The sequence below is a fragment of the Homo sapiens genome, chromosome 16, assembly GCF_000001405.40.
Source record: "Homo sapiens chromosome 16, GRCh38.p14 Primary Assembly".
Taxonomy (NCBI): Eukaryota; Metazoa; Chordata; class Mammalia; order Primates; family Hominidae; genus Homo; species Homo sapiens.
Window position 1 is genome coordinate 77,461,500 of NC_000016.10, and position 128,646 is coordinate 77,590,145.

The 128,646-nt window shown below is 41.2% G+C and overlaps 1 long non-coding RNA gene across 2 annotated transcripts, besides 2 other annotated features; it reads right to left on the reverse strand.

The window, feature by feature from the left end:
- Positions 1-1,467: 1,467 nt before the first annotated feature.
- On the reverse strand, positions 1,468-54,650 carry LOC105376775 (uncharacterized). 2 transcript variants are annotated; one of them, XR_933752.3, is made up of 3 exons: positions 54,479-54,650; positions 7,499-7,569; positions 1,468-1,647 (listed from the first exon to the last, which is right to left on the reverse strand). It is a non-coding gene; the product is annotated as an uncharacterized LOC105376775 (long non-coding RNA). The 2 variants fall into 2 exon arrangements; XR_933753.3 differs by lacking the exon at positions 1,468-1,647 and adding an exon at positions 6,093-6,479.
- Positions 39,860-40,361: an enhancer, noted in NCBI's record as "NANOG hESC enhancer chr16:77535256-77535757 (GRCh37/hg19 assembly coordinates)". NCBI's record gives its function as "activates a minimal SCP1, AML or CMV promoter by ChIP-STARR-seq in naive H9 embryonic stem cells {active_cell/tissue: H9 hESC(naive)}" and the evidence as "EXISTENCE:reporter gene assay evidence [ECO:0000049][PMID:30033119]".
- Positions 79,566-80,144: an enhancer, noted in NCBI's record as "OCT4-NANOG hESC enhancer chr16:77574962-77575540 (GRCh37/hg19 assembly coordinates)". NCBI's record gives its function as "activates a minimal SCP1, AML or CMV promoter by ChIP-STARR-seq in primed H9 embryonic stem cells {active_cell/tissue: H9 hESC(primed)}" and the evidence as "EXISTENCE:reporter gene assay evidence [ECO:0000049][PMID:30033119]".

Consider the following 128,646-nt stretch of genomic DNA (forward strand, 5'->3'; position numbering starts at 1 on the left):
AAGTACATAATTTTTAATTTAATTTTTATATAAATATTTTAAAATCCTATCTATATTAGTAAAGAATTGCCTTATCTATTTTATTTATTTACTTATTTATTTATTTATTATTTAATTATTTATAGCACCGGGGTCTCACTGTCTTGCCCAGGATGGTCTCAAACTCCTGGGCTCAAGTGATCCTCCTGTGTTGGCCTCTCAAAGTTCTGGGCTTATGGGTGTGAGGCACCATTCCTGGCCTTGAATTATTTTCTTAATATTAATTCACCTGAGAGAAAGAATTGGATCAAAATGAATGAGTATGTTATTCCTTTTTTTTCTTTTTCACTAAAGACATGTGATCCCTGCATTTTTATTCTTAATGTCTATTGCCATAGCCATTTACAATAATTCATAGTGCTACCACTCATGCATAGATATTGCTTAAACTGTTAATTTTCTAAGCACTCTGTTTTAATGGAGACCTTTCCTTTTTGTATTTGTTCCACCCAGTGCTATGTTTGTGGCTTTTAGATATTAGGGAGTATATAAATTTGTTACATCAATTTTCTCTATGATAAATTATAAAGAAAATTATTCTATTTAGTTTTATTCATCTCCTCATGAAATAGTACAATTAGATTTTGGGATGTGACAACCTTACATCATTTTGTTTTTCTAAAATATCTAACTGGTATTTTTATCAGAGAGTTGGTTGTAATGCTAACATTATTACAGCTATGCATAAACCAACAATGGCCACTACAAGGCTTGTAAAAGCACATGTAAAATATGAGATGACTTTCCAAATTCACCAAATTTGTCTGCCATAGAAAAAAACTGTTGAGAACTCATTGGTGCCAAGTAGGTAGGTGCTATGGAAAAGCAAAGATGAATAAGACATAGCTGTTATATTGAGAGAGGTGTCATTGCTGAGCGATAATAAAGGAAATCTTGAAAAAAATAAAACAAAAAGGCCCCACAGAAATAGAGGCAGAATGTGGAAAAGTCCCAAGTGGAATGAAATGTTATGGCATTTAGAGATTGGAGAAATGAATTTGGGGTTTAAAACTCCCTGTTTGGGGCAGGAAGGGGTGGTGGAATTTATGGTGATTAAGATTTATCAAAACTCAAAAAAAGACTTTTTTTTTCTGTCTCTCGAGTTATAAAATAGTGCCAAATAAGGCTAATTCCTGGGGAATCAGAAATAAACTCTTCTCCCTAGAGAAGGGTCTTCTCTTAGTCTTTGTTTTTTAAAAGCTGAGATTGTGCTGAGCAATGCAACTCTGGGAATTGTGCTGTGGGAGAATGCAGTGTGTTTGGGGTGTGTTTGCTTTTGGGTGGTGCTTTCCCAAGGAGTAGAGTTTGGTCTGGGGTCCAGAAAATCTCTGGAAAATGGGCTTGGCTTCCCATCGTCCTGCAAGAGTGGAATGTGCCTTGTACACTTAGCCACCAGCATGGTTTGCCATCCAACACTAGGGACTGCAAAAGACAATCTGTCATTCCAATATTTCTCAGCAAGCCCACCAAAGACCAGATGCTTGTATCTTCTTGTTTTTCCTCTGCCACCGAGAAATCCCACTGTAGCTAGTCCTGGGTCTGGAGAATGGAATGTATGCGTTGCATTCCTTTCTAGGATAGCTGATCAGGGTTGTCTGCCGCCTTACCCTGTGAGAAAATTTGTTTATTGATCTTCAGTAAATCTGGGAGCCTACATTCCAGCACAGCTTGTCAAAATACTGGTCAAGTTAATATGTCATTTGATTAGTCCCTCATGGCCACCAAGGATCCCAGAAATTTGATACATAAAGAAATATAAATCACCTCCTTTTTTCTCCCTTTACCTTTTCTCCCACTACTGTTAAAATATTAAGCCATTCAACTTTGCTGATCAATCTTGAAATGCATACTACAATTCGTTTCAAAAGAAAGCTGGGAAGCATGGCTACAAAGCTTGGCTCTGCCACTGTGATCAAGTGGGCTGGATTTAAGTGTGTGGTTTCTCATGCAATGAGAATATTCTCCCAAATCTTCTTTTTTTTTTTATACTTTAAGTTTTAGGGCACATGTGCACAATGTGCAGGTTTGTTACATATGTATACATAGGCCATGTTGGTGTGCTGCACCCATTAACTCGTCATTTAACATTAAGTATATCTCCTAATGCTATCCCTCCCCCCTCCCCCCACCCCACAACAGGCCCCGGTGTGTGATGATCCCTTTCCTGTGTCCATGTGTTCTCATTGTTCAATTCCCACCTATGAGTGAGAACAAGCGGTGTTTGGTTTTTTGTCCTTGCGATAGTTTGCTGAGAATGATGGTTTCCAGCTTCATCCATGTCCCTACAAAGGACATGAACTCATCATTTTTTATGGCTGCATAGTATTCCATGGTACATATGTGCCACATTTTCTTAATCCAATCTATCATTGTTGGACATTTGGGTTGGTTCCAAGTCTTTGCTATTGTGAATAATGCCGCAATAAACATACGTGTGCATGTGTCTTTATAGCAGCATGATTTATAATCCTTTGGGTATATATCCAGTAATGGGATTGCTGGGTCAAGTGGTATTTCTAGTTCAAGATCCCTGAGGAATCGCCACACCGACTTCCACAATGGTTGAACTAGTTTACAGTCCCACCAACAGTGTAAAAGTGTTCACCACCAAATCCTTAAATAACTGGCCCCTTCTCACCATTCAAGTGTCAGTTAATCTAGCAACACCTCAGACAGGGCTTCCCTGACCAATTTAGGTACCTTCTCTTCCCCATTTCCCTATTGCTCACCATCCCATTATATTCTGATATTGTATTATGATGATTTAATTTTGTGTTTATTTTCATCATAGAACTTGTCACTATCTAATGTTATCCCATTTATTAATATTATTGTTATTGTTATTATTTGTCTCCTTTAGCAAGAGGAATGTAAACTTCATGAGAGATAGGAGATTTTTCTGTCTGTCTTACTTTTTTTTTTTTTTTTTTTTTTTTTTTTTTTTTGAGACAGAGTCTTGCTCTGTCCCTCAGGCTGGGAGTGCGGTGGCACGATCTCGGTTCACTGCAGCCTCCACCTCCCTGGTTGAAGTGATTCTCGTGCCTCAGCTGCCCAAGTAGCTGGGATTACAGGCACCTACCACCACACCCAGATAATTGTTTTCTTTTGTATTTTTAGTACAGATGGGGTTACACCATGTTGGCCAGGCTGTTCTCAAACTCCTGACCTCAAGTGATCCACTGCCTAGGCCTCCTAAAGTGTTGGGATTACAGGCATGAGCCACCGCACCTGGCCTATTTATCTGTAATGCCTGGCACATTTTCAGGCATAGAATAAACAGTCAATATGTGTTTGTTCAAAGCAAAGTTAAACGAATGGGATTTGTCAATGGATTCTTATGTATGACACCAAAAACAGAAGCAACAGCAACAACAAAAAATAGATAAATTGTACTTCATCAATACTAAAAACATTTGTCCACCAAAGGACAATATCGATAAAGTCAAGAGACAGCTTACAGGATCAAAGACAATATTTCAAATCATATATCTGTAAGGGTTCAATATCCAAAATGTACAAATAACTACAACTCAACAACAAAAGGACAACCAAGCCGATTCTTTAAAATGGGCAAAGGATTTGAATAAACATTTCTCCCAATAAGATATACAAATGGCCAACAGGCACATGGAAAGGTGCTCACCACCACCCATCATAAGGAAAATGCAAATCAAAATGATAGTAAGATGCCATTTCATACCCACTAAGATAGCTGCACAAAAAAAAGACATGGAGAAGGCAGAACCTTTGTATGTTGCTGGTAGGAATGTAAGATGGTATAGCTAATGTGGAAAATAGTCTGCATGCTCCTGAAAAAGATAAACAGAACTACCACATGACCTAGCAATTCCACTTCTAGGTATATACCCAAGAAAGTTGGAAATAGGCACTAAAATATGCTTCTACACCAACTTTCATTGTAACTTTATTCATGGTAGCCAAAGGTGAAAACAACCTGTCTATCAACAGATGAATGGATAAACAAAATGTAGTATATCCGCAGAATGGCATATTATTCAGTCATAAGAAGGAAAGAAGTTCTGATTCATGCTACAACATAAATGAACTTTGAAAATATCATGCTAGGCCAGGCACGCTGGCTCACGCCTGTAATCCCAGCACTTTGGGAGACTGAGGAGAGCATACCACGAGGTCAGGAGTTTGAGAGCAGCCTGGCCAACATAGTGAAACCCCATCTCTACTAAAAATACAAAAATTAGCCAGGCGTGGTGGTGCACGCAGTATTCACAGCTACCCGGGAGGCTGAGACAGGAGAATCGCTTGAACCCAGGAGGTGGAGGCTGTGGTGAGCCGAGTCCACACCACTGCACTCCAGCCTGGGCAACAGAGCGAGCCTCCATCTCAAAGAAAAAAAAATCATGCTAAATGAAATAAGCCAACTCATAGTACAATATTTAAGATCCCACTAATATGAAACTTCTACAATAGGCAACTTCATAGAGACAGAAAGTATATTTAGAGGGGCTGGGGGCAGGGGAATAGAGTTATTGCTTGATGGTTACAGAGTTTCCGTTTGGGGTAATAAAAAGGCTTGGGAATCGATAGTGGTGATGATGGTAAAATATTCTGAATGTAATTAATACCACTGAATTTTACACTTAAAGATGGCTAAAATGGCAAATTTTATGTTATATATAACATGATGTTATATTTAAGCGCCTTTTTTTCCCAACTTGGATTGTATTCCTAATATGCTTTGGAGGTATATCAATATGATTTTTGTATAACATTTGTGTTGAATGAATGAATACATGACTTTTAAAAAAATTTAAGAAACTCAATCATTATATAAATCCAGCAGAGCATTTATCATTTAGTATCTGCCAGGACCAGGAGATACAAGGAGAGTAAAGTATAGAAAATTCATTGCTCCAAATGTTTTCTCCCTAGTAAGGAAAATCATGTATATCCCTGAAGAAACCTGTTGTGAAAATGAAAATGCCTTCAGGCTGAGAACTTTTTTTTTTTTTTTTTTTTTGAGACAGGGTCTCACTCTGTTGCCCTGGCTGGAGTGCAATGGCATGATCTCGACTCACTGCAACCTCTGCATCCCGAGTTAAGCGATTCTCCCACCTCAGACTCCCAAGTAGCTGGGACTACAGGCACGTACCACCACACAGGGCTAATTTTTTGTAGTTTTTGGCAGAGATGGGTTTTCACCATGTTGGCCAGGCTGGTCTCGAACTCCTGATCTCAAGTGATCTGCCCACCTCGGTCTCCTAAAGTGCTAGGATTACAGGCGTGAACTACTGCGCCAGGCACAGGTTGGGAACTTTTGATGCTGTCTATGTTCTTCCCTGGAAGCGAGCTTTAAAATTATGTCTTCTGGGAAGCCTTCTCTCAAGCATGGGCTAGGTTAAGCTCCCTGTCAAAGGCTTGTGCCCAACACAGCTTAGGCTTTTTCGATAACGCTCCTTCGAATTGGTGTCCCTCACATGTGGCACACTGTCCCTAGTATGTGGCACACTGTAGATTCCCAATAAAAACATATTAAAGCCCGGCATGATGGCTCACTCCTGTAATCCCAGCACTTCAGGAGGCTGAGGCAGATGGATCACTTGAGTTCATGAGTTTGAGACCAGCCTAGGCAACGTGGTGAGACCTCCTCTCTGCTAAAAATACAAAAAAGTAGCCAGGTGTGGTGTCACACACCTGTGGTCCCAGCTACTTGGGAGGGTGATGTGGGAGGATTACTTGAGCCTGGGAGGCAGAGGCTGCAGTGAGCCAAGATCGTGCCACTGCACTCCAGCCTGGGTGACAGAGTGAGACTTCATCTCAACAAACAAACAAATAAATGTGTTAAGGAATGCAAGTTGTAAATGTAGCCAGAAGATCCTAATTCTTCTAGGGCATCATGACAAATTACAGAAATTTAACTTCATGTAGAACATCAAACTCCCTAGCTAAATTGTCAAATTAGAGTGGGCATTCTTTTTTCCATCTTTAATAGACGTTCCCAGCCAAGTAGCTTTTTTAAGCTCAAAATCTTCAAAGCAGCATGTATTTCTTTGAGTTACTGTGAAGAGAAAAATGCCCCATACAATTTATTCAAGGTCCATTAAGAAACCCTATTAAACTCTTTCCCTCCAAACATATGTAGTCTTAGAGAGTATGGCTGTGTGTGTTTGTATGTCTATGTAAGATATACATGTCTTTGAGACATATCATTTCCATCCTGAAATGCTCCAGTTGGATATTTCATGTTGCACAGGATGAAGGGCGTTTAGAGGGATGGGGGAGGCAGAATCATTCTGAAGGCTGCAGGGACTGAAGATTTCAGAACGTCTGACGGAGTAAGCCTGGCTCTGACTATAGAGCCTCTTCCTCTTCAGATCCCAGGGGGCTCTTTCTCTGCAACTGTAGGCATCTTAATCTCTTTGAGCCTCAGAGTCTTTGTTGTAAAGGTAGAATCATTTGACCTGAATAATTTGATCATAGTAAGGGTTAAAGGAGGTGATGAGTAAAGTCTCTCACGATTTCGGGTGGTTAATTAAGCCATTCTCACCACCACCACCACCACCATTTTCTTTCTGATAAAGTAAATGAAGCAAGGCGTGTGATAATGAGGGCTAAAGGGCCTCTATAAACCAGGACCCCACCCCGGGCCCCACCATAGAGCCTAAGCTCTGTGATCTGCTGGATGCCTCAGATCTGAGAACAGCCACAGAAGAAAGAAATGTGATCCCTTTCTGAGGACCCAGGACCCTGAGTTACTGTATATATTCAGTTTATCAATTATCAAGAGCATTTCCTGTCATATCCACACATTTAACAGTATCCTCCTTCTCAAGAGCCCATTGGCACACTCGATTTTAAAATGTCCTTGTAAAAAAGAACAACAGAGATTTTCTACAAGGCCCATCTGCCTTTTAATTTTATTTCTGTCCCTAGGTCCCTAGTGGTTTTTGTTTTGTCTGGTTCTACATTTACGTGGAATTGCTCAGGGATGTTTTTTATGGTTAGAAAGTGCCTGATTTCTGTAGCTATCTATGTGTGAACATAAACCTCACCAGTTTACAAGAAGCTTGGACGTTCCAAATGGTAGAGGAATGGTTTGTGCAATGCTTGGTACTAGTTCCTGAGGCTTCTGTTCTGTCACTTTCCAGAAAGAATTAGGTAGTACCAGAATTATTAGAGAATCATTTATGTTTATGTAGGGCATGTATAAAGCTTGCACCAAAACAAGCAGTGATAAAAGTACAGGGTTCTGCCTCTTGCAAGGAAATTTCTCAAATGGCCAGGATGGATTTCAGCCTATCAAGGATAAAACTGTTGAACTAGACCTCTGGCTAGGCATCAGAGAGTCTCCATTTCCCATTCTCTAAGGCAAAAAATATGAACCAGTTTCCACTGGCAGTACTGGAGGTGATTTTCATAAGTGCATGAACAAAATAACAATGAAATCTCAGGGACTGAATGTAATTGAAAAGGGACTCACTTTCTTATTTGCTGATTACATCAAGGGGAAGTTCTCTCTTGGCTCAGCCCCAGCGTGTCTTTAATTCTTCTCTGTTAAAAAGGGAGATTAGCAAGCATTAACGAGAGAACAGGCTTCAGGCTAGAGCCTTTGGCAGGCGACAGTATCCAATTGGAAGGTAATGAAAAAAAAAACAGTGAAAATAATAGAATGTTTTAAAATTTTTATTGTGGCAAATGATATAAAGATTCCTTTTTATGTATTTCTATTTGGGAAAAAAGTGAGTTGGCTTAAGGAGAAATATTATGGAAATATTAATACACATGGTCTTTTGGATATCACCTGGAAGATTCCAATCCATCAGGGGTTCTGTCTATATCTATAACCTACATTTTGCCCCTTTACTTCCAGCCTGAGGGTAAAGAACAAACATGGGAAATTCTGAATTTCTTGAAAATTCTACAGAAAATAGAATAATGGCCCCTTAGCTATTTCCTTCATGTTTACAGTTACAGCCTGCTTTAATTAGATAATCTCTAAGATTCCTTCAAGCTGTAGCTGCTCACTTTTTAGATGAGACTGTTGGGGCTCAAAGAGGTAATGGAATTTGCCCAAATTCACAGGACAAGGAACTGGCAGACCCAATACAAGGACCCATGGCTCCCTGTTCCCCATCTGCCGAGTGAAGCTGTCTAAGAAGGTTGGGGCAATATTCCTCTCTTCTCCTGTTCCAAATGTGGTTTTATCCTGCCAAATCTAGCCTGTAGGTATTGGCCAACTGGGACAAGAGGGGTCTCAGCTTGCCAACTTCGAGGCCAAGACCATCTGGTGTGTGAGAAAGACATGTGTGATGATGACCTCAGGGATGAGATGACACCAGCCCCAAAGCCCCTGGGGACCCTGCAGTTCCGTTCTTCCAAAGAGTCCAGTGATGGTCTCTTCCTTCCTATGACATAGGAGACTACCCTGTGTTTATTGTTCCCACAGCCCAGTCCCAGGGTGGGCCTTCTGTGACTGCTTCTCAGCCCCACCCTGTCTAAACATGCAGCCCCTACTGAGCTCTCTTCAGCCATCCCAGCAGAACTTTGCTAAACCCTACTGCTGACAAAAGCCAAAAGCCATTTAACAAATGCCAGAGATGTCTATGTCATTTTGTTTATTAGATTTGGTCTCCTTTACAGTTAGAGGTCTACTTATTTTTTAACAAAAATTTCTTTTTACTAAAAAATTGGCATAGGAAAATTATTTCCTAGACTCCTGTACGCAATAAGTCATCTGTCCATTTACAGTGTCATGCATAATACTACTGAGTCATGAATGGTGGATCCATTCAAAGACCAAAACCTACAAAGAATGCATTAGCCCAAATTTTTCCTCACAGGGCTTTTCTTTTTTTCATTTTGTAATCAGGACATCTGGGAATTCTATAAAATCAAGTGCTTTGATATGAAGAAAGGAAAAGCCTATTAGTTTGTTTTCATATACAAGCAAAACAGATTCACAGATTTATCAAGAGAATTCTGCTATAATGATACCTGAGCTGGGACAGTGAATCTTTTTGAAACTTATGTTAAGGGTATTCCCTTAAGCACCAGAATTTACCCTCAGCAGTCTAGATAGACAATCCCAAATGTAACAAACAAATCATACGGATGAAAACTGGGAAGACAGATTTACAAAAGGATGGGGGAAATTGTGTTCCTCTTTCTCTCTTGCTCTGTCCTGAAATGTGGCTTCCACCTGCTCTTTTATTCTTCAGTGATAACTCTGAATGAAAGTGCCTGTATAGAATGAAAAACCAAACTGTGCTATCAGCAACTAGTTGAAAATCACTTCCTGAGCACATCTGGTGCTCAAGCAGAAGGGACTTGACATTTAAGCACAGGACAAGAACAGCAAAGTGGTCAAGAGCATTGCTGGGAGGTCAGACTGCCCTCATTTGAGAATCCTGGCTCCAACACTAACCAGTTCTGAGGATTCAGGCATGTGACTTCACCTCTTCAAGCCTCCATTCCCTTATCTTCTAAAGGGAGATTATAACAAGATCCTCCTCACAGGTTGTGGAAGGATCATGTAATACCTTTAGAATGTGCCTGGCACTAAGTTTTTATGGTTTTGATATGCATGTGCCAACAATAATAAAAAATTGCTAGCAGCCTTTGTGCATGGTGGAGACTGCTCCCTCCAAGGTGAAAAAACAGGGTCCTAAATTCTCTCCCTTGCTTCCTGCTGTATTTAAAAGAGAATGAGTAGAATTCTAATTCCAGCTCACCTACCAACTGAAGGTCTTAATATCAGGTAAATTACTTCCTTTCTGTATTTATCGGGACTCTTTTGGTTCTATGTGTCATGAACCCTACTCACACCATTAGACATAGAATGCAATTTATTAGAATATGCAGTTGGGAAGTCCAGGTACCAGCTTCAGGTACTATTGGATACAGAGATCGTAAATGACTAAACTCTGTTGACCTCAGGTACCAGCTTCAGGTACTATTGGATACAGAGATTGTAAATGACTAAACTCTGTTGACCTCAGATACCAGCTTCAGGTACTATTGGATACAGAGATTGTAAATGACTAAACTCTGTTGATGTCTTGTTTTCTGATGCATTATCCTCCTCCTTAGCCTTCTCTAATTCATGGCTTTGTTTCTACTGGGTCTTGTCTTATTCTTATCTATTGCACACAAGTTTCTTTTACATGTTTCAAGATATCCCTGATCATGTCTTCCAATTCTGTTTCCCAAAAGATAAAACCTCCTTTTCTTCAGCTCTACATGAGCAAAGTCCTGGAAAAGAATTAGAATGACCCAGCTTGGGACTTGGAAGTAAAAGCTGGGCTAATTGACACAATTGGAGAAATGTGGTTATAATTGTCTGGGTCTGCATTATATACCCAACCATCTCTCAGTAGACCAACATTGAATGGAATATATGCACAGAAGAAAGAGGGGTGTTCAAAAAAATGAGAATAGTTGTACCCTCTGAGAGAATGAATTTCCCTATGTTGAAGGGTTTACATCAAGATATAAGTTGTTCTTGGTAAAGGAACATGCTGGAATCTCAAGAAAAAAAATGGAACATATTACTTTTCACACTCTTCTGCATTTTCTCAATTCTATTGTGCTTTATAACCCAAGACTTTGATATCCTCCCCAGTGAAGACTTGGTTTTCTATTTGTTTTGCTTTTGACTTTGAGACCCACTGAAGCAGAAGATCTTCAAAAATGCTTTCAATTTGACATACTAAGATTGTTGTGAGGAAAGAAAACAATGACTCTTACTGGTGTGATTCCTGTATCTGGACCATAGGCTCAAATACCCACCCTTATTCAATTTTCACATCCCAAAGGAACAGGGAATTGGCCTCCAGAGAGTAGTTTGCGGTCTTATTTTCAACCCTAATCCCTTTCCATTCCCTGTCCTCCAGAGTAGATTAAGTGAAGGAAATTCAGAGAAGAGGAAATCATATAGTCAGCTATTTCCAAGAGACAAACTTAAGATGAATTCTGGGATGTAACTCTTATAAGCTATTTGAGCTTAAAAGTCATGTTGCATATGTGAGCCTCACCTTCCTCTCCTGTAAAATGGCATAAGGTTAACTTTTGATAAGATTAAATGAAACATTGGGAAGGGTACCTTCTGCTTCCAGATAACATAAATTGACAAGGTTTACCCTGGTTAACCCTTGAAACACCTGAAACAAACCAACAAACAAAAAGAGAAAAAATACATAGAAAAATGGTTTTCAGAACTCTGTGCATCAAACTACAAAAGAGTGATCCCTGAAAGATGAGGAAAAGATGATGGTGATAGGACTGCCATGGCCCCTGCTTACATCTTTGAAAGGGCTTCATCAGTCTGTGGTGTAGGGAAGGGGATCTCATATAAAGCCTGGAAGACTCTGAGTTGAAGAGTTGAGCTGAGTAACCAGGGAAACCAAGGTGGCCAGAGTATGCTGGGCAGAATCTTGGAAAGGAAAGAGCTGCACTTAGAGAAAACTCCAAAGATCATGAGATGGTCCTGCTTGAATATTCAACAGAGTACTAATCAGCCCAGGCATCTTAAGAAACGATTCCAAATAAAGGAAAGAATCATCCAAAATATTAAAGGGAAGATTGTCTGGTACTCAACACAGGACCAGAAATAATGTCTTTTACCCCAGCTATAACCCATACTTCTTAGGGAATTGGGTAGAGCCCTCAGGAAGCTCTTGCCTCCACAGTAGGGAATAATAAACCCTAGACTAAACACTGCTCCAGACCTGCCTAGGAAATAAATAATAAATACGAAGACCAAAAAATGATCAAATTGTTTCCAAGCAACTCCATCACATCACAGAAAAATCTCAAGAATAGTTACAGGAATACAAAAATATCTATTATACAATAAAGTGAACTCACAATGACTAGCATACACACATGACCAGGCATGTAATGAAACCAGAAAACACAACCCAAATTGAGAATAATTAATACATTGAAAGTGACCCAAAACAGTTATGGATATTAGAATTAGCAGACAGTGACATCAAAATGGTAGTTATAACTGTACTCCAAATATTCATAAGTTTTGACAAGATACTTTGACTCAAAAAGACAAAAGATATTTTTTAAAAAAAGATTCACATTCTACATCTAGAAATTAAATCTATAATGTCTAAAATGAAAAATACATTGGAGGAGATTATTTCCAGATTAGATATCCTAGAAGAAAAGATGTGTAAACTTGGAACTATGGCAATAAAAACTAATCAAAATAAAACTCAGAGAGAGAGAAAAAAAGCCTAAGTGAACTAAAGGACAACTCGAGGCAGTAACTGGATTCTGTGAAGAAGAGGATGGGTAAAGGCAGAAACAGTATTTGAAGAAATTGTGGTCAATTGTTTTGAAAAATTTAATGAAAGTTGTTGTATACTTACAGACCCAAGAAACCCTATGTCTCCCTGCTACAAGAGACACAAGGAAAACTATAGAAAGCTACCTCACAATCAAAATTGGCTCAAAAGTATCAAACTCACAAAAAACATCTGCTTAAAATCAGTGATAAAGAGAAAATTTTAAAAGCAGCCAGAGGGGTAAAAGACAAGTTATGTCCAGGAAAACTAAAATAAGGGTGAAGGAAGATTTCTTATCAGAAACAATGCAATTTAAAAAAGTGGAACAACAACTTTTAAAAACTGAAATAAAAATTAAAAGCTAGCAATCTAAAACATACTCAGTAAACTATCTTTCAAAAAGTCAAAGTTAAATAAATACATCTTCAGAAATACAAAAGCTGAAGATATTAATCACCAGCACACACAAAATCAATAAATGTTAAAGTAAATCCTTCAGGAAGAAAGAAAATGATATCAGATGAAATGGAGAGCACCAGAAATCATAGCTTAATGAGCACATGTATCATATTTTTAAATTATTTAAACTGTCCGGGCACAGTGGCTCACGCCTGTAATCCCACCACTTTGGGAGACTGAGGCGGGCAAATCACTTGAGGTCAGGAGTCCGAGACCAGCTTGGCCAACATGGTGAAACTCCATCTTTACTAAAATACAAAAATTAGCTGGGCGTGGTGGTGACTGCCTGTAGTCCCAGCTACTTGGGAGGCTGAGGTGGGAGAATCACTTGAGCCTGAGAGGCAGAGGTTGCAATGAGCCGAGATTGCACCACTGCACTCCAGCCTGGGGAACTGAGCAAGACTCTGTCTCAAAAAAAAAAAAAAAAAAAAAAAAAGAGGCTAAAAGAAACAAAGAATAGATCAAAAAGAAAAATGACAAGATGAAAAACTTTAAACCCAACAATATCAATAATCATATAAGTGTAAATTGTCTAAATGTTTCAATTAACAGGCAGAAATTTTCAGACTGAATCAAAACAGAAGATTAACTACATGCTGCCTGCAGGAAAACATATTAAATGTAGACAGGTAAAATATAAATCATGCTAATACTAGTCAAAAGAAAGCTGGAATGGCTATGTTAATATCAAAGTAGATGTAGGACATGGAAAATTACTAGGGGGAGAAAAGGTTTTACATAATAAAAAGATAAATCCATCAAGAGGACACAATTCTAAATGTTTGTGCACCAAATAACAAAGTATCAGAATACATGAAACAAAAACTGATACAACTGTAAGGGAAAATGGACAAATCAAAAATTATTGTGGGATATTTCAATATCACTTTCAATAATTTATAAAACAAAAAGAATATCAGACTGTGAAAGATTTGACAACACTATTAACAGATTTGTTCTGATTGATATGTATAGGCTCTCCACGGCTAAACTCAGAACACACATTCCTTTCAAGAATACACAGAACGTTACCAATATAGGCTATATTGTGGGTGATAAAACAATTCTCAACATGTTTAAAATACTCAGGTCCTACAAAGTGTATTCCTTTCCTGCAGTTGAATCAAAATAAATAAAAACAAAGTATATTCCTTGCTCACAATGGAATTAAATTAGAAATTAAGTATATTATTTGATCACAATAAATTATAATCAATGACAGGAAGATATCTGGAAAAATCTCAAATATTTGAAAACTAAATAACATACTTTTAAATAACCCATTAGTCAACAAGGAAAGTGCAACAGAAATTAGAAAGTATTTTGAACTTAATGAATATGAACATCAACATTTAAAATTCTGTGGCATGCTGCTAAGGCAGCACTTAGGAAAAATTTTGTAGCACTAAGTACCTGTATGATAAAATTTAAAAAAGTCTCAACTCAATTACTCAGCTTCCACCATAAGAAACTAGAAAAAAGAAGTGCAGTTAAAAAAAAAGAAAGGTAACTAGCATAAAGGACATAATGAAGATCAAAGTAAGAAATAATGAAATAGAATAAAAAATGGAGAAAATAAATGAAATCAAAAGCTGGTTTTTTGAGATCAAGTTAGACTGGCCCTAAGAAACACAATCTTACACACACACACACACACACACACACACACACACCCCATAATATCAGGTATGAGAGGGGTAATGTTAGTACAGAATCCACAGATCTTAAGAGCATAATAAGAGGAAAATATGAACTACTTTAGAACTATAAATTTGACAACTTTTAATAAAATTGACAGGTTTAAAAGATACAACCTATCAAATCTCACTGAAGAAGATATAGACAACCTGAATAGCCCTGTATCTCTTAAAGAAACCAAATTCTTAAATTTTTTCAAAAAAATAAGGCTCCATCCCCATAATTCATAATTTCTCTGGTGAATTCTATCAAACATCTAAGGAATAAGGAATAATAATCCTACACAAATTGTTTCAGTAAATTGAAGAAGAGGAAATACTTCCCAGCTGAGGCCAGTGTTAACCTTTATATCAAAAAACAGACAAGGATAGTACAAGAAAATAAAATTACAGACCAACATTCTTCATATATATGGGTTTAATTTGTTAGCATCTTACTTCGAACTACTGTATCTAATGATATATGTAAAGGATAATATATCAAGTGGGGCTTATCCAAAAAATGCAATCCAAGGATGAAAACCCATTAGTATAATTCACCATACTAAAACTAAAAGAGGAAAACCATATGATCATCTCAATGGATACAGGAAAAGCATTTTTAAAAATAAAATATCCATTTTCTGAAAATAAAAACTCTCAAAAATTAGAAACAGAAGATAACTAGAAATAAAAGATGACTTTTTCAACTTGATAAAGTGCATGTATGAAAAAACTTACAGTTAACACCAGATTTAATGGTGAAAGACCAGATAGCTTTCTCTTAGGATTAGAGACAGAACAAGATTCTGCTTTCCACCATTTCTATTAGCATTTTACTGGAGGTCCTGACCAGTGAAATCAGAGGCAAAACGAAACTAAACAAAACAGAAATAAAATGCATTTAGTTTAGAAAAGGAGAAGTACAGTATTTTAATTTGCAGATAACATAATTGTCTATGTAAAAATGCCAATGGAGTCTACAAAAAAAAAAAAAAAGCCAGTAGAAATAATGAGTTTAAAAAGTGCATAAGAAATAAAAATCTTTTCTAGGCATAACAGTTAAATGATTTAGCTGGGTAAACTGGAAAAAAGCAAAGTCTCAGCAGAGATTGTGACCAGTGAGGCTTTTATAGATCACATTACATGTCAGTCAATTGGAAATTAAACTTACCTTCCAAGATGAGAGCTAGTAAGTCATACTCAGCAAATAAAAACATAATTTCTAATTTTTCCCCTCACCAGAAACTACTGGTCTATTTGTGCTGTTACAACAACATACCATTACATAGCAATTTAGAAAGGACAGAAATTTATTTCTCACAGTTTTGCAGGCTGGGAAGTCCAAGATAAGGCACCTGCCAGTTTGGCGTCTGGTGAGGGCTGCTCTCCACTTCCAAGATGGCACTTTTATGATGTATCCTCTGGAGGAAAGGAAGGCCATGTCCTCACATGGTGAAGGTGGAGGGGCAAGACAGCTGAACACTGTGTGAATGAAGCCTCTTTTACAAGGTCCTAAGGTCCTTAATCCCATTCTCAAGGGAGGAGTCCTCATGGCCTAATAACCTCTTAAAGGCTCCACCTTTTTTTTTTTTTTTTTTTTTTTGAGATGGAGTCTGGCTATGTCGACCAGGCTGGAGTGCAGCGACACAATCTCAGCTCACGGCAAGCTCCGCCTCCCAGGTTCACACCATTCTCCTGCCTCAGCCTCCCCAGTAGCTGGGACTATAGGTGCCCACCACCACGCCTGGCTAATTTTTTGTATTTTTAGTAGAGACAGGGTTTCACCGTGTTAGCCAGGATGGTCTCGATCTCCTGACCTCGTGATCCGCCCGCCTCGGACTCCCAAAGTGCTGGGATTACAGGCGTGAGCCACCTCGCCCAGCCAAGGCCCCACCTTTTAACACCATTACATTAGCCTCCAAGATTCAGCACTTGAATTTTTTTTTTCTTTTGAGATGGAGTCCTGCTCTGTCACCCAGGAAGGAGTGCAATGGCACGATCTCAGCTCACTGCAACCTCCACCTCCCAGATTCAAGCGATTCTTGTGCCTCAGCCTCCCAAGTAGCTGAGATTACATGCATGTGCCCAACACACCTGGTTAATTTTTGTATTTTTAGTAAAGACAGAGTTTTACTATGTTGGCCAGGCTGTTCTCCAACTCCTGACCTCAGGTGATCCGCCCATCTCGGCCTCCCAAAGTGCTGGGATTACAGGTGTGAGCCACCGCTGCCGGCCAGCACCTGAATTTTTGAGGGGACACGTGCAAACCGTCTCTCTCTCTCTTTCACCTCAGTTCTTAGCTCCACCCTTTGCTCATTTGCCTAGGCTGGAAACTCAAAAGTCATTCTGATTTCTTTACTTTCCTTACTTTCTCCCCACATCCAGTTCATCAACAGGTTTACTCCCCAAACCTACTCAAATCTGCCCACTCCACTCCACCTTCAAAGCCACCCTTGTCCTGGCTGGCACCATCTCTTACCCTGTTTCAACAGTCTCGTCATTTGTCTTGCTCTTTCCACACGTCCCCTTCATCATCGCCCCGACCCTCAAAGTTATCTAGGCACCAGCCAGAGTGATCTTTATAAAACTGAAATTGGATCCTATTTGAAGGGTAATAAGAAGCCTACCTTTCTTAACTCAACCGATACCAACCCATTGGTTAGCTACATGTTAGCTATATTGGCCTTCTAAAAGTTCCCTAGGTTATAAGCTCTTTCCCATCACAGGGCATTTGCAAATGTCACCCTCCTGCCTGGAATCACTCTTCTGTCACTCCCTATGGTAACATCTTCATCCTGTAGGTTTCCTTAAATCTCTCCTTCGTGACACCTCTCCTAACTCATTTCTTTAATGCAACTTCTTGCTTCTTGACTAAACAGGTATAACAAAGGTACCCAAAATTCAGAGGCTCACTCAGAATAGAAATATATTTCTTCCTCATGAAATGGTCCATAAGCAGCCAGGCAGTCTAAAGCAGTAACTAAGCCTTGCTGAAGCTCCTTCTGTTTCTTCTATTTTGATTCACTCCCATTGTCTTTGTTTGGGCAGCTATACCAAAGTACCATAGATGAGGCAGCTTATAACAGGTTATTGCTGTCAGTTTTGGGGGCTGCAAGTCTGAGACCAGTGTACTAGCAAATTCTGCATCTGATGAGGACCTGCTTCCTGGTTGATAGGCGACTGTCTTTTGGCTGTGTCCTGACTAGTCCCATCCACGAGGGTTTGACCTTCATGACCTAATCACTTTCTAAAGGCCCCATATTCAAACACCATCACATTGGTGATTAGGTTCCAATATATGCATTTAGGGAGGACAGAAATATTCCTTCTACAGAACCTATCCATATGGTGTTAACCCCATTCACAAGGTTGAAGCTGGCTTCCCTGTGCATGGCAAGGGGAGAAAAGGAAAGCGCTTCCTCTAAAGGACATGGCTTAAAAAATATACCCATTTTCTCCGCTCACATGCCATTGGCCAGAACTGAGTCCCAGGGCCAAACCTGGCTGCAAGCACACCTCTAAGTATAGTTGCTAACCTCAGGGAAGATTACTGCTAAAGGAAAAATGAGCATGTATTTTGTGGAGTGATTATCAGTATCTGTCAAACTGCCCTACTCCTATTCATTCTCTATGCAAAACTCTCTGTTTATTGGACGAGTTAGCAAATGTGTAGCTGCCCACAAGACTTTGAGCTCCAGAAGAAAAGAGAACAATTCAGTCTGGTATATCTCCACACTAAGACCTGGGGACTTTTGTTTGTTTGTTTCTGTTTTGCTTTTTATTTCTCTGTTAGTTTTATACTGTTTCTATACACTCTTTTTTAAATAGCTTTATTGATGTGCAATTCACAAAGCATACAATTTGCCTATTTAAATGTATAATTTGATGTTTTTAGTAGATTTGCAGGATATACCACTATTTCCACACTCTAATTTTAGAGTATTTTCTCCCCACAGAAGAAACTCCATACCTATTAGCTGTCATCATACATTCTCAAGGTAAAGCCTCCCCTGGAAGATTGTTCTAAATACATATTGCTACTCAGTGGATTTTATCACTTTGTCTTGGAGCCCAGAATAAACAGATAAAATTCTACCATCTGGCAGGTAGTGATTATCTCATTTTGCATTGCCTCCACCATACACATCTGTGAAGGGTAGGATTATAGCTCCCATGTTACAGAAGAGAATACTCAAGTCTGGGTCCCTCCTCACTAGGTTGAGGATTTTGGGAAGTGTTAACCCACTTGCTCCATATGGATCTGTCTGAGTCCTCAGCTTCAGCTAAGCAAATAAAATGCATATCCACATCTCTTAGAAAATTATCTTCATAGGGTTTCTTTTGGCCTGGGTGTGCAACCTGTTATATAAACAGTATTGATGTTGTTGTTGATGTTGTTGTTGTTGTTGTTGTTGTTGTTGTTGTTTTGAGATGTCACCCAGGCTGGAGTGCAGTGGCACTCAATCTCGGCTCACTGCAAGCTCCGCCTCCTGGGTTCACGCCATTCTCCTGCCTCATCCTCCCGAGTAGCTGGGACTACAGGCACCTGCCACCACACCCAGCTAATTTTTTTTTTTTTTTTTTTGTATTTTTAGTAGAGACGGAGTTTCACCGTGTTAGCCAGGATGGTCTCGATCTCCTGACCTTGTGATCCGCCCACCTCGGCCTCCCAAAGTGCTGGGATTACAGGAATGAGCCCCCGCGCCCGGCCAACAGTATTGGTTTTGAAAGTGAACCCTCACAAACTGCTGTCTGATCTGCCCGCCAACCACTTTCATATCAGACGTTCTGATTGTGCCATCATTTTCCCTAGTGACATAAATATCCACACCAACACTCAAAAGAACTGGACATCTTCACAGACAAGAATTTTTCTGTTTCTTAAACTATTCCCCAGCTTGCTCTCATGGTTGGCAAGGTGCCTCTGTTGAATCACTTGATATTCTGACTTGTCTTACAGTAAACTCTGCAAACAACCAGAAGGACAGATAATCTTTCCTAACTGTGTAGATTCTGGGTACATGGAAACTTGAGAACATTGAGGGTGCTGTTTTCTCAGAGAAGGCTCTCACAGTTTGCATCTACTTGCTTTATTTGAATATAGCCATTTAATGTATCAAAATGAAAAATAAAATTGTCTACAGTAGCTACCTCACAGCTCCTTGTCCTCGCCACAAGCCACAAAGTTGCCAACTGTTGTTGTCTGCACTTTCTCTCTTTCCAAGGAGTTCCCTTTTGAAAGGAACAATGGTTTCTTTCCAGACACCTTGCAGGGAAAAATGGCCTAAGCCAGGTGAAGCTGGCAAGGGTAGGAGCTGCCACTGGAGGCTCAGGCTGAGAGGCAGCATGGTGAGGGAACCCAGGAGGAGGGTTGTGCAGCCTTGCTCCACTCCTGTAGACTTTGATGTTTTAAAGACATATGGAAGGCAGCCAGGGAAATTCAGATACACTTACCCAGTAATTGATTATTCAGCTGCATCTCAGAAAGACATAGCTTGGCCCAGGCTGACAGCTATTGTTTCCTTTTGCTGCCTTTCAGGGTGGGAGCCAAGGAAATTGGGGCAGAGATGCAGCCTTAGGGGGACCGGAGGTAAGAAGTCATCCAGCCCAGGAAGCCTATTGTTCAAATATTTGCCAACTTCTTTTGTACTTCTAGTCTGAGATGGGCAGTGGTGAGAAATAGAACCTGATAAAAAGAGCCATTGATGAATAGGTGGAAAAGAAGGGAAAATGAGTGCAGACTCTACGGACAAATAGAATCATTATAGGTTTAATGATTTTTCAATTCTTTGTGGGGTAAGTCATATGAATACCCCATAGTTCAGTGTGTACACAAACATTTTAAGATAATGAATATTAATCTGATCTACCATGCATTTGTCCCTCTGCATGTTGACTTTCATTTAATTTTTATATATACCACTGGAAGAGCTTATGAAATATTATACCTCTGTTCCTCCCAACGCAATTTTCTTGTTATTTTTGACAGATGAACAAATGTCCATGCTAATTTTTGAGTAATTACTTCTGTTGGTTGTTTTTCATAAGCATAATGGGCTAATACTCAGGCTAGGAAAGGAAACTTAGAGACCTGTTAGGGCAGTGATTTGAACTTGGTGCATATGAGTATTGGGGGAAGGGTAGAATAAGAAGGTATATATCAGATTTTCGCAGGGGAAATTCATGTATACACTTTAAAAGTTTTTAAAATTATACTACTGCTTAGATTTAATGTGTTTTAAACAGTTGTATATACTTGGAAGATTCAAGGGAGTGAGCCAGTTTCTCTTTTACAGACAGGTAAACTGATGTCCAGAGTGATTTGCACAAGGACACCCAGCTAGTGGAAGTGGCAGACTTGAGACGTGAAATCATTACTCATTCTAACCTCAGCCCCGTTTCCTGATATTCGTATATTTGTGGCTGCAAGGACATGGTTTGGTGGCCGCAAGGACATGGTTTGGTGTCTGTTCTAATCATCTCTCTGCTAAAGAGAGGAAAACGAGGATCTTGTGAATGGCAGTTGATAAGTTCTAGACATAGTATTTAATAAATGTTATTAGTTTTTGCAGATCATTGTACTAAGCATTTTATGTGCATGATCTTATTTAAAACTCATCACTATGCTACAAGTTGAGTACTATAATTACCTCCATTTTGCAGTGAGAAAAGTGGTACTGGGAGAGGTTCAGTATCTTGCACAAAGTCATATAGTTAACATGTGGTTGATTCAGGATTGGAGCACACGCAATCTGACTATAGAACCCATACTCCTAAATGCTGGAACCTATAAATATCTAGCATCACAACTGTTTTTGCTCTCAAACAAGGCAGGCTCTGAGTTTAGTAGAGTTGGAGGAGAATTTGACCAGTGTTCTTTCTCAGGGTTCTAACAATATTATGGGTTGCCTTAGCATAGAGTGAGCTGAACATCACAGAGGAGAATCAAACCAGTGTTGAATATCTACTGAGGAAAGATGTCTCCAATCTGGGGTGAGGCTATTGACCTTAGCGAACCTCAGGTCTTTTCTAATACTGGGAGTCTTTGACTCTCACAACCTGCATTCTGTGCCTTGGCTCTAGGCTTCAGGTCTGCTAATTTTGGCTTTCCCACTGGTCTCTCTCAGATTGTGGCACCTGTTGGAATTACAAAAGTAAATACGGTCTTGACCATACTGTTAAACTGCCTTCACATAAGAATACGTGGGAACTCTTGAAAGAAGAATTTTTAAGAGTTTAGTGGTTTTTTTTTTTTCTCATCCCAGTGAATCAGGCAATAAACAACATCCAAAGAGCAGGCCTCTTACTTGAGTCCCAGCTGGTACAATGGTGTCACCTGGGCTTATTGTAGGGTGTTGAAACCCTACAAAAGTGATGAATCTTTGCTTGAAAGCCACCTGCCACACAGCCACCTAGCAGGATTCTGGGAGCTCAGGATATGTGAGCAGGAAAGGATTTGATTACCAACTGAAAGGCATTTTCATTTTGACATATGAGGAAACCAGAGAGAGCAAGTAAGTTGATTTATGTCACACAGCAAGTTGGTGGTGAAGTGAGCACAAATTTGGGACGGCCCTGAGATCTTCCTGAGAAATTCTTCTATCCATTTTTTCATCCATCCAATAAACATCTGTCTGATCCAGAGACTGTGCTTAATTCCCAAAGTGATGACAACTAACTAGACAAAATGAAACACGTTAAGTGGCAGAACATGTGAAGGGAGAGGATCCACAAGTGTGGAATCATCTTCTAATAACCATCACCAGTGCAATCATTTACAATTGGAAAGGACAGGCTGCTGGAAGACACGGGGCTGTCCTGGCAAGGCAAGCACAACCCAGATCCCTGCCTTTCTCTGTCTTTTCCCATTTCTGCACGGCTTTGACAGTTTTGAGCTGATTCTGGTCATAGCCTGGAGGGAGAGAACATTCATGGCAGCCCCAAGAAGGACAATTAGGTTTCACATTAGCTTCTCTCACGACTTCGTCATTGATTGTCTCTCTTTGTTGAAATATTTGAGAAAATAACCCCAGATAGAGTTCTGGAATACATGAGACTTGGAGATTTTTAAATAAAGGACATTCCACAGAGAACAAGCTTAAATATTGACTCATAAGAGGAAGCACATTCTCAAGGTAGTGCCAATGGGTTCTGGAAGTTGAATCTGAGCTCTGCAAATTTAATCTGGGTGGACGTGGCTATGAGGCAGTTCCCCAAGTTTCTCCCCAGATCTCCAGTGTCTAGCTTAAATAAGGATAGAAAACAACCATTAGTCAGCCCCACTTCTCCTAGTTTTCCTTTCCCTTGCTATGCTTGTTTTCTTTCTCCTTTCGCCTATCCTATTTGCTACCAATGTGACTGAGGAACTTTCACCCAGCCTTGATAAGAGCTAACCTTGACCATTCTTCTGCTTGGAAATAACCAACTCAGAGTGCTGGAGGATGAGGCCATGGAAGTATCTTTGTATCTGGAGATAAGATTCAATTATTCCAGTATTTGCATGCCCCCACCCTCCTTCTGCATTAGCTTAGATAATCCAGTGCTGTCCAAATGATTGTCTCTCTGCCTCTCCACAGTGTGAACATTTATTTCCATCATCTCCCAGATTTTCCAGTTATGTGTTTGCATCTGATACGTGTCTCGGTGTTCTCCAGTGTTGATCCTGTTTTGTTTTTATTTCTCCCTTTGTACAGTCTTTAAGTACTCCCTGATGGTGTGTGTTGTGTGATTTCATATCATGAGAATGGCGTGGCCATGGCAGTGAGGCATTAGGTTGTATCATAAATCAACCACAGTTTGGGGATACGATGACAGGTGTGATTTATAGGCTATTTCAGCTCCGATTTCCATAGAGTTATTCTCTGATTCACAATTATTCCTTGGAGGAACAAAAAGTAAAAGAAAGTGCAGTGTGGGTGGTAGGCTGCCTCCCTAGATATTCACAATAGTCATCATATCCATATAGGAAAGCAGATATTTATGCTTTCTAATGGATGAATATTATCCATGGCAACTGGGAAACTGTCAGAGCTGGAAAAAGTGACTCGACTAAACCTTATTTTCCCTTGACCTTGGTAAAACAAGACTAATTTTACATAGTGGTCAAGAGAATTAGACAGTTGCCAATAATTTATGGTAGAGTAAATCCCCAGAATGAACCTAAACTATCAATATGTAAGTTAAATGATAAATTTTGATGATCAACTTTTGTTTACATTAAGTAGAAGCATGAAATGTGATCAATTTTACCAAAAGATAATTCTTGTCACACGTATAGGACTTTTGAACCTTGTCTACCCCAGCTAGGGTGGACCACACAATATTATCTTCCAAACTGGGATGTTTTTGAGAGTGAAAAGGAGTGCATTGAATTATTCCAGGTAACAGGGAGTACCAGGAAAACTGGATCGAACTGTGACTCTTGTCACATTAATGGTTTTTACTGTATCTTCTATGCCTTATCACTAGATCCTTAAGAGCAAAGATCAAGATGACATGGTTACCTTTTTTGAGAGCTCGTTTTATTATCTGCTAGGGGTTAAGAATACATTTGTATTGAATGATTGAAACACTGATGTTTGAAATAAACTCATCAAGGTGCCTGGTATAAGTGTCCAGTAAATTATATTAATAAGTATAATTTAGATATAAAAATGAGCATAATTTATTATAGTTTAGATGGTCAATATTTTTTTGCGGATGCTCAATATTAGTGGTTTTCAGGATGCTTTAAAGTTTATCACTTTTTCACTGAATCTCTTTTAGTGCTTTACATATGTAATTTTACCCAGAGCCCTAATATATACAACTTATAAAACTAAGCATGTATAGGTTGGCAGAAATCTTTTCAGCATTTGCAGTACTTGTAAAGCACACCTTCAGATCCAAATGCTTCATTTGGGGCAAAATTCAAACTCTGTAACTCTAAGTAAACCTTGACTAAAGTGTTAACATATGAACTAAACATAATTTGGAGGAAAAAAGTCCCAATACTTTTAGCAAGTTCAGAAGTGCATTTAGGAAGAAATAAAAAAGATTTGGCATTCCCTGTGTTTTTGGTTTTCTTTAAAGTTCAACACTTAATGATAATGCATGTTGAGTCCTTGGTGATCCATTCAGCTGAACTTTAGAGATAGAACAGAACAGAAAAAGAAAAAGACCACTGCTAATTGCATCATTTATCTTTAGACTCTTGTAGACCCAAAAAACATTCAGTAGGAAAGAGATTTTCTGAGTGAGCTCTATGATATTCCTTTTAAACCTCCTCTTCTCTCTGACCTGCTCAGTCCTTGCTTTGACTCTCTAGGCCGGTGTGGATAGTTGTTGTTCATCGTAATATTTGCTGAAATATAAGTAGATTCTTCCATGTCATTGTGATCCCAGAAGATTTCACAGAATGTTCCTATTAACGATTGTGAGGGCTGGAGCAAATATTTGAATTCATTGACTGTTTTTAGGAGAAGCTTCTTTCCCATATTCCAAAAAGCCAGAGTTGTTGATGATGAGTTTGTGCCAAGGTCTTAGCAGGGCCATGCCCAAAACTATCAGGCTCAAAGCTCTGGAAGCAGTTGGCCAATGACTGGGCCACATTGGGGCTTCTCTCCCATCATACATACTTGTTTTTTTTTTTGTTTTTTTGTTTTTTTGTTTTTGCCTCACTGGACCTTAGAACATCACTGTATTAGGTATCTGTTGCTGCAAAACCAGTTGCCACAAACTTAGCGACTCAAAACAACATATATTAATTATCTCACAGTTTGTTTGTTTATTTATTTATTTTTGAGACAGAGTCTCTCTCTGATGCCCAGGCTGGAGTGCAATGGCATGATCTCGGCTCACTGCCACCTCTGTCTCCTGGGTTCAAGCGATTCTCCCACCTCAGCCTCCCAAGTAGCTGGGACTACAGGCACCCATCAACATACCCAGCTAATTTTTGTATTTTTAGTGGAGACGGGGTTTCACCATGTTGGCAAGGGTGGTCTGGAACTCCTGACCTCAAGTGATTCACCTGCCTCAGCCCTCTCAAAGTACTGGGATTATAGGCATGAGCTACTGTGCCCGGCCTATTATCTCACAGTTTCTATGGATAAGGAATCCAGCATAGCTTGGCTGGGCCCTTGGGTATAGGATCTCACAAGGTTGCAATCAAGGTGCCATGGTTGGGTTCTCATCTGAAAGTTTGACTGGAGAAGCACTGGTGTCCAAGCCATGTGGTTGTTTTTCAGAATTCAGTCCCTGGAGGATTATTAGACTGAGAGTCTCAGTTCTTAGCCAGCTGTTGACCAGAGATGGCCCTCAGTTCCTTGCTAGATGACCTCTCCATTAAGACAACTCACAATATGGCAGCTTGCATCATCAGAGCATGAAAACAAGAAGAATCCAAGAAAGAGAAGAATTTCAAGACAGAAGTCACAATCTTTTTTTTATTACTCATTTTTTTTTAAATTATACTTTAAGTTCTGGGAAACTTGTGCAGAACGTGCAGGTTTGTTACATAGTTATACATGTGCCATGGTGTTTTGCTGCACCCATCAACCCGTCATCTACATCTCCATTAGGTATTTCTCCTAATGCTATCCCTCCCCTTGCCCCCCATCCCCTGACAGGCCCTGGTGTGTGATATTCCCCTCCCTGTGCCCATATGTTCTCATTGTTCTACTCTCACTTATTAGTGAGAACATGCTGTGTTTGGTTTTCTGTTCCTGGGTTAGTTTGCTGAGAATGATGGTTTCCAGCTTCATCCATGTCCCTGCAAAGAACAAGAACTCATTCTTTTTTATGGTTGCATAGTATTCCATGGTGTATATTTTATAACCCAATCTTGGAAGTGACATCTCATCATCTTTACCATATTGTTTTGGATGGAAGGAGATCCCCAGTTCTGTTCACGCTTTCAGTGGGAGAGGATTGCAAAAGAGTGTGAGTACCAGAAGGTGGGATCATGGGGGCCACCTGTGAGTCCACCTGCCATAATCACTGTATGCTGTTGGGGACTCATGTGAAGTGGAGGAAAAACTAGAGGTCAACACTGGTTCATGCAAGGCATTCAAGTCCAGCATCTCTGAACTGCTGTGCAGCCTCCTCAAGTATCACCCCCTCCCTAAGGCTTTTCTGTCTTCTGTGAGCACAACATGTCTACTGAGTCTTATGGCCATTGTGTCTGCTCCCGTCACTACCCAGAAAGTTCTTCTCTCAGCTCCACCTACAAATGGCTCCTTCTGTTTATATGTCACCTCTTCTCAGAGACCACCTGAATACCGATTGAACACTTATTTACTAAGCTCCTACTATGTGTTAGGCACTGCCTGGGACCCTGAAACAAATCAGAGAAAATTTCCAAAATATGGAATCTCAAGGAATTCTCTATTTAGTAGAAGAGAGAAATAAGTAACTAGCACTCAGTTCACCCTATAACAATTTACTATGGGAGAGGCAAGGGCAGGGTGCAGACGTAGTAAACTACAAACTCTCAGTGGGCTGGGAGAAATATACTAATTGGCCCATAAGTTGAAGTCACACTCCTCAGTCTAGCACAAAAACCGTTCACAACTGGTATCTCTTCAGCCCCCATGCTTCTCACCACATGATCCCATCCCAAAGAAAAAAAGTTGGGTGGGGAGTCTGTGTTGTGTTTGTCCATGCGTTTTCCCTTCCATCTGTTGTTTCCTCTGCTAAAAATCTCTCTTCTTGCCTGTCGAACTCTTCCACATTCTTACAAGGATCAAATCAAACCCCTTTTTTAGAGACTTGCCCAAATCCCTAGAAATTTAAGTGGCTACACACACTTTGCTTCCACAACCCTAGACACATAACTTGAATAGCTTGTGCAACATGTACTGTAATTGTGAATGTGACTCTTTTACTAAACGGTGAGCTCCTTGGCAGCAGAGTATTTCTTCATCACTGTCCCTACAGAGCAAGGCTGTCACTCAGGAGTTTCTCAGTAACACTGTGAAGAATGCATAAGAAAAAACAATATAACACTCTTAAGCTATTCATCACTCAACTTGATCTTTTTTTTTCACCTTGTGTAAACGCCCACTGAACTTCTGGCTGCCCGATTCTCAACAGGAATGTTTTCAATACCTGGCCATCCTATAGTTCGTGAGAAGTTCCAACATGCCCACCCAGAAATTAGAAACCTGAACAACCCCTGACTCTAGCACGGTCTTTGAACCCCAATCTGAATTGTATACATCTGTCTTCAAAAGAACTTAAGATCCAACATGAAACTCATGGAGGAAAACATTGTCTTCACATTTAGAAGGTGGGGTTCTAAAGCGCGAATTTTTCTGTCTGGTCAGGATTGCTTTCTTATTTCTAGGACCCCCAGGTCAATTGATGCTTTCTCGCTTCATGTCTCTGTTCTTGAAAGAATTGCTTGACTGCCAAGGTTCCCTGTGATCTTTAAAGCACAAACTTACACTATGATAATATCTTACATGTAATCTCCAGTGTATTTCAACGTAGTGAAGACATGTCTTTTCTCAGGCTGTAAAATAAACTTTAACATGTTTTAGGAGGTCTCACTCTACAATTATTTCTGCCATTTTAACCTAGTCCCTAATATTGATGGTGATAATGAAAATAGTGATAACAATAACTACCACTTTGAGCATTTATCATGTGCCAAAAACTATACTAGGTGCTTTCTGTACGGACATTTTTTTTTCCATTTTACTCTCTAAAGCCACCTGAGGTTGAGATTGCTAACACATTTTGCAAATGAGAAAATTTAGTCTCAAAGTATCTGAGGGCAGACAGAGAGATGTACCTTTCAGGGGAACTAGGAAGAGGCCTCAGTTCCTAGCTGACTGTTGGTTGGAGGTCATCCTCAGTTATCCTACCCCAACCTGTCTCCTGACCTTCAATCCTTGGGAATAAAGCCTCTTGTTCCCCAACAAGAAATAAAATAAGTGCAGCTGAGGCTCCAGAATCAAGAGCTAATAATCACACAAAAATACAGTGACCAACAATTGCACCTTTTTTGAGGATAGGTTTCAATAAAAAAGGTTGGGGGAAGAATGAAAGATGGGTAGGAAGTTGAATCAAGAACCCTAAATGACTAGAGAGGAAGGAAGGTATCACCTCTCTCTTATTGGAAAATTACCCAAATGATTAAGGCTAGTTGGACTGAAGATAAAACCAGATCAATAATTGTGACAAATTCTCCTAGATTTGGGTCTTATTTATTCCTTCCTTTTTTCATTCAGCAAATAGGGTTGTATCTGTTCATCATACAGGATTAAATCAATGCCTAAACAAGTACCATTCAACATCTCATATAATTTTCAAGAAATAATGTTTCAACAAGTTACCAGTGACTCATTTTGTTTCTGAATTTGTGGCTAAAAAATCTGTTTCTTGTGTTATTCAATACAAGAAGAATGAGCACATGTAAACAATTCTTTCACAACTTTGCAGAGCCTCAGGTTAGACCCTATAGGCCTCTAATCCTCATGCCCTTTCTGTCTGTGTAACAGAGTCCACGTGAGCCCACCCCAGGATCTATGATCACTTCAGAGACACTGTAAAGGGGATTTCAGGAGCCTTCAGTTCAATACTTAATGATCTGACTCTACTCAAAGACCCTGCTTAGAAAACGAGATTTCAGGCTTATCCTGTGACCCTGCAACCAGCACCCAGTACTGTTCCAATAAAGGCCTGACATCCTTCAGGACTGCTGCTGTGCCCTCTGTTTTTCCTGCTCCCACTTCTGCAGTGGGTCCTCCCACCTGTTGCTGAGGCTCTCTGCTTCCCAGTGCCCGCTTATGTTTTTTGGCATTTCCTCCTCTTGTGAGAAAACCTGGTAATGTGAAATCTATCGTAACGTCCCCTGCTTTCACTGACAAGAGAACGGGGAAATACCCTGGCCTTAAAACTACTTTGTATGCTTTCCTTAAACAAAAGTAGACTTTCTTCTTGAAGGAGAGGGGGAAAAAACCTTCCAATTAATAAAAGTTTCGGAATAAGACTTCTAATATTATTCTAATATTGACATTCTAAATGGTCAATGAATAGTTGCCAGTACTGATCAGAAAGCCATAGAACAGATATTACTTGTGAGGCAGAAGAGACCAGGATTTTCTATAAGTCGCAAACTAATTAATTCCAATAAACGTTTGGACTAGGCAGACTGTCCTCATCAAGAAAGAACACAACCAGAATATACAGACTTTCATCCTCAATGCTGCAGTTTTAATCTGTAAGATTTAGGTCATCTGAAATACGACGTCCAATATAGAGATAGATGATAGATTGATAGATAGAGGAATGGATTGGGTGAACAGACAAGATAAGTGATGATGATGATGATGATGATGATGATGATTTTTTTTTTTTGAGACAGTCTCACCCTGTCACTCAGGCTGAGTGCAGTGGCACAATCTCGGCTCACTGCAACCTCCGCCACCAGGGTTCAAGTGATTATTCTGCCTCAGGCTCCCGAGTAGCTCAAATTTCAGGCACATACCACCACATCCAGCTAAGTTTTGTATTTTTAGCAGAGATGGAGTTTCACCATGCTGGCCATGTTATTTCTTGAACTCCTGATGTTAGGTGATCTGCCTGCTTCGGCCTCCCAAAGTGCCAGGATTACAGGCGTGAGCTGCTGTGCCCAGCCTAATTTTGTTTTAATGAACAGATTTTTTCTTTCTCCATCACTACCAGCATTCAAAAATCATCATAAAAAGGGATCTTACAGTACAGAACAGCTACATCTCAGAAAAAGAGATTTTGACATGAGGAGCTGCCTCATTCTTTCCACATGCAGCCACCAGCCAGCAGGGCAATCAGGAATCTGGGGAAAGAGATGTTATACTCCAGGGGCAGGTCCACTCCTCATTGGAATGTGGGTAGAATCAAAGCCCTGATCTTTAGCAGCCCTCTAACCCTTCTGGACTATGGATCCCTCCAGGAGCCAAGGACTTTGTTTGTTTTCCCTGCCTGAGAAGTCCAAAACAATAAAAATTAGCAAAGCAGAAGTGAGGCCACCAGGAGGAATTCAGCTACCCAACTTCTTTGAGCCACACGTGGAGGAAGAAGTTGGACTCCATGCCCCCAAATGCTCATTTGGCATAGAGGAAGACAAAGACTTGCTGAGAAGGAAGGTGGAGGAGGTACTGATGGTGATCATGGTTTGCCTAAACAGTAAAGGCAGCAGCCAAGGAAGAAAATCTGAGACTAGGTCTTGGGGAGGCAAAGGTGATGCAGGAAGTCGTCCAGGGAGAAGCAGGGTGGAGTGTGGAAAGCGTCTTGCATTACATTAACAGAAGCCAGAATGGAAAACACAAGGAATATGCACAGGTCATAAGATACGAGCTCTATCTGAAAGTCAAAAAATTTGCCTGACTTCAGGTCGAGGAGAAGTTGGCCTGTTCATAAACCACCCACTGGGCTGAGATACAACTCTTCCTTCTCAAGAAGCTCAGAGGGAAGCTTGGGGAAATCAAGCTTCTATTTGTGCAACTTTGATCAAAATATGTCACTCATCCTCTGCTGGCCTCTATCCTGGTACCTTCTATGCAGAGACAAAGGCACTCAAAATAATGTTTATGCTCCTCTTCTGACGGAGCCATGGCAAGAACACAATCACATGCCATAGCAGATTAGAAAATGTAGGTGTTATTCTTTTTAAGTGTCTGTAATATGCCAAACTTATCTTCATCCTCTGAGATAGGCATTCTTACCTCCATTTCGCAGACTAAAAAAAATTGAGGTGCAGAGATAGTAAGTCACTTGCCCATGGTTTCATAATGAAGCAGAAGCAGACCAAAGGTTTAGTGTCAGCAAACCCAGCTACACCCAGTTCCAAACTCTATATTTTTTCCACCATAGATTTTAAGGCTATGTAACAAACAGGCTTGGAAGGTAGAAATATTATCTCCCTCTGGAGCCATAGGCAGGCATGGTTGCTGTCCCATAGTAAAGATTCAGGTTCTCCCAGCCTGGGGTTCCCCATTTGTGACTCTCCCTACAGTTATGCGTTGTCCTGTAGGAGACAGGTGAGGACAGCTGACACAAATGTGAAGTGCAGGCTACTTGCTGTACTGGGATTAATAAAGCCCTTTGTCACTGACCCAGGAGTCTCACATCTTCTGCCAACATCCATAAAAGCTTGGGAGACTCACTTGTTAGCTGGCAAGTCGGGTAAAATCTCAGACCCCACCAGAGGAAGCTTCCTGGATAAGCTGGAAATGGGCAGAGAGATCCAAATGAATATCTTCCTATGTATCTTCTGGCCCTAGAACAAAGTCTACATGCCCTCCTGTGGCACACGAGAGAGTTCTCGGGCACCATGCACATCCTTAGGCGATGAAACCTAGGAAATGTCTTGGATAGGTAGCAAGTCATTCTCACCAGGTCCTGGTCCTGAATCAACACCATCATTCCCTGGGCCACCATGTATCTATACAATGAGGGCACCGAGCTAGAGTAATAACATCTGACTTAAGAATGACACACTTCTGAGAGTCTTATGTATTATTTCATTGCATATCAACAATAACTCTACAAATAAGGAATTATTGCTCTCAGAAAGGGAACCAGCTCATCCAGGTTACAGAGCTGGGGTACATGTCTATCCAAATCCTTGCTCATCATCACCATCCCCGCGAGATTCCATCTTCCTCCTGCCACTCAGAAATTCATCACTATCCTTGGAATATATTTCCTTTTGATTATTTAAAACATTTTTTTAGATAGAGAACTTTGTGCTAGTAAGAAAAGGTAATTGCCACTCAGGGTGAAAATAAAAAATTTAAAAAAAAACCAACACCCTTGTTTGGTTAATGAGGAACACTTGTTCAAGCAAAGAACCACTCTGGGGCAAATTAAACTTTATTTTTTTCTCTAATCATCTGAAGTCCATGTTGGGGTAATCCAAACCTCCCCACAGAGAGAGTGCAGTCTGCATAACCCCATTTTTTTTCTTTTTTGCAATTACAGGAGCTATGAGGACCTGGGAGTGACCCAGGTCCCTCATTCTTTTGGAACGAAGGAAGACAAGACGCCCATAAGTTTAGGAAGTGAGAATGCCTTTTGCTCAGCCAAGAGATATAACCAGTTCCTCAGTTCGTGCTGCAGTCAGGATGGAGGCCAGGCTGTAAATATGAGCCTGTCCATTCTTATGTAGCTGCTAGGACACTGGGACTGTCAATTTCCAAGGTATCTTGCCCTCTGACAAAGTCCATTTCAGGGAGGAATCTCTATGGACCCCTTTTGGGAGGGCAGATAGATTGTGATCAATTGAGAGAGATGTTATAACTAATGAGTGACTGTATTACTTTTCTAGGACTGCCCTAACAACTACAACAAACTGGCTGGCTTTAAACACAGAAGTATATTCCCTCACATTTCTAGAGGCTAAAAGTCTAAAGTCTAAGGTGCTGGCAGAACCATCCTCTCTCTCCTAGCATCTCTTAGCAAGGAACACCAAAGGAAATCTTGCAGCTGCATAATTCCAGTCTCCGCCTCCTTCATCACATGGCTGTCTTCCCCGTATGTCCCTGTCTTCACGTGGCATTCTCTTCTCTGTGTGTGTCTATCAGATAGACACACAGATGTATTTCCTCTCTTTATATCAGGACGTAAGTCATATTGGATTCAGGGCCCACCCTACTCCAGTATGACCTCATCTTAACTTACATCTCAACTACACCTGCAAAGACCCTATTTCCAAATAAGTTCACATTCAGAAGTGCCAGGGGTTAGGGTTTGAGTACTACTCGAACAACATCAGTTATTATTAATAAAGTGTCCAAGTTTATCTATTTCTTTCATGTAGTTGTCTTTCATCTATTACAATTAAAAAAAAACAGAGGCCGGGCGTGGTGGCTCACACCTATAATCCCAGCACTTTGGGAGGCCGAGGTGAGCAGATCACTTCAGCTCAGAGGTCAAGAATTTGAGACCAGTCTGACCAGCATGGTGAAACCTCATTTCTACTAAAAAAAAAAAAATATATATATATATGAAAATTAGCCGGATGTGGTGGTGGGCACTTGTAATTCCAGCTACTTGGGAGGCTGAGGCAGGAGAATCATGTGAACCTGGAAGGCAGAGGTTGCAGTGAGTCAAGATTGTGCCACTGCACTCCAGTCTGAATGACAGAGCAAGACTCTGACTCAAAAAGAAAAAAATCAGAATAATGGCATCTTCACGCATCTGTACTCTCTCTTTTGCCCTCTACACTTCAGGCATACCAGGCCTTTCTGGCCTTAGGGCTTTTGCACACGTTGCTCCTGCAGCCTGGGACATACTTCCCAGGGTTTTTGCACAGCTGACTTCTCGTTCTTCAGGGTCATTTTAAAAATATTGTCTCCTCTGTGATGCCTCCCCCTAAATAGCTTTAATCTCTACCTGGGTAGCCCACTCATCTCCTTGGTAACACTCAATATTCATCTATTATAATTTGTTTATTTGTCTAAGGATCATCACCTCCCACCTCACTGTCATGTAAACTGTATGTGAGCAGGAGTTTTAGTCTGTTTTTTTTACTCTTGTATGGACCAACACATCACCAGGAACATAGCAGAAGTTCAATAAATACCTGTCGCATATGTGGATGAGGAGATATTTTTCATAAATCAAAAAAATTGGGATGTGCGTACAGCCAGCAGTCTAGAATGACTCTTAACATCAGCAGGTCCTGGTGCAGGCAGGACATTTCTTTTACTGTATGTTAGTATTTTGTCTTGGTTAAGAATGTGGGCTTTGGACCAGGTGCGGTGGCTCATGCCTGTAATCCCATCAGTTTCGGAGACCGAGACAGGCAGATCACTTGAGGTCAGGAGTTCCAGACCAGCCCGGCCAACATGTTGAAATCCTGTCTCTACCAAAAACTACAAAATTAAGCCAGGCATGGTGGCGCATGCCTGTAATCCCAGCTACTTGGGAGACTGAGGCAGGGGAATTGCTTGAAACTGGGAGGCAGAGGCTGCAGTGAGCCAAGATTGTGCCACTGCATGGAGAACCTGTCACACACACACACACACATACTGTGGGCTTTGAAATTAGACAACTGGTGTCCTATGGCTGGTCTTCCCCACAGTTCCTGTGTGACTCTGAGACTCTGTATCATAAGAATGTGTGATTCTTCTTTCGTAAGACTATTGCATTCATACAACTATTAACAAATATTTGTTGAAGTCTTATTGAGCGCCATGATAAACTAAGGCATATAAAGTGCTTAGCAAAGGCTTTGGCATGTGAGAGGTGTTAGAAAAGTGGGATTTTGCTTAACTGAATACCTCATATGTGAAAGCAGAGCTAATTCAATGGAATACCTAATAGGCAAAACCAGAGCCTTGGAAGGGACCAAGTGTCCTTAGTGTCCTTTCTCGCTCAGGGAGTCTCCTGCTGCTTCATTGTGAGCAGTAACATTTCTACTCAGGAGCAGGAAGAAGGGTGGTGACAGGTGTAAGTGGGAAAATAACCTGAGGGATACTACCCGTGTGAAGCACCATTTGTCACCATTCTGTTGAGTAGTAGGGGTGGGAAGGTTGGCATTATGAACTTGAGAGGTAACAATTCTATCAGCCAGAAGTGAATGCTGGGAAGGTAGAAAGGGGAGGCAAAATAGCACAGGCTCTGCAGTCAACCCCTTGGGTTAAAAAAAGAAAAGTTTCTGCTACTTACATGCAGAGGATGAACAAACAACCACATTCCAAGAGGTTTCTTTGGAGGATAACATTGTATACCCAGGAGGTGCCACATCCTTCAACAAAATATCATACTACATGGCTTCACATAATCCTGACTCATTTCTTTGAGGCAGTCTTTAATATTCCCATTTTATAGATGTAAAAAATATATCTTGGGAGATCAGCTCCATTTCCCAAAGACAACCAGCTCCTAAGTGGAGCGAGGGTTGTGATATGGTTTGGATTTGTGTCCCCACCCAAATCTCGTGTCAAACTGGAAGAGGGACCTGGTGGGAGGTGACTGGATCATAGGGGCTGATTTCCCCCTTGCTGCTCTCATAGTAGTGAATTTTCACAAGATCTGATAGTTTAAAAGTCCGTGGCACTTCCTCCTAGTGTGCTCTCTCTCTCCTGCTGCCATGTGAAGAAGGTGCTTGCTTCCCCTTCCCCTTCTGCCATGATTGTAAGTTTCCTGAGGCCTCCCAGTCATGCTTCCTGTAGAACTGTGAGTCAATTAAACCTCTATTCGTCATAAATTACTCCATCTAAGGTAGTTATTTATAGCAGTGTGAGAACTCATCTTGGGTGTGACCTCTGCATTCTTTCTGCTCCCAACCCTCCATATTCCTCCCATTTCTAAGATTTGTGGTTGTGAAGTTATTGAAGCATGGGCAGGTCAAAGTTCTAAGTGGGTTGTTCAGGGCATAAATGTCTATGTGGCCATTTCTATCACTTTGTATAGGGAATTGAGTTATATGAGTATGCTCGCACAAGGCTTTTCTGAAATGCCACTAGCCTCTTACATGACTCCATATCATCAAAACCACATTAATGGAATACTTTAAGATGAAAAAGGGAAACTTTGAAGCAAAAATACTAGACCAGGTTTGTTCACCTCAGCATTATCAAAATTTGGGGCTGGCTATTTCTTTCCTGTAGGAATGCCCTGTACATAGTAGCATGTTTAGTGGCACCACTGGCCTCAACCCACATACTAATAGCACCCCATCACCCAGTTGGTAACAATGAAAAGTGTCTGCAGATATTTCCACAGTTCCCTTGGAGAGGGGTGGTAAAAAAAAAAAACCACCCAGTTGTGACACAATAAGCTAAACAAACGTAAACTCAAAGTCTTAGTCTGCAACTTTTGTAGCCTTGAGACAGTTGCACACTCTTCATGAGACTGTTTCCTTAGGTATAGAATGAAGATGGCAGTTTCTATCTTGCAAGATAACTGTGAGAATTAATGAGACGATGTATATAAAGCTCATCATTTGCAGGCCTTCAGTAGGTGCTCAAAAAGTGGAACTTATTTTTGTGACACCTTTGATTAGCTTTCATAATGTCCATATTTGAGGACTGTGTTTTCTTTATCTCTGTCAAGAGCAAGTTGCTGTCTTTAACATTGCTGCTTCCCCTTCCATGTAAATAGGTATTCAATATTTATGAATAACATCTATCAGGTATGTTTTGCCCGTTATCTCCTTTCAAACTTTACAGCAGTCCTACAAATAAGGTGGCACTGTCATCATTTTAAAAATGAGAAAGCAGATTTAGAGACATTAAGTAATGTCCCAAAGATCACACAGCTAGAAAGCAGCATTCAAACTCTGACTCAACATCCCAAGATATTTTCTAGACTCTTATCTTTCTTCTGCATGTATCCAACAGGTTCTTTCTGAAAACAGATTCTCTTTCATTCGGTTTACGAGGAAAAATAATCAATTGCCTTAAGAGTTATGAATACATTTTATAAAGGGGTAAAACCAAGGGGCTATCAAAGCACAGAGGAGGAATATTTATCCCCATCTGGAAGATTCTAAAAAGCTTGCCATGGCTGGGGGCGCACACGGCTGGGGGTGCAATGGCTCACGCCTGTAATCCCAGCACTTTGGGAGGCCAAGGTGGTGGATCACTTGTGGTCAGGAGTTCAAGACCAGCCTGACCAACATGGTGAAACGCCATCTCTACTAAAAATACAAAAATTAGCCAGGCGTGGTGGCGTACACCTGTAATTCCAGGTATTTGGGAGACTGGGGCAGGAGAGTCACTTGAAGTTGGGAGGTGGAGGTTGCAGTGAGCCAAGATTACGCACCACTGCACTCCGCCCTGCGTAACAGAGCGAGACCCTGTCTGGAAAGAAAGGGAAGGGAAGGGGAGGGGAGGGGAGGGGAGGAGAGGGGAAGGGAGGGAAGGGTAGGGAGAAAAGAAAGAAAGAAGGAGAGAGAGAGAGAGTCAGAGGCGGGGGAGGAAGGAAGGATGGAAGGACGGACAGGCGGGCAGGCAGGCAGGCTTGCTAGCAGAAAAGATGCAAAGAGAATCATAAAGAACAACATGGACGTAGCCAAGAGTATCCAGAAGACAAGATGTTCCAGACGGTGGTAACACAGGCATGAAATCCTAGCACTGAGAAAGAACACAGTAGGAGTAGTTCAAAGAGGACAAAGCTGTGAGGGTAAGGAGAGGAGGAATGAGAGGTGAGAGGGGAGGTCAGCCAGGACCAGCCAGCCAAGGGGTGCCTGTCGCAGTGCTCAGAGCTCATCCCTTGCTTCAAGGGGCTTAGATGTTCCAACTCTCTCCTATGACCTACTTTGCACATCTACCCCTAGAATTACTCTCCAGTGCTTTGTTGGGATATAAAGGACTCTGTTTCTTTGTGAAGATTGCAGCTGTAGAGTTGACATTTCACACTTTGGCAAGTGGAAATGCTCTCATGGTAGCATTGATCCCTGTGTTTAGCACATCCTTTGGCAAAGGACCTAATGAAGAGAAATTAACAAGTGAGCAGCATTTTATAGAGGACTCAGAACAAGCCACATGCCACCAGATTCTTTCCAGAACCCTGCATGAAAACAGACACCCAGCTCAGCCAACACAGCAGAGGCCAGGGCTCCTGACAGGCTGAGCAGGGACGGAAAATGGGCATGCAGTCTGGGAGGCAGGGGCAACGCTACTAGGATGACTCAAAGCCTGGATTTATGAGGCCAGATCTCTGCTGATCTTGGCACGCCCTCAGAGGCCATCACTTCCCAAGCAGGACGGCTCCTCCACGGTACCTCCCGCACATTACAGTTTCTCATGATGACCAGCAGGCAGGCAGGCTGCCCTTTCCCTCACATTTTAAACATTTCAAATAAGAAATGTTCATTACATTTCAGACTTGAGAAATCAAAATGATCCAGTCTGGCCGTTCTGTTATAAAATGTGTATATAGAACGGCCACTGCGTTGAAGGGAAGACTTGTGGAGTTTTTCCTCCAACCCCTAGTGCTTTGTTCATTGTGGGTATTTGGCAAACAGTGGGAGAAAGGAAGTGAAATTGTATTCCCTACAGTAGCATAAAAAATGTTGTGTCTATCCCTTTTGTTCGCAGCTCCAATCACCACGGATAAAAATATCAGGTGTCCAAAATACCTGTGGATTCATTATTAACCATGTAGAGGGCAAGTTGGGAAAAAGGTTGTCCTAGGGAAGGAGATAATAACACACCTGGAAGTCAAGCCCATACGACAAACATACACACACACAGAGACACACACACAAACACACACTTACAGACTCACACAGAGACACACACAGAAACACACCCATACACACACAGACATGCACACACAGATGCACACAGATACACACACACATAGACACACACACACAAGTTATATATTACTCAAGTATAAGGTTTTTAAGTTACCACAAAGATAACAAATCATTTGTAATATAGTAATGCCCTTGAAACACTCCCTTAACAAAGAAGAGAAGCAGGGGTAGGAATGGTTTTGTCATGCATCCCTGGGGTGGTATCAGGGAGGCGGAGGGCTTGGAACTGACATGTCACTGGCTGTTAGGGACAAAGGTGCTGTGATAACAGGGAGGTCAGAAGGTTCTACTAGAATCCTCTCTTCTCTTTCAAGAAATGAATTTGAGTATTAGGAAAGCTAAATAAACTCAGATCCTTAAAGAAGGGCTAAAGAAGCTGTTAATTTACACAGCATTTCTCTGCCTTCTCCCTAGTTAGGCCAAGCTATGCATATCAATAAATGGTTAACTTCTTTTCCCTTGAGAAATATTTGAGTTGTTCTGTGCCTCCTGATCCATAACCATACTGACAGACGAGAAGTAGCTGTGAAATTGAGTAATTTTATACTGATTTGATTTAATGCAGGAATTAAGAAATACTCGGATATCATATGCTAATAGCCAAGTATTTATATTAAGATGCAACATCAGCCTTCCTCCTCAAGTTCTAAGGCCAAAGTATTTGACCTAGACTTTGCACTTAAATCCACAAAGAAAAACAGGAAATTCAATGGCATTCCCTGTGTTCACCTTTTTTTTAAATTTATTTTATTTTAAGTTCCGGGATACATACGCAGGACGTGCATGTTTGTTGCCTAGGTATACAGATGCCATGGTGGTTTGCTGCACCCATCAATCTGTCATCTAGGTTTCAAGCCCTGCATGCATTAGCTATTTGCCCTGATGCTCTCCCTCCCCACCTCCCTGACAGGCCCCAGTGTGCGTTGTCCCCTCCCCCGTGTCCATGTGTTCTCATTGTTTGACTCCCACTTATGAGTGACAACATGCAGCATTTGGTTTTCAATACCTTTCTAAGCTTAGTCCTATTCTGGGATCCTGACTGATCAAGCTTCAGAGGAAAAGATGGATTGTTTGAGTTTCTACTGTGTGTTCTCAGTCTCTACCAACAACCACACACAATAAAGTGGGTGTAAGCCAGTCTAATTAAAAAAAGTCTAGAAGTTTCTCCAATTAAAAAAAAAAGATAGTCAAGGAGTCATTCCTTTGTTATCATGTAGGACACTCTTTAAGGGGAAGTTATGTTTGGCTGACTCTGGGGGCTCTAACATGTACCCAGCCCTCTCATTTGAAAACACACAGGAAGTTTTAAATTTCAGGGGGTCATAGACCCCTGGGAGACCATCCGTGGACATTCCTCTACAAACAAAGAGCTTCCTAAGCTAATTAACTGTGCATAGAAATCACTCTGAAGTAAGTAAAATTCTTACCTCTAAACAACGTCTACTAAATAGTTTTGTTTCTTATGGAGATGTTCCCATTTTGACAAAGTTACTTAGAAGGCTTGTGCAATTATGTCAACAACATCACCTCTGGGATTTTCATTCCTCATTAATATGTCAAAATGACTATGACTATAGGAGAAGCTTCAGGGGAACTGAAAGGTTACCCTGGGATTTTCCCTGGGTAAACTTGGACAAGACATTTCCCCTTCTCAAGCGGCAGTTTCTTCATCTGTGAAATGAAAGGATTATGCTATATAATCTCTAAAGCTCCTTCTAGCACATGAGATAACTAACACTTACATCTCTGACCCTTCAAGAATTTTGATAGGCCTTCCCTGGAAAGAATTCAACAGCTAAATGTAGATGTTTATGGGAACAGAAGAGCAAGAGTTTCTGCAGACAAAACAAGGATGAACGAAGCCTGCGTTCCGACCAAGAACTGAAAATAAACCGGTGGCCTAATTTTGCCTCAGCCTCTGCTTTGAGAATTAAAAGACATTTTTGAGTGTAAAGAAATTCCTCAAAACTATCAACAGTGGTCAAAAATGAGCCATCAGAAACTGCAAAGATCTGTTGCAAAATACCAGAAGAGAAGGCAGGAGTAGGTCTCTGTTTTCCTTCTGATTCCTCTGCTGACTTCATCACACTTTCTATTGGCTATTTCTTTCCTTGTAACATGAAGGCTGGCCAAAATGGAATAGGAAAGGAAGAGGAAAAGGTGAATCCTTATTTGTTGGTGATTACTACAGACCAGGAGCTGTGCATATGTCATTTCATTTCTCATAGGAACTCATTATGAATAACGAGGACACGGAGACTTGGTGGTGATAAAAATCATGCAAAAAATAATCTGAATAAACAGCATCATAACAGACACGTCTGCTGGCCCAGGGCCGTCTATTCTCAAACCCCAAATGGTTTTCAATAAATCAGGCTGCCTCCATGAAGTTCTGATATACACTCTCCACAAAGATATTTCTGCATTTGGAAGCTAAAAGGATCTGACATTTATCACGTGACTTAGGTTTGTAAAACACACCACCACTGAAAGGGCTATAGATCATGACTACAAAGACTAAGATGAGGGATGATACTAAAAGGCACACTTTGCCAGGGATGAATAGTATTATTCCATAATAAAGCACCGTATCGAAGATGAGAATTCTGGGCTATCCTTTTTCACTAACCAGCTAAGAATCTTGAACAACCGCTTCACATACCTAGGCTTCTATTCCTTTGCCCTTAAAACACAGTTGGATGGTATCATTAGACACCTTCCTCACTAGGCCTTTGTGATAAACAAAATAGTATATGTTAAGATGCCTTTAAGAGAACAAGGTGATGCTTTATGAATGCAATGTTTGAGAAGTTTTAATGTATATTTTGAATTTTCCTTCCAGCCGTAGGTTCAGGTAACTAAAGCCCAAGCCAACTAACCAGACAATTACCTAACCTATAATTCACTTTTGATCGTGTTTGCATTCCTATGCCTACTAAAGAGTTAAATAAGAAATAAAAATAAAAGCAGATTTCAGATACTATTTCATTAGAAGAGCACATGTTCCCTGATTAATTAGAGTCCCAAACAATAGTTTCTAGTTTTACCTAGGTGGTTGAAAACCTCTCTGTTTATCTCAGAGTGGGAACTTCCTTTAGTCTAGCCCATATCTCTCTTCAGTGCCTTACTTCCAAACATCAGACTGTAGTAAGAATTTAAGGTTAGGAGCTCTCTGTCACATACCTAACAAGTGGTATTATTATTCAAACTGAGGTCTGCGGGACTTAAAAGGTGACACTCTTTCCACAGATGCTACCCTCCCTCGTGTAGCAATAGAGACTAAACATGAGAAATAAAGCTTGAAATTCCACTTGTCTGATTAATACACAGTGCCTATCTGAAGATTTATGTTTGTTTTTCTACTAAATAAATGGTTACAGCATTTCCCCAGCCAATAATACACCGGACTAATTAACACCAGCTTTCTTTCGAAGTCTACTGTATAGACAAAAATTCTATCCCTAGGGACCGATCCCTCAGAAAGGCCATGGAAAGACTCTCTCAAGAGTCCTTCACCAAGAGACCCCTGAGAGCAACCACACATTGACACACTGTTGGCCGTTAACACCTTAGCAAAGATTAGCAGCATTTAGTTGTCAAGCAGAAAATAATATAGAATTGTCAAGAAGAAAATAGTATAGACAGAATGGAAGAAGAAAGGAAAAGAGACAGAGAAGAGGGAGGAGGGAAGGAAGAAGGAACGCAAAAATAAGAAGGGAAGAACAAAACTGTTGAGAGTCCATTATTTGGATAGGAAAGTATTTAAGGACCTGAAATATATATCTACATATACGTATTTATGATATAGATATAGATCACAAAGAAGGAATGAGAACCATTTATATTACAGGCACGTGCTAAGTAACATACACATTGGTTCATTTAACAGCATACAGTGTGTTTTGTGTTCTACATTCACTATTTTTTCAAATGTTTAGATCAATTTTATGAGATATAATTACATATAATAAAAAGCAGAGGCTGGGGGCGGCAGCTCACGTCTTTTATCCCAGCACTTTGGAAGGCCAAGGCAGGAGGATCACTTGAACCCAGGAGTTTGAGACAAGCCTAGGCAATATAGTGAGACCTCCTCTCTACAGAAAATTAGCTGGGTGTTATGGTGTGCACCTGTGGTCCCAGCTACTCAATAGGCTGAAGTGGGAGGATCTCTGAGCCCGGGAGGTGGAGACTACAGTGAGCCATCATTGCGCCACTGAACTCCAGCCTGGCCGACAAAGGGAGACCCTGCTCCAAAAAAAATAAAATAGAACAGAATAAATAAAGCAGAGTTTGATGAGTTATTCACGTAGGTCAGGATCACTATAATCATGATACAGAACATTTTTGTCACTCTAAAATCTTCCCTCATTCCCTTTTTATGTCACCTCTTAACCTCCAGCTTCAGGCCATCGACTAATTTGATTTCACTGTCTATAAATTTGTCTTTTTCTGTACACTTCACATAAATGAAATTGTACAATATGTAGCTGTTTTCATCAGGCTTCTTCCACTTAGTACAATGTTTCTGAGCTCTGCTCCTGTTGTAACATTTCTCAGTATTTCATTCCTGTTTTTGCTCTGAATAGTATTCCATTGTATGAACTTATTCATTCTTCTGTTGATGAATTGTTTCCACTTTGGGGGCATTATAAATAAAGCTACTATGAGCATTAAGATGCAAATCTTTGTGTGAACATTTGCTTTTATTTCTCTTGGGTAAGGATCTAGGAGTAGAACTGCTGGGTTGTTTAAGTGCATGATTAACCTTTCAAGAAACTGCCAAACAGTTTTCAAAACTGGTTGTGGCATTTTATACTCCCTTCAGCAATGCATGAGTATTCTAGTGGCTTCACATCTTTGCCAACACTTCTTGTTGTCAGTCTTTTTAATATCACACATTCAGTGGGAGGGTTGTCACGTCTCATTTTGGTTTTAGTTCACATTTTCCTGATGACCAGTAATGTTGAGCAGCTTTTCATATGCTTATTAACCATTCACATATCTTCTTTTCTGAAGTGTTAGTTCATATATTTTGCCCTTTTTTAAAATTAGGTTATTCATTTTCTCATTGAGTTGTAAGAGTTTCTAAATATTCTAGTCTTTAATTCTTTGACAGATACACACATTACGTTTTCCAAGTCTGTGGCTTAATGCATTTTATTTTCTGAATGGTGCCTTTTAAAAAGAAAACATTTTAAATTCTGATAAAGTTCAATTAATCTTTTAAAAGATTTTATGGTTTCTGATTGTTATACCATATGTAATAAATCTTAGCTTACACCCAGGTCACAGAGATTTTCTGTGCTCTATCTTCTAGCTTGAGGTTTTACCTTTAAGTTTACTAGTCTAATTAATTTTTGTATACGCTGTGAGGTCAGGATCAAAGTTTTTAAAATCTCATTTTGATATATAACAAATGGTGTACTTTTCATTATATTTTTGAAAAGAATATCTTTTCTCCATTGAATTACCCTAGTTCCATTGTGTGGGTCTATTTCTGGATTCAGCATTCTATTTAATTAATCTATATATGTCTATGCTTATGTTAATACCACATTGTCTTGATCACTACAGATAAAAATCTTAGTAGTTCTTAAAATTATGTAATGCGTATCATCCAACTTTGTTCTTTTCTGAAATTGCTTTGACTATTATGATTATTTTATATTTCTGTACCATAAAATTATAAAGTTGACTTGTCAATTTCTCCAAAAGAATTCCTGCTGGGAATCAAAACCAAAATGAGATACCATCTCGCGCCACTCAGAATGGTGATTGATTATTAAAAAGTCAAGAAACAAAGCAATGGCAACAAAAGCCAAAATTGACAAATGGGATCTAATTAAACTAAAGAGCTTCTGCACAGCAAAAGAAACTACCATCAGAGTGAACAGGCAACCTACAGGATGGGAGAAAATTTTTGCAATCTACTCATCTGACAAAGGGCTAATATCCAGAATCTACAATGAACTCAAACAAATTTACAAGAAAAAAACAAACAACCCCATCAAAAAGTGGGCAAAGGATATGAACAGACATTCTCAAAAGAAGACATTTATGCAGCCAACAGACACATGAAAAAATGCTCGTCATCACTGGCCATCAGAGAAATGCAAATCAAAATCACAATGAGATACCATCTCACGCCAGTTAGAATGCAGGAAACAACAGGTGCTGGAGAGCATGTGGAGAAACAGGAACACTTTTACACTGTTGGGACTGTAAACTAGTTCAACCATTGGAAGTCAGTGTGGTGATTCCTCAAGGATCTAGAACTAGAAATACCATTTGACCCAGCCATCCCATTACTGGGTATATACCCAAAGGATTATAAATCATGCTGCTATAAAGACACATGCACATGTATGTTTATTGTGGCACTATTCACAATAGCAAAGACTTGGAACCAACCCAAATTTCCATCAATGATAGACTGGATTCAGAAAATGTGGCACATATACACCATGGAATACTATGCAGCCATAAAAAAGGATGAGTTCATGCCCTTTGTAGGGACATGGATGAAGTTGGAAACCATCATTCTCAGCAAACTATCGCAAGGACAAAAAACCAAACAACGTATGATTTCACTCATAGGTGGGAATTGAACAATGAGAACACTTGGACACAGGAAGGGGAACATCACACACAGGGGCCTGTTGGGGGATGTGGGGAAGGGGGAGGGATAGCATTAGGAGATATACCTGATGTAAATGACAAGTTAATGGGTGCAGCACACCAACATGGCACATGTATACATATGTAACAAACCTGCACATTGTGCACATGTACCCTAGAACTTAAAGTAAAATAAAAAAATTTTAAAAAAAGTCAAGAAACAACAGATGCAGGTGAGGTTGCTGAGAACTAGGAATACTTTTATACTGTTGGTGGGAATGTAAGCTAGTTCAACCATTGTGGAAGACAGTGTGGAGCTTCCTCAAAGACCTGGAACCAGAAATACCATTTGACTCAGCAATCCCATTACTGGGTACATACCCAAAGGAATATAAATCATTCTGTTATAAAGATACATGCACTCACATGTTCATTGCAACACTATTCGCAATAGCAAAGACATGGAATCTACCCAAATGCCCATCAACGATAGACTGGGTAAAGAAAATGTGGTACATATACTCCGTGGATTACTATGCAACCAAAAAAGGAAGGACATCATGTCCTTTGCAGGGACATAGATGTAGCTGGAAGCCATCATCCTCAGCAAACTAATGCAGGAACAGAAAACCAAACACTGCATGTTCTCACTTATAAGTGGGAGCTGAACAATGAGAACACATGGACATAGGGAGGGGAACAACAAACACTGGGACCTGCAGGGTGGAGGGAGAGCAGGGGGAGGGAGAGCATCAGGAAAAATAGCTAAAGCATGCTGGGCTCAATACCGAGGTGATGTGTTGATAGGTGCAGCAAGCCACCATGGGACATGTTTACCTATGTAACAAACCTGCAGCACATCCTGCACATGTATCCTGGGACTTAAAGAAAAAATTCCTGCCAGGATTTTGATTGCAATTGCAGTGAATCTAGAGATCAATTTGGGGAGATCCAAATTGGGGAGGTTCTCAATATTGAATTTTTGAATCCATGAACATATTATATCTCTCCATTTATTTTATTCAATTATATTTTTAAGAATCTGGATGATAAGCTGACTTAGGGTTAGGTCTGAAAGATATCTAAGTGGTCACTAAACCCAAATCATTTATTTTATATGTAATAAACATTTTTTCATATAGGTGCCTAGTCTTTCTTTTCCATCCAACTAGCCAAAACGTTTTTGATTGTCAGTCTAGTATTCTTTTTCTTGCTCATTGAAGGTTAATTTGAGTTAAATAATAAAGTACTCAAAGGAAAGAGATAAAAATTTTTTTTTAAATGTTGAGTACGCTTAGGGTTGAGGCCGATTCTTCCCTATAGCACATGCATTCGTGTGTGGGCAAACACACACACAGTGCACACACAGACACCATCAAACCTCTGCTCAGAGAAAGATGCTAAAATATAGGAGGAAAGTGACTGGAAAAAGAAGCAGGAGAACTAAATATAAATGTGGACTGCATATTTGAGTTCTCTGCCATGGGTTTCAGTCAATGCCAGTCATACCTGTGGGTGATAAACTGTGATTCCTGAAGGTGATGCTGCCACAAGACTGAACCATTTGGGTTTCTGGATTTGTAAAGATCCCATACAAATAAAGGAATCATACACCTGGGAAAGGTCTAGTTTTACTTAACAGTAAGGCAGAATCAGATCTGAATCTGAGGCTGGCCTCATTCTGAGCAGAGAGTCCTATGTAGATGTCCCCAGGTGAATGGAGCTCTGGCCCTGCCCTTCATAAGCCCTACTGTATGGAGCTGTGTGTACACAGCACATATCATGTGATCCTGAAGCACCCAGGTAGCAGTATTTTCATGACCAGTTTCTCTACAGACAAGGCTAAGAAGCATTAGTATGGCTGTCCTCCTATTTAACTATTTAAATACTTCCATATGTGATGGAAGCCAAATGTCATAATCAACAGCCATTTCTTCCAAGGACTTTCCCCCAGCCTATAAGGCCTCCAGATGCCCTAGATGTACCAAACAACATTGCCGCATGATCCAGCAACCAAGGGTTAAAGGTTGGCACAGCTGGCCCCCATTCCCAAACCCAGGGGTATGGCTTTTATCCATGCTGACTGGTACCCATGTCATACTAATTGTTATATATTTTATATATCATCACTTTCTACAGAAATGTTTTAGAAGACATTTAATTTCACAATACCCATTTCCTAATATTTCCAGCCTATGCACTCCTTTTTATTCTCATAGTCCCTATCTCTGACCTAGAAGCTTATAAAAGTGAGCATCTCATAGCTATAAAAAACATAAAGTCACTATCATTGATTAAGCACTTACTATATTCTAACTCTTTATGGTCACAATTTCATTTAATCCCCAAATAAACCCACAGAGCAGGCCCTTGGGTCCTCATTTAACAAATGAAGAGCCTGAGGCTCAGAATGGTTGAATAACTTTCTCCACGCCAACATCTGGGCTCCTTTCAGTTTGAATCTTTCTACGATGCCTCATCACGTTTTCCGTTTTGTGTAACGAAAGAGATTTAAAAATAAAAGTTTCAATTAAAACTATGAGGATCATCCTCAAAGGTTCCAATTCACATTAAAATGCTAATCACTTTGTCATTTTTAATGTGTTTACCAACTCATACTTTTATATAAAAATATAAAAGTACCTAGATACGATTCTGGCAGTAGCCTGACTGCTTCTCACTACAGTGGGGACTGTCATCTCATGTGCTGGGAACGTGAAGTCACCTCCTTTACGCACTGCACTAATAAAATAATTCACTTTTGCACTCCAAATCTTACGCTTGTATTTATTTATATTCTCAACCATCATTTTTTTCATGCTTTTACACTCCCTTGTTATAAAATAATACATAGATTTAATAGAGATGGGCTTTGTCACAGTAAGAGGGCTGGATTTAGTGGTTTCTAGGGGGGTATTATTTGGGATAACTAACTGAAACCAAAGCACATTACCATTCCTTGCCTGCAACAATAAACACTGGGTCTTCAAAGGCTGACCAAGTTTCCAATGATTCCCAACAATAGCAGTTGTCATTTTCAAATGATGGTCCTTTTGAAACGCCAAGTGGAGTGAAGAAAAAGTGCGTGCTATTGCTGATTAGACAGGAATATGACTTGCAGCAGCCTATGGTACTCTCTTGTCTGCAAATTTTCTGCCCTGATTAATTACAAAGAGTGCCAGAGTGTGTTGACGTTAGTTAAAAGCATTTGCTCTTTCCAGCCTGTCGTTATACCCGAATTAAGGATTTCTGTGTCAAGGTGAGGTCAGGAGAGTTCAGATCTGTTTTCCACTGATAAATCTTGCTGTCCCATAAGGATTAAAGGAACTCAAGGCTTTCATATGTAAAACTAATACATGATGGCCTATGTGTTTACGTCCCCATGATCAAAGAGCTCTTGGCCAAGTGGGAATGCCTCAAAGAGATAAGTAATTTGTTCACTACAAACATTACAATTCTCTATCCCTCTACAAAGTACTGAAAATAAATTCTCTGATCAGAGTTAATTAGCATCCTCGTTGCTTTGGGTTGAGCTGACTAGTTCTCTTAAAGGCACACGAACATGAAAATTACAAGGCTTTTCTGAGCCAGCTTCTTAAATTCTATCAAAGATAGTTGGTGTATCCACCCATCAATTAGCTTCAACCCATTTACTTTAATCAAATTAATTGAATAAAATTTATTGCACTCCTTCTCTGTATTCATGAACCCTTCCATGCTTCTATTTGTTGACTCTTTACTCTGTGCCAAGTGCCTTTTAGAGAGCCTAATGCCCTCAAATTCACAATACAGCATGAGGTGTCAGAGAGAGGAATTAGCACAAGCAGTCAGAGGCCAAGAGAGATGGAAATGACCTATCTTAGGTGATGTTCAAGACTGGCTTGGAAGAATGAGTAGGAATTTAGTAGGTTTATATGAGAAAGAAGGGCATTTCAAGAAACAAAACCAATAAAGGCATGTGAAATAATAACCTTGGATTCACACTGCTAGACTTTCCTTCTTAGTAAGTTGTCCATCAACTTTAAATGAACTTAGGAATGAAAAAAATCAAGGCTATTTCCCTTTAACTCTTTTAAAGGACAGGGGTAGAGACCAACAATGGAGTAAGAACTCTCGGTATCAAGTCCCAGTTGTTCCTGCTAAATCCATGCTGCATGACATTTGGCTTCTCCAAGCATCTGTTCCCTAACTTAGCAAATGGAAGTAATATCTCTTCCATAGCTTTTCAAAAGCTGGCCATTGTAATAAAAAATAACCCAAATCAAGTCATTAACGACTTTATCTATAAATGACCTAATGGAGGTCCACAAAGAGCTTACCAGAACTTTTGTGTCACATTGCTGGTGCACGTTCCAATTGTGGGAACTCATCTGGTTGTAGACTCCTTACATGGACCTCTTCAGGTATTGCTAGAGTCATCAAATTCAGGCTTTGCCAATACTTTTTTCCCCCAGTTTTCAAAATAGTCATCAAAGTTATGTGTTAACCAAGTCATATACATGCACATCTACACGTTTGTTTCTGAGTTACAGTAAAGCTATAGGATAATTTGGGCATGAAAACAATTTCTACATGACCTTGCCAGAATAGACGAGACATTGTGCAAAGCAATGAGTATATTGTCGTCATCTAATTTGCTTAAACAATCTAACATTATATTGCTCAACAAGGAATCCTTTGTACAACCTCTTAGAGTGTGCAAAATCCTTTCACTTGCATTATTTTATTTCATATTTACTGTAGACTATAAGGAAAATATATCAGAGGGCAGTGGTTATTATCTCTAGTTACAGAAAAGGAAATATAGTCTCAGAAAGGTCAAGAAAGCTGCTGGAGACTGTAATTAAAATATGATGACACCTACTCCAAAGACAGTACTGTTTCCACTATAGCACACTGCCTTCTCTGATCAGCAAATGCACAAGAAAGACCATTGACACACAGACCCTAACCACAGAATTCCAACCTACCAGCAACCCTAACAAGTTCCTACTAACTCAAAATGGTGGAGAAAAACAAGAGCTTAGACTAGTCGTTCTCAGCCAAGGGTGATTTTGGACCTGTGGGGGCATTTTTCAATGTCTGGGGACATTTTGATTGTCACAACTGGGGAGTGGGGTGCTATTGGCATCTAGTGGGTAGAGGTGAGGGATACCACTGAACATCCTACAATCACAGGACAGTCCCTTCAACAAAGAGTGATCTGGCCCATAATGTCAACAGCGCTGTGGTTGAGAAACCCTAGCTTAGAATAACTGCCCTTAGGATGGCAGGAGAAAGGAAGGAATATAGATTGCTTTTCCCATTGACACAAGATAATTTAGCACCATACAGGATGAGCCACTTCCAGCCTTATGGGATGCTCTGCCTATCAGGTCTGGGTGGTGGTGTGGGAAAGGATGTCCTAATATTTTGCTAAGAGATATTCCTCATTTTATGTAGGGAATAAATAGAAAAATAAATGCCAACATATTGAAATTCAGATTCAGTTTACAGGTAACTTTTTAATTCAGGATGCACTTATTCTTAATATCTTTGAATATCAGATGATAAATTACCCACTATGTGTAGGATTCATGATATACTAGGGAATATTTAGATTGCTCCCCTGATCTCATGAAGAGTACAGAAAAATTAACATAACTCAATTAATGACAAGAAACATCGAAGGGGAAAATCTGAAATGTCTACATAAGCTTTTTAAACTTTAAGATCAAAATATATTCTCAGAAATATTTTTTATTATTATGTCCTATGAAAAGAGAAACAATAGACTCTCCATGCTTGAATAGTTTCCTTTTAACATAGTAAAGGAGTTATCAAAATATTTAAAATATTAGCAGCTTATTAATTCAATATTATAATTGTTATATAGGCAGTTTGTAATCCCTGAAACTCAAAGTAGGCTAAATATAAGCTTACAATGATTTTACACACACGTCTTTTTTCCAAAGTGCAACCGCCAAACAAATGGTAGCTGGGATGAGTGTTCCATTTTCACCACGAAACTGTAAATCCATCGTCTATGAGAGAACTATAAATTATGCATTCTGGGGAAATTCCTCTCATTTGGCCTGCTGGGGAAATCCAAGAAAAGCAGTAGGAAAAATGACTTACTACCTCTCAACACTGACCTGAAACTTGTACAGATACTTCATTGCTAGAGAGGAGAACCGGCAGAATGTGAGCGATTCAGCAGCAAAGCTCAAAATGAACTTCTAGGAGTGATGAAGAGGAGACAGAGGTAGAAAACAGACTCCAGTATTTTCATTTTTCCCCCTAATCCAAGATACCTCTGGACAACCTGATTTGCATTCCTTGAAATACATTGATTTGACACATCGGGATATTACACACCACGGCGTAGAAAGGAATCAGGTGTTACCTATGTCTTCCATATCTGGTTCTTGGCAAAAGGATATCTTTGCATATTAAGTGCCAAATGCATAAGATACAAAGTGCATGAAAAAAATTAATCAATCAACTCTGAGATGATTAGCCAAGGTCTTTTCATATGTTGTCCAGACAATAAATACAATGTTTAAGAAATGGGGATATGAGAAATTTTTTTTTTTGAGACAGTCTCCTCTGTCGCCCTGGCTGAAGAGCAGTGGTGTGATCTCAGCTCACTACAACCATTGCCTCCAGGTTCAAGCGATTATTGTGCCTCAGCCTCCCAAATAGCTGGGATTACAGACGAGCCACCATGCCCAGCTAATTTTTGTATTTTTAGTAGAAACGGGGTTTTGCCATGTTGGCCAGGCTGCTCTTGAACTCCTGATCTCAAGTGATTCGCCTGCCTTTGCCTCCCAAAGTGATGTGCTGGGATTACAGTCGTGAGCCACCGTGCCCAGCCGAGAATGAATATTTGCTAATACACCAAGAATAGTCCGTCCCTTAGATTAAGTGAAGTTTGGGTCAAAAGAGCCACTGGTCATCTTTGACCAGGAATGGGATTACAGAAAGTAGTGTAAGTTATTTTTCTGCAACATGAAAGTATCAATACCTATTTCACAGGATAGCCAAATTTGTTAAACTAGACACTCTGTGTAAAGGGGTTACAGCATAGGCCTGTTTTATAAATGTTTCAGAATAAATGTGTCTCACCGTGTTCAGGCTGCTATAACAAAATACCATAAAGTAACTTATAAACACAGAAATTAATTTCCCACTGCTCTGGAGGCTGGGAAGTCCAAGATCAAGGTGCCAGCAGATTTAGTGAATAGTTAGGGCCTGTTTCCTGTTTCACAGACAGCGCCTTCTTGCTGTGTCCTCACATGGTGGAAGGAATGGGGCAACCCTCTGGAGCCTCTTTTATAAGGGCACTAACCTTATGACCTAATTATCTCCCAAAAGGACCCAACACCTAAGACCATCACCTTGGTGATTGGGACTTCAACCTATGACTTTTGAGGAAACACAAACACAAACATCCAGACCATATCAGGATGCAAGTAGGAAAAGAGATGGATAGGTATGCTCCATGTAGCTCCAGAGCAGAGATACAGGACTGATGTGAGAGCATGACAAGATGGGGAAGTCTGGCTCACATGGGAGAATATATAGGGGGAAGTTCGGCTCATGCGGGGGAATATAGTTAAGAGACTAGGCTCAGAAATCTAACCTTGTGTGACCTTGGGTAAGTACATTGATTTCAGTGAGCTTCTATTTGCTTCTCTGTAAAGTGGAAATACTATTAGTGCCTTTCTCAGTGTACAAATAATTTACACAAAGCAAAATGCTTAGGGAATTGGTCTGACAGATGTTTTAAAAACCCACTCTATAAATGTTAGTTATTATTCTATTATTACTATAATCATTACTAGCAAAGACTAGCCCACACTATTCTCATTCAGAATGTTTTGAGACATAATGAGTTCTCATTATTGGTCATACTTAGCCAGAGCTGGGAAAATCACCATTTAAGAAAGCCATGCCTGGGCTAGAAGGTTGCTAAAACCCCAAGCATCTCATAATTTTCATCGTAACTGGAAGCCAAATTCGTACCTGCTGAAATATGCAGAACTTTCAGAAAGTCCCCCTGCTTTAAATTCTCAACAGAGCCAAGTCATAAAATTGCACTTATTTCTCTGGTCCATTTCTTGGCAGGCAGGCCCTTCAGCATCCTGTAGCAAACTCCCCAAACCTCAGCAATATCTTAGAGCATTTCCCATCACAGTGCCTCCTAATAAAGTGCAAGACAAATTGGTAGCCGGGGGAGAGAAGTGCCTTGTGTTACATTTTGTGTTCTTTTAACTACTCCATCTGTGATTTACAGCTCAACAGAGGGGTAGAGATATTATTCAGGGATGAGGGAGCTGGGTGAGTAAAATGTTGAGAATGAAAGGCAAAGTATCACGTAGTAGCTGCACACACGAAGACACTTGGCTATTTAGTTTGCAGGAAGCAGAAGCTAAGAGAACCAAGGTGATGGAACAGAGGACAGCATTTGAATGTGTGGCTGAATTTACATAAACAAACGGGAAAATTGCACAAGTGCATGACCAGTTTTGCCTGTTAGCTGTAAAATCATGATGAAGGTTATCTCAGGACCCCACACAAAGCTTAGCTTGTTCATCTGTGGACTTAATTCTGATGAAGAAGAAAGAACTCAATAGACATTTTTGTGGGTCTTTCATATACACATCCCCTCAGATGTCAAGTTTATATACTTCTTTTCAAAACTGGAATCTCCCAGATCTGAAACTTCAGGAATAAGGGAGTGATTTTAATGCCTTTAACCAACATTTTGTCAAATGTCTTGTTTATTAATCATTATTCTAAAGGTGCTCATGTATCTTCTTAGCTTTCTCTGTAAAGATTTAACTTTTTATATCAGAAGATCCAAGAACATAATTATGTCTTAGCTAAGAAGTTGATATATTTGTAAATTAAGCTACAAATTGTTTGTACACATACATGGAAGTAAAAACATTCTTTAGAACATCTGATTTTACCTAATTACACTGAGGCATGTTGCATTTCAGATTTTTTTGAAAAAAAGCCAGAGCCCCAACAATTTAACGTAAAATTCTAGTTCGATGATTAAATATCTGCTTGATTGGATACACATAGAACACAATGGGATGGTGAAAGATCAGGGCCTACCTTTCTATGACACAGAAAAAACATATTAAAAGGATCTCAGGGCTGGATATAATACACACCTAAGTCCATCTGTCATATGAGATCATTGTCAATTCACTCCTGGATGTATAGTTTCTGCCTCTGAACTCCATAAAGAACATTTTTGTGGTGGCCAAACTCCATTTATTGATGGATCACTTTCTGTAGACGGGAATCAGAAAACAAATTTAAATCTCCAAATATGACCCATAGCCATACATTATCATGTCAAACAGAAATACATCTGTTCTAAGAATAATGTGGCCAGCTATACTATGTTAAGAAAGTTGGTATTGCTTCTTCATTTTACTCAATCATGATTTGAATTCAGCAAAATACAAAATTACTCAAACATTACTAAGATGACTTGGGTTGATAAATTCATTACCAGGGATGGAAACACAGGATGAAAAGCTTCCTCTTTATGGAAATTGCTGGAGTTCTGAACCTTCACTACTAAGATTTCATCTACACTGTTGTTTCTTCATTGAGCAAATAATTTTCAAATACTATGTTCTAGTTACTAAACTTCTTCAAACTTCAACATGCATTTTTCATTAGATACAATCTAGGGCCAGGCATGGTGGCTCAAACGTGTAATCCCAACACTTTGGAGGCCAAGATGAAAGGATTGCTTGAGGCCAGGAGTTCAAAACCAGCCTGGGCAACATTTCAAGATTCCATCTCTACAAAAAATACAAAAATTAGCTGGATATGGTGGTGTATGCCTGTAGTCCCAGCTACTCAGGAGACTGAGGTAGGAAGATTGCTTGAGCCTGGGAAGTCAAGGCTGCAGTGAGCTGTGAGGGCACCACCTGCAACCCAGTCTTGGTGACAGAGCATGACCCTATATCAAGAAAAAAAGAAAAAGAAAAAAGACCAAAAAAAAAGACAAAATCCAGTTTCGAGGAATAGTGAAGAAAGTAATACAAATAACTAAGATAGAAACAAACAAATTATTCCTTTCACTCAAAAAGGAAAAGCAGGTGTGCTCAGCGAGGGTTAGTCTTGGCATTCCAGTTGGATCCCGCACTTGATGAAGATGACCATAGGTCTTACTTCCCACCCCAACTGACCCATATCCAAAGTGGAGCAGAATGACGGATAGCTCATCCAGAAGTGGGACTCTGAGAAGAGGAGCAAAGAGGCTGACTGGCCCAAGTAGCCATGAAGTAAAAGGAAGAGAGTAGTTAGGATATTTTGGAATAGTTTCTCTACTGACTATCGGGAAAAGACGGTCAGTGCTGAAATCCATGTCATGTGATGCATTTCCATTGAAGGGTGGGGTTGGGACCATTGAAGACAGTGCAGGAGCCATTCTTTCACCTGTCACAACAAAGATTCTGTAATAGAGGATAGGATCTGAACTTAAAATAAGGCCAGGCACTGTGGCTCAGGCTTGTAATTCCAGCACTTTGGGAGGCTGAGGCGGGCAGATCACATGAGGCCAGGAGTTCAAGACCAGCTTGGCAAACACAGAGAAAACATGTCTCTACTAAAAATACAAAAATAAATTAACTCAGTGTGGTGGCGGGCGTCTGTAATCCCAGCTACTTGGGAGTCGGAGGCATGAGAATCGCTTGAATCTGGGAGGCGGAGATAGCAGTGAACCAAGATTGCACCACTGCACTCTAGCCTGGGCAACAAAGTGAGACCCTGTCTCAAATAACAACAACAAAAACAAATGAACTTGAAATAAATGACTATATTATACACTCTTTAGATGCTATATATGCACTTAACCAGGTAATATAAGGTTGTTTAATAGTGGAACAAAGAGGTAATTAAGTCCCTTCTTAAAGGAAAAACCTGAGACCTATTTATTTATTCATTCAATGAATCATGACTAGTTATGAAAAGCAAGAGAAATACCGGGAGCTTTGACTCTGACCCTTCCTGATCTTTCTTAAGCATTAAAAGTCTTCAATACAAGGAGGTTGGGGAAAGGAAAGAGTCAAAGCCCAACCCTGAGCCTTATTCCCTTCCCCAAAGTAGGAAGAAACCAGTAGAATAGAGTATTGGATGAGCCTAGACAACCTCACCCCAGTGAAACGTGGAATGAGAGAAGTCAGGAATTGGAAACAAAGATGCAGCACTTCTTCTGCCTCATTTAGTCATCCTCACTCTACACATGACCACCAGGAATGTCAAATGACAGTTTCCCTGAATATTTTTCATGTGACAATTGGCCTTGTAACAATAAACAAAGTGGCAAAAATAAAATAATTGGTTTTAAACTACTGCTTAATTGCATTCATTTATTAGCTTTACTTGTCTTCTTTGTCTAGTCATCACACGGCCTCCAAATTTGTTAGAGTAATAATAACTTATGATTGAAAATGCTTACAATTTACAAAAGGCTTTTACAAAGAGACCATCCTCCCAATCCTCAGAACAACTCTGGAAATGAGGTATTACTGTTATTTTAACATGATAGATCTGGAAACCTGAGGTTCAGAGAGGTTAGGAGATTTGTCCAAGGAAATACAGTGTTATGCATACATCATGTTTTATCATTTTTTTTGTTTATTTGAGATGGAGTCTTGCTCTGTCACCAGACTGGAGTGCAGCAGTGCAATCTCAGCTCACTGCAACCTCCACCTCCCAGGTTCAAGCAATTCTGCTGCCTCAGCCTTCCAAGTAGCTGGGACTACAGGTGGTGCCACCACACCCAGATAATTTTTTTTATTTTTAGTAGAGACGGGGTTTCTCCTTGTTGGCCAGGATGGTCTCAATCTCCTGACTCTGTGATCTGTCTGCCTCGGCCTACCAAAGTGCTGGGATTACAGATGTGAGCCACTGCACATGACCCACATCATGCTTTTAAGCTGTGCGGTCTCCTTATTCCCATGTTGCTTTGTTAACTGACTATAAAATTTTATGGAATCACGTCACTAGCACCCATCTTAGTATACTCAGTCATCCTGTGTTACACTCATGCAGCCTGACCTTCTGCGAAGAAATGAAATATGGGAGGGAGTGTTCAAAAAGAACCATAGACAGTAGTAGGTAGGAGCTAAACATGGGTGTCAAGTAGATCTAAAATCAAATTATGATTGTGACTCTATTTTTTTTTTTTTTTGAGACAAGTCTCACTCTGTGGCCAGACTGGAGTGCAGTGGTACAATCTCAGCTCACTGGAACCACTGCCTCCTGGGTTCAAGTGATTCTCCTGCCTCAGCCTCCCAAGTAGCTGGGACTACAGGCATGTGCCACCATGCCCAGTTAATTTTTGTATTTTTAGTAGAGATGGAGTTTCCCCATGTTGGCCAGGATGGTCTCAATCTCCTGACCTTGTGATCCGCCTGCCTTGGCCTCCCAAAGTGCTAGGATTACAGTCATGAGCCACCGTGCATGGCCCACATCACACTTTTAAGCTGTGTGGTCTACTTATTCCCATGTTGCTTTGTTAACTGAGTTTAAAATTTTATGGAATCACATCACCAGCGTCCGTCTTAGTATACTCAGTCCTCCTGTGTCACACTCATGCAGCCTGACCTTCTGCAAAAAAATTAAACATGGGAGGGAGTGTTCAAAAAGAACCACAGAGGGTAGTAGGTAGGAGCTAAGCATGGGTGTCCAGCAGATCTAAAATCAAATTATAATTGTAACTCTTGGCAGTAGACGAGTTAGTTTACATCTCTCAGCCTTAGGATTTTACCTGTAAAATGGAGCAAAAACAGTGCCTGCTTCATGGCAGTGTCATGAAGATAAATATGCTAAGCACAGAAACAACTGCATATGCTATTTACAAGATCTCCCAGGCAGGCACTGTATTGACAACATTACAGCAACTGGAAGTGGTAGCAAAACTATCAGCAGTAGCATCACTAGTAGTAGTCCTAGTGACAACAGCAGCAACAATAATAGCAGTAGCATTAAGTAGTAATAATATAATAGTAGTAGTAGCCGTTTTGTAGCAGCAATAGTAATAGTAGTAATAGTAAAGTAGTAATAGGCATCATCGTCCTAGTCATTCTCACAGTATTTATTAGTATTGGTAGCAATAATAGTAGTAGTAATAGAAGGTATCTTTGGCTAAGAGTTCATGATCTCTTAAGTGACATAGAAACAAAGAAGACGAATGTCCATTAAGAAATAGTTGCAGGCCAAGTGTGGCAGCTCATGCCTGTAATCCCACCACTTTTGGAGGCCGAGGCAGGCAGATCACTTGAGACCAGGAGTTTGAGACCAGCCTGGCCAACATGGCAAAACCCCGTCTCTAGTAAATACACAAAAATTAGCTAGGCATGGTGGCATGCACCTGTAATTCCAGCTACTCGGGAGGCTGAGGCTGAAGAATCACTTGAACCCAGGAGGCAGAGGTTGCAGTGAGTGGAGACTGTGCCACTGCACTCCAGCACCTGGGTGACAGAGTGAGACTCCGTTTCAAAAAAAAAAAAGAAAAAAGAAAAAAAAGAGAGAGAGAAACATTTGCAAAGGCCAAACAGAGTTAACAGTTTCTCTAGCTTTGATGGGTATAAAGTTACCTTTGAGGACACCTGATTATAACAGATTTCAGTAGTAGAAAAACATATATTTTACTTCAATAATCAGAAGATACTAATGAACAAAGGAAGTCCCACACAATCACTGGCTTCTATTCCACGGCAGTTAGAACCAGTGGCAGTGAAAGACAATGGTACATTGCACGTCAGCTCCAGACACCTAGACGTCTTCTCTGTACTGCTGATGGGAGTAGCAACCATACAATCATAACCAAGGTAGGTAAAAATCATTGCTTCAAACTCCATTTTTTCCTTTAGTTTCCTCTCGACTAATTTCTGAAAGCAAGTGGGGCCAAATAAACTTTCTGTATAGAGAAGAAAATGCAAAATGAATTTCAATTTCCTGAGTGCCTACGAAACATCTTACCCCATGCTGCGTTTGGTAACCTCATTTGATCATTGCTTATGACTGCGGAAGGAATAAGGGAACCAGGGCCCAAAGAAGTCAAGCAAGACAGACACCATGAGAAACGGGAAACAAGCCTGTCTGAGTTCATATCTTAATGTCTTTCTCACTAATCTATGCTGCTTTCTGAAACTATACTTCGGAAAGCCGTTTGCCATTAAAAATAAGGACATGTCTATTAAGTCACATTGTCTTAGTCAGCTTGGACTACTATAACACCATAGACCAGGTGGCCTATAAGTGACAGAAACTTATTTTATACAATCCTGGAGGCTGAAAGCCCAAGATCAGAGTGCCAGCATTGGACAGGCTCTAGCGAAGGCCCTTTCCTGGGCTGCAGACCACTGACTTCTTGCTGTGTCCTCCCATGGTAGAAGCTGCAAACAAGCTCCCTTGAGCCTATTTTATAAGAAAGTTAATCTCATTCACAATAGTTCTGCCCTCATGACCTAATTATCTCCCAAAAGGCCCCACCTTCTATTACTATCACATTAGTGATTAGATTGCAACATATGAATTTTGAGGGCATGCAAATATTCAGACCAGCATACACATGTAACTTCGAATTTAAATTGCAATCAGCATTGTAGCTATGAGTGCCCAGTCATATATTCTCATCGCTAAAGTGCTCACTGGGTTCTGCCTTAGGATTTTTTTTGTTTTGTTTTTTTGTTTGTTTGTTTTGAGATGGGGTCCAGATCTGTCCCCCAGGCTGTAGTGCAGTGGCACGATCTTGGCTCACTGCAACCTTCGCCTTCCTGGGTTCAAGCAATTCTCCTGCCTCAGCCTCCTGAGTAGCTGTGATTACAGGTGTGCGCCACCGTGCCTGGCTAATTTTTGTATTTTTAGTAGAGAAGAGGTTTCACAATGTTGGCCAGGCTGGTCTTGAGCTCCTGATCTCCACTGATCCACCTGCCTCGGCCTCTCAAAGTGTTGGGATTACAGGCGTGAGCCACTGTGCCTGGTCTGCCTCAGGACCTCCTTCAGCTGCTGAAGCCCAATTTACCTGCCCATCTGTAAGTGCAGGAAGTCAGAAGTACAAGGAAACAAATCCCACTGGGAACATCCCCCAGCCAATGACTGAGGAGAGTTAGTGAATAAATACCCTGACTTCCTCATTCACGGGAGAGACACATGGAGGTGTTTGTTGTACATTGGCCGTCAGAGTTCCCAAGCAAGACTAACATCCAGTGGTCACAGGAGTTACTGCCTTGGAAACGTGTCTGTTATTAACTGCCTTCCTTTTTCTATCTCACCTGCCCACACTTCTACTGGTATTTCTTTCCTCTCCCTAGTAAATTTCTTCTACTTAAATTCTTGCTCAGTGTCTGCTTCGAGGGGAGCCCAAACTAAAGCAAGTATCAGAGCAGCTTTGGTCTATGTGTGAACTGTGTTCTTAAATTCCATCCTACAACTGTAGGATCCCACCCATTTTTCTAAACCCTTCTGTATTTTTTTTATTAGCCAGAATCATGCCCAAGAAATTGCTGCTTAAACTTAAATATAACACATTATTGTCACAATTTCATTATTTTGAGAGAACACTGTAGACTCTATTTGGGTTTTTGCAGCTTCTAAAATTTCTATCAATTTTTCCATTGTTTCAAGTACAGGATTAATTATTACCAGCTTTCTAAAGAAAAAGACTACCTGACTTCAAACTATACTACAAGGCTACAGTAACCAAAACAGCATGGTACTGGTACCAAAACAGAGATATGGATCAATGGAACAGAACAGAGCCCTCAGAAATAACGCCACATATCTACAACTATCTGATCTTTGACACACCTGAGAAAAACAAGCAATGGGGAAAAGATTCCCTATTTAATAAATGGTGCTGGGAAAACTGGCTAGCCATATGTAGAAAGCTGAAACTGGATCCCTTCCTTACACCTTATACAAAAATCAATTCAAGATAGATTAAAGACTTAAACGTTAGGCCTAAAACCATAAAAACCCTAGAAGAAAACCTAGGCATTACCATTCAGGACATAGGCATGGGCAAGGACTTCATGTCTAAAACACCAAAAGCAATGGCAACAAAAGCCAAAATTGACAAATGGGATCTAATTAAACTAAAGAGCTTCTGCACAGCGAAAGAAACTACCATCAGAGTGAACAGGCAACCTACAAAATGGGAGAAAATTTTCGCAACCTACTCATCTGACAAAGGGCTAATATCCAGAATCTACAATGAACTCAAACAAATTTACAAGAAAAAAACAAACAACCCCATCAAAAAGTGGGCAAAGGACATGAACAGACACTTCTCAAAAGAAGACATTTATGCAGCCAAAAAACACGTGAAAAAATGCTCACCATCACTGGCATCAGAGAAATGCAAATCAAAACCACAAAGAGATACCATCTCACGCCAGTTAGAAAGGCAATCATTAAAAAGCCAGGAAACAACAGGTGCTGGAGAGGATGTGGAGAAATAGGAACACTTTCACACTGTTGGTGGGACTGTCAACTAGTTCAACCATTGTGGAAGTCAGTGTGGCGATTCCTCAGGGATCTAGAACTAGAAATACCATTTGACCCAGCCATCCCATTACTGGGTATATACCCAAAACACTATAAATCATGCTGCTATAAAGACACATGCACACGTATGTTTATTGCGGCATTATTCACAATAGCAAAGACTTGGAACCAACCCAAATGTCCAACAATGATAGACTGGATTAAGAAAATGTGCCACATATGTACCATGGAATACTATGCAGCCATAAAAAATGATGAGTTCATGTCCTTTGTAGGGACATGGGTGAAATTGGAAATCATCATTCTCAGTAAACTATTGCAAGAACAAAAAACCAAACACCGCATATTCTCACTCATAGGTGGGAATTGAACAATGAGAACACATGGACACAGGAAGGGGAACATCACACTCTGGGGACTGTTGTGGGGTAGGGGGGAGCGGGGGGGGGGAGCGGGGAGGGATAGCATTGGGAGATATAACTAATGCTAGATGACGAGTTAGTGGGTGCAGCACACCAGCATGGCACATGTATACATATGTAACTAACCTGCACATTGTGCACATGTACCCTAAAACTTAAAGTATAATAATAATAAATAAATAAATTTTTTAAAAAAAGGAAAAAGAAAAAGAAAAAAATACGATCCAAAACATTTCATATGTAGCACAAATCTGAGTTAAGGGAAAAAAAAGATCTCAGCCTTCCAACTATGTATCAGAGTGAAAACCAGCCGTAAGAGCAAGACAGAGGGGAAGATGAATGGGGCTGGTGGTGGTGTGGACAGGAGAGCACATTCACTCAAATTTTTGGATGGGTGGGGGAGGTGTATTCATAGCCCTTCGGGTGCAGGTAGGGTCTTTATGGACAATGGTCTTTGAGGAGAATGTTCTTAACAAAACTGAGAAATAAAAGGATGGAAAGAGAACATATATTGTGTTTTTACTTTTTAGGGATTAAAGGATCTTCCAGGTACTTTATGTATCCTATTATAGGAATTATGTATGTACTCTATTATAGCAATATTCTATTATAGCAATATTACTATTATACATAAGGCTTCTATAAGGACCATGATCACCATTTACATGGGCTAGAATAGCCTGAGAGAATATAATGTAGTTAATAAGACATTTAACAAGTGGCAAAGCTGGAGTTCAAAACCCAAATGTAATAGATTCTAAAGCCCATTAACATCAACAATAAACTACTGCCCCAGCAAAACTGCATGGAAATTACGTCACATCACAGTTTGTGAAGAACTTCCATTAAGGCTGAGAAAGAGAAAGAGAGGTGTTGACAGCAAGGGACTGGTCTGCGTCTATTAGCCAAAGCTTGGCATTGGTAAGAAGTGCCCAGTATGCATAGCTAGGTTGTGATACTTTCCTGTAAAATGATTTCACAGAACACTAACATTAAGAAAGACCATGATGAGAAAATAACCATGAAAGAGCAAGACGAAGATAAGACCAGTCTACACTCATGCCTGAGAAAGATAAAAGTATATTCTCCAATAATAATAATAATTAATTTAAAAGACCAAACAACATCCTTTCCTGGCTAATACAAGTAATTACTAATGCTACCCTTTGTTCTACTTGCCTTCTAGATAGGAATTAATAAAATAACCAGTCATTCCAAGATGGCCAAGTAGGAATAGCTTTGGTCTGCAGCTCCTAGCGTGATTGACACAGAAGATGGGTGATTTCTGCATTTCCCACTGAGGTACCCGGTTCATCTCATCAGGACTGGTTGGACAGTGGGTGCAGCCCATGAAGGGCGAGCCAAAGCAGGGTGGGGCGTCACCTCAGTCAGGAAACACAAGTGGTCAGGGGATTTCCCTTTCCTACCCAAGGGAAGTCCTGACAGACTGCACCTGGAAAAACGGGACACTTCCACCCCAATACCGCACTTTTCCCAAGGTCTTAGCAACCAGCAGAGTAGGAGATCTTCCCCTGTACCTGGCTCGGCAGGTCCCATGCCCATGGAGCCTTGCTTACTGCTAGTGCAGCAGTCTGAGATGGACCTGCATGGCTGCAGCTGGTGGAGGGGAAGGGCGCCTGCTATTGCTGAGGCTTGAGTAGGTAAACAAAGCGGCCGGGAAGCTTGAACTGGGCAGAGTCCACCACAGCTCAGCAAGGCCTACTGCCTCTATAGACTCCACCTCTGTGAGCAGGGCATAACTGAACAAAAGGCAGCAGAAACTTCTGCAGACTTAAATGGCCCTGTCTGACAGCTCTGAAGAGAGCAGTGGTTCTCCCAGCACGGCATTTGAGCTCTGAGAATGGAGAGACTGCCTCCTCAAGTGGCCCTTGTAGCCTAACTGGGAGACACCTCCCAGTAGGGGCCGAGAAACACCTCATACAGCCAGGTACCCCTCTGGGACAAAGCTTCCAGAGGAAGGATCAGGCAGCAATATTGCCTGTTTTGCAATATTTGCTCTTCTGCAGCCTCCGCTGGTGATACCCAAAAAACAGGGTCTGGAGTGGACCTCCAGAAAACTCCAACAGACCTGCAGCTGAGGGACCTGACTGTTACAAGGAAAACTAACAAACAGAAAGGAATAGCATCAACATCAACAAAAAGGACATCCACACCAAAATCTCATTTGTAGGTCACCAACATCAAAGACCAAAGGTAGATAAAACCATAAAGATGGGGAGAAACTAGAGCAGAAAAGCTGAAAATTCTAAAAACCAGAGCACCTCTTCTCTTCCAAAGGATAGCAGCTCCTTGCCAGCAATGGAACAAAGCTGGATGGTGAATGACTTTGATGAGTTGACAGAAGTAGGCTTCCGAAGGTCGGTAATAAGAAACTTCTCTGAGCTAAAGGACATGTTCTAACCCATCACAAGGAAGCTAAAAACCTTGAAAAAAGATTAGACGAATGGCTAACTAGAATAAACAGTGTAAAGAAGTCCTTAAATGACCTGATGGAGCTGAAAACCATGGCACGAGAACTTCGTGATGCATGCACAAGCTTCAATAGCCAATTCAATCAAGTGGAAGAAAGGGTATCAGTGACTGAAGATCAAATTAATGAAATAAAGCAAGACAACAAGTTTAGAGAAAAAAGAGTAAACAGAAATGAACAAAGCCTCCAAGAAATATGGGACTATGTGAAAAGACCAAATCTACGTTTGATTGGTGTACCTGAAAGTGACAGAGAGAATGGAACCCAGTTGGAAAACACTCTGCAGGATATTATCCAGGAGAACTTCCCTAACCTAGTAAGGCAGGCCAACATTGGAATTCAGGAAACATAGAGAACACCACAAAGATACTACTCGAGAAGAACTACCCCGAGACACATAATTGTCAGATTCACCAAGGTTGAAATGAAGGAAAAAATGTTAAGGGCAGCCAGAGAGAAAGGTCAGGTTACCCACAAAGGGAAGCCCATCAGACTAACAGCAGATCTCTCAGCAGAAACATTGCAAGCCAGAAGACAGTGGGGGCCAATATTCAACATCCTTAAAGCAAAGAATTTTCTACCCAGAATTTCATATCCAGCCAAACTAGCTTCATAACTGAAGGAGAAATAAAATCCTTTACAGACAAGCAAATGCTGAGAAATTTTGTCACCACCAGGCCTGCCTTACAAGAGATCCTGAAGGAAGCACTAAACATGGAAAGGAACAACTGGAACCAGCCACTGCAAAAACATGCCAAATTGTAAAGACTACCAATGCTAGGAAGAAACTACATCAATTAATGGGCAAAATAACCAGCTAACATCATAATGACAGGATCAAATTCACACATAACAATATTAACCTTAAATGTAAATGGGCTAAATGTACCAATTAAAATACACAGACTGGCAAATCGGATAAAGAGTCAAGACCCATCAGTGTACTGTATTCAGGAAACCCATCTCACATGCAGAGACACACATAGGCTCAAAATAAAGGGATGGAGGAAGATCTACCAAGCAAATGGAAAACAAAAAAAAGGAGGGGTTGCAATCCCAGTCTCTGATAAAACAAACTTTAAACCAACAAAGATCCAAAGAGACAAAGAAGGCCATTACATAATGGTAAAGGGATCAATTCAACAAGAAAAGCTAACTATCCTAAATACATATGCACCCAATACAGGAGCACCCAGATTCATAAAGCAAGTCCTTAGAGACCTACAAAGAGACTTAGACTCCCACACAATAATGATGGGAGACTTTAACACCCCACTGTCAATATTAGACCAATCAATGAGGCAGAAGGTTAACAAGCATATCCAGGACTTGAACTCAGCTCTGCACCAAGCAGACCTAACAGACATCTACAGAACTCTCCACCCTAAATCAACAGAATATATATTCTTCTCAGCACCACATCACACTTATTCTAAAATTGACCACATAATTGGAAGTAAAGCACTCCTCAGTAAATGTAAAAGAACAGAAATCACAACAAACTGTCTCTCAGATCACAGGGCAATCAAACTGGAACTCAGGATTAAGAAACTCATTCAAAACCGCACAACTACATGGAAACTGAACAACCTGCTCCTGAATGACTACTGGGTAAGTAACGAAATGAAGGCAGAAATAAAGATGTTCTTTGAAATCAGTGAGAACAGAGACACAACATACCAGAATCTCTGGGACACATTTAAAGCAGTGTGTAGACGGAAATTTATAGCACTAAATGCCCATAAGAGAAAGCAGGAAAGATCTAAAATCAGCACCCTGACATCACAATTAAAAGAACTAGAGAAGCAAGAGCAAACACATTCAAAAGCTAGCAGAAGGCAAGAAATAACTAAGTTCAGAGCAGAACTGAAGGAGATAGAGACACAAAAAACCCTTCAAAAAAATCAGTGAATCCAGGAGCTAGTTTTTTGAAAAGTTGAAGAAAATCAATAGACCACGAGCAAGACTAATAAAGAAGAAAATAGAGACGAATCAAATAGACGCAATAAAAAAATGATAAAGGGGATATCATCACCGATCCCACAGAAATACAAACTACCATCAGAGAATACTATAAACACCTCTAGGCAAATAAACTAGAAAATCTAGAAGAAATGGATAAATTCCTGGACACATACACCCACCCAAGACTAAACCAAAAAGAAGTTGAATCTCTGAATAGACGAATAACAGGCTCTGAAATTGAGACAATAATTAATAGCCTACCAACCAAAAAAAAGTCCAGGACCAAATGGATTCACAACTGAATTCTACCAGAGGTATAAAGAGGAACTGGTACCAATCCTCCTGAAACTATTCCAATCAACAGAAAAAGAGGGAATCCTCCCTAACTCATTTTATGAGGCCAGCATCATCCTGATACCAAAGCCTGGCAGAGACACAACAAAAAAAGAGAATTTTAGACCAATATCCCTGATGAACATCGATGCGAAAATCCTCCATAAAATACTGGCAAACTGAATCCAGCAGCACATCAAAAAGCTTATCCACCATGATCAAGTTGGCTTCATCCCCAGCAAGGCTGGTTCAACATATGCAAATCAATAAATGTAATCCATCACATAAACAGAACCAACGACAAAAACCACATGATTATCTCAATAGATGCAGAAAAGGCCTTTGACAAAATTCAACAGCCTGTCATGCTAAAAACTTTCAACAAGCTAGGTATTGATGGAACATATCTCAAAATAATAAGAGCTACTTATGACAAACCCACAGCCAGTATCATACTGAATGGGCAAAAACTGGAAGCATTCCTTTTGAAAACTGACACAAGACAGGGATGCCCTCTCTCACCACTCCTATTCAACATAGTGTTGGAAGTTCTGCCTGGGGCAATCAGGAAAGGGAAAGAAATAAAAGATATTCAATTAGGAAAAGAGGAAGTCAAATTGTCCCTGTTTGCAGATGACATGATTGTATATTTAGAAAACCCCATCATCTCAGCCCAAAATCTCCTTAAGCTGATCCACAACTTCAGCAAAGTCTCAGGATACAAAATCAATGTGCAAAAATCACAAGCATTCCTATGCATCAATAATAGACAAACAGCCAAATCATGAGTGAACTCCCATTCACAATTGCTTCAAAGATAATAAATACCTAGGAATCCAACTTACTAGGGATGTGAAGGACCTCTTCAAGGAGAACTACAAACCACTGCTCCATGAAATAAAGGAGGTCACAAACAAATGGAAGAACATTCTATGTTCATGGATGCGAAGAATCAATATCGTGAAAACAGCCATACGACCCAAGGTAATTTATAGATTCAATGCCATCCCCATCAAGCTACCAATGACTTTCTTCAAAGAATTGGAAAAAACTACTTTAAAGATCATATGGAACCAAAAAAGAGCCCACATTGCCAAGACAATCCTAAGCAAAAAGAACAAAGCTGGAGGCGTCACGCTACCTGACTTCACACTATACTACAAGGCTACAGTAACCAAAACAGCATGGTACTGGTACCAAAACAGACATATAGACCAATGGAATAGAACAGAGGCCTCAGAAATAACACCGCACATCTACAACCATCTGATCTTTGACAAACCTGACAAAAACAAGAAATGGGGAAACGATTCCCTATTTAATAAATAGTGTTGGGAAAACTGGCTAGCTATATGTAGAAAGCTGAAATTGGATCCCTTCCTTACACCTTATACAAAAATTAATTCAAAATGGATTAAGGACTTAAGTGTTAGACCTAAAGCCATAAAAACCCTAGAAGAAAACCTAGGCAATACCATTCAGGACACAGGCATGGGCAAGGACTTCATGACTAAAAAACCAAAAGAAATGGCAACAAAAGCCAAAATTGACAAATGGGATCTAATTAAACTAAATAGTTTCTGCATGGCAAAACAAACTACCATCAGAGTGAACAGGCAGCCTACAGAATGGGAGACAATTTTTGCAATCTACCCATCTGACAAAGGCCTAATATCCAGAATCTACAAGGAACTTAAACAAATTTACAAGAAAAAAACAACCCCATCAAAAAGTGGGCAAAGGATATTAACAGACACTTCTCAAAAAAGACATTTATGCAGCCAACAGATACATGAAAAAATGCTCATCATCACTGATCATGAGAGAAATGCAAATCAAAACCACAATGAGATACCATCTCATGCCAGTTAGAATGCTGATCATTAAAAAGTCAGGAAACAACAGATATTGGAGAGGATGTGGAGAAATAGGAACGCTTTTACACCGTCAGTGGGAGTGTAAATTAGTTCAACCATTGTGGAAGTCAGTGTGGCGATTCCTCAAGAATCTAGAACTAGAAATACCATTTGACCCAGCAATCCCATTACTGGGTATATACCCAAAGGATTATAAATCATGCTGCTATAAAGATACATGCACACATATGTTTATTGCAGCACTAATCACAATAGCAAAGACTTGGAACCAACCAAATGTCCATCAATGACAGACTGGATTAAGAAAATGTGGCACATATACACTATGGAATACTATGCAGCCATAAAAAATGGATGAGTTCATGTCCTTTGCAGGGACATGGATGAAGTTGGAAACCATCATTCTCAGCAAACTATCACAACGACAGAAAACCAAACAGTGCATGTTCTCACTCACAGGTGGGAATTGAACAAACCTGCACGTTGTGCACATGTACCCTAGAACTTAAATTTTTTAAAAAAGGAAAAAAATCACTGAATAAAACCTTACTATGGATGAAAAAATTAAAAAATAAAATAAAATAAAAACCAATCGTAGAATTACCTTCCATCCTGAGAGCATCAAATCCAGGGTAAAGACCACTTCCTTGAAGCCTCCCCCAAATCACCTAATACAAGTCTGTAAGTCTTTTCAAGCAACTTCTGAGAAAACCCACAGTTTTGTATGAAGTGCATTCACCGTCATCACAACAACTTAGTAAACCCAACTTTGTCAATACAGCTATGTTTCCAACAGACTTTGGCTGAAAGACATTGAGAGTATATTGATTAATTCAACCAACATTTTCTGAGTCAAACAAAGTGAATTATGTATCTTCGTTTCCCCTACAGAAATGGACATAAATCCTGTATCTGTAATAGGTGAACAGTGACATATGTTCTAAACTCAAAAGCAATTTTTAAATGTACAAAGAAAATATTAATAGATTTAATAACATCTATATTCAAAACTCTTCTTGCTGAGTTTACAACAAAATCATAGTAAACATTGTTCCTAAATGTTTCCACAAAAAAAGAGAATGGGAGAGGAGTCCTCGGGAAAACATATGGAAACAAAGAAAAGAGAGGATAGAACAGTAATTATTGAGGTTTCCCCTGACAGTAAGGTTTGGGACAAGGACTTGAGGCAGTTGAAGTCTCAGGGAGCAGAAGTGAGCACCCAGGAAAAGTTGGGGGAAGAAGAAAGCCCATGTTAACAGTGTCATGAAAGTCATCAAGGTCGCCACTAAGGACACTTGAAACTCGATCTTACCCAGATCTTTTTTAGAATGGCATAGAATATATTGCCTACTCAAGGATTGGCCAAGAGAAGTATCATTCCATTTACTCTCATCCCCCATTTGGTTGAGTCTGTCTGTGGTGACATTAATACTCATGAATTCAAAACCTTCTTGCCCTTAATCAGTAGCACCTGTTGCATCTGCAAACAATGAGAAACTCTGGGAAAAAAAAAAAATGCAAGTCCCATTACTCATGCTAAAGATGAGTCACCGTCAGTGTGAACTGAGTCCAAAACTACACAAACTGTCCACAGCCAACATCACTGATGAGGCTGAATGGGTCTGAGTCTAGGGACCAGGGACATCTGCTGTGCAGGGTGAAAGAAGCTATAGCTCAGATATGTGAATGGGGCACCTGCCTAAGAGGAAAGCTTTAGCCTAACAGAACCTTGTGCAGTCTTGAGACCTATAAATACCAGGTATCATTAAGAGCTGGAGGAATAAATAGGTTGAAAATGGAGGGATGGGTGATGGAAAAAGACCTTAATTAAAATTCTATGTACAGATGTCATCCTTCCTTACAGAAAACCTTATTTTTCTTCACTTTATAGTATCTAGCACTCCCCAGTGTGATGGCTACTCACTGATTGATCACTTCACCCTGATACCCAGAACTTTAAATTGATATTAAATTTCAATCATTAGATAGTTGAGAAAAGGGTTCCATATTCTCAAAAACTAGAGAAGATAAATAAAATAAAAAAAGAAATGACCCTGGGGAAAACAGATAATGCAGAGAACAAAAGAGAATTTTAAAAGCAAATTCTTGTTAACGTTTCTGTGAGATTTGAAACTTAGAATATTAATAAAACATGCACAAAATTTGTTTAAGTTCCTAATATATGCTAGATATTAGACCTTTGTCAGAAGCAGTTTGCAAAAATGTTCTCCCATTCTGTATGTTGTCCATTTAATCTATTGGTAGTTTCTCTTGCTGTGCAGGTGCTCTTTATTTTAATTCGACCCCATTTGTCAATTTTTGCTTTTGTTTTAATTGCTTTTGTTGTCTTTGTCATGAAATTTTTGTATGTAACAGACCTGCACTTGTATCCCTGAATTTAAAAGTCAAAAGATAAGAATAAACATCGGTTAAAAATGCACAAAAAAAAAAAACAACAGAGAACAAAAAATGCCTTGAGAAATTAAAAAGTATGTCTGTCCATCCCCATCCCCAGAAGAGTCTACAGTAAGGTTAAGGAAGTCTTCAAGAAAATAAACTGAAAAGACAAACAGGCACAAGGAAGGGAGATATATCTATTTCCTCAGACAAGTGACAGTATCAACACAGAAGTTACGATATCTAACTTAGAGCATTTTCAAAAAGGTGACAAAGAGAGTATCTATTTCTAAATTTCACCAAGATGCTCTTTGGCATAGGTATTTTAAAATTCATTATGAAGGATCATTGGTCGATTTTCCTACCTGAAAACATGGTGAAATTAATGAATACAGCTATAGGTAAACTAGAAAATGTACTCATCAAAATTGATAACAAGAGCCTCAAAATCTCAAATTTTTTAGAAAATGAAAAATTGAAATGAGATTTTCTTTTTTACTTATCAAATAAACTAAGCTTTTAAAAGTTGAAATGGTCAGTTTGGGCAAAAGAAGACTGGAATAGATACGGTTATTCTCTTTTCATAAGAGTGCAAACTGATAGAAATTATCCAGAAAAAAAAATTTATAACGTGCATAAAATCCTTCAAAAAAAACTCATGTCCCTTGCTTTCCTCTAAATCTATCTATCCTAAGAAAGTTAAACTTAAATCTTTTTGTAACAAAAATATTTACACAGACAAAGAAAGGGGAAAAAACTCAGACAGAGATATATGTAGAAAAATGTTTATTATTTTGGCATAAACATGGGAAACAATCTAGACATCTAACAAGTAGAGCAATTGTTTAAACATTATGGTTCATCAGGTAGGCCATCCAAGAGGATATTTTAACAGACTATTTCATGAAATGGCAAACGGCTATTGATAAAAAGTTGGATGAAAAAATCAGGATTCAAACCAGCATACACAATAGGATACTGATTAAAATTGTATGATACACATGGAGAGAGAGAGAGAGTGTTGTGGGGGAGAGAGAGAGAGAAATTCTAGGGATTGGGAGAACACTTCACTCCCAACTGTTAGCAGTGAATGTTTCTGACTGGTTGGACTATGGTTAATTTTTGTTCTCTCTTTGAATTCTTTTTTTCCCCAAACACTTAAATGAGTTTTGGGGGGGGGAAAAAACGTATCATTTCTAAAATAAGAATAAATAAATGTTTTATAATTTTGTTTTATGTTTAATCATTTAATTCTAATAAATTTTATTTGGGAGATTTGAGAGTTTAATAAATGACCAACTAATGAAATTCACAGACAAAACTCATGAATCTGTTTGGCCGTGTCCATCCAGGCAGAGTAAAGGAGAAAGAGTAGAGAAATAGGCCAGGCGCGGTGGCTCACACCCGTAATCCCAGCACTTTGGGAGGCCGAGGTGGGTGGATCATCTGAGATCAGGAGTTCGAGACCAGCCTGGTCAACATGGTGAAAACCCGTCTCTACTAAAAGTACAAAAATTAGCCAGGTGTGTTGGCGGGCACCTGTAATCCCAGCTACTCAGGAGGCTGAGGCAGGAGAAGCTTGAACCTGGGAGGCGGAGGTTGCAGTAAGCCAAGATTGCGCCACTGCACTCTAGCCTGGGCAACAAGAGCTAGACTTCATCTAAAAAAAAAAAAAAGAGTAGAGAAATAAAGGACGTGGCAGTGGCGGTGGGTGTATGTTTTTGGGGAGGTGAGGGAATGAGGAAGGCAGGGAAACAGAGTTCTCTGCTTCCTTTGCAAGCCTGATGAATAGAAAGGTATCAACAGGGTAACAACTCAATGAAGTTATTGCTATGAGCTGCCTTGGTTTCCTCCCCCAGACACACGGAGCTAAATGGGACTTCAGTGGGAGTCTGCAAGTTCTAATTGCTCTCCTGGCAGAAGCTCTCAGATCTGGCTCAAACACATCAAGAAGGACAATTTCCTAGAAATGGAACAGTCAGGTCTCAATTTCATGCAAGTTTATTCTTTTCAATAAGGCAGTTAAATCACATTTTACATCTGGTACTAAATTAATGGGTTGTATGTTGTTACGGACTTTTCATAGAACCATCTTCACAAGGATTACATATGCATAGAGGTTAAAATCATAGACTTAGGAGTCAGTTCCAGTTTGAGCTGTGTTTCCTCAGGCAAGTTATTTCACCTCTCACATCTGTTTCCTCATCTGTAAAATGGAGACAATCAAAGAGCTTACTTCTTTGGCTTTCTTATGAAGATGACATGAGTTAAAATGCATCAGGTATTTAGAACAGTGCCTGAAAAAGAGAATATGCTACATTTTGCAATGTCTGTTCTATTAAATAAAAATAAGTTGGAAACATTTCTTGGTCAGACCATATCTGACCGTATCATGTTTGCATCAGGAGACATGATTTCTTCTCTGTTGTCTGTGGTCACTGTCATAAAACAAACAGGTTTGTTTGTTCATTCAAATGTGAATAAAAAGAAAAAACAAGCAATGGTCAGTATCTCTTTTGACTGCCCCAAGTCCCAAGAAAGGGGAGACAATGTGGTGTTTGTAGGAGCTCACCTAATAGAGTACATGAGGCTGCTACAAACAGGAAGCAGAGGGAGAGGGAAAGCTTGGAGAAGTAGTTGCTGACCTTGGGAGAGACAGGGTGCCCCAAACTTGGAAGGGGACAAAGGTTGGGAGGGCAGCGAGTCATGGAAAAAGAGCCTGCTTCTTGGAAGCATCTAGAGTCATTGATGGGACTTCAAATAGTATTGATGCAGTGAGGAAGAAATACATCATCCCTGGCCTTCAGGGCTGAGGTTCAGGCTGCAGGTGTGAAGAGGTGGGTGGAGAAACCTGTAAAGATGCCTCGTCATAATAAGGAGGTGGAGCAGAAGGAGACAGCCATTTATGGAGCATCTCCTTTGTCCTGGGTGCTCTCCCAACTTACAAAGTAGGATCATCTTTCCCATTTCAAAGATGAGCAAATTAAGATAACTTCCCAAGGGTCATGTAGACCTGGATTCAAATTGCAAGTATTCAAATCCTTGATTTTCTATCTGTCCAGACTCTGCACCTCTCCTGGCCACCCATTATCAGTAAATCTTGAAGCTGCAGGATAGTAAGTCAGTCAAGATGAGGCAAGGTTTGACCTGCCTACCTGGTCATTTGCAATCCTCCTGTGATTTAGCCAAAATCTCTACTTGGTCCTCCTGGGGGAGTATACAGAGGAATATACCATAGATTTCAGAATTTGCATGCTATTAGGGATCAAGGAAAGGAAAGGAAGGGTGAGAACAGGCTGGATAAAATCCTAATACATCAGCCTTCATCTCTGTAGAGGTCCTGTTGATTGCTGCAAAGAGTACAGGCTTTGGCATCAGAGAGCGTGCGGTTGAATCCCAGCTGGGATTATAAATTGTGTAATATAGGGTCAGTGAATCTCTCTATCTGAGCCTTATTCACTTTCTCTATAGTATAAATTACTATCATTTCCATTTCACATAATACCCTGTGCGGGATGAATAAGACAACAGAGTGAGAGGCTTAGCTTGGTGCTTAACTAATATTAAGGCCCTCCAGCTCTTCCCCAAATGTATATCCATCCAGGTTTTCTTCTCCCCACCAAGACAAGGAACCTGATCTTAAAGTGTGTGCCTCATGCCCCTGAGAACTACACTGTGCTCAACATCCACACAGACATGTCTAAACCAGGTGGGCTCTTTAAAAACCTCCCTAACCCCTCACTGAAATTCCCAGTAATTATTTTAAATGACACAAAGAGAAGAACAAGAGGACATGAAGACAAAGACTGTTAGTTTTTCTAATAGCTGAAAAAGAAAACAAAATGAAGAAAAATAGTCCCCACGAAATTCGTATGGTAAAAAATACAAACCATGTTGTCTTTAACTGGGTTCATATAGTAAGTTCAGACTGTACTCGGGACATATATACCTTGTAATTGTTCAATAGCTTCAGCCTGGACAGACAGTGTTAATCAGTTTCTGCTGCTTGCTCTCAGCTGTGGCTTTGGCGAGTGAGAAAAGATAAATTCCCAGAGTTGAAAACTGAAAAGCAACACTGTGCAATCATGAGAATTAAGGGAAAAAAGACAGTCTTGGTTTGAGTTATTGTATATTCCTGGGGAAGCTGTGCAAGGACTTTCCAGCTGTGAGCTGCTAGGAGAGTCTGGGCCAAAATGCTCACAGGGGAGCTACATGGACTGCTGCAGTAGAAGGAACAGAGGCAATGGATAGACAAATGGTTCTCAGCCAGGGTCAATTCTGTTCCCTGGGAACACTCGACAATGTCTGCAGACGGTATTGATTGTCACGGGGGTTGGGGGATGTACTGCCGGCATCTAATGGGCAGAGGCCAAGGATGTTGCTAAATATACTGTAATGCACAGGACAGCCTCCACCCCTGCAAACCCCTCCAAGAAAGAATTTATCCAGCCCCAAATACCCATAGTGCTGGACTTGAGAAACCTTGAGCAAAACATACAGACAAATGCAAGCTCATTACTGTGGGCAAGAGACAAGCTTTGACATTCAGACTTAGCATTTAAAACCAAATCTTGTTTCTTATAATGGCACTTCCCTCCTCAAAGCCACATATGAATTTGTAGCCTCCAGTCTATGTTTCTTTCTTTTCTGTCCATGAGAGTGGAAACACATTATTTGTCAAGTCCTTAACATGCCACATACTTTTCTAAGTGCTTTACAACATTGTCTACTAACTCTAATTCTCATAACTCTGTGCAGGATTTATGATGATCATACCCATTTTACACACCAGGAAACTGAAGCTCAGAGGGATTATGTAAATTGTCTAACTATGTAGTAGCAAAACCAGGATTTAAATGCAGCCCTGTCTGATTCCAAAGTATCAACTCCTAACTCCTCAGCTCTTCTTGCAAAACTTAACCTTACAGCTTAGCCAAACCCAACAGGTCACTGAACATCCCTGACCTTTGTCCTCCTATGAAATGGAGATAATCACAGCTTCATAATGTTGCCTTTTATAAAAGGGAAGAACCTAGCATGGTACCTGGCAATATCATCATCTAGGTTCCCTAAAAGGCTCAAGCAGACAATTCCCATATGATCACACCCAGGAATGTCCTACAGTTGCAAACAAATTGGACTAGAGGTCCCCAGACCTTCTTCTAGTTCAGAGATTCCAGATTCTAGCCAAAACTTAGCAAATCTTCAGCACTTGACTCAAACCCTCCTCTCCTCCCGTGGTTACCTGATACTTTGCTTGCCCTCTACAGCACAGGTGAACTCTTTCTATAAAACCAAAGTTTCTTCCTTTTTGCACTGAGCTCCAGACAGTATTTCTTTTTATGTAAGATTGTAGAATTTAACTTGAAAGCATTCCATCATAAGTGTCTTGAAATGTGAATTTCATCGCGTCCATTTTTGTTGTCACGCAGAACAGATTATATACCATTGTTGTAAGTGATTAATACATACATATGAATGATTTGGCTCAGGTAAGCAGCAGAAGTAATAAAGCTTGATTGTGTACTAAGTGATTTTGGACACTTGATCTCATTTGGTCCCCATGATAACCTGTACTGGGTCAAAACAGCATCACCTGTCCCTCCCATGCCTCTCTTCCCACCCCTTTGTGTTATTCTGAGGATACTTCAGTGGCTTTGTATTCCCTTCACCTACTGTATGGAGGGGAAATAATCTTTTTAGGATTCATTTTTTATCTCTGATAAATACAGAGGTTGAACTCAATCAATGGCTTCCAAATGTTGGTATTTATTTAAAGGATCCTTTCTTTAAAGTCTTATACAGCACCTTCAAATAATAAGCAGAAAGAAGCAGAGCTGCCCTGGTGGAAGAGGGGCAGGGTATAGGGGGTGCTAAGAAGACATGTTTAGAGCCTGCTCGTGATCCATTGTGATGGTTTCCAGCATCACTCCTGCTCCATCTGCTAGGTCACCCATGCTCCTGTTGGGCACTGCTCGTCTATAAGCAGTACAGCACAGCAAGACCCAACAGAAAGACTCCTCTCAGCAGACTTCTCTACTGACCTGAAGCCTAAAAGCAATCAAGGCTCCAAACGTAGTATCCAACCTCCAATGATGTAACAGTCTCCATGTACCATCCAAGATCCATTCTCTTCCAGGGGCAGCCTTGATGGGAGGCACAAGCCTACCTTGCCTGTTCATCTTATCTTTCCTCTGCTTCACTCCACCATTCTCTTTCCCACTTCTACCCCCCTCTGTTTCTTGAAGAACCTTCACATTCTTTCTTGCATTTAGGCATTCCCCTGTCCGCCAACCCTTGGATAACCTCACCTTCTTGGAAAAGCCAACTCTATAGCATTTATAAGCAAAGGCTTTCAAAAAAAAAAAAAAAGTCCTATTATGTCTCCCTATTAACTTTTCCAGATATGATGGTAAGGTTTGTGAGTAAGAACAGAAACATCATTCCCTTCTCACCTTCTCTGATGTGTAGTACGGGAAGGGGGGGAAAACACCCTTATCTTTTCATTCCATCATTGTTTTAGTGATTAACCACAAAAAGTCCAATTTTCTTGCAACATTCATTTTTTATCTTCCTGGTTTCTCCATCATTCTCCCAGACTCTGCATTTCCAAGCCAGCCACCAGGAAAATGACAAAAAACACATAGTACACACAAAGGCAACTGCATCCCATCCATTTTCCCAAAGTGCATGATCGGGTCACATGTGGAGAGATTAATGTGATTCAGAGCTTGGAAATATGCTGCTTTATGATTATTAACGAGGGTAGCTTGGAAGTGAGAGGACTTTGCAAACACATCAGTTGAAAAAATGTATTTTCTACCTTGTTTATGAGACACAAACATATATAATTCAGTTCAAGGGTTGAGATTTTCTGTTATTGTGTGCCAGGGATTATTTATCACAATTGTGAATAATTTCCCAGTACAAATTATCCTCATCTTATCATCCAAATGTACTTCCCTTCCACATCACTCATGTCATGCTGAAATCTAAGGCCATAAAGTCTAAACGATGAAATAAGTCTTCCTTCAGATGGCAGCATATGGTGTGTGTTGGTTGGGGTTTTTTAAAGCACAGTGAAATTTACCACTGTCAAAGACTGGCCTCCCAGCTTTTTTCTCAGTTGGTGACTCTGGTGTCTGAAGCTGATAGAAAATTATGCACTTAATAAAATATGAGATTGCAAGGGAGAGATAAAGCCAAAGTAAGCAGCAGTCCAGCAGAGGAGAACCCACTTTCAACAGCCGGTGCCTTCATGTCTATCATGCTGATTGAAGCCATCCAGAGGTAAAAACATAAGCTTGGAGCTATGCAAGACTTAAGGGCGAGAGCAAAGGCATCCTACTCGAAATATAAGATGAATGTCTACAAATGTGTGCTGGGCTGCTCTAAATATGTTGAAAACGTGGCATGTTGGAATATTTGTGTGAAAGGAATACGAACTCTGATTAGTGAATCTCTGCAAGGGGCATAGTGCATTTTTCTTTATTACCTAGGGTACTTTTTATTAACACCCATGAAGAACCAGCAGATACATAAGAAAATAAAATCAAAATATGAATTTTTGTGTTTTTATTGAGAAATAAAACCAGATTTCAGAAAACCTCAATTTTCAAAAAAACAAAAAATATTCCTCTTCAGCAAAGCCAACACACAAAAAAAATGGGTCCAAGTGAAGTCCCATGACACAATGCAACTTTAGAAAATAGTAAGAAAATGAAGCAACACAAAAGCAAATAAAAATCATTTCAATTCCTAAAAAGAGGGAGTTAAAAGAATGCCATGCATTTATCTTTAATAAGGATTCTATTTAGACTTAATCTGTCAAATATTTTGAGGTACATATCCATTGTTTTTGTTAAGGAAAGTGTTGAATGTTCTTTTTTTTTTTTCTACAATGGAACATATTTTTATGATCTCTCTAACTTGTTTTTCTGTTCCTTATCCACAAACAGGCTTTGGTTGCTAGGATGCATTGTCAAACTCCACCAGAGGCATGACCACAAGCTCGAGTATACAACCACCATATTTGTGGTCAGAGAGATGGAATAACTTGCTTGTGGTCACACAGCAGGTGATTAAAACAGAAAGCACTGGTCTGGAAGTAAACAGGACTCGAGATCCAGCCTGCAGTTGATAGGCTCAAGCTCTGCACCTTAAAATATAATCTCATTTTCTATCTTCATAGATTTTCCATCTTCAGAAACAAACTTCTCATATTGCTCTTTGTTCCTTTATGTGCCTGTCAATCCACGGAATCATCAGCTTTCCTGTGAACTCAGGCCACTCCTGTAGCATATTTACATCTGGAACCTCTTTCTTCCTGTCAACCACCAAGCCCCTTGTGTCTTTAAAGAGTCTTGCTAAATCTCTTCTCCTCCATTAAGGCCTCTGTGATGAGGTGTGAGCCAGGGCTCTGCTCTGCCGTCCCATTGCAAAGATTAGCACATGGGGTGCTGAACCAAAGAACACAAATGTAGAATCAGTTCATCTGGGACCTGACTGGATATGCTAAGGAGGATTCCAGCTGCTTAACGTCTGCTCAATTGTATCTTATTCTGCATATGTCCTCATTGTCATTGCCTCAGTCTTTGGGATTCATTTGCATCTCCCTAAACAGCAATTGGCAGCCATTGTGGGAGGTGGTACAAGGAGGAGGGCCCTCCATGATAAATCTCTTCATTCTATCTCAGCTAGAAATGTGGGACAACCAAGCAGATGGTTATCAACGTGGTGGGCTTTGGGGTATCAGTAAGCTTTCCCGATCCAAGATTAGACCCTCAGCAGTCACCTAATTTTTCCATCATTCACTCCACTCCTTATGGGCCTCTGAGAGATGTGCACATTTAAATGGTATTTTGTTACCTACTGAGGATAAGATAGTCTGGGAGAAAGACTTCTAGACTAAGAACACCTGGGTTTCAATCGCAGCGATAACATGTGCTGCAAATGTAAGCTTTGTGAAAGCATCTACTGTCCAAGTATCATTTTCTTCCTCTCTATAATGAAATAAAAAATACTTGCCTTGTCAAATCTCCCAGGGTTGAAGTAGAAATTACATAAAGTCACGTACAGAAAAGCAATTTACAAAGTTTTTATGGACGTAAAACATACATGTAGAGAGTGTGCCTTTAACAAGTGCACGGCTTGGTGAATTTCCCTGTACCGAATTTACACATGTAACCAGCAACTAGATCAAAAAGCAAAACATGACCCTGAAGCTCCCTGTGTCCCCTTCCAATCCCTCGCTCCAGCAAAGGCAACCACTATCCTGAGGTAACTATTGAAAATTAGTTGCACTTCTTTCTTTACAGGAAAGGGATCACGCAATATAATTTGTGTCCCCTTCCTTCACTCCCGTTTCTCAGATTCAACCAAATTGTTGTGAGTAGCTTTAATCAGTTGTTCTCATGGTTGTATAATATTCTATTGTATGAATATACCACATGTTTTAAATGCATCCTACGGTTGATGGAGATGTTAAATAGGGCTGCCAAACAATCTATACACTTTAAAGAAATATACAAATGTGAGATATTATTATTACTATAAGGCCAGACCAAATAGACATGGAGGCTTTGAGAGAAAATTATTGAGCAATGAAATTGTAGTGGAAAAAAAAAAGGATCATTCAGGATGAGATGTGTTTTGCATCAAGGAAAAATATAAAATATAAGGTATGTCACAAATCTGAGATGTTGCCAAATGTTTTCAAATTCATTCACTTATGTCAGCCAATATCTGAGTTCCTATAATATGCCAAATGTTGTGCACTATTTTATATAATTCTAATAAAAATCCTATAAGGTAGACAGTGTAGGTATTCTTATCCCCTTTTTATGAATAAAACTGGAGCCCAGAGAAGTGTGCATGAACCCTTTAATGTAGTGGCAGAGCTGGACTAGAGCAAATTCATTCATTATCCCATTCATTCATTCATTTGGCAAGTTTTCATTGAGCTTCAGGATATGCTGAACACTGGGAGAGAAGTTGGAGATAAGCTATGCAAGGAGACACAAGCTCTCATGTCAATTACTATGTAGTTGAAGTTACACCCATTGATCAGTAATCACCCAGATGAATGGAAAATTAGAACAACACTAAGTGCTTAAAAAGGAGAGGAATGGCCGGGTGCGGTGGCTCACAACTGTAATCACAGCACTTTGGGAGGCCGAGACGGGTGGGTCACGAGGTCAGGAGATGGAGACCATCTTGGCTAACACAGTGAAACCCCATCTCGACTAAAAATACAAAAAATTAGCCGGGCGTGGTGGCAGGCGCCAGTGGTCCCAGCTACTCAGGAGGCTGAGGCAGGAGAACGGCGAGAACCTGGGAGGCGGAGCTTGCAGTGAGCAGAGATCTCACCACTGCACTCCAGCCCGGGCGACAGAGCGAGACTCCGTCTCAAAAAAAAAAAGAAAAGGGAGAGGAACATGGTATTCCTGGAGCGCAGTGTATGGATTTGACAGGGAGGAGAGGAGAGACTCCTGCAGAATTGATAATTGAGCTTATATCTGAAGGATGCAAAGAGTTGACCAGGTGAAGAGAAAAAGAGGAGGATTCCAGGTAGAAGGAGCGGCATGTAGAGAAAGCCCTGTCTGTAGAAGGAGGAAGGCAGGTACAAGAGGTTAAAGGATGATCTGGAGAGGTGATGACTCAGAGGCCAGGGTAAGGAGATTTGCCTTTTTACACCACGAAGAGTAGAAAGTTATTTGCAGTTCTCCAGATGGCCCAGGATCATTTCCAAAATACCAGAAAGTTCAACAAGGAAACAGGATCCAACATATATTTATTGTATATCAGCTATGTGAAGGGCATTTAAATCCGCGAAACTACATTTTTTAACATAAAATTCTATTGTGAATATGCTTAATGCATCTCACTTACGTGGGTAAACTAGAGGAACCCTTGCTCACTTGGCAAAGCTATCACTTCGCAAACGGAGTGGAGAGGTGGATTCTCTGTCAGACATCTGCTAACTTCTTCTGGGAAGTGGACACTGGCTTACTTGTCCATGTGTACATTGACTGAGGCAGATTTTTTCTAAGGAGGCACTGAACAATGAAGGTGAAGAGGACGTTTCTTACTCCATAGCTTTGAAAGAGGTCTGCCCACAGTGGCCCTCGTGTCTGCTCTTCTGTGACCACCTGCATGATCTCAACATCACCTTGGGGACCATGATGTGAGGTTTGGGTCTTTCAACAGGATTTGAGGTTTTGCTGGCTGCCAAAGGACATTAAATGTGAGAGACGTCGCCTTGCATGGAGGTCCCCAGAGAAAAAAGGCAGTGCTTGGATTATACCCAGTTCATTGCCACGACGTGAAGTTTCTTCTCATTTGATAATAATGATATTTTTAAAGTCATACTAAGTATTGCAAAGGCCCTTTTCCAAGAGCATGAAAAAACCCTTATGTTTCCTATCAAAAGGAGAACAAAAATAAGGCTCTACAATTTCTCACATTAGAGCTGGTGTCATATACTTCTCTTTTGCAGTGTTTGGCAACCTTGGTGTATTTGCCTTTTTATTAGTTACATTCTCAAGCCCAGCAAAGATTTGGCTTCTCAGCGTGTTTTGAATTAGATTCATGTAAGCTATAAAAAATAACTGGCCAGAATTAAGCTAATAAAATTCTAAAAGACTGAAGAAGCTGTTGTTGTGAGGGTCAACTACCTTTTTTTTTTTTTTTGGTCCTGTCTGAGAATTCTGGTACCTGGATTATTTTCACAGGATCTTAGGAATGGAGGAAAGATTACAGGTCTACCTGGTCCAGTATCCCATCAGATGCTCTAATCCCTCTTACATTGCTCCAACTGAGTGTTTTTGTGTTCTCCCTGTTGATCAGACACCTCCAGTTACTTGTGGCCCATTTTGGATATCAACTCCTTGGCTCAATGTATGATAATCAAGGCATATTTTTCTGATTTTCCCAATGACTATCATATGCCTTTCTAAAACCCAGAGATAACTATAGTCTCAGAATTTCTCTCTCTCTCTCTCTCTCTCTCTTTCTCTCTCAGCCCTATTTTGAAAGAAGAAAGGCACAATTAATTAAACATGACTGACTCTGTGTGATGGTTAGTGATCACTGCTTCCTTTTCCCAGTTTCTTTTAAATAATTTACTAACAAATCTCTAAATATTAAGATAGTTAGTTGAATTTAAACTGCTAAACAGAAGGTAAAAATCTTCAAGTACTGTAGCATGGAAAGTAATATTTGAAGACAGGGGAGGAAGCAAAGTTAAGGACCTCCTCAAATTTTCCTGGATGGAATAGTTAGAAAATAAAAGATGATATTCATTTTTAATATTTGCATATTGAGACTTTAAAAGTATTTATATATCTAGTGGAAGAAACATTTTATAAAAGGGCTTTCAAGTCCAGTGTAAGTTTATGTAATGAAAAAAAATCCAACCAACCAAAATATTAGTATTTAATCTTTATAAGAAATTAGATGGAAATATGACAACAAATTTGTCTTAGCCTTTGGTTAAAGATATTTTAAAGCTGCTTCTGTGCTATGCCCTTGAGTCCAGACAGAAAGCATACTTCTAAAAGCAATAGAAATGATCAATTTTTGTTACTTCTGGAATAAGGCAAGAGAGAGAGACAGACAGAAGGGCACACAGATATAAAGCTAGACAGGTAGATATGAAAGTTTTCAACTGAAGAAGGATTCAAGTACATTTACCAGAAAAAAATTTCTCAGCCCTTTGTTCTGTTGAAAACAGATTTTAAATGTTTAAGTGTATTTTTCTAACCTGGTAAATAGAGTTAAGATAGATAAATCTCACCAGAATAGAACATTATCCAGAGGTTCCTTCTGATTTCTTGATATTTTAGAGTAATAGCAATTAGTAATGTGCAGAACGACATTAAGATAATGCGAAGATATTTGGGGGACAAACAACCTTACGTTAGCACTGTCACGCGAATGAAGAACAGCAGGCAACGAAGAGCTACGTGCTCAAGGCTGTTGTGCTGGGTTGAGATGACAACTCATTCACTCATTTCCACCTCCAATCCTGCAGCCCAGGAAACCTTACTAAAAGGATGAAGCCCATTCTAGTTTGTGACCCAAGTAAGATTCACTAAGGAGACAGTCACACAAATGCTCAATGCACACAACTGGTGTTCTGAGGTCAAGCACGTGAGAAAACCAACATTGTTTGAGGGTCTACTATATGCCGAGCATGGTATACATTTTTTCTTATTTAACCTGACAACAACATTCTTTCCCCTGTTTTACACAGGAAAGTTGTTTAATCTTCCTGGGCCGCAGTTCCTCAAAGACGCTTGCATGATCATTGGAGGAGCCAGAAATGAAATGAAGCTTTACCTAGCCTAGAAATATGTTCAAGTTAATATTTGCTAAGGCTTTGTCATGACACAGAGAAGTACAGTTTCTGGAAATGAATTTGAGTTCTGTCCTCAGGACTCTGCCCAGAGCCACCTTTGTGAGGTCCTATAATTAGAAGGGCTGTCAGAGGGTCTCTACTCTAACTTCCACTCAGATAGCCATTTCCTCTACCTCTGCCTGGAGACACCCAGTAATGGGTAGCCATCATCCTCCCATAGCAAAAATCCATTCCTTATGAGGACCTGGAATCCACTTTCCTCTAACTAACTCCCACTGGACCCGTTCTGTCTTCTGGGGTCACACCCTGCACATCTGCTCTCTCCCCTAAGTGTCAGCAATGAACTGTCTGGACCCAGAGTACTTGTGTCCCCACCCTCTGGGGGTGCTCCAAGTTTCACATCTCAATTCCTTCCATAGTTCCACACCACTGTGGTATGGAAACCACAATGTGAGAAGGACCATCCCAGCCATTTTGCACGTGCCAGACTCATTCCTCATTGCAGTCTACATTTCAGATTCTGTGATACCTCTGAACAACAGGAATAGGAGGTTTTAATTTGTCAATAGCATCCTGGAACCTTAGAATGAAATACTATTAATGAAAATCAATGTTTCCTAATCTTTGCTTCCTCAAATTCTCCTCTGATCTTTTCTATCCCTTGCAGACTCTTTTCCCAATTCTTCTCTCCAAGACCCTTACTTATCCTCTCTATACATTGGACTTCATCTTCTGGAGGAGATCTAATGAATGAAGTGTCACATTAAGGTATTACGACTGGTTATCATTTCCTGCCATACCTTCAAAGGATATTTGTGTATCATCTAAGGGAAAAGACTGGAAATGATCGAATATCTGCCTTTTCTGCGAAGTTCAGCATCTGGGAAAGAATGAAAGAGGTGCTATCAATTCACGTAGGAAAGACATGAAATCAACCCAGGTGCCCTTCAACAGTGGACTGAATAAAGAAAATGTGGTATGTACGCATACACCATGGAATACTATGCAGCCATAAAAACGAACAAAGTCATGTCTTTTGCAGCAACACGGATGCAGCTCGAGGCCATTGTCCTAAGCTAATTAACACAGAAACAGAAAGCCAAATATTACATGTTCTCACTTATAAGTGGGAGCTAAACATTGGGTACACATGGACATAAAGATGGGAACAATAGCCACCGGGAATAAAAGAAAGGGGAGAGAGAAAGAGTGATGGATGGAGGGATGGAGGGATGGAGGGATGGATGGAGGGAGACAGGGAGGGAGACAAGGCCTGAAAAACGAACTACTGGGTCTTATGTTCACTACCTGGGTGACGGGATCATTTGTACCCCAAACCTCAGCAACACGCAACATATCCATGTAACAAACCTGCACATGTACCCCCTCCGAAATGAAAATGAAAGTTGAAATTATTTTTTTAAAAAAAGAAAGAGGTGCTATGAGATAAGAAGCCGCGCCCCCCACCCTCAGGGACAGGCCCACCTGCTCATTTAGAGAGTTATGTCTTATATCCCACTGACTCTTTACAAGTGGGGTTTCCCCCTTTGTCAGAATCTGCCAACTTCTTGAATTATTCTAGGGCATTATATTCTCACAGTTTGCCCCTAATCACTCACTACAAAGAGGGAACTGGCATGTCTTTATTATATATTCGTGTATTTATACCATATTCAAGAAGAATTTGATAATCTTACAGTTGCAAATGCAATTCATAAAAATAAAAAGGAAACTGAGAAAGCCCAGTGCTAGTGAGGAAAGCTGTGAATATTAATTTAAATACTAAGCCTAACACATTTACCATACATACTTTTTGAAATACCCATATTAATGTTTTCAAGACTCGTGAAAGTTGGAGAATGTCTTGGTTTAGAACAGAACTCAGTACTTTTCACCTCAGTACTGGAAGAGAAGACAATCTGACACAGATACAACTGGAATAAGGAAAGAAATGTGAGGGAAATAATTACAGAAGAGAATTGGACATTTGGGAGAGAAAGAGAGGAAAGTTTTGGCAAAGCTGGACCAGACACTGCAAAATACTTGCAGGTCTTTAAACCTCAATCATTTGGCCAATAAATATGTGCTGAGCCCTGCCGGGGGTGTGTGTGAGAGAGGAACCATGTTAAAACTTAGGAATGCAGAAATGCAGGCCATGCGTAGCCCCCCAGGGACTCACAGCCCAATAGGTCACATGAATAAGTGTTGACAATGACAGGGCAGCAGGGATTAGTGCCAGGGTTGAGGTTAGTTCAGGGGGTATTGGGGATAATAGATATAGCACACAGCACAGGCGAGGTGGTAGAAGAGAGAAAGACAGAAAAATCTTCATAAGAAGAAGGAGTTGGCCGGGCTCAGTGGCTCATGCCTATAATCCCGGCACTTTGGGAGGCCGAGGTGGGTGGATTGCTTGAGGTCAGGAGTTCGAGACCAGCCTAGGCAAAATGGCAAAACCCCATCTTTACTAAAAATACAAAAAAAAGGAGGAAGGAAGAGTTGGGGGAGGGGAGGAGGAGTTGCTCAGAGAGGCAAGAGAATTGGGAAGAGAATTTCCTTTTAGGGTAGTCTTTGCAAAGCATAGCCTACATAGAAAAATTGCAGATAGACCGGTGGTCTTTAAAAATTTTTGTAGGCTTCGTTTTTTAAAAGCACTTTCAGATTCACAGCAAAATGGAACAGGAAGTAGAGATTTCCCATATACATTCCCACACACACAACCTTCCTCACTATAAACATCCCCTACCACAGTGATACATCAGTTACAATTGATGAGTCTGCACTGACACATCATGATCACCCAAAGCCCACAGTTTACATCAGGTTTCCCTCTTGGTGTTGTAGTCTATGTGTTTGGACAAATGGACAATACCATGTATTTGCTACTGTAGTATCATACAGAAGAGTTTTACTGCCTTTAAAATCCTTTGTGCTCCACCTAGTCATCCCTTCTCTCTAACTCCTGGCATCCACTGATTTTTTTTTTTTTTTTTTTTTGATGGAGTCTTGCTCTGTCACCAGGCTGGAGTGCAGTGGTGCAATCTCGGCTAACTGCAACCTCTGCCTCCTGGGTTCAAGTGACTCTCCTGCCTCAGCCGCCCGAGTAGCTGGGACTAGAGGTGCATGCCACTACGCCCGGCTAATTTCTGTATTTTTAGTAGAGACAGAGTTTCACCATGTTGGCCAGGATGGTTTCGATCTCTTGACCTCGTGATACACCCGCCTTGGCCTCCCAAAGTGCTGGGATTACAGGTGTGAGCCACCGCACCCGGCAATATTTTTACTAACTCCACGGTTTTGGTTTTTCCAGAATAGTTGAAATCATACAGTATATGGCCTTTTCCAGTTGGTTTGTTTCATTTAGTATATGTATTTAAGGTTTTCACTTATATTCTCATGGCTCGATAGCTGATTTCCTTTTAGTGCTGAATATTATTCCATTGTCTAGATGTACCAAAGCTTACGTATCCATTCATCTACTGAAGGACCTCTTGGTTGCTTCCAAGTTTGGGCAATTACAAATAAAGCTATTACAAACATTGGTTGTGTGCATGTACGTTTTCAACTCAGTTAGGTAAATACCAAGGAGCTGGATAGCTGGAGTGCATGGTGAGACAGTGTGTAGTTTTGTTAGAATCTGCCAAACTGTCTTCCACAGTGGCCATACCATTTTCATTTCTACCAGAGCCAGTGGCACTTTACTCATTTATTGATCCTTATTCCAAGAATAGTTACTGAGCATCTACAATAGGACCAGCCTATAGTGAACAAAAAAGAGTGGCCCTGCTCCCCTGGAGCTTGCAGTCTCATGGAGAGCTTGCTAGATGTGATGGAGGAGGATGTGACAAAGCAGGTTTGACTATTGGAGAATGTCGTGCCATTCCCCACGAAGGCTGCAAGCATTCACATTCTTTGTCCCCTGAGCTGTCTTTTGATATTAAGAAGATCACAGTCATTTCCTTTTTTTGTTGTTGAGACGGAGTCTCACTCTTGTCGCCCAGGCTGGAATGCAGTGGCGCAATCTCGGCTCACTGCAACCTCTGCCTCCCAGGTTCAAGTGATTCTCCTGCCTCAGCCACCCGAGTAGCTGAGATTACAGGACCTGCCACCATGCCTGGCTAATTTTTTTTGTATTTCTAGTAGAGACAGGGTTTCACCTTGTTGGCCAGGCTGGTCTCAAACTCCTGACCTCAGGTGATCCATCTGCCTCAGCTCCCAAAGTGCTGGGATTATAGGCATGAGCCACTGTGCCTGGCTGATCACAGTCATTTCAAACTGAAATGAACTTAGGGATCTGTTCTCAAACATTTTCTACCACTGAAATCCTTCCTCAGATGAAATCTTACTTAAAAAAAAAATACAAACAAACTCAATCTGTAAATCAAATACAGGCAAGTATACTTGCTTCCTATGGTAACAAATACTACAAACTTAGTGGCTGACAACAACACAAGTGTATTATTTGGAGGTCAGAAGTCCTAAAATCAAGGTGTCAGCAGGTCTGCGTTCCTTCTGGAGTCTCTAGAGAAGAATTCGTTTTCTTGCCTTTCCCAGCATCTAGAGGTCACTTGTATTCCTGGGCTCATGACCCTTTTTCCCACTTTCAAATATTTCACCCTGCTTCCTCAATCATGTCTCCTTCTCTCACCCTGACTCTCCTTCTCTATTATAAGGAACAATTACACCAAAAGCACCTGGATAACCTAGGCTTATCTCCCCATGTCAAAATTCTTAGCTGCATTTGCAAAGTCTCCTTTGCCACATAAAGTCTCATATTCAGCAGGTGCCAGGGGTTAGATGTGGATATCTGTTCACCATCTGATCATGGTGGAGTAGATCTGGGTGGGGTGCAGCTTGAGGGTAAAGAGCCCCCATATTTAGAAACCTCCCAATGTTGCACAGACCACAATTTTAAGCAACTCACCTGAGGCCTTCCTCCGATCACAGATGAAGAAAGGAAGGTTCAGAAGCACTAAGTGATTTAAGACCCATAATAAGTTTATGGATAATCCAGACCTAGAATCAACTCCCAATCCAATATCCTTTCTTCTAACCCTCATACTTTAAAAGGTCTTTCCATGAATAAAACCAAGTACAAAAAAAAAGAAGTATCATTTGGATATGATACAAATCATGGTCAAAATTGCTAAGTACTTTTGCAAAATGAAGACATAGATGGTTTTCTTGGGCCCTGAAAAGCTGACATTCTGTTATGACTTAGAAACATCTTAGTGAAGACAATTCCTGTTGCTGCACAGCTAACCACTCATGATAACGCAGAAGTCTAGGCTGTCCTAATCAGAACTCAAAACCCCTGGCAGAGTCCTCAGAGACCAGAAGGCTTGTACATGGTCCAGCCGTGTGGTAGAGATTGGCCCCAAACCACTTGTCCTCACATTCTTGGCCTAGTGAGTAACCCATCTGCTCCTATAACACCCCCCTCTTTATTTCATGTCATTTACCACTTTTTTCCTTAGTCTCAAGTATGAGCCACAAGTTAAAGACTTTGCAAAAGACTAGACTCTCTGACATTTGGGGGATCTGGTGTTTATTAAGTTGGGAGATTTAAACTGATTTTGATTTGTTCCTAATTTAGGATAGTGACAGACAAATCTGAGAGGGAGCGAGCGGGAGGAAGAGAGGGAGAGGGTGGGAGGAAGGGAGAGAGAGAGGGGAGAGAGAGGTTGCATTTGTATGATATCCAACATCCAGGCACATTTGGGGGAATAAAAAGTTTAAAAATCCAGGCAGCCACAAGTTGGAGGGAAAGAAAAATAAACGCACATTTGAAATCAATTATGCTACAAACTACATGGGGGCCATTGATCAACGCACAAGGGTCTCCTGTATCGATGCCACCTCATTGTGGATGCTCTTCTGGAGACACCTGATACACTAAAGTGGCTTCCAAGAACAAATTAACAGGTCATTTCATTTTGCTCACCTCTGGAAAGACACAGAGGCAGGCTTGGAGGAGACAGACAGATGAACCGTACCCCTACCCCTTGTCTTTTCTGGCCACGCTAGTAAGAATCATCTGGTCTTCTCAATGCAATTGAAATCATATTTGTTGATCACCTACTATGTGCCAGGCACTGCTAAGTACTTTAGAAAAATCTTTTAATCTTCACAACATGTGAATTGGGTACTGTGCTATAGTTACATTTATTTTACAGATTAAAGCAATTACAACTCAGAAATACTAATTACGTAAGGCCGTTGCAAGTGGAATAGGTGGGATTTTTAAACACAGGTCTGACCTCAAATCTCTGTGTTCTTTCTACCACATCATAATATTAACTCTGTCTTAGCCCCCACGCTAAATGCTGGGGGTAAAATAGACATAAATTCTGCCTACCAGGAGATCTGGCTCAGAAAGTAAACTATTTCATTCACTTATTCATCTTTTGGTTCAGCTCACATTCAAGGAGAACAACAGAAGATCCAAATGCACAGCACATCAAGAAGTTCTCTGTCTTCATGGAGCTTACAACTATTGCAGGGAGGGGGAGCCCAGATCATCAACGAATGAACTAATAAATAGTTGCGGATGCTGATACCTGTTAGAAAGGACACCACCGGGCTGCCACAGCAGAGAACAGCAGTTGATGCTGTCCCCCAAGGGAACGGAACACATCACCTTATAAGGTAGTGAGCTTCCCATGTTTGGAAGTACTTAATCAAAGGGTAGGTGACTGGCAGATAGTCCTGCCACTGTGAGAAGGCACTCAAGTTTGAGGGAAGCAGGCATTCATCAACCCGATTTCTTATAACATTCATTCCCACTGCAGGCAAGATGCAACATTCCCTGAACAAAGAAGAGAGATTCTGAAAGAAAGGATTTGGGTGAATGATTAGTATTCATGAAAACTGGGCCTATGCCAGGAAAGTATCAAGTCATATATTATGGTTATTGTTGAAGGAGAAATAATAAAAGAGAAAGTATTGAAATGCTTGGTAGTGCGGAGGCTGGAGAAGGGGACACCAAAGTCATCCCAAGTAAGGGCGAGGAAGGCGGAAAGTGCCGGGTTCAGGCCAAGTTCAGGCTCCACTGAGATTGTTATCATCGACTTGTCACTCAGCTCTGCAGAGCCCGGCCCACAGGAGAACCACCACGTCTCATTATTCTGTTCACACATTGGGTTCCAGTGCCCCTTCAGAGCAGACAGGGGAGGAGACACATCCAGGCTGGGCTGGAAATCGTATAGGCACTTAAGGAACACTTCATCTTAAGAGGGGAACTGTTTTGCTTTTGTCATACTGGTTAATTTGTCCCAAATGTTAAAAACCTCCCATGCTCTTGAAAGACCAGCCATCTACAGATTGCGTTCAAGCAGCCAGACCAGGGGAGAACTAAACCAAACACCTCCTCAGTCTCAACCCTGACTATGGGTCCAACCAGCAAGTTCACATTGAGAAGAAATGAATGATTTTCACTGCAGTCTGAAAAAAAGCTGAGACATGAGTGGTGTCTGCGCAGGTGGGTCACTAAAGCTGCCGTAGAGAGACTTTCACGAGCACCCCATAAGAGATGCTTTGGGAGCTGAAACCCAGTCTCAGCCTATTTTGATTTTCTTTCAGAGTCTGATTGAATTTAATTCATTTAAATTTCTGTAGCTGTGTTCTATAGAACATCAGGTGTCAACAGTTAGCTGGTTCTAGGGTAAAATATATCTGATTCAGCTCAATTTCAGTGTCCACAACTTAGTAATAACATTCTCAGTTCACTTCTGACCTGAAGAATTGTCACATTTTGAATAACCCTTTCTGCAAAAAGGAAGAAAAGGAGGAGTGTGTTTTTCAAAGCTTTAAAGTCTGACAAATCTTCAAGATTTATTAAACCACACACACATACAGACACGCACACACTTGCTCCCATGAGCAAGCGTGCGTGCACACACACACACACAGCAGAGAGCCAAGAATTTTGCTACACTTTTGAGGTGTGCTTTCTCACGTGATCCTAATGACAACTCAGTAGGGTAGGGACTTAGAATATTATCCTTCTCCATTTTATAGCTAAGAAAACCAAGGCTTTGGGGGTTAAACATGTTTCCCAAGTTCACACTGACAATCAGTAGTGGAGCCAGGAACTGAACCCATTCATCTTCCTTAAGAACAGCAGTTCTTAACCAGGACCAATTCTTCCACCAGGGAACATCTGGCAATGCCTAGACACATTTTTGGTTTTCACAACTGGGAAGGAGGTGTCCCTGTCATCTAGTGGATGGAGGCCAGGGATGCTGCTACACAACCTGCCATACTCAGGACAGCCCCCACCATAACACAGAATTATTGGACTCTGAATATCAATAGTGCAGAGGCCGAGAAACCCTGATTTAGATCCTATGCTGTTAACCATCACCACTCCTCCTAGCTTTTCCGTTTTCATCTAAATTTTGTTTTTCTTAGCACAAAAGCCTCAAGGATATATTTCAATTCCATGGTACTATGTGTGGTTGTATAAAGTCACATCAAAAGCTTGCTGTCACCTGATGAGAAAAGTGCAACATGACAGTATTATGATATTCTTTATCAGACAAGGTCTCACTCTGTTGCCCAGGCTGCAGTGCAGTGTCGTGATTATGGCTCACTGCAGCTTCGATGTCCTGGGTTCAAGCAATCCTCCCACTTCAGCCTCCCAGGTAGCTAGGACTACAGGCGTGCACTACCATGCATAGCTAATTTTTTTGTTTTGTGTAGACGGGTCTGCCTAGCTATTTTTTTTTTATTTTGTGTAGAGATGGGTCTCACTATGTTGCCCGGGCTGCTCTCAAACTCCGGGGCTCAAGCAGTCCTTCCATCTCAGCCACCATTCCCAGCCTCATGATACTCTGACATGGACTTCTTTCTCCTATAAGTTTAGAACTGTGAGATGCTCGATTTCTCAGGGATAGCAGGCTCCTCGCTGTATTTTCTCTTGTTATCCTAACAGCAACCATGTGAAGTGAGAAGCTACCCATTTTACAGCTGAGGCTTTGATTTGCTGAAGATTAACCAGCTAGAACATCCCAGAACTGACACTAGACAAGCCCTCTGATTCCAAGTCCTGCATACTTCCCTACAGCAGAAGTTCTCAAAGTTCAGTAAGAATTTGCATCAACCACAGAGCTTGTTTTTAAAGCTCTGGCCCCACCCCCAGAGTTGTTTCAGAAGATCTGGAGTCTAGGAATTGACATTTTTGACAAGCTCCTCATGGAGTTTCGATGTAGTTGTCTCATGGACCACACTTTGAGGAATCCTGCACTAAATAATGCTAGATATGAAATATATTTAATAACAAAAATATTTATAATATAAAAAAGTGTTTATTTAATAGTAAAAATGATCAATGAGAGATAAATGCATGCATGCCTATATACATAGAAAGGCAGCTTTTGAGGTCTCTAAAGAGTGCTGGAAAAAGTGGTGGCTTGAGCAGCATAGAAATGCAAGTTCCACCCCCAGCTTTGTCACCTTGAGCCTTGTGATCCCTCTTGAGCATCCTCCGTGGCCTCTCAAGCCGCTATCCTTTCATCGTTTGCTATTCATTATTCAAGCAGAACCAAAATTATCTGCTTTTTAGAATAGTGTCAGCATTAGCTATTCATGTATGGAATGTACTTAATACAGCACAAAGAACCACTAGACCATACTCAAAAAACACTCTGTTGTTGCTGTTTTCGGTTAATGTTTGAATCGAATCCTTTCCGCAGTGCAGCCGTGTTTCCCCTCTGGCAGAGTGAAGTGCCCCCGTAATCCTGCAGTCCCATGAGATGGAAGGCCGTCCCCCCTCACGCATTCCCCCTGAGCACTGAACCAGAATAAGCAGTATCGCAAAAGCATCTGAAATATTTTTAAATTTATAAACACGCCCAGAGCAAGAGCCTGTCTTCCCGGCTCTGGTGAGAACACCAGCAGCCTCCTTTGTCTTTGTTTCATTTTATCTGACTGGGCAACACATCTATGAAAGAACGGAAAGAGAGATGTCAAAAAGTGGTCAGATGATCGCAATTAGAGTTCTTGTTGTAATTATGTGATGATTTCTGTCTGTAATTCCTACTTGAGTCGAACGCATTCAGCCCCATTGGAGGATGAGAGTTCTTGTCACAGACTTTGCACAGGTCAGGCAGGCGCAGTGTGGAATGCAGGGATGCACCAGGCCTGGCTCCTGCTGCAGGGCCACTCAGTTTAGCAAGACAGGAATCACGTTTATCCCAGCACGTGTTCACTGAGGTCCTGTTCTGGGCCAGGCATGCGCGGAATGTGTGGTATGTAGTGGTGACAATGCAGATGTGGCCTTGTCCTCAAGAGGCAAAAGTCGAGTGTGGTGTCAAAATCACTTGGGGAGATGAGGACATCCTACAGGGTACCCAGTGTGTACTCCTTAAGACTGTCAAGGTCATAAAAAACAAGGAAAGACTGAGCAACTGTCACAGATCAAAGGAGACTAGAAAGGCATGATGACTTAACGCAATATGGCACTCTGGATTGTTTCCTGGAATGGAAAGACAACATTAACAGGAAAACTAGTTAAGTCTGAAATTTAGTTAACAGTACGGTACCAATGCCAGTTTCTTCATTTTGACAAATGTACCACTGTGAGTGTTTTAGTTTGCAGGAACTGATAGACACATTCAATGTTAGCTATGGGGGGAACAATGTGGAGTGTAAGGACACTCTCTGGCATCTTTGTAACTCTTCTGTAAATCTAAAACCATTCCAATAAAAAGTGTATTTTTAAAGTGGGCAAAGAATAGAAACAGACATTTCTCAAAAGACAACATACAAGCAGCCAACAAACATATGAAAAACTGTTCAACATCAGTCATCATCAGATAAATGCACACTAAAACCACAATGAGAAACCATCTCACCTCAGTCAAAATGGTGAATATAAAAAGTCAAAAAAACAACAGATGTTGGTAAGGATGCCGAGGAGTAATTACCAAAAATAGGGAAGTAGGAGGAATTGCTGGTTTGGAGAATACGTCTTGAATCGGTTACTGGACAAGGGAAGGAGTGAAATCTGCGACCTGGTTTGCTTCTGCCAGCTGCAGCCATTCCTTCAAGAAATATTTTATCAAGAGCCTCTTTTAGAAATTGGGAGACAAAGTCTTTGCTCTTTTGGAGCATAGACTCATGTAGGGAATCAAACATTATGCAAATAAATGAATATCTACTATAATGCCGGGCTGTTTCTAGAAAGAAAAAGAATAAATGTTGAATTGCAGAAGAGCAAGTTGGTAGCCATGCAGAGAGATTTGCTGTCACAATGAACTTTTTCCTTTTGATTCAGGTCATCAAACTTTGCAAAATATAGGAGAAAGAAAATCTAATTACTTTGAAGATGCTCTGTGAATTAACTAGGGAGGGTTTGGACCATGAGAGGTTCATCTTCTGATGAGCAAGAACCATGGAGAGCAGCCTGGATGGCCGACTGGACAAAGAAAGACCCAGATTAGAGTCTCAGCAACTGTGCTGTGTGACCCTGTGCAAGTTACTAAACTTCTCTGAGCCACAAGGGCTTTATCTGTAGAAAAGATATATTAATACTTCTTTGAAAGTTTGTGCTGGAGATTGGAATACGTCAACAAACTGTTAGCACAGGTCTTCATGTAGGTCATCATACAAATGTTCAAAAAAGGTAGAAATTTTTCTCCTGGGTAATGCATCTGAAAATTCAGACAGCATTGTCTACTCTTTCTCCTGACAATCTAGGTTGAATTGCATGGATGGAGATGATTCACATCAATATTGTCATCCCAAAGAAGCTATTTCTTCTTGCTATCTCATCCCATAAAAAGCCCTGATTCCTGTCTTTGCTACTGTCTGATTGTCCCATTCTTCCTTCGATCCTACAAGCAAGACTACATGTTTCTACTAAATTTCTTTTTGCTAATTACTCAGAGAAGTAGCTTGCATCTAAAAATCTTTAACAGATTCAGTTAATATTGTTAACATTATGAGCAGTGTTTGTATCCCTAATTGCTATTATTAACATTATTATGTATTCTTTTTATACTTAGTGGTAGTAGTGTTAACATCTTTCTTAGTGCTGTGAAAGTCTTAACTGGGCCCTAAGTTTGGGGTTGATAGAGAATGGGATTGGGGCAGGCATGGTGGCTCACGTGTGTAATCCCAGTACTTTGGGAGGCCAAGGCAGGCGAATCACTTGAGGTCAGGAGTTCAAGATCAGCCTTACACAGCAAATCCCCATCTCTACTAAAAATACAAAAATTAGCTGGGTGAGGTGATGCACGCCTGTAGTTCCAGCTATCTGGGAGAGTGAGCCATAAGAATCACTTGAACCCAGGAGGGGGAGGTTGCAGTGAGCCGAGATCATGCCACTGCACTCCAGCCTGGGCAACAAAGCAAGATTCTGTCTCAGAAAGATAATGGGATTGTACATGTATTAATAGATACTAGATTTTCTCACAAATTCTTGATAGTTGAGAAAATACCATATGCTTTGTGTGAAATGCACAAGACACTTCACCAAGATCTTGGCCTAGAGAAGGAGAGAAGCTTCAACTATTTTCTTAGCATGAACAACAGTTGCTGAGGTATTTCTGGACTTTGGATGCCCATCTTAGAAGGATATAAACGGGAACTCAAACCCCAGAGATGCAAGGGTGCTAAGCCTGGAAGGGGCTGTGGAGATCAATTAAATATCCCGTTTTCTGAAACAGGAGTTGCCACAGTCTCCACTCCATGCCAACATTTGATTACATTGCATCCTACTGCTGTGCAAAGTTTCTTGGAAGTTATTATAGTAGAATAAACACAAACATACATGGATTTTTGTGGTCTCTTGTTTATCCTTAAGAAATTTCCTTCTTAAAAACAGCTGGCTTGGGTCCCATCTCCTGTTGTTCAGAGTTGACTCCAATACATTTTACAGATGGGAACACTGAGGCCCAGATAGTGGAGATTTTTGACCAGGCTCACATAGTGAGCAAGTGTCAGGGACAACCCTGGAATCACGTCTCCCTCCTACTTTCTCAACACAGAGAAAGTAGAAAGAAAAGAAAAAGTTATGGTGGCTTTGGTTTTCTTTTGTTTTAAATGCAGTGTTATTTTTCCCCCACGGATATACTCTTGGGGTTTTTTGTTGTTGTTATTGTTGTTGTTCTTTTGGAGATGGAGTCTTGCTCTGTCGTCCAGGCTGGAGTGCACTGGTGCAATCTCAGATCACTGCAACCTCCACCTCCCAGGTTCAAATGATTCTCCTGCCTCAGCCTCCTGCGTAGCTGAGATTATAGGTGCACACCACCACGCCTCGCTAATTTTTAAAATATTTTTAGTAGAGACAGAGTTTCACCACATTGGCCAGGATGGTCTCTAACTCCTTACCTCAGGCGATCTGCGTGCCTCAGCCTCGCAAAGTGCTGGGATTACAGATGTGAGCCACCGCACTCAGCTTATTCTTGGGTTTTGGGATCTGCAATTCTGAGAAGGTAGATTCATACTGTGAGTTTTGTTTTTCTCCAGAATGTGGCTCTCTCCAATCAAATCCCCACCCATGAATGAGGAAGGCATGGATGGGACAGCCCAAGCTTAATGCAAACTGAAACTACCTCCTGTTTATCTAGCCCTGATGGTTTGTTAGGCATATTTGAAGATTCTGTCACTTATAAAAGTCGTGAAATGAATTTTGGTAGTAGAAATCTACATATTTTTCTTTTAATTGTTAAATATTGAGAATAACTCCTGGTAGCACACTGATCTATTTCCTTTATGCTTTTTTATATTTTTATTTTCCTCACACCCCACCCCACCATGATAAAGAGTCTTGCCCTGTAGCCCAGGCTGAAGTGCAGTGGTGCAATCCCGGCTCACTGCAACCTCTACCTCCCAGGTTCAAGCAATTCTCCTGCCTAGGCCTCCTAAGTAGCTGGGATTACAGGGGCGTGCGCCACCACACTCCGCTGATTTTGTATGTTTTAGTAGAGATGGGTTTTTGCCATGTTGGCCAGGCTGGTCTCCAACTCCTGACCCCAGGTGATCCGCATGCCTTGGCCTCCCAAAGTGCTGGGATTACAGGCATGAGCCACCGCACCCGACCCTTTATGCTTTATTATGTGCATTTGAAATCACTTTCATTGTATGCAAACATTTTCTCTTAAATTTTGCATTTAATAATTCCTAAGAACTTAGTAATGTTGTTATGAACTCTTCATATATGTCACTCAGGAGAGCTATGTAATTTTTGTCCACCAACAATCATTTAACTATCCCCTTGTTTTGGGTAATTTGGAACGTTTTCCCATGTTTTGCTGGTTAATAATAATATATCAATATGAGCATCTTTTTTGGTAACCCTTTAGCTAGCAGATGGATGAGATGGCATATCAGACTCCCCATTATGTTTGAATGTGACTAGTTTATTCTTGTCAGGCTTTAGGGAATTTCATTGAAGGAAAAAATCTTTGTCAATATTATAAAACATATAGCTTACTTATGTTTACTTATGAAGTTGAATTTGGGTCCACGTTTTTCAACCAGTTATATTTCTTCTTTGGTGAAATACCTTTATATTCCTTATGCCCTTCCATTTTCCAAGGTCCTTCTTTAATCCTCCTTCTCCTATTAGGGATTTAACATTGTTTACTCCACATAAAGTAATCCCTCTCCTTTCCTACAGCCTTGAATTCTGTGAAGATCAAAGACACATGGCAATGATTTATGTATGGCTATACTAAAGCACTTGGGTATGAAAATTCTCTCTCCAGCTAGAGAGGAAGCACCATGCTTTTCTCCTCATACACCGTACAGGTTCCATCATTGTTGAAGGGACAGGAGGAGAGATGGACAGGCCCAGTTCCCTCTGTCATCTCACCATAACGTGGTTGGGAATCACAGCAGAAAACAGTGACAGGAGACCTTGGCCTTTCATCTGAGTACCTGCTCCCCACTCTATAATTCTGCCTCAATTGACTCAGCTCCTTGTTTTCTCTCTACCTCACAAGCCATCATGGCACCTACACCATTTCTCTACAAACTATAGACAGGACAAAGCCAACCTTTGCACAGTACAGCGAAGGCTTTGTGGAGGTAGGATTAAGTCATTGATAAAAATCTAAGATGTACTTTTTAGATTAGCTAACTTTTAAATGATGCCAGATTTCCAACATAAAGGGCTATCCCGTGGTAAACCGCAGTTAAGAAAATATCACACTTAAAACAAAGCCGGAAGCTCATAAACTGATAACTCCAGCTGCCAGTATTTCCAACGACCTTGGGAGGTCTCAGGTACTGAAGAAATCCATGACTGAGGCTTTCTGCCACCATTTCTTTATGATACCTGACCAATAAGGAGAGGGTAATCTTATTTCCAGATTATGTTAATGAAAAAATGAGGATTAATACGCTAAGCTGCTCCTAGATGTGGAAAGAGTAATGATTCCAGCCAGTTGTTTTTAATTAATCTCTTGTGTTCTTGGCTTATCTGGTCCCAGAAAATGAAAGCCATGAATTTTACAATACGTGTGCCAGATCACATGTGTAATTCAGTGGAAAACCCCTACACAATAAAGAAGGAAGCTTTACAATGAATAGTAGTTCCCTGGGTCCTAGGAAAACTTGAACAACATTTTGCAAGCTAAAGAATTCCTCCTTCTATAACCCACTTCACTCTGAAACATCAGAGTTTTTTGTTTTTTGTTTTTTTTGAAATGGAGTCTCACTCGGTCTCCCAGGCTGGGGTGCAGTGGCACAGTCTTGGCTCGCCGCAACCTCCACCTCCTGGGTTCAGGCGATTCTCCTGCCTCAGGCTCCCGAGTATCTGGGGTAACAGGCTCCCACCACCAGGCCTGGCTGATTTTTGTATTTTTATTAGAGACAGAGCTTCACCATTTTGGCCAGGCTGGTCTTGAACTCTCGACCTCAGGTAAACCGCCTGCCTCAGCTTCCCAAAGTGCTGAGATTACAGGCATGAGCCATCACACCCAGCCAGAGTGTATCTCACTGTTACCTGAAATTATCCAAAGTTGTAGATGATCAAAGGACTGGGGATACAGGGTATGCTGAACCCGTTTGCTTTCAGAAGAGGTGTGTACATTAAGGAGAGTAAAACTTTATGTTTGCGAGCCATCACTCCAAAGACCAGCACGTCGGGATTTATATCGAGTGTGTGTGCATGTGTGTGTGTGTGTGTGTGTGTGTCTCTGTTGGAGGTGAGGGAAATCAAGGACAGGAGCTTTGACTTACTTGGGTTCAATGTTAAACACAGTGGGAGAGACAATCACTATTCCACCATCTATTTCAATATGATCACAAAATTTACTCTAATGTGCTCTATGCAAGTCATTCTTTGTTTTTACTTTTTAAGATGGAGATATGTGTTTTGCCTTTATGTACAGAAAGATTAGAGCAGATGGGTGATATGTATGTGTGCATGCACATATGTGTGTGTATGTAGAACTTAACATTCATTAAACACTAGTGCCCCCAAATCACACACTATAAACATCTCTTCATCAGAGGCTTATGCATTAGATGTAATCCTCATCTGTGAAGTGGAAATGATGATGTCAGCAATTAAAAATTAAGCAACTTTCCCAAGGAGTGGGAATACTAGGATGTGAACTCAACTTTTCCAGGATACCAGGATACATGAGTCCACACCCTGCATCCAAAATTAATAATGATCCCTCTAATGTGTAGACAGTTTTAAGGGTTTATAATATGCTTTTCCATGTATTATCTCATATAGCATTCTCAGCAAAATTATGAACTTATTACCCTGTTTTAGAGAGGAAGAGATTGAGGCTCAGAAAAGTGACATTTTATTCAGGGAGGTAACTGTGGGTAACATAGAAGCAAACTTAGCAAAAGAGTAATCTGTAAGTATGGAAATCTAATCAAATCATGCTTCTCTTTAACACCTATGGTTCTTAGGATAACACTTCAACTTTTAGCCAGGTTCAGTGGCAAGTGTCTGCAATTCCAGCTACATGGGAGGAGGCAGGAGGATAGCTTGAGTCCAGGAGTTCAAGACTAGCCTGGGTAACAGAGCAAGACACCATCTTAAAAGCAAACAAAACAAAACAACTCAACTTCTTAATGTAGCAGCTAAAGCCTGGGATAACCCAGACTCCCCACACACTCTTCCATCTTCTCAGCCTCAAGACTCCATTCCAGCTCCTGGAGAACTCTTTAGTTTCTCTATATCATGATGATAGCTCTAAGCATTGGCCTTCCTACTTGCACTCTTTCTTTCTGGAACAATCCTATTCCTACCACACCTCTTCCTATTTCCATTTGGATGACATCCATACTTCTTGGTTCTCTCAATGTATATGTCATTCCTTTCTCTGAAACACAACTGTGGGCTAGACGCCCCTCCTCTGTGCCCCTTTAGCCCTTGCTCTTCCCCAACCCAGCACTTTATGTGCTGTGTTATGATGAACTCAGCTTCTTTCAATACAAATTTTTATTTTTCAGGAAGACAGGAGCTATGATATCCCTCTAGCCATACAGGGTTGGTCCACAAGGAACATGCCACATTCATTTGACTACCTTGGAGTTTCTATTTCTTTCTCAGATAGGAAGATGGAAAGAAGGCCTGAGAAAGTTAAGCAGGACTTTTGCGGTGAGGTAAGGCTAGACTCTGATCATAAGTGGTGGGTTGAATTTGCAGAGGGGAGGGGAGAGGAAGACACCCCGAATTTGGGAAACAGCATCAGATCCTATTGAGCATGACACTTTAACGGAACAAAGAAGAACTTGGACAGGCTGAAGAGGAAGCTGTGCATTAGTAAGGAAGGACAGCAATAGCAAGACCTGGCATTTATTGAGCACTTACTGTTTGCCAGTCACTATTTCTAGAACTGTGCATGTATTAACATCCCACAGCAACTCAATGGAAAGTAAACAACTCAAGATCCAACAGCTAGCTATATAGAGGCAGAGCTATGATTCCAACTCATTTCTTCCGTGGTTAAAACCCATGATGTTTCTGGCCAGGTGTGGTGGTTCATGCCTGTAATCCTAGCAGTTTGGTGACTGAGGTGGGCAGATTACCTGAGGTCAGGAGTTTGAGACCAGCCTGGCCGAAGTGGGGAAACCCCATTTCTACTAAAAATAGAAAAAAAAATTAGTCGGGCATGGTAGCACACGCCTGAAATCCCAGCTACTTGGGAGGCTGAGGCAGGAGAATTGCTTGAACCCAGGAGGTGGAGGCTGCAGTGAACCGAGATTGCACCACTGTACTCCAGCCTGGGTGACAGAGCGAGATTCTGTCTCCAAAAAACAAACAAACAAACAAAAGAAAAACCATGTTTCTTCCATGTAAATTCCCATATAATAAACACATTGGGTCTCTCAAGCAGGGAGAGGAGAGCAAGGGTATTTAAAATCCCACTTCTAGTGAGAAATCAAAGACATGCCATCAACACAAGTACAATGCTATGGAAAAATTCTGAGCAGGAATCAGTAGGTATGATTGAAATTAATGCTTTTGGGATATTTCTCTGGTACCATGATGAAGGAAAGAAATAGACAGGAAGAGAATGGCAAGCTGGGGGTGGGGGAAATAATGAGCTTTTGAAGTGGTTCATAATGGAAAATAAAAGAAAAGCAATGGTTAAAGAGGAATTTGGAAGGAAAAAAAAAAAAAATAGCAAAACAGTCGAGTAATTCAGTTTGCTTTCCTGAAGAAACATCCTGGGAAGAGACGTGCTGGTAAATTTTTCATAACTGGCTCTAAATGGGAGACCTGCTCGGTAGGGTCATGGTGTAAATACTTTGCCTATGGCTGCTTGCCATGGTGTAAATATTCTCAGCATGACTGATTTCAAGTTAGTAACATGGCATCTTTGAGCTCAGAGCTGAGAAAAGAGTACAATGAATTCCTGAAAGCTAGTAGGAGCTGGTGCCAGGACACCAGTGGCCCTGAAACACAGAGGGCCCAAGTTGAAAGTTAAAATGTCCTGGGGACTGGAAATGCCCTGCTCAACCCTGATATGCAGCAATCTTTATCAGGTCCACAGGAAGTGATGGACGGAGCTAAGATAGAGGATGACTAATCCATGTGGCAGCTTCCACTTAATCAAGTGACTCCCGTGACTGGGCACTGTGCTGGGCAGTGCAGACACAAGTATAGTCTCATTTAATCCTCAAACCACTCTGGGAGGTAGGTATTAGCTTTTCAAAGATGAGAAAACAGAGGCTTTGAGAGGTTAGTTTATGTGCTCAAGATCCCACAGCAAGTAGGTAAAATGGAGAAGAGATTAAACATAGGCGTACCTAACACCAAAACGCTACACTCTACTTCTTCTCAGTGACTCTTCCCATCAAACAAGAGACAAGGGCTGTGAGAGCCAAGTGGGAGGAGAAAATCAAAGATTGCCTCCCACAATATAAACCAAACCCACATGTACCGTATATGCTGAAAATTCCTAATTCATGCCAAACAGCAATGCTAGAGACCCTATCTCCACCTCCACACCAGATTTTTAATGTGATTTTCTTACAAACTTTTCCCTAGATTCCTGAAGAAAATGATAAAGCAATGTGAAAATGAACTATATCTATTTTGCAATAAATTAGCAGCATTCTGTATCTGTACATTGGACACATATCTAAGACAGAAATACAACTCCTGGCCCAAGTTCCCCACTTCTCAATCCTGCACGACTTATCCCTTAGTCACTTAATATTGCCTACACTGAATGTTCCTGGACCTAACAGCCTGAGGAGAGAATAAGGTTTCATGTTTAATATGGATAGCACCATCATTCTCAGCCAGCACACAAGCCATGATAAGATGACATTTACAGTGATGATAAATTTGCAGAACCATCAAAAGACAGTGCCTTGTCCATGCCATTACTTCTTTTAGTAGTGAGGGAGAAAGCTATTTTCTGGTAAAGACCAACAGTTTCAGATTAACGTAGGCTAGGAGTTGAGATGTCTAATTTGGAAAGAGAAGAAAAGAACACCAAACTTACTATTGAAAAAATATTAATAGAAAGCCAAAATAAGGGGCAAACAGTTCAAAATCATAGGAACTCTTACAATTCAAACTGAGTCTTCCTTGGATAGTATGGAAGACACCAAGATACCCCGAAGCATCCCCAGCTCCTAGATTCATGCCTTGCTGTAGTTCCCTCCAACCATGAATAGGGCTGATCTGTGTGATCAATAGGACATTGCAGAAGTGACAGTATACACCTTCCAAGGTGAGGTCATACAAAGTGTCATAGCCTCTCTCCTGTCCTCTGTTAGGTCACTCCTTCTGGGGGGATGCAACTACCACTCCATGAAGAGACTCAAACCACCCAAGGGAAAGGTGCCCCTAGGGCAGGGAATCACAGTCTCTAGCCAACAGCCAGCACCAACTTACCAGACAAGAGTGAACCAATTTGGAAGCAGATCAACTAACCTCAGTCACACCCTTAGAGGACTGCAGCCCTGGCCGAGGTCTTGAATGCAATGTTATGAGATTCTAAGCTGCGTCCAAAGTCCTGACTCCCCCCCCAAAAAAGTGAGATAATAAATGTCTATCCTTTTTCATCTGCTAAGTTTCAGGGCGATTTGATACACCACAACCTAACTGACACAGATGGTGACTTACATTGGGTTCCCTTTAAACAGACCCGGAGAGTGGTATTCAAGCACATATCATTTGAGGGAGTCTATTTCTGGAAGGATCTCTAAAAGGAGGAGTAAAGCAGGAAAGGGGAAGGGGCTGAACATGGATGCAGTCCCAGACAAGTTCTAGCCTTGCCCGGGGCCTTGGGAGCCTCTGCAGCATAAATTGCCCTGCTGAGTCATCCCCTGAGGAGATCAGGCATTGGTACTTCTGCATCCATCAGCATCGGAGGTGGGCTTTCCCCTTTGAGCATAACTTCCTGGGTGAGGCAGCTCTTACAAGTGGAAGGAAATTCTCCAGAGAAGGGGACAGAGAGAGCAATGAATGACAAACTATCACCAAGCTATGGGAAGGGTCCACTTATTTGATAAAGAGGCTTGTGCTGGGCTCTATGGCACTCCTGCCCATGGGAAACCTCCAGCGTCATCTCCATCCTATTGGGCTCACTGTTCTGCTTCCCAGCAGGCCGGCTCCATGGGATCTCATCTTCCAGGCAGCTTCCTCTGTTCTAGCAGGTTCTTCCTTCCTCTTGGAACTGGAGATGGATTAGGATTCCTGCGAGTTCAGGCGGGGTGAATATACATTTATATCCCAGGAAGAAAATAGAAGAATAGAAACAAAATGGCAAAGGCTTCATGCAATTTAACACTTGTAAGTCCAAGGCAACCCAGAAGCACTACAAGTTGAGAAATTTCCACCCTTGGGATGCTTTCCCAAGTGAACTTAGACACACATACACCATTTTTTATTTTTGCCTTTTTTTTTTTTCTTTTGAGACAGAGCCTCACTTCATCCCTAAGGCTGGAGTGCAGTGGTGTGATCTCGGCTCACTGCAACCTCTGCCTCCCAGGTTCAAGCAATTCTCATGCTTCAGCCTCCCAAGTAGCTGGGATTATATGCACACACCAGCACAGCTGGCTAATTTTTTGTATTTTTAGTAGAGACGGAGTTTTACTGAGTTGGCCAGGCTGGTCTTGAACTCCTGACCTCACGTGATCCACCCATCTCAGCCTCCCAAAGTGCTAGCATTACAGGCATAAGGTGAAAAATATTTTTCTCTTTTTCATTCACTGTTATATCCCTATTTTAGTCTTTAGTTTATCAAGTTTTACTGTTTATTTGTACTTAGCAGTCCTTTTTAACTAACTCCCTTACTGTACACACCCTGAATATTGTAAGTGGCAGAGATAATATAGCTTGTTAAAGGAGAAAGAAGAAAACAGACCAAGTCATAGTGTTGGTTAATCCATCCCACACAGAGAGTCCGCGAGGCGTTGCAAAGAGTTCAGGCTGAAGGGGTTGATCACAGTGCTCAGGGAGTCACCTTCAGTGGAATATCGTGATGGGAGCCTCCACACTCTTGAACTCAGCCAACAGGCTGACACGGCACGGGATTCTCACTTAGCAGGTATGCGCTGGATGCAGCCCTAACTCATCTCAGTGTCAAATGTCTATAAAACCACCAGACATTGCTGATAGAGTAGATCTTTGCATAACTCTAAGTCCAGCTAAGCTCAACACATCCATCTCTAATTTCTGCTTTGGTCACCTCTTCTCATTCACTACTTTTGTCCTTGCCCAGACCCTGAAGTGGGGAAGGGGTACATGCTATAGCCCAGGAGGGAGACAAGGGAAAAGAGCAAAGACCAAAATATCCTGTCACACTTTTATTTATGGGTCACTGGCTCACGCATTTGTACATTACATCTGTACACATGTACTGTTGTCTCCAATTCAACCGGAAGCTTCTTTGAGTGTAGGGAGGTGGGTGCCTTGTTTCTTTTCTATCTTTGCCTCCAGAATATCTATATCAGCTGTACCAAGGTTCACATTTGTATATACCAACATCTGTATTTTCTGATACCGTGTCTACTGTGGCAGGTTCCCAGTAACTACTGGTTACATCATTCATAATCTTCCCAATCTGATATTTTCCCCAATTGTTTCATGACATGTAAGATTCTTAACATCCTCCATCCACAGCATCAGGCACAGAGCAGATATTGTTGAGCGAATCGACAACCTATCAATAGCTTTCTTTTTGATGTGGCATTTTAGGAAGGCAGCCTGCCCCTGCCCCACTGGACTCACCAGGCATGGTCCCAGCTCAGGGCTTGTACACTTGAGGTCCCTTCTACCAGATAAGCCATTCCCATGAAGAGCCACACTCTGCTCACTTACTACAAGGCTTCATGTCACCCTGGCAATGAGATCATGTCTCAAATTGCAACAATGCTTCCCCCTTCCCTGTCTGCTCTGGTTTTATTCCTTAACACTTGAAAACATCAAAGCTATCAAGTATTTATCTTAACTGTATATCTTGTGTATTGTCTTTCCTTACTAAGTTCCACAAACAGGAGATTTTTCTCTTTTTTATTCACTGTTATATCTCTAGTACCTAAAATAGGTTGGCACAGAGTGTACACTCACTAAATATTTCTTGAATTAATAAAGGAGTGAATGGCTTAAATATGCATTCAAATCTAGCTTCAGCTATTTATTGGCAATCTGAGTCCCATTTCGGAGGAGTTTTCTACTATGTGATGTGGCACGTCATTTGATTTTTACGAGCCTCAATTAACTCAAATGTTAGTAGGCTGCCTATTTTCTTTACTTGTCACTTTTGAGAATCAACATCTCAGCTTTTCCCGAGAGAGGCAGAGCACCTCTGTTCAAAAGACAGCTTTTAACCAAGAAGCCTGGAGAGACAGCCTTGCTGAGTCTTTCTGTGGGAACCAAGTTGAATCTGAAATGCCCCTGGTAGCCTCAGCTGTCCCAAGAACGTCTGCTTAAGTGCTAATGAATTATTTCCATCTTTTTCATGCATTGGGGTCACCAGGGAGAATATTGTTCTTGGACAAGAACGCATACATCCTCAGGAAACTCACACTTCGGGTAACCTCACCAGTAGGTCAGACTGTCTGTGTCTCTCTGGGACAGACAGAACAAGAGCTTCAATTACAGTCTTTCGAAGTCCCTTTCTTTGTGAGCTTGAATTTAGACTTCCCTTAACCTCCAAAAGGGAGGGCAACTCAAGGTGTCAGTGAAAGAACTCAGGTACAAAAAATGTTACAGGATTCAACAACTACCAGGATTTAAATTAGAAATGTCTGCATGTATGAGTGTGTGTGTGTGTGTGTGTGTGTGTGTGTGTGTGTGTGTGTGTGTGTTGGGAGAGCAAGTAGCAAAAAACATTGGGGAAACAGACTGAACAACTTCTTGAATAAGACTTGAATCTCGGCCGGGCACAGTGGCTCATGCCTGTAATCCCAGCACTTTGGGAGACCAAGGCAGGCGGATCACATCAGGAGATCGAGACCGTCCTGGCTAACATGCTGAAACCCCGTCTCTACTAAAAAATACAAAAAATTAGCCAGGCGTCGTGGTGGGCACCTGTCGTCCCAGCTACTCGAGAGGCTGAGGCAGGAGAATGGTGTGAACCTGCGAGGCCAGAAGTTGCACTCAAGCCTGGGCAACAGAGCGAGACTCCTTCTCAAAAAGCAAAAAAAAGAGACTTGAATCTCTAATTGAAACGGTATTGTGCCCTTGCCTATAGAGGAAGAGAACAGAACTTACCATTATCTGCTATGTGCCATGACACGCTGCAACATCCAGTCACCATGAAAACAGTGTGATCAAATTGTAATTTTACAGGTTTTTAAGAATGCAATAAAATAAAAACAGTTTCTACTTGCTGAGGGTCCTTTTGTGTTAAAAGCTGGTCTTTTCATGTTATACCTTTTTCATCTTAATGTTGTGGCATAGGAAATACTTATATTCTTTTATTAAAGATGAAGTCCTCAGGGCTGAAAGAGCTCAAGTGACATGTCAAAGAGCTCAAGTGTCAAGAGACTCAAATTGGAGTCTGCCTAACTCCAAAGACTGCAGTAGTTTCTATTTGCTTGTATTAGCTGGGGGATGACAGGAAGGCTTAGCTGTTCTTTCCTACCTGGTCATTCACCTTTTTTCTCTTATATCCATTCTCCATTTTCTGCCTGCCTCTGTATTTCAGGAAGCTACATTTCCCATGTTCCATTGTTTTCTGGCTTTTGGATGGACTTGACAATGGGAGGCACTGGCAGAAGATTAAAACAGTAAAGTGAGAAGCCAAAGTATTAATATTCTCTCTCTCTCTCTCTCTCTCTCTCTCTGTCTCTCTCTCTCTGTCTCTCTCTCTCTCTCTATCTCTCTCCCCCTACCCCGGCTTCCACACTCTGACACGACTACATCTATTCCTATTATTTCTCCCGACGTAGGGATGGTAGAGCTGCTACTCAGCTCTGGGTTACCTCATCTCCTTTTTAGGTTCTCAGCTCTCCCATCATCCATGTGGCCATTTCCCAATATTGCATTGTCTCTGTTTGAAAGACCCAGATCGGTATATATTTTCCCAGCTATGCTCTGGCTAATACATATATCGTCTTTCAGAAGACAAACATTATTCAGAGCATTTAAAACTGATATTAAAACTGCAGTTGGAATCAAAGCATAAGGAAGAGAGGGAGTAATCATCTCAATGATTTAAATTATGTGCATTTGGTATTATGCTAAGAACCACTGTGCAACAACCACAGGCTTTGTCATCAGAGCTAAAGCCTGTCACTGGTGTTTACTAGCTCTAGTGACTTAAGGAAAATTATTTCAGCCCCTCTGAGTCTCATTTTTATTAATAAAAAAACCCTGTTTTGCAGCATTGTTTCACAAATCAGAAATTGTGCATGTAAAATAGAAACACACAATTCCTGACACATAGAAGACAATCCATGAATGCTACTCATTGTTACTTCGTTCCAATTAGCTTCAGGAATCTGAAAGATTTCAAAAGGGCTGTAAGTAAACATTTTTCAGTAATGGCAATAGAAATACATTGGTTTCATTTCAGGAAAAAATGATGAGTATGACATTTAAAATGAGGAGCTAAGAATGAAATATCATTACCTGAAATAACATTAAAACTGAAAGATTGGAATAGGAGGGGCAAAAAGAAGACAAACACTATAAAAATGTTTTTAACAATTTTTTTTTAATCACTCAGCCGGGAAGTATTTATTTAGCTTCTCCTAAATCCAGAGCTAGGTGAGAGACACCAAAATTAAGTGGCCTCACACTGGAAATGGAGATCTGGAATGACTATCAGGAAACCTGGGTACTGGTCCCAGCTCACTTCTCTCAGAGCCTCAGTTTCCCCATCTGCTAATTGCTAGGTCAGGGTCATGTGCTTCAGGATCACTCATACAACTTTTTCGTTTAACTTTTACTTTAAGTTCAGAAGTGCATGGACAGGTTTGTTACCTAGGTAAACTTGTGTCTTGGGGGTTTGTTGTACAGATTATTTCATCACCCATGTATTAAGCCTAGTACCCATTAGTTATTTTTCCCGATTCTCTCCCTCCTGTCACCCTCCACCCAGCCCCAGTGTGTGTTGTTCCCTATTTATCCATGTGTTCTTATCATTTATTTCCCACTTGTACAACCTTTTTTGGGGGGAGGGGAGGGGGCCAATCTTGCTCACTGCAACCTCTGCCTCCCGGGTTCAAACCTCCGCCTCCCAGATTCTCCCACCTCAGCCTCCCACGTAGCTGGGACTACAGGCGTGAGCCACCAAGCCCGGCTAATTTTCGTGTTTTTAGTAGAGTGGGGTTTTGCCATGTTGGCCAGGCTGGTCTTGAACTCTTGAGCTCAAGTGCTCTACCCCCCTCAGCCTCCCCAAGTGCTGGGATTACAGACATCAGCCACCACACCCGGCCCTCATACAACTTTTAAAGCACACACTTACCCAGGCCCTGCTGTCAGAATCTGATTCAGTACATTCCCTGGAGGGGCCCCAGGGAAATTTATTCCCAAAGGCTGAAGACTCGGACATGCACTCCTGCGTAATCTCCTTGCCGATGACGATGAAGTCCCCTCTGGCTTTAAGACTCTCAAGCCACAACTGTACATCCACTGGAGGGGAACAGAGAAAGAGTAAGCAGTGAAGACTGCAGGAGATGGAGGAGGCTCCAGGAGAAGAAATGCCTCCAACTTTGAAGGCTGATCAAGATTGAGATAGAACTAGGAGTGACATCTTTCTAGGTAAGAGTAAACAAGGTGGAAAACGTCAATTTGTTAGTTAAAAATAATAATAACAATAAAATTAAAAAGGCTGGGCTTGGTGGCTCATGCCTGTAATCCCAACACTTTGGGAGGCCGAGGTGGGAGGACTGCTTGAGCCCGAGAGTTTGAGGCCAGCCTGGGCAACATAGTGAAACCTCATCTCTACAAAAAACACAATAATTAGCCAGACATGGTGGTGTGCCCCTATAGTCCCAGCTACTCGGGAGGCGGAAGCAGGGGAATTGCTTGAGTCTGGGAGGTGGAGGTTGCAGGGAGCCAGAATCTCGCCACTGCATTCCAGCCTGGGTGACAGAGCAAGACTCTTTCTCAAAAACAAAATAAGAAAGAACAAGAGGTAGGCACAGTCAGCAGGAGAACAAACTACTTACTGATTTACACCTAGTAGAGGGGCACACATTCATAACGAAAACTACTATCCTTTTTTGGTATTCCAAAGACTTTTCACTAATTCAAACTGCCCTTACAAGTCATGCAAATAATTGAGATTCACAGCATCTTAAAAAGTCCTAATGTACAACAGAACATGCTGAGAAGTTTGACTAAGCATGGATTTAAAATCCAGCTCCACGTCTCCATAACCTTGACTAAGCAAGTTTTACTTTCTCCAAGCTTTAGTTTCTTTGGTAAAAAGGGTACAATGATAGACTGTATAAAGAAAATGTGGCACATACACACCATGGAATACTGTACAGCAATAAAAAAGAACAAGTTTATGTCTTTTGCAGGGACACCGATGAAGCTGGAAGCCATCATTCTCAGCAAACTAACACAGGAACAGAAAACCAAACACCGCATGTTCTCATTCATAAGTGTGAGCTGAACAATGAGAATACGTGGACACGGGGAAGGTAACATCACATACTGGGACCTGTGGGGGGCTGCGGGGCAAGGGGAGGGAGAGCATTAGGACAAATACTTAATGCATGCAGGGCTTAAAACCTAAATGACGGGTTGATAGGTGCAGCAAACCACCATGGCCCATGTATACCTATGCAACAAACACGCATGTTCTGCACAGGTATTCCAGAACTTAAAGTAAAATTTAAAAAAAAGAGAAGGAAAAACTTGTCAGAGACACTGGAACTACTTCCTAAAGGGCATAGAAAATGTCTTATTTCAGCTTAAGGTTTATCCAAATTGAGTCAGTAAATGATTTGTCAACTCAATGTGTTCCATGTGGAGGCAGGGAACTAGTTAAAAAAAGAAAAAGGTACAGTAATGGTACTGGTGTCATAGATTTGAGGGTTAACTAGAATAATGCATTATGTACTTCCAATAAAAAAGAGCTAATACCATGGCCATTATCATCACTATTGTTTCTACCATTTTCTATTAATTTCCCCTTGGATGGCTCACCCTGTCTTTAAACTCAATATGCCAATGCCTCACACCACCATGGTAAACTGCCAGAATCAAGCAGGAATAAAATGCAATCTGGGGTCTTGAAGAGAAACTAGGATAAATGGAGATAGAAATGGAGGGGATCAGGAAGGGTGATGTGGAAATTAGCAAGATTTAGAGCAGGGCCTCTCAAACTCCGCACTATCTGTTTATGGGCTGGACAGTTCTTTGTTATGGGAGCCTACTAGTGTATCGTGGGAAGTTTACCATCCTCCCTGCCTCCACCCACTCAATGCCAGTTACACTCCCCAGTTTTAAGAACCAAAAATGAATCCAGACATGGCCAAATTTCCCCTGGGGGGTCAAAACCATTCCAGTGAAGGACTTTTAATTTAAAGTAATGAAAATGGAGAGTCCTCAGGAGGAAGAGGTAGAAAGTGAAGACTAGAGGATTTAAAAGGCAAGTCCATTTTAATATGTGGAAAAAAACAAAGAGGGCAGGTGTTTTTGTTTTTGGGGTTTTGTTTGTTTGTTTGTTTTTTGGCAGGGGCTGAGGGGGTTGCTTGTCTGTTTGCCCATTTCAAAACCTTAGACCAGCCTAACAAAGAATTCCTGGATTTCCAAGGTGCTCAGGAGATGCAAGATGAAGAAATGAGCTAGTGAGGCTCCTTGACAATAACACAGTTTTCCCCAGATGGAAAGAGTGTCTAAGTCCAGATGACTAATGAAGAGTAAAGATCTTGGCTAATCACCAGAGGACTTTTTTCTCCCTTCAGTGGCCCTGGTTGCTGTGGAGATTTTAGAGTTTTCCACACAGCCCACGCCTGACCTCTCATCTCCCCACGGTGCTCAGACGGCCCAGGGAAATCCTGGAGGGGACCTGCCAAGGGCTGTGGCCGAGGAAGCAGATCTCCCTCCTTATCGGCGGAGTAGGTCAACTTCCCCCCATTCTTTCCAAGAGGAAAACGTACCAGGCAGCCAGGCTCATCAGAGCTGCCTGACAAAGGCCAACTGGTGAAGAGGTGAAGCAGAAATGGCCCAGCGGCCTGAGTATCAGCTACCCCTGACTCAGCTGCAGGGTTTTGCAGGCCAGGGCCAGAGAGGGGCAGGGAACAGCTGCTGGTTGTCCTCTAAGGCAACCTGCCTTTCCCCTACCACACAAGCCGTCATTACCCCCTTCCTTCCTCTCCCCGTCACTCTGAAGTGCCCTCTGTTTTCCCAATGTCACTTTGCTCTGGCAAAGTCAGGCAGGCCACACGAAAGGGGTTTCCTTAAGTTGAATATTAATTCAAATACTCCAAGTGAGCACTTAAAGGAGCTGGTACAGTGAAGTACTGTACGTAACCCCTAGAACGTTCTTTGTCACCCTAACTTTATCATTGTTCCTTTTGCTCTTATTCTGAGGCTTTCATCCACATCATCTCCTGTGTGAAAGATGTTTTCTACTTGCATTTTAAGCCACCCTTGAAGACAGGTAACAGAATGTACACATAGCACAGTATACATTCACTTATTTTTTAAATCCCCAACAACACATAACTTCATGTCAGGTACTGTGTAGGTGCTTGGTGAGGGCTTGTATAAATCGATAAATTGATCAAAAGTATCCGGCAATCAACAACTCCACTTCTTAGTTTTGTCTTGAATCTGAACATTCACTCACTCGCTAGCCCAGTGTCATTTGATCACTCAGTCTCTCATTTAACCACTGTGCAGTTATTTTCAGGGCACCTCCCAGGTGTCAGGCACCACACCAGGTGCTGGAGCCATAATGGTGGAAGAAAGACATTGTCCCCAAACTCATGAATATATGCCTAGCAGTGGGGTACACATTCATAAAGAAAAAAAAAATTTTTTTTTTGGTATTCCCAAGACTTTTCACTAATTCAAAGTGCCCTTTCAAGTCATGCAAATAATTTGAGATTCACAGTGTCTTAAAAAGCCCTAGAGCTCAACCATGTGCACCTTAAATAGAAAAATAAGTTTATGTTACATCACACTCAATTTAACTTACTTTCCTTCTTGGTCCATGCAAGATCTTTAGCTTCCCCCCACCGCTTCCTTTTATCTCTAATTTCTGCTCCCATTTTCTACCCCATAAACCGTACTATACAATTTTCAGTATGTATCCTTAAATATGCTTGTAATATTATAAATTTTGTGCTTTATGTATATGTATGCGCATGTGTGTTAAATTTACATTGAAGGTTTTGTGTTCAAAATCATATCCTGTTTCTTTTCTTTTTTCTATTTATTTTATTTATTTATTTATTTATTTATTTATTTATTTATTTATTTGAGATGGTGTCTCGCTCTATTGCCCAGGCTGGAGTGCAGTGGCATGATCTTGGCTCATGGCAACCTCTGCCTCCTGGGCTCAAGCAATTTTCCTTGCCTCAGCCTCCCGAATAGCTGGGACTACAGGCGCCCGCCACCCGGCCCAACTAATTTTTGTATTTCTTAGTAGAGATGGGGTTTCACCATGTTAGCCAGGCTGGTCTTCAACTCCTGACCTCAGGGTATCACCTGTCTCGGTCTCCCAAAGTGCTGGGATTACAGGCGTGAGCCACCATGCCCAGCCTCTTAATTAGAATTTTTATACAATCTGTACAGCCTGCTGTATCTTATGTGTTTAACGAATTAATACAGAATGCTGTATAGTATTTGTATCCATTTCTGGTTGCTGCTGTAACAAATTGCCACAAACTTAGTAGCTTGCACAATACAAATGAATCATCTTCCAACTCTCCAGGTCAGAAGTCTGAAATGCATCTCACTAAATCAAAAGTTTCACTAAATGCATCTCACTAAGGGCTAAAGTCAAGACATTGGCAGAGCTTCATTCCTTCCTAGGAGAAAATCTTCTGTTTTGTAAACTCTATGGCTCTAGGGAAAAATCTATTTCTTTGCCCTTTCTTGCTTCTAGAGGCCTCCCACATTTCTTGGCTTGTGGCCCCTTCCTCCATCTTCAAAGCTAGGAATGGCAGGCCAAGTCTTTCTCATGCCACATCACTCTGACACTAATTTTTCTGTCTCCTTCTTCCACATTTAAGGACCCTGGTTACATGGGCCTACAAGAATAATCCAGAATAATCTATTTTAAAATCAGCTTATTAGCAGCCTTACTTCCATCTAATCATCACCCTTTTTCCATGTAAGGTAACACATCCATAGGCTCCAGGAATTAGAATGTGGAGAGTGTGTGTGTGTGTATAATGGTGGGAAGAGACAAAGAATTATTCTGCCTATCACAGTATTCCATACTGTGTGTCCATTGTGTGTCTAATGAGTTAATAGAGAATAATGCATTGCACTGGTGCCCATTTCCTATTGCTGCTATAACAAACTGCCACAAATTTAGTGACTTACACCATCCAAGTATATTATCTTCCAGTTCCAGAGGTCAGAACAAAAAAAACATATACATAGGGTTTTTTGAGGTAGAGTCTTGTTATGTTGCTCAGGTTGGTCTCGAACTCTTGGGCCCAGCTGATCCTCCTGACTCAGCCTAGTTTTCTGTCTCCAGGGAAATAAGAGACACCAATTCCTTGCTAAAACAAACAGGGTCTTGTTGTTCATTCTAGCAGATCTGTGAGAGAATTTCTCTGGGATATATATATATACATATACATATACATATACATATACATATACATATACATATACACCTGGGGATGGGATTATTGAGTTTTAAATAGGATTTATAGTTATGATACTGCATGATTTCACAAAAGGAAATGTTCACTTTGACTCTCTAGCAGGCAGGCAGTATTTCTATGGAAAATACAAGAAGAAGATATTAGACCAGGCACAATGGCTCATGCCTGTAATCCCAACACTTTGGGAAGCTGAGGCTGGCAGGTCACTTGAGGTCAGGAGTTCAAGACCAGCCTGGCCAACATGGTAAAACTTCATCTCTACTAAAAATATAAAAATTATCCAGGTGTGGCGGCATGCACTGGTAATCCCAGCTACTCTGGAGGCCGAAGCAGGAGAATCGCTTGAACCTGGGAGGTGGAGGTTGCAGTGAGCTGAGATTGTGCCACTGCACTCCAGCCTGAGTGACAGAGTAAAGACTCCATCTCAAACAAAAAAAAAAGAAAGAAAAAGAATTCCACGACATTGCAGCTGTACACAAATTTTTCATCTTTTTCCACTTTCCAGGCATATGATGGGATCACCCCACTCTGACCTTTTTGAAGATAGGCATGCAACTTGTTTTGGCCAATGAAATGTGATGGGAAGTGATAATGTGCCCTCCAGAGAGAAGCTGTAAGAGCCAGTGCACAGCTTTACTACCTGCCACGGAGATCATAGACACCTATGCTGATATGAAACCTTCATCAAACGCTGGGTCTCTAAATGACTGCAATGGACAGAGACCCCTGCCCCATCACCAATAATCTTGCCAACCAACTGGACGTTTAGAATCAGGAAAAAGAAAATCAAGTTTTTATTAGGTAAAGCCACTGAATTGTGTGGCACTTGTTATTGTACCATTACATAGTCTATCCTGACCAACATGTCCTTAAAAACAGGAATAATCCAAATTTAAACATTTAGATGTCGAGAAATGTTATAAAGCACTTTCTTACCTATTATTTCTATGTTTATCACTTGATTCTGCCTTTATCCCTCAGGGTCATGGGCCGGTTTTCCTTTCCTTTCTATTCACCCTGTTGATGAAGATATATTCAAACTATCTCTTCATTATCTTGCTCACTGATTGGTGATACCTAGTGGTACCTCCAACTGACAGCGTGTTCCTTGAGTGCATGGGCCGCATTTTCTCATCAAGTCCAGGCACAATAGTTGCTATCTGTCATGCTTGTAGTGGTCAAGTAGTGCTGACTTAGGAAATTATTCTCCTAATTTTATATATACTAAAGGAGGCTCAGAGAGGACAGAAAACTGGCTAAGGTCACACAGCCAGGAAGAAGAGGTCAGGATGAGAACACCCAGGCCCCCCATGTAACATAATTCATTCTCGGCCAAATCCAGTCAGAAGAGTTCCACGGTACTATCCAGGACCTAACCCATCACTGCCTTGCCCACCCCACACAGACACAGACACTGAAGTTTAAACACAAGAGGGGCTGCATGGATTCCTTAGGGACTGGATGGATTCCCTTCTTTGTTTTCAAAGAATGTGCAAATAATGGCTCTGAAATCTATTTCTGATGAAATTCACATTAGGGCTAATTGCTTCACAGCATCTTGGTTACACATTTACTAATCCTTCCTCTTTGCTCATTTGCAAAGGATGCCTCACAAACATGCCTCATCAGATGGGACATCATACAGCATGATGTAAGCCCAGTGTCTCCAGAGATGTAAACAACTCAAATTGGCAAGTATCCTGGGAAGTAAATATAGACTGAAGGTATGGGGACATACATGGAACATCCAGTCCAGAAAAGAGGGCCCATGTTTGGTTTAAAATATAAATATAGAGCTTGAATGGGAGAAAAACCAAAATGTTCCATTTCCTCGTATATTGTCATAAATGTGGTTAACGGTGAACCCAAATGTACTGAGAGGCTTGGCTGTGAGCAGATGGTGCAGCTTCCTTATCAGTTCATCAGCTGGGCTAACATGACCCTGTAGAAATATATTTTTCTCCACTGCATCTGTGCAAATAAACACTGCCAATTTCTAATACCGAGCTGCTTGCCTGTAAAGTGATCTAAGTGATGTAAACTTAATAATTCACAAATGATGGCTTGCCTCCAGTTGGACCTAAAACATCAATTTGCTAATTCCTCTGATTTTCCCTTTTCTTCTTGCTCTTGACCCTGACAGATTATCACCTTGAATGTAGGTGAAAAGTTCCAACCTGGAGATCCCATTGTTTCTAGGACTCAAACTTCCAGTTCTTTGAAAGGAAATGATAGTTGTGACCCCAGAGAGCAGGAGGTGATTGTTAACAGTGCTATCCTCATGGTACTCTGAACCCGGAGCTCTGGCAACAGGGAGGCTGAAGGATTTGACCCCTGTGGAGTTAGGAACGGCCCTGAGGGTGCTAATTGTGCATGATGTAAGGAAGCTTGAGCCTTGGCATCAATCTCTGGATGAGATGATCCAGCCGGCTGCTCAAGAGCTTAGGATTTGGACCTGGATTCGAATCCTGCTCTGCCACGTAGTAGTTCCAGGCCCTTGCACTTAAAAAGTGTATTTAGGCCGGGCACGGTGGCTCACTCCTGTAATCCCAGCACTTTGGGAGGCCGAGGTGGGCAGATCACGAGATCAGGGGATTGAGACCATCCTGGCTAACGCAGTGAAACCCCATCTCTACTAAAACTACAAAATATTAGCTGGGCTTGGTGGCGGGCGCATGTAGTCCCAGCTACTCGGGAGGCTGAGGCAGGAAAATGGCGTGAACCCGGGAGGCGGAGCTTGCAGTGAGCCGAGATCATGCCACTGTACTCCAGCCTGGGCAACAGAGCAAGACTCCATCTCAAAAAAAAAAAAAAAAAAAAAGAAGTGTATTTAAACTTTCCCAGCATGTTCAACTGGAAAAGGAGTATAATACGCGACTCAGATAGTGTCATTGTGAGACTTGAGTAAAATTATTTATATAAATGCTTTACACAGTTCCTGTGTGAACTATTACATTAACAAAGAGAAGGATAGTAAGCATAGACATTCCACTGCGGAATAATGAGATATTTCTGCAGGAACAATACTCAGCCTGAAATAAGACTTCACGAACTAAGAAGGTCACCCAGGACACACAAATCTCTGGAGCCCGGAGGAGCAGGCTCTCCTAGAGGAGAAAAAAAGAGTTATCTAGATGGGCCAGAAGCATCCTCTTGGGATATGCTAACAGTGGTGAGGCTATGAGCATCATGGCCCATGGATCTGTCCAAGGAGAAGATGGCTGGGGAGGAAAGGTCACCCCACTGGAGCATATGGGAGTCAAGAGCACCCTCGCTTGAAGAGCCAGTTAGCTGCTGCCTGTGACAAAGAACCAACCCTCAAGGCAGACCCTCAAGGAGTGGTCAGTGCAGTGGCTTCTGCCATTGGAGGGCAACACCATGTGAGATCAGCAAAGGAAGGTTATTACTCTCTTGCTTAAAACCTTTCAATGGCTTCTCACTGCCATGGGAGGAAAACAAAACTCCTGTTCCATCGTAACAGGGCTACTCCTTTCTCGCTCTCCAGCATCGACTCCCCCCAAACTCTAAGCTCTGCTCTGCCACCCAACACAGCAAACTCTTTCTAAGTTCTCAGCCCTTGCAACATCACTCTCCCTTAGGTTCACCTACCTCCTCTGTGCCCAGTTCACTCCCATGAAGCTACACATTTCAGTTGCAGCATCATTTCTTCTTAGAAGCCTTTCAGAGGTATTCATAAGCACCCTCCCTATTGTGGCTGCAGCCCTCAAGGATCCTACAGGTCTAGGAGTGAATGGCTTTCCACCATGAATGGTCCCTGAGTGTTTCAAGCCCTCTGTTAATTCCCCTAGCCTCTATTTAGTACTGCCTCCTTTAAAGACTCTTCAAAATCTCAAGTTTTACTAGAATCTTGGCTATCTCTTTCCCAAATCAGAAAAAAATGTCAGAGACCTCAAGTTTACATACCACACTTGACTCTCTAATCATTCCATGAAGTTTACTGCTGCCTCCTCAGCTACCACAGCATCAGCTTATAAATTGGGGCAATCAGCATGTTTTAAGGCAGCCGAGTGAGAGCTGCTGAGTGGCCAGTCCAAGACAGGCTCAGAAAAAAGGACCAGGATGTTCCAGCACATGATTCTTCCCCAACTGTCTGCACATGTGCAGAGCTAACATCACACAGTGGGAGGTTCCTTGGAGCTTTAAACAATTTAAGACAAGTATAAGCCCTGAGCTGAGGGAGATGCTGAAATGAGAGCAAACGGGTGAAATCATCCTTCCTCAAGTGATGGTGCCAAGGGCATCAACGCCTCTGTGGTATCCCAGGTAATGTGAGTGCTTCCTACAGGGAATGCAGAGCTGATTGGGAAATTGGAAGAGCTGCGTCTGCATGGCATGTAAATACACTAAGGTCTGCTCTTCCCGGGTGTTTTGGGATCCCAACATCACCAGCAGCTGCCTTGGGAAGTTTTCACTCTGGAAATTTATTTAAAATTATTTAAAGCCCATCCCGCCTCCATGATCTTCCTATCATTTTCTGAATGTATGCTTTTCAACACTATGATTGTGGTCTGTCTCCCCAGAAATGTGCTGCCAAACCTCAACCTGGCCAACACTGAAACACCCAAAGGGGTTTCTGAAAGGTAGAGATTGAAGCTTCTAATCCTAGAGGCCACTAGTGACTTGGAAAGTTGACATCCAGCTAGTGTCTCAGATCAAACTCCCCAGCTCATGCACCACCCCACAATGAGGTCTGGATTTGGCTCAAAGTGGGCCAGAGGGTCTTGCTTGCTTCGTATCTATGAACTTTAGTGGGAGTTTGTCATTATTGGCAGCTCACCACCCATTCTCCTTCCTTTTGGGCTTGATTGCTCTTGCATAGGGCAGGCATTGTCTGATGGCAAATCCAGATAACTCCAATCGTAGTTGGGCAGCTGAAGCCAGACAGGGAGAAAGCAGGCTAACTTAAGCAAATTAAGCAGTCCCTCCCGGGATTTTGAATCTTTAGCAAATCACTGCAGGTCAGAAAAGAAATGGGTTAGAATTCATTATATCAGGTATGATTGAGTGACTTGCTAAGTTACTCTAATAGCTGAAGTCTAGCTGCAAAATACTACAAATCACAGGTGTTAGTAAGGATTTAAAACCATCAACATAAAAGTTTCAATGCCAAGAACCTACTACGTGTGGGGGCAGTGTTGATACCCCACCCAGATCCTCCGGAGTATCTTTGTGCTGCATGTGTACAGCCCTGGCTTCTGTGTGTTTTTACTTAAAACAGCCAGCAACAGGAGCTCTTAACAGATTCTGATCTCGGGCAAATGAAGCCAGCCTTGCTCACAAGCATGAGAGGCCACAAGTTCCTTGGAATGTATGTCCCTATGTCCTTCCCCTCCTCCTGGCTCTTAACAAATGACTGCAAGGTGCAGCAGGAGGAAATCCTCATCTCCCCTGCCCCAGATTCTAAGGTGTAGCTTGCCCTCCTAAGTCTTCCTTATGGAATCAGGCTGAAGATCCCCCTGGAGGACTTTGCCCAAACTTGCTATCTCCCTTGGCATCTTCCCCTGTCCTGCCCTGCCTCCCCACTTCTTGCTCTTCCCTGGGAGTCTCTTCTTGTACCTGTATCCTCATTCCAGGGTCTGTTCCTGGGGTCATCTCAGTTTCATTAACTCCAATATTTCATTCACCGCTACAGCAGCATTTTCAAATGTGAAAGCGAGAAAGTGTAGATGGGATGTGTGTGTGTGTGTGTGTGTGTGTGTGTGCCAATATCTATATTGAATATATAGATATAGGCACATATATATACATGTGCCAATATCTCATCCTGTCACCCAGGCTGGACAGGCTGGAGTACAGTGCTGTGAGCCTGACAATATGACCTTGCTATATGCCAATATCTATACTGAATATAGATATATTCTACATATATATGCCAATATAGACTCATTCCTAAAGAGTCAAGGAATAGCTCAAAAAATTAGAGTCTTCCTTCACAAGCATTCCTTAGGGATATGACATCAATGCAAATATCTAAAGGATTTTGTGGCTATTTCTTCTTTTGGACCACTTCTTGGGAATAATGTATTCCACAAGTTTTCTGCAGTGAGACAGTGACCAGTGGAAAGACTGTAGGGGCAGATAACTATGGCTTTGTAATTTGCCTCTGCCATTGACTAGCTCTGTGGTATTAGAATTCCAATATTAAAATGTCTATCCAACTTCCTTTCTGTAACATGGGACAGTCATCACGCCCCTGACAGTTCCTAGTGAGGACCACACATGCAAAGTGCCTATTCAATACCTGGCACACAGTAGGACTCAATGAAATTTATTTTCTGTTCTACATCTTACTCTCTTTTAAAGATACAGACCCAGGATTTACAGTGACTGACGGACACAGGAGGCTGAGAAATAGTCTAATTCAAGAGACTGTTGAAACTCGTTACTTGGTAATCCCCTCGAAGGCAGAAGCTAAATCTTTTAAGTATTCAGTACAGTGCCAAGCGTGCTGGAGTTGCCCAATAAGCATTTAAATAATAATAGTTGCTTAAAGACTAGATTTTGGTCTCAGTTTCCTTGGAGAGGTTGCCACCTTGTGGACAGTGGTTGAAACAGCACACCTCTGACGCCCATGTTATTCCTAGAGTCTATTAAATGATAATAATTTTATTTGCTACCATGTATAGTCCCTGAGAGTCTGCACAAGCAATAATATATTTCCAAGAAGAACAAAGAGCAATTTAGAAGGAAACAATGCAACTTATTTGGTTACTAAAAAAGTCAGTCCTTTTCTTCTTTTTTCCTAAGAGACAGGGTCTCACCCTGTTTCACAGGCTGGAGTGCAGTGGCGCCATCATAGCTCACTGTCACCTACTCAGGCAATCCTCCTGCCTAGGCCACCCAAAGAACTTGGATTACAGGTGCGCCCCACCATGCCTGGCACTAGTGAGTACATTTTCTTTGTCCTAATTCTTAGATTAGAGGCTTCATCTTGTCCATTTTCTGGCCCTGAGAAATAAGGGTAAACATTAGCATTATTTCAAAGCACATTAACCATCTACAAGAATTGTACTCTAAGCTAAGCCAAGCGACAAGACCATACTGAGTTGTTCTCAGTCCACTGGTAGCTGGCGTGGTCAGTAGAAAACCCTATAGAAATGTCTAGTCTCTGCCACTCTGAAACATCAAGCACCCTCCAAGCTTCTGAGATCTAAGACATAAAGTCACCCTTTGGGGAAACACACATGCAACATACAACTGATTTTCCAAATGTTGGATATATTGACAAAACAGAGCAGAAAGGAAATTCTACACGAGAGTGGTGGGAGGGGGTAAACTCCTAGGATCGCATTCAATGATTGATGATAAAATGGAAAGAACACCGCTTTAAAGATCAGATGACTATATGTATGAATCTCTACTGTGTAATCTCGGACACATTTCCAGACTTCCTAAGGCTGAATTTCCTCACCTGTAAAATGGGTTGACAGAGTTTCCTGCATATAACCACCAAACAGCCACTTCTAGTTATGGTTCCCGGGCGTAACCCCCGGACCTGCCCATCATGAGGTGGAGACTTTGAAGCACTCCCAGCATTCGAGAAACCGCCACTGTGCAATGTGCAAGAGCTTGGGCCTCTGTGATTCACGTCATGGTGTCCTGTATTACTCAGCTCATCCTCCCATCTCACCAATCAGCTGTTTTCACAGTGAGTCCATGGAAGTCAGGGGTCAAAGCAGCACTTTAACGAATGCCCACAATTTCCTGAACAGAGTTTTCAAGTAAAGCCAATAACGTAAGAAAAGCGCTACCCACTTCCATCAATTCATTTCTGCCCCTGCTTCCTGAAAGATCCCAATGAGTGATTGTGATCAGCTCCCCGAACCCTTTCAGCTAATTGGCCCCAAAAAAAAAAGAGGTTCGGGAGTGGAATTCGTGTGACGTGGTCCAGTCTTGGCTTTCGCCGTTACTAGCAGTTATTTCCTGCATCGAAAGGGGAAGCTGAAAGGATATTTATGTTGGTGACAAAAGGCCTCAGACTGGTGCTAGGTAAAAGTAAATTGGGGTGGAAGTGAGGATCATCAGGAGAGTTACTGTAAGGGACCTGCACTCATCCCAGAGCAGAACACGTGCCAAGATCCCTTCACTTGTGGATCAGTCTAAGTGTCTTTGTTTCTAGAGAAGGCAAAAGATTCTAGCTGACTCATTTCCCACCTACTGTGCTGTCCTGACTCATTTCCCACCTGGCATCGGTTTCTCAGATGAGATCCTCTTGTTGACATCTGATTGGATTTTCCTTGGCATTACTCTAGGAAAGAATCCTACACATTAATACTGAGTAAGTGCCCAGGTTGGGGGTAGAAATCAAGTGTGGCAATTTACTGGTGAGGAGAGATCAGAGGTGAAAAGGCTCAATGCAGAGCGAAAAAACCTGGGGTGAGCCATGGAAGAGGGAGCTATAGGCCTGTATCACCCTTGAGCAAGGGACTTAACAAGCGTCAGTTTCTTAATCTATAGAATGGGCTTAATATTCACACAGCAGAGCCCTGTGATGAAAAGTAAAATTATTCTCTTCCTTTGGAATTTTATAAGAATGCACATTGAAATCACCTATGAAAAGTACTTTCCACATACTTGACACTTAATGGCTACTCAGAAAATGGTATTTTATCTCTGTAATGATCCAGGGTGGCAAACATTGTTGAACCTGTTTTAGGAAGGCAGCTCAGTAAAACTTTTTAAAGATCACACATCTAGTAAGTGTTTGGGTTTGAGGGGGCATGAAATTCAGTTCCAGATCTAAAGCTTATAGCCTTCCCAATGAGGGCAGAGATCCTAAAGCTTCTGTGGGTATCACAATCTCTTGTGAGGCTGCTTAAAAGTGAACATTTTGGCCAGGAACAGTGGGGCTCATGCCTGTAATCCCTACACTTTGGGAGGCTGAGGCTGGCAGATTGCTTGAGTCCAGGAGTTCGAGACCAACCTGAGGAACATGGTGAAACCTCGTTTCTACAAAACATACAAAAAATTAGACAGGCATAGTGGCATGTGCCTGTAGTTTCAGCTACTGGGGCTGGACTGCTTGAACCAGGAGATTGAACCAGCATCCGACCTGGATGTCTGAGTTTTAGGAATGGTGTCTTCCTCCCATGTAGGGAGACACCTCTATAGGGGCCAGTGACCCTGGGTCTGCACAGCTGTCATGTCTGGGGTCCTGGTTACCTAATTTGGCAAGTGCCCTCAGGTGGCCCTGACACAAAGCGCCTGTTAACCATGACAAACCTCGAGTCTGATAGTCTTGTTTCTCTGCCTTCTCCAGGCGTTGGGACCACAGTACAGCCTGTTCTCCTTCAGCACTTGGATCCTAAGGGATGCACTTCCCTTGCAAAGGAGGAAAGAAATCACTTCTGGGAGCCACTCCCATCACCAGCTCATCTGCCTCCCACACCCTGCAAGGAGCTCTTTAGTCATTTGTCCATAGTAATCCTCTGTGGAAGACAACTGTGCCCCCCGGCCCGCCACCCCAGGGGATCTGGCAATATGTGCAGACATTTTTGGCTATCACAAGTAAGAGGTGAGTGCTACTGATGGTGATCTACAGATCACAGCGAAGAACACTGCTAAACATCTTACGCTGCACTGGGTGAGCCCTCCCCACTGCCCAACAAAGAATTATCCGATGTCAATTATCAGCAGTGACCAAGGTTATGAAACCCAGAATGAGAGATTCATCCAATCTTTAGTTCTTCTGCTAGAAAGCCAATGTCTCCAAAAGTATTTCCTCAAGAGGCAAGATAAGGAAGCATTCAAATATTTGTAAAACAAGGCAGAGGAAAGGAAAATGGCAGGTGTTCATTGATTCTCTATACATACGTTGTTGCATTTTACATGTGCATTTGGTTGCTTTTTTGGCTTTGTTTTCATTTACATCAGCCCCTGTGAGATGGGGACTTTTATTACCTCCATACTACAGAAGGGGAAATGGATACCCCTCTGGATAAAGCAACCTTTCAAAATCACGGGCTGGGATTCAAACCCTGGGCTTCCTGACTCTGAACCTGGTGCCCCTTTCTGAATTCCACAAACCATCTTAGATCAGCCGGGGAGGAAATGGAACAGTCAAGTCTGATAATAGGAGGAGGCAGGGTCCTTCTATGCTTCCCCTTTCAGTGTCTTGCCTGGGAAATGTAAATAATTTAGAGCACAGGGGCCGGAGGGATAATTACCCTGTCTGGTTTCAGAGGCCACCCAGATGGGTGTTAAGGACGAGCTGGAACTCACAACCCCCTCCCCACCACCCATGCCCTACGCTCACCTCTCTCCCTCTAACCCGCGTGCTTTCAGACTCTTGCCGTTCCAGGGCTTAGAGCCCCCTCTCATTCACAAGTCCTGCCCTTTCACCAGGGAAAAGGCAAAAGGTCAAGATATTTGGCAACCAAGTCCCTCAAGTAAAGAAACAGCATTACAGGCTGAGTAAAATGGTATGAAGGCAACACTCAATCAACATGTGTGTTTTTGATGCCTACTGTATGCAAGTCTCTATGCCAAGAACACTGAGGACAGGGAGGTTGAGATAGAGTATTCATCCCCCTCCCATTCATCACAAAAAGCTTTACCGAGCATATAGATTATGCTCATCCCAGTGCTAGGCTCTGATGTACCAGGAGAAATAAAACAGGATCCCTGACCTCAAAAGGCCTGTGGTCTCATAAAAGTGCTAGTTAAGACACACACTGATAGCAGGATGGAGAATGCATAGTCAATGACCTGTGTGTTTGATGGATGGATGGATGAATGAATAAACGAAGTGGTATTAAACAAGGGATGAGTACCATTCCAAAAGTGCAGTTAAAGTGTTGGGGAAGGGTGCAGAAGTGAGTGAAATATGACCTGCAACCAGGAAAAATTTATGGGATGGATTGGCCTTTAGGCTTAACAAGATTTACACACGGGCATGAGAAGAGCTACATCCTGGAAGAGGAGAATTAGTCAAAATTTTGGGGGGTAAATACCTTTTCAGACTGGAGGGAGAAATTTTTCCAGAGGTCAAAGCTGTCTGGGAAGACAGATGGGACAGGTACTCTAACCCTTGTCCAGGTACTCAACACAGAGGAGATTGTATCTGGAGGCCTTCTTATATTATCTCACTAAGACTCATGAGAACCAGCAGGTATGTGCTCTTAAGAAACGCATTTAACAGAGGAAGAAGCTGAAACTACCCACCTACAACTCCAGAAGGTAAGTGGTAGAGCCCAGGTAGGATCCCAGGGGCCCTTTGATTCAGTTTCTGGGGCAGGAGTCTGCACACTATGGCATGTGGGTCAAATCTGACGTGTCACCTCTTTATGTAAATACAGTTTTACTGGAGCACAGACATACTCATTTGCACATTGTCTATTGCTCCTTCCATGCTACAACAGCAGAGTTGAGTAGTTACAACAGAGACCACAAGGTTTGCAAAACCTGAAGTATTTACAATCTGGCCCTTTACAGAAAAAGTCTGCAGACTGCTACCCTAGAGCTCACTCTCTCGGCTTGCGTGGCCCAGCGAGCTTTGGGCTGGCAGCACCAGCTGGAGCCGTCAACCTAGCAGACATTCCCTGCCCTTGGACACTGCCAGCCCTTCCTTCTTTGATGGGGCAGAGCCGGTGGGGAGGCAGAACTCAATGGTCTTCCCAGAACGTATTAAGTCCTGTAAGAAAGCACATCCCTTGAGAATTTGAATTCCTGTGGCATCTCTACTATTTATATTAAAAACACCACAAAAACTCATTTTTCATGCTATTTCAGCTGAAAACAGCCATGGCAGGACCACAATCCGGAGATCAAGACGGAGTGGGGAGAGCATGTTTGTGGAGTCAGGGCTTAGCGTGCCCCAGGTTGCCTGTCCCAGGTGCACTGGGCCCAGGCCAGGTTTCTTTCTGGGATAGGGGGCTTGAGGAAGAGGGTAAATCAAGAGGGGAAAAGGTACCTCGCTGGAAACCTTGCCTCCTCTCATCTAGAAAAGCATGAAAACACAAGCTGGCGTTCACACGTCCACCTTGTTCGACAACCTAACATGGGTCATTAATTGAAATAAAATGAAACCAAATGGAACCCAGATGTTCGCATATATTCACTTGCACACAATTCATAGGCAAATCACCAAATGAAAATGTGCAAAGATATTCACAGTAGTTACTTGAAGGGTATGCGGCTACCTTGTTGTCTCTACCTCAACTCTTAGTTTTGTTTTGTTTTATGGCACTTAAGCAAAGAACAGGAGAAAAAAAAGGCATAGATGTACAACTCAGAATTATTCTGTGTTTCA